General features: G+C 44.6%; 1 pseudogene; it reads right to left on the bottom strand.

The window, feature by feature from the left end:
* Nucleotides 1–23,205: 23,205 nt before the first annotated feature.
* On the bottom strand, nucleotides 23,206–24,025 carry LOC146191677 (uncharacterized; annotated as a pseudogene).
* Between the last annotated feature and the right edge of the window lie 120,154 nt (nucleotides 24,026–144,179).

Genomic DNA, 144,179 nt, shown 5'->3' with positions numbered 1-144,179 from the left:
CCTGTTTACACTCCTTCTTTATCTTACTTCCCACTACCTTTTTCACTATGGCTGATGGCAAACATCTCGAATAGAAAAAAAAAAGAAAAAAAAGAAACTGGGTACCGAAACTGATGGTACTAAAGCACTGAAACATATCACCGGTTACTGCGCCATTAGCTTGACGAATGGGAATTAAAGAATACCTGCTTGGAGTTTGCGAACCATCATATATATTTTGGATTCCCACCAGACACGCGGCAAAAAGGTCAATACTAGGATACAATACAATACACTAACCACGTTAAAGAACCCAAAGTGGTTGAAATTTCCGGAGCCCTCCATTACGGCGTTCTGCATATCGTGAGCTAATTTGAGACATTAAAACCCATAAACTATATTAGGCTATTATTAGTAATATCAGTGTCAACTGTTTTTCACTTCAGTAATGAAACGGGTGGTTATTTTTGCGATTTTTCCCAAGCAGCACAGTTTTATTGCGAGAGCAATACTACACCAGATCTAACCGCTTGTCGCTGTGCGCCGTGTCCGTGTCCATGGTCCCTCATAAAAAAATCAACCTGCCATGACGTTTGAATTCACGTTACCCTTATGCCACGGCTAGGAGCTGCAAACTCGGGTCGGTCCTTTCATACGGGAGGGTGGTATCAGAATCAGCCTGCCAGAAACGTTTGCATACTCGTTACCCCTACGACACGCAGGCACGTAGGGGAATAAAGTAGCAGGCAAAAAAAGCTTCCGCCGTTGCTTTCGCAACTCAACTAGGGTTAACCAGAGCTGAACCACAAGTAATGTTTTTATGTATACAAATATCAAAGTGATATTCAACCAATGTCAAAAGGATGTGGTTTTACCGTCATTTGACTCTATACCGGTCATTATATTATCACGTCGAGGATAAATGTGTTGAAATGTGCAAAACGGATGCTGTTACATCCTGCTGAGAAACGTCAGGCATTCTTTAAATTACATGTGGAGGCTCTGCTCATGAAGATATGAATGGCGGAGAGCTCCATGGAGTTCGGTATCTATCAACCGATAATGCTGACGACGTTCTGCTATTAATATTAGGTTTTCATAACATGGAGAATTGCCGAATTGCTGCTCGCCACACTGATCTTCATGTCAGAATTGCCCGAGAGTATCGGGGACTCTCCACGAGAAATAAAAGGTGTCCTGACAATTAGGCCATGTGCACCTGACGTTATCAGTGTATTACAGGAAAAGTGACCAGCAGCTGGAACCTTCTATCTTTTGAATCTTTCATGTTTTTATTTGCCTGTAAATCGACTCACTTTCACCATTCGTGCAGTCTGTATATATATATTTTTTTAGATGAAGTAATAGAGAAGAAATCAGCCAAGATGGCGAACATAATAAATGAGCGCAAAAAAACTGTATCCGCTGTATCCACCTTTCCTACATAATGCTAGCTACTTTATGCGAGATTCGTCTTTCGAATCTCTGAGGCGTGGCATATCTTTTCCGACCTGTAAGCGCTGGAGGCCTTTGCTAGTCCACCGGTATGTCCGGCAGATAGTTTCGCTTTCCTTGTTTTTACATGGTCCTTCCCATATGATAGTATGTGAAAGTAAATTTCGTTTATGTTTCATCGAAGCTTACTGTGGGTTCTAATATTTCTGATCGTCCATGATTTTAGTGTGCAATGTATGAGGGGTCCTTGAATGTTTGTTTCTACTTGTTCGTTCTCTACCAGAATTTCTGTTTTCAGATTCAAGGAAACATTTGGATTGGTCTGGTTTGGTTTGGCTTAGGGGGTTTAACGTGCCAACGCAGTGGCTCAGGCTATGAAAGATGCCGCAGTGGAAGGCTCCGGAAATTTCATTAACATTTGTACAAGGATTAAATTTCCTTGCTCTTCCCTTCATCCATGTACCGTTCTGTGCAGTTTGGTTTAACGCTACATGATGTACTCCCAAAAATGTAAAAAATGGCTCTATCTCCAAGCACTCCAAAAATTTTCTTTTATAAATAAGCTATACAGTGAAACACTACCCGTTAAGATGTGGAACAAAGAATATTTTTTTTTTTTGTTATGTTTACAGCAAAATGCCGCATTTGTGATTCTCGAGAAATATCGAGAATTGTTTCATCGGCTAAAAGTCACAATACCCCTCCGGGATGTTATGCTAAGTACATTGAAAAGACTTCATTTAACATCGTATTATGTACATTACCTCACTGCACTGCCATTTGTTGATGAGCCTTTAGACATGTCCTTTCTAAAGGATTAGAGAACCTCTGGAAAACGCGTATAATGGACCGATGTTGTGAATCTGCTGTTTTTGCAAAAGAAGATTTCTGTAGGATGATTGTTCATTTAAGTGAGCTGTATGCGCAAGCCGAGTTAGGATCGGAATGGCATTAACTCGTTGTGATGTGCTCTTAATTGCCTCTTGCTTAGAGCTTTGTTGACTACGTATGTCCTATTGTTGATCGTTTTGATCTGATGCTGTTTTCCTAATCATCTGTACATAGTTCGCGTACATAAAACATTGATGTCAGTGTACTAAATTATACCAAGTTGAAACAAAGTCCAGATAATCGAGTAGTCTAAAGCAGTTGCAAGTGGAACTGATCTGTTTACTACCGCCTTGGGTCAAAACCATATGATGGCAAGATTTTTGTTTACTTTTTCTACCGGTTGCTCAAACCAGCCTTCAAATCCACCTCAGTGAAATCTGAAAATGTGGGTGTTAATATTTCTATATTGAAATATGAACAGAGCCTTGCATATTCTCCGCTGTAGTACAATTTGGCCAGACTTGCAGAAAGATTTCTATGTGAATTCGTCCTATGATTAGACAACATAGGTAGGACAGTAATATAGTGTACAAGACAAATGTCAAAATGTCGGCCCGACGCAATGCCACATCGCACACACGGAAGGCCTTGCTAACCAGAGCGGTGGTGTTTATCAAGTAATTTACTCTGATAGGTGTGTTGCAAGAGGTCCTGCAGGGATGGCAACGTCGGAGGCAACCGTAAATAAAATCTCAATGATCTCACCACACAGCATACACTTGTTCTGTTAAGATTAAATGAAGTGTTCATCATCTGCCCAATAAGAATGCGCCGATCGAGTCCAGCTTAGTTGTCATCGGGCTAAAGGGGCAGTACTCGTGGGTTTTGAGATAAAACTTGGCCCTTAATGGCCTCAAAGCGGGACGTTATGTCCGGTGATTTTCTTTAAAGGTTAAAAACATCGTATGCAGGCTGCATATTGCGTAGCTGTAGCAACAAGAAAATGCTGCCTATGTACAATTCTGCGCAATGTTTTGGAGGCCAAAATTTCCATCAATGAATGAGAAGCTTTATTATTATTATTATTATTATTATTATTATTATTATTATTATTATTATTATTATTATTATTATTATTATTATTATTATTATTATTATTATTATTATTATTATTATTATTATTATTTTATATTTCGTACTAGGGTAATTAGCACTTCGTACGAAATAATAATCATAGCAAACGAGTGAATAGGTTCCTAAGGTTGATCGCTTCAGGCATCGGATCAAGTTCGTATATTTCATACTTCCACGTAACGTTGAAGTTGAAGTTGAAAGTCTATTTTCAAATCATAAAACAACATACAGGAATATACAGTGAGAGGTCCCATGGTACAATACCGCAGGTGAGACCTCCCATGGTAATAGATTACGATAGGCAACTTAAAGAATAATATTATTGAAAGGAAAATTGTGATATGAAGCAATAATGAAAATAAATAACGAAATACATAGTAAAAAGTGCATAGCAGACAGATTTAGATACAAAAATAGAATAAAACAGGTACAAAAAATACACTAACCAATTCCGTGACACGAAAGTTAAATAACATAGAAATCACAAAGAAGAAAAAGTTTTAATTTGAACTTTAACAAAGGAACAAAGAAAGTGTATTAGTTTGCTTAATGTAAAAATTCAAAAAATTCCAAAATGATATTAACAGAAATTGAAGGCATTGTTTCCCGTAATTAGTACTGACCTTAGGTAGTAGAAAATTCTTACGTAGAGCGAACAGCGTAACGCAGTTGTTTTTGATCGAGTCAGGAGGAAAAATGCTAAACCGGAGCTTTTGGTGAACAATTTTGAAGAATAGAATACAAATATTATAAAGATAAAGACCAGAGAGGAATAGAACATTTAAATCCATTAACAAAATATTCGACGGTGACATTCGAGGGGAGGAGGTTATGATGCGTATGGCTTGCTTTTGTAGTTTTATTAATGGCCAAAGATGAACATGATAGGCGTTACCCCAGGATGAAATGCCGTAGTTTAAGCGGCTGTGGACGAAAGCGTAGTAAACTGATAGTAACGTGCGGATCGGAAAATAGGATCGAGCTCCATATAACTAACAATCTAACATATGAAATTTATTTGCAAGTTTCCGCTATATGATAATGGAATTTTAGTTGAGAGTCAATACTGACACCCAGATACGAAATTCGGTCTTGCGACGCGATGGCAGTGGAATTGAAGTATAGTAGGAGTGAGACGGGCAATGGTTTCTGAGGGGGGTAGAAAATCTGAAAGCAAGTCTTAGTAACATTCAAAGTCAGGCGGTTAATGTGGCACCAATGCTCAAGAGAATTAATGTCATTTTGAAGGTTAGATATGAGCTGGTAAATGTCATGGTGCGATGCTATTGTGGTAGAGTTATCAGCGTATAATATACTATTACAATGCCTAAAACAGGATGGCAAATCGTTAATATAGAGTAGAAACAATACAGGGCCTAGAGTAGAACCCTGTGTAACCCCTTTGTTAGTGAGAGCTTTGTTAGATACATGGTTATTCATACAGACAATGTGCTCTCGGTCACGAAGAAAGCTGTCAAAAGCATTAGTGGAGGCCTTGATATGCTGTACGACTCGAGTTTCTGAAACAAGATGGAGTGATTGATGGAATCAAATGCTTTGCTGAAATCAATGAAAACTGTGCCTGAAAACTTTCCTTTGTCGATAGCCAGCCTGATGTAATCTATGAGAGAAGCTATAGCAGTATCTGTAGATAGTCCGCGCCGAAAACCATGTTGAGTATCTGTCAATATGTTGTATTTGAGACAGAGACAGAGTCGAGAATTTCGCCGACGTGCTACTGATTTCGACAAAACTTCTTGCTTTTTTAGCACGAATACAGACTTTAAGCCTTACGTACAGATTCTATCGTCTTTCACAAGTGAGTGAATATCCTGCCAATGCGTTGCTTCGCTCGGGCGCTGAGAAACTGTTGCTTTTAGAAACACGGAGAACTAATGCGACGAAAAAGAAAAGAATTCGCTGCAGAAAAAAAAAAAAAAACTCTCAGTACGCGGTATTCGAAAAGATGACGCGTGGAACACGAGTGGCATGCTCTGAAATCTGTTCCCAAGAGCAGCTAAAGCAACTTTGGTTAACAGGAACCAGACAAAGGGATGTCGCCATCATTTCTTCCAGCGGTACATTTTTCGTCATGTTCACCCTTACGTCATCACCAGCCCTTATTCCGAGATGGAAGGCGATTAACCGGACCATCTTTTCCACAGAATGGGCTCTGCACTTCGGCCTGCTTTTCCGTGTAGCCGCATAACCGTCCCTTTTCTCCCGCAGGAAATCCCGGGCAGACCGTCGGGCGATGGACGTGCACGGAAGACAAGGCACGCCCCGTCACGAGTGCAACCGCGGGAGCGTCCATGGCGAGCCTTCCTTCTTCTATTCCCTCTTTCTCTTCCCTTCACTGCTGTTCCAACTTTCCTCTCTCTTTCTCTTTCTTTTTTCTTCTCCGCATCCTGGCCTCTCTGCCTTCCTTTCACTGCTCTTCCATCTTTCCTCTCTCTTCTCTTCGCAGCCTGGCCTGCAAGCGCGAACACATGTACCATCTCGGCTAAAACGGTGCAGTGTTGCGCAATGTAGAGGTGGACTGCTATAGCTGTGAGGCCGGCCAATGTTATTAGACAGAGTCTGGGCTCCAGCCAATCTCAGTAGAATTATGAAGTAAACTTTTTACTAATACTCTACTGTGCCCGGCAGTACTCAAACATTTCGACCCTTCCTTTTCTGGCCTCTGCCCTTTCTGTGGAGAGGTGGCTGACACCTTTCACGGGGTCTGGGCATGCCAGCTAAATCCTTCTCTTTTACCCATAACCCCTTCCCCTACCTGACCTACCTGAGAGGACTGGGAGGTGGCCCTGCTCGGCTGCCTGGATCTAGCGGCACAACAAGCGCTGGTCCAGCGAGCTCGTGTGGCGGCCCAGACCAATGGAGTCCCGGAATAAGGGTCTCCACCTAGTATTGTAAGGGGAGCGGCCCACTAGGGGTGGCTCTCCAAGTAACCTCTCCTTTTGCAATAAATGCTTTCCGCCACCACCAGTAGAATTATGAGCAGAATGCGTTGCCGGGCTGGATGCTGAAGCTCAATTTCGGCAAGAAGGACAAAGAAAATTACACAGTCAGTTGACAGGAACACATCATGATTATAGTACGTTCATGACATCGACCCTTCTCTTTCAAACAGTTTTATCATTTTCTTATTACCTGACATCAGCTGTACCTCCACACTTTTCTTCAATTCCGCAGAGATTGTGGCTACCACCGCACTGCAGCAAAGCATCGCTTCCCGCAGCCTCGTTTGAAGGACGTCAAGCGTGGGGTTCCGTTTCTACACACCATCGCTGCCACGCCCGGCCTTTAGTTGGAATGGCTGACGTTCGGCTGTTATGGACTACTCTCTTCTGGGTGCTTTCAGACAAGAAGTGACGCTGTTAATACGAGTCTCATTCATTATTTGTAAGCTGACTTCTTACACAAGGAGCACGACAGTTCTTCATCCGAAGCACTCGCGGTCTCTAAGAAGGCGATCGGCGCTTCGGAGAACCGTTGAGGGTCACAGGGAGTTTGCAGGTTCGGAGAGTGCGCCTGTTATTCTAGAAAGGTGTAGATTGTTGTCCAGCTGTCCGTAGGCGAGTTCGTGTTTAGAAAGTGCATCCTCTAATGAAGACCAGCTGTGAAGCAGCAATAAAATACTCTCGTCATCCGTATTTCATAACTCTCCGCACGTGTGTGAAATAATCCTGGAAGCCCTTTTCCAACTGATACAACCGAGAGGTGTTGCCTGTCGCTCTTTATATTTTTTCTGGGTTCACTGCAAGTTTACCTATTACATAAACATGAAAGTCGAGCGGCACGAAGCACTCATGACAGAGTACAAACCGTTTTCATACACGTGCAGTTATGCGCTATAACGAGCATCGTGTTGCACGCAACCAAAGAGTGCCGAGCAGCCCCACCTCAACCCCGGGTCTGCGCAGTGGACGCGTCCGATTCAGCCTCTTTCTTTCTTGTTATGTTTCTTGTTGGGCGCGGAGCTCTCAGGTGCAGGGCGAGGCCAGCGCCGGCCATCGGCCTATAAACGCCAAGCGACGCGCCGACGACCACCGCCACGCCACACGACGTGTTTGCCGTCGGCGCCGCGCAAAGCCGTCCCTCCCTTCTCGGTCCCGCGTCAATTCCGTGTATTTTAGCCGTGTTTTTATTTCACTTCGATCTTCTCCCGGTCACCCTCCGTCTTCCTACGAAAGGAATCACGCGAGCGCATTAAGCGAAGTTTTTCGTGCGCAGCCACCGGGACTCTGATTCGGGCTTTAAGCGATGGTCGCCCGTTAAACCGCCGCTGGAATTGCCTTGCGGCAGTGAGGTACGGTACTAACACATCCCGCCTATTTTGCGGACGCGATAAAAACTGTGAGCGAAAAAGTTAACGTCTTCATTTAATTTTTTTTTTTTCGGAACTGTGTAGATGTCGCTGAATTTCGAGGAAGTGGCAGCAGCGAGCGTCCAGCAGCGCTCATTTTACATTGTTTTGCCCGTGTGCGTGTTTATATTGTAAACAAAATAACAGGAGTAAAGTTTTTTCTCCTTTAAATCTTTCTTTAAAAAAAAAAAAAGGCTCCAGCTGCTGCATTGCACATTTCGTCGCGATGGGCCCACAGACATTTTTCATTATTATTTTCAGCTCCCTTATATGACGCAAGAACAGAATGCTTCACGCGATAGCGTACAAAGCTCATTGGGCCGAAAGGCCACCGTCGTAGCCCAGAATTGAGCAAAACGGAGCGATTTAAAATGTGCATGTGATTTCAAAGCTTATCTTTGGCACTCAGGCCGCGCCTAAAGGTGCGGTTGCGTGCACTTATTTTTGCTCGCGAAGAAACATTTAAATAGAAAGAAGCTTCAGCCAAAGAATACGTTGAACTATTAAGCCTAAACCTTACACTACCCTTCAACCTGTTTTTGGCGTGCAGGCGAGCCTTAAAGCAAAGCTACAGAATATTCTCGCTACATCCCGGATCTGTACGCAATTTTCAGGAACAATATAGGCGATGCTGCTATCAATCCAAAATGGCCACCGTAGAAATGATTCCATGGAATCGGGGGAATCGGGAATTTTTTCTGATGCAATGAAGATTGCGAAAGTCTCAGTAATTTTTTAAGCGAGGCAATAGAACCTTGCCTACTAATTACCGACCCATATCTATCCTTCCAGTTTTAGCAAAGCACTAGAAAACATCATATCTCTCAGAGTAACGAAGTTTTTCGAAATTAATAAAGTTATAACTACCGCGCAATTTGGGTTTATGAAGCGGAAATCCACGGATATGACCTGTTAACGTTAAAGGAACACATTTAGCAAAATATAGACGATAGCAATTTCACAGTAGCTCTTCTCGCGGACTTCAGTAAAGCTTTTGACTGCCTCGACCACCAAATTCTAATCCACAGGCTTGAAACATATATGGAATGGAATTCGTGGGCGATGCTCAGACCTAATAAAACCTTACCTTGAAAGTAGAGCTCAGTTTGTAAACATACACCGATATAACTCATCGCTTCTCCCAGTGAAATATGACGTCCCGCAGCGCAGCGTACTAGGCCCACTCTTACTTAATGATATCATTACTAACATTGAAATTATAGACAACACAATACAATTTATTATATATGCTGATGATAGCAGTTTGTTAATTTCTGATTTTACCATAAATGATTAAGTACTGAAGTCTAACGAGGTTTTGGAAAAATTGTCAAGATGGTCAAGACTAAATCGACTTAAAATTAATGCTGGCAAAACAAAAGCAATTAATTTTTGCGCTAGGAATAAGAAAGTGCCAGCTAGCATCTCCATTCAGCTCGATCACCAAGAAATAGAAATTGTTCACGACCATAAAATCCTTGGAGTATATTTTTCTTCCAACTTAAGCTGGCACACTCAAATTGGTTATCTATGCAAAACATTATCTTCGATAACTGGAGCTTTATCGCGCTATCGTAGCGTACTTCCTGTGAAAACAATAATCTTGACCTATCAAGCTTTATTTGCTTCCTATTTATCTTACGGCGCCTTAGTTTGGTGTACAACCACAAAAGGTAATTTAAAAAGGTTTTTCATGATTCAAAAACTAATACTTCGCCACATTGGAAATATGGAATATATTTCCAGTACAAGAAATCCCTTTCGGTTATATGAAATTGTATTTGTAAAACGCATTTATGAATTCCGCTTGCTAAAACATACTATTTTCCCGCTCCTAATATTACAAACTACATGACATCGCTGGCAAGTTTACAACGCCGAAATACTAATATACCCACCAAATATCTGGATGTACGGGAAATTTCACCATTCCGTACATTTTACAAGCTCCAATCTTTGGCTCACAATCTACCAGCAATACTGAACAAATTTATACACATAGTAAGCCCCAATCGAAAGGAGCTCAGGTCTTTGTTTTTAGAGCAATGAAATTCCTGTTTGCTGTTTTTATTATTTTTTTAAAGCAATAATATTTCCGTTTGCTGTTTTTACTTCCTTTTTTCTTTTTTTAGATCGAACAACTCATTTTTTACGATGAAGGTACTGAATTTGTTTCACTACTTTCTTTTTTTTTTTTTGTCATCCCGAATGTGAATTTCATGTTTTTAACGATTTCTGTTTACAGTTTTAGGATGTGATTAGTAAATTGTTTGATTTTTGTCTTTCTTTTTAATGTCCAATATAAATTTCATGTTTTCGACTGTTTATCAACCAACTATATAGTGATTGTTGGTGCTATATCCTGCTACTGCTGTGTTTTCTTTTTGTGTGCTACTGCCACGTAGGGGTCTCTTGGGCCTTAGTCAAGCTTCTTGAGGAGCTTTTAGCCCAGGAGACCATCCAGCTTGTTTTCTGGAAAAATAAAAATATATTGATTGATTGATTGATTGATTGATTGATTGATTGATTGATTGATTGATTGATTGATTGATTGATTGATTGATTGATTGATATGTAAGAATGGCAACAAAAGCAAATTTATTCAAGTGCATGATTGAATGGCGTTGTTTCATTGAAGGCGAGCACCTATATTAAGCGAGAAATTTTATATTACTTGGAGTGATAGAAAGAACCGATGATAAACTGGAGAATTTCGGCCTGCGTCCGCAAATGCACGCCATGTAATCGCAAGCACATACGATCTTCGCTAGCCTCTGGGACGTTTTCAACAACACGTTGATAACCTCGAACACGAAACATCCGGAAAGGCGCGAGCACATCTGGGGGCATAATGCTGCATTGTTACAGGTCAGCAAGGTTCTCAGAAAGTACTGTATGGCTCTGAAAGTGGCCGCGATAGTCGTCGTCTGCTTGGATTTCAGTTCGGCAAACTGAACCTCGTTCACGGGTTTTCAGTAGCTCGGTCGTGTAAGCCAGGTTCTTGTGTGTACACTCGCGAGCAGAATTGTTTGGAACGCTGGAGCGCTGTGCTCTGGAACAAATCATAGCACGGTTGTGTTCCCGGCAATGTACAGCCTTTATCGAATGTTCACAACCCACAGGGTTTACTTTTAAGCCGTATAGTACGACTTCTGTAATAAGCGTGGAAGTCCAAGCCATTAAAGTGGGTAAGACGAAAAATCTTGCCTTCAGCAAGTATGGAAACCTGGGAATGCATTACAAGCCACATAGTATCGCTCAAAAGTCGACCCCTTGGGCTGTAAACTTTTGACAAAGGCTGTACGTTCAGCGCAGGGACAGATTGTGAAACAGTCTACTTGTTATAAAATTTTGGCCCATTCGACCTACGGTGGACCGCTTAGCGCATCGAGACATCGACCTACGTCTGTACGTTGCGACGAGAACTCTACACCATCGAGTCGGGGCCGGAGCCGTGATGGCGCGGTTAGCTGACACGGGCTTCTGTTCCTGGTTTCATTTCCCGCTAATGCCTAGCCCGGGCGTAAAACGTCGGAACTGCAATTTAATGAGCAGATGTAGCGTGTAAACCTAACCCTTACCGGCGAGCTAACATGACCTGCCTCGCCACTTCATTTTGTTCTTTCTTTTTTTTTTTTGCCCGTGTGACATACTTCTTGAAATGTGCTCCTCTCGCCCCTTCCGGTCTCCTCACTTTGTAGTTATTTTCTTGTGGACCATGAAACATGAGCTTTTGACATAAAAAAAATTTCAAATGCGTAAGAGTAAAACGCAAAGGAAAAGTAACAAAAAAAAGTGAGTGAAGTTTAGGGTTTCGACGAGGTACACATTTTTCGAGTGTTACTCTTTCATCGCAGCCACAATTACAAGCTCAGCCTGGACATGGCCGTGGTTACAACACTAGTTGTTAATTAAAGGAAAACAAAGGTGATGCGTAGGGCGATATGGACCCCAAGTCATCGACTTGAGGCGACCGCTCATATGAATGAAAAACTTTCTCTCTCTCTCTCTCTCTCTCTCTCTCTCTCTCTCTCTCTCTCTCTCTCTCTCTCTCTCTCTCTCTCTCTCTCTAATAGCCCGAAATATGGCCGCTCTTGTAGAAGTGAAATCGAGAGTAACTCAGGGCTCCGTTATAGGACCGATTCTTTTCCTTGTGTACATAAATATATTGGATTATATCTTCACATCTACTATTCATTTACCATTTCACTAAAAGCCCTTGGGATCACACCATCTTGCAAGATTATTAAACGCGATTTCCGGTTGGGACACAGCATGGCATATGCACGAAATGCTGACAAAAGGAAAGTACTAGCGTTCTCTAAAACAAGACAAGTCGTTCTTCATGTCTACTGCGTTAGATACGATCCAATTAAGCATCTATCACCAAATAAATGTTTAATAGCTAGTACGTCTATATTCCGCCGTTACTTGGAATATTGAAATTCAGCACATTATTAACAAAGCCAGAAAAAATTGAGATTCCTCAAGCACACCTCGTACAAAATGTGCAAAAATGCTTAAGGGTATATTTCTATTGTACGAAAGCGTAATTTATTTAATGTTGTTTTACTTTGTTCCTGCATTTTTACTTGCAAACTATTCTACGTGTAATAATTGAAGTGAGATATTTGCTTACGCGCTTGTCGTAATCAAATTTGTTCATTTGAATCTACCTCCTCCCTCCCCCGTCACCCCTCGTGTTCTACCCGAAAGGGCCCTTTGGGGTGTAAATAAATAAATAAACAAACAAACAAACGGTTCTGCGCTGTGACCATCCTTAAGAACTAGTTCCCAGCGCGACCACATCGTGGCGTTGATATCCTGAAATTCACCATGAAGCTAACATCGTTAGTCATTATTCGCGGAATCACGATGCCGAGACCACGAAAAATACAAATAGTCTCAATCAAGTAAACAGTCGAGTTTGAGTTTTGCAAGCAGTGGGACAACGCCGCCCAATTGCAACGAATATTGTAGCCCAGCTATAACATAACTGAGTGTGTGGCAGCAGATCATTTCGGATAGATTGTGCCGAGGTAATTTCGACCTCCTGTACATGGCGTACATCGGTCACTCCGACCGTGGCATTCAGTACACCGTACCAGTACGTTGATCATAATAGGCTTATTTTTTAGCCATGTTCATAGCAATCAAGGCGAAGTTTGGCCTTAACTTCGAATTTTCACGCACAATGCATAGCTATTTTGACTCGTTCTATAAATAATTCGGCATAATTCCAGAGCTACCTGCACAGATGAAATTTGTGTCACAAAGAATTAAGCTTGTTCAGTCACTCCGTGCTGAGTTGTATGCTGAAATTTACAAGTAATTAATTACGGTTCATTTACATTTTACGGCAGTTTTGTTAAAAATTCATTTTTCTTCCAAACGGCAATGCTGCGAAAAAATTCAATTACCTTCTGCCACCAATTACTGGCAATCAATTACTTTAAACAGTTTTAACCAACAGTAGAACTTCGAGAACCTCAACTTGGCGCAAAGAATGGTGCTGTGTAGCGACAACGGACTGGCTGAAGGAGCCCGCGCGTGATGGTGTTTGGGCACAATTACGTCTCAGCAACGTCGAGTTCGATGGAAAGCGATCTTCAGTGTGGCGCGCTGTTGTTGCATACCGACACAAGTGTGATAGAAAAATGGCGGCGTTTTGTGCACTGGTTGTCATGCGGTGAAGTCAGCGTAGTTGAGGCCGTTCTCGCATGGCCTGTACCCTAATTTTATTTCAATTATTATTAAGGCGACAGCTTTTCTAGGCTCATGGAACGAACTCCCGTGCGCGACATCTTACGCTGGATCTGCGCGTTGATGTGTCACTTGTCAATCATCCTGACGACATCACCAGAAAAATAAAAATCCGGTCTCCTCTAGGAATCGAACCTCAATCCCTCAGATTCCCAGCCGAGAGCTTTAAGCAATTGCACCACGCCCAGGATTATGAAACGCACGTCATAATTCTCCTTGACTACCATGAGGATGATTGTAGAGATTATAATGATGCTCCAATTAGTGATAATGACAATGATGATAGTATCAATGAAAATGACGGTGCATTTAGTTCATAACGATAATGAGAACGAACACGATGCATCGTGTGCAGCAGCAACTCTTCAGCTTTCGCCCTTCTGCAGTGTAGATTTCAGAGTGCTGTCGTAATTTTTGCGCTCACAGGTACCGGTACAAGTATTAGGACTCTTATGATCAGTGATGGCTTTTCCCAAAGCACTCTCCACTGTAGCTTTGATAAACCTAGTGGCACGGGCAAAGGCACATTATTATTATTTTTTTTTTTTGGGGGGGGGGGGTAGCCTCACCATAATATATGTAGCTTTGATGGGAGCCTCAACTCCAACGGCACTTGCTTCTGCAGCGCGGCACGAGACACGACTGCGCGAACTACAGAGTCCCGGCCTGTATTTGCCATGTATTTGGCGCGCTCTCTATCTTTTAGCCACGGAGCGGCACAAGGATGCACCTAGTATGCTCTCGTTTTCGACGGTTGGCGGGAGGTGCACTGGGTGCGGGTGCGTGCTAGGGGGCTTCGATGTTGCCAGTGCGTGCGTACGCCTCGCGGGTCGCCGCACCTGCGGAGAGCGATGTGCTCCCGGCATGCCAGGAGGTAACACGTAACCGCAGGAAGCGTGTCGCTAGCGTGGGCGCGAAGTATTCACACCTCTGGGTTAGACAGCGCCTCATCTACTGGGAAATTTCACATATCAAATTATCAATGTATCAAACTATTTATTCATCCCATTCAAGTTCGATATATCGCGGATTGGCTAATTCAAAAGTCGTCCACCTGTCATCATATGACAAATAGACTTTATAAATATTGCGTTCTCCAAGGGAAACAAATAGCTTCTCTTCTCAATCCCTTGCTTGTTTGCTCTAGCAACTAAATTGATGCTAGGTATATTTTAATTAAACACAGCAAAAAAGGGTACTTCCTGGGACTAGAACTGCGCTGACTTTAGGAAATGGAGCATAATAATGCCACGTAGTGATGAAAATGCCGTTGGCGACAAATGAGGAGGCTTGAAATTCACCGGAAAACATTCTTCATTTACCTGAGTTACCTGATCATTTTCCGGTCCCGGAATAAAAACTCAGAAACCTTTGCGCAGCGAAAAGAACGCCGGAGTGACAACACATGCGGAAGAAGGGCGACAGAGACTTGAAGACGGCCTACAATAGGCTGAATTCTGCCATTTGGAGGCACACGAACAAGCTGTACATGTCGCAATCAGCCTCATTCTGTGCTAGATTGACTGTATTCTCATCGATGACAAGAATATGGCGCGTCATTGGCAGTCTTGCTGGAGAACCTCGCCCTTTGAAGCATTTTGAAGCTCTTCCAAATGCGCACGGAAAAACCGATTGCGCGCTTGGCAGACGTGTTTTCAGATGCGATTGTATCTGAAAATGCTGGAAATGACCACGTATATCATAGACACCCCGTTCACGCTTAGGGAGCTTCAGACTGCGCTCAGTGACCTGCGGCGCTGGTGTGCAGCACGTTCCGACGGTATCACCAGCCAAGGGCTGCAGAACCTGCCCCTGGAACACAGAAAGGAGCTCCTAAACTTCATCAATCGAGTTTGGGAGAATGGCGACATTCCTCCGTCATCGAAGGTGGCATATGTAGTTCCAGTGCTGAATCCTGGCAAAGACATGACGAACATTGCCTCTTATCACCCTATGTCACTGCACTGACATCTTGTGTAGCTAAGCTGATAGAGAAGCTGACGATGAACGCTTATCGTGGTCAGTGTTGCCAATTTAGCGGTTTTCCGGCTAAATTTAGCTTGTTTTTACAATATCTAGCGGGCGAAAATCTTGTATTGCGGGAGGCGGAATTTATAGCGGCTTTTAAGCCTTTCTGATGTTTTTTTTTTTTTTGTTTTTTTTTTGCGGTTTTTGGTAGTTCTATATATTTTATTTCTCAACAGTAAACGTGTCTAAAATTCTAGTCTCTTCTGCGAGAAAACGTCGCCATGTCGCTGTGAGCTCACAGCGATATGACGTCGCTGAGATGCCGCTATGCTGCTGTGGGGAAGATCGGAACACGCATTGAATTGAAGGGAACAAAATGTAGCGCACCAAGACAAGGACAGAGAAAGAAGACACACACAGCGCTAACTTCCAACTAATGTTTATTCAAGGAATAAAGCATGGTTTTATACCACCGCGAATCACATGCGCCAAAAGAACATGCGCTAGCAGGTCATATCAGCCAGATACGCAATCTCCTTTGGCAACAACGCGACAGAAGGGTTACTTATACAATCATCTTTCAAAAGAGTAATCCATTCAGCTTCAACTATTTCACGCGTTAACCGGTTTTTGTGCACATTTAAAACCATACTTTTTTTGAGGAGAGGAATACAATTGCAAACACGGCAATGAGCCGACAAACCTTTACCACACCTGTTACTGACATCCCGGCCATGCTCACGAAGCCTATCATTGAGGCATCTGCCCGTTTGACCAATATATTGCTTGCCACAGGATAGGGGTATTTGATAGACTACATTTTGGATGCAATTAACGAATTTTTCTTTATGTTTCTTTGTGCAGTCTATCACCTTCTTGGCTTCTGACGAATTGATTGATTGAATTGATTTCTGCGGCACGTACTTTTGAACCTAATCCTCGAACCTGCCGGGCGAAATGGGACCTGTGAGGTATGTACAAAAGTTCAGGAAAGAGTGGCTTTAGGACTCTAGGCTTAGAGACTGGTTACTGGAAGTTCCAAATGATGACAGTCGTGCGCGATGCCGTTACTTCAGGACGAAGCTTTCTGCCAAGCAGGTGGATTTGGTCGCGCACACAACAACGAAGAAGCACCTCTCGGCTACAGTGCCTTTTTTCCAGAAGGCAGACAACCCTAGAAATTTTAAGTCGCAAGTGTGACAAGTCACGCGCTGCCGAAGGGTGTCTTGCGTTATTCGTATGCGCGCACTCCGCAGTTATGCCTTCAAATCACCTTGGTTGCCATAGACAGTTTCGCAACAGCGAGGGAGCTAAGCATCTCCAGCTTCACCGATCAAAATGCAGTGTTTTGGCCAAGAATGTCTAATACCCTCACTTCATTCAATAAAATGTACAAAAATAAACTTTTTGGCACAAAAAGTACATTTAGCAGTTTTTAGCGGGTTTTGGAAGTTCCTGTGGTGGTTTTTTATTGTTGAGTTGGCGACACTGATCGTGGTGGCTTGAGGACAACAAGGCACTGTCATCATGTATTATAGGATTCTGCCGAGGGCTAAGTGCCCAAGATAGCGTCTTAGATTTGGTGAGTCACAGTTAACACCAGACAGATTTCGGCCTTGCCACCTAACATTTTTCTTGAAGTTGCAAAAGCTCATGACAGAGTGCTACAGAGCTCCATTTTGAATTGATTGCAAGGCGTGGGCATACAGGGTCGTAAGGTTCATTTATTCGTTTGTCACTGGTCGCACGGTTCGAGTACGGTTAGGGAGCACAATAAGCACCGAAAGTGCTGATTCACGAGGTGGGAAAACTTTGCAGGCAAGTACGTATGCCAATATATGCTGACGACATTTGTATTTGGATTACTGGCTACTAACACAAGCGATTAGCCCTGATAGCTCGACCTGTACTTTCGGTACAAGCTTACCTTCAAGGTGTGGGACTGTCTCTATCATTGGAAAAATCCGGCTTTGTTCAGTTTCCAGGTGTAGGAAAACGTCATGCGCGGTTGAAGATAGACCTTGGTAACTCTTTCATTCGCCAGTTCAATCACACGCGTTTTCTGGGTGTCATTATTGACTCCCATGTACACTGCCGAAAAGCTGTCGACGCGATTGTCACATCACTATCTTCGCGTCTCAATTTGATTTGTATAAATGCAAGTGAGAAAAGTGGAAACCATCCTTCTTCACTGGTCAAACTTCATGAAGCGCTGGTGATCCGTCGCATAATGTACCAATTACCTTTAATTTCCCCTCGGCATCCCAGCTTGAACGTCTCGAAGTTTTCCATAGAAAGGGCCTAAGAAGAACCATCGGAGTTCCTCAGGCGGCAGCGAACAATGCAGTACTTCATGAGTCATTATCGAAACCTCTTAGCCTTGTGGCTTCACAGAGACTACTAATGCAATTTGGCCGCCTCGGAGACAGGGTAGCTGGGCAATCCTTTCTTCAGCGGATCCGCAAGGGATCTGAGTCGAGAGCCTACTTGGCACTTAATACTCCTTCTCTAGGCATTAATATTCGAAGGCAAAGAAGACGGCTAAAACCACCCTGGTCATTTCCGACCCTCGACTGTCAGGTCACGATTTCGCATGTGAGCGCAAAGCGCAGTTCTCCTTTAGCGGCAACGCATTCGTTCATACTTGAACATTTGAATATAGAGAATGCCTGCCATCTTCACATTTTCACTGATGATTCTGCAGAGAACGTAAGGCATTCTAGCTCAGCGGCTTTTTACATTCCTTCTGTAGACTATAGGTTATCTGCACGCTTTACTGAAGTCGTATCCTCCACAATGACCGAAAGCGTTGCTATTGAGGTGGCTTTATGGAATCTAGGGTCTTGTCGGGTTCAGCCTGTTGTCATCCTAAGAGCATATCCGATGGGTGCCCTCACACATAGGTGTCAAAGGCAACGAGGAGGCAGACGTCTCGCCACTGTCAGGTACATCCTCAAAAAACGTCCCTCAAGATAAAAAAGACGCTTCAGAAAAACGGTACTCAACCATTTTAGTACCCTGTGGGGTGCGCGCCACAAACCATGTGTGACCAAGGGACTGAGAAGACATCACGCCCCTCTACTACATCGGAATTCGATTCGCACTGGCTCTGCTCATACTCCTGCCTGGATGCATAAGACGGACATGCCATTGTCTCCGCTATGTTATTTATGTGATGTGTGTGCGGGGATATAAAACATCATATTATGTGTTGTCCAGAGTACAACGCGGAAAGGTGTGTGATGCTCGCTTCCTTCAAGAAGGCAAAAGCCATTCATAGTGCACTTCAGGACGTTGTCTACACGAGTGGAAACCAGACAAGCAGAAGAGAGGTTTCACGCCTTCTTTAAGATTTTTTGCAGGACACTGGTCTAAACTCTAGATGGCAACCGCTGAAATGGTTGCCATCTAGAAATGAATGAGTGTGTACATAGATGGGGACATCTGAAGTGGACTTTGTTATACTGTGAGTGAATGTGTGTATAGATGGTGGCAGCTGGAATGGACTGTGTTTTACTGTGAGTGAATGCCTGCGTAGATGGTGACTTGTGGAGTGTACTATGTTATACTGTGAGTGAATGTGCGCATAGATGGTGACTGCTGGAGTGACATTTGTACCATTAAAAGTGACTGTGCAAATAGTGGGGCAGATTTCACAGATATTAGGTCTTTTTCTTAACCCATAAGTAACATTACGGTGGAGCAATTGCCGGCAGAATAAGCAAGGCTAATCCCACCTGTAGCATACAACAACTCCACTCAACTCAACGCTCCGTAAGTTCATTTGTCTGAGGATGATGCGAAGTAGTTCGTCGATGGCTTGTATGACTGTATTACAGGATGGCTTGCGTCAGCTCTGCCGTAAATGCCGTTTCCCTGTCCGTAATGAGCCCTTCTGGGGCGCCGTGTCGCAAGAGAATTTGGTGGACAAAAACTTAACGACTTCTGCCGCAGTATCATTGGACAGTGCTTTTGCTTCGGCGTAGCGAGTTAGGTAGTCGGCGGCCACAATGATCCACTTGTTCCCCGCAGATGGAGATAGAAAGGGGCCGAGGAGATCCATCCCAATTTGTTGAAAGGGCAGGGTTGGGGCGGTATCTGGTTCAGTAGCCCAGCTAGTCTGATCGGCGGCGTCTTGCGTCGCTGGTACTCACGGCACGTTTTCGCGTAATGGGCAACTTCGGCAGAAGGCAGTTGCGGCCAGTAGTACTTCTCCTGGATTCGATGCAACTTGCACGCAAACGCGAAATTCTCTGTAGTTGTCTCGTCGTGCAACGCATGAAGAATTTCCTGCGTGCCTGAGGCTTTTAGGCATGACAAGAAGCTTCGCGGTCTTGTTGGGAGCGAAGTTTTTCTTTACGAGGACTTCATTGCTTTAGGCGAACGACTGCAACTGATGCCTAAACACAGTAGTAGGGGAAGCGGTCTTGTCGTATCTAATCGGCTAGGTCGTTCAGTTGAAGGTCTGATCGCTGCTGTTGTGCAAAGCTGCTGATGCTTACTGGTCCCAGAAAGGAGTCGTCGTCATCGTTCTTCGGGGAGCGCCGACGGGAGCGCGGGATGGAAGTCTGCGTCGGAATTCTTGCGGCCCGACTTATAGACTACAGTCACATCAAAGTCTTGAAGTCGTAGGCTCCATCGGGCAAGGCAGCCGGAAAGGTCTTTCGAATTAGCCAGCCAGCAGAACACGTGGTGGTCGCTTACCACCTCCAATGGTTGACCGTGTAGGTATGGACGGAACTTAGAAGTAGCCCAGATGATCGTGAGGTACTCCTTCTCTGTCGTCCAGTAATTGACTTCGGCTTTTGTGAGGGACCTGCTATCGTAAGCGATTACTTTCTCCAGTCCGGCACTCTTCTGAACGAGAGCGGCTCATAGGCACACACAGCTCGCGTCGATATGAATTTCGGTCTCAGAATTTTCATCAAAGTGGCCAAGGGCAGAAAGGGACTGTAGGCGGTGCGTAAGTTTGTGGAAGGCTGCTTCTTGCGGCACTTCTCATTTGAAAGGTACGCCAGTCTTTGTAAGCTGCGTCAACGGTACCCGCACTTCAGGTCCATCGACGAGAAGTACTTAGCGTTACTGAGCCGGTTCAGTATGTCATCGATGTGAGGGAGAGGGTACACATCCTTTTTCGTAATGCTGTGTAGGCGGCGGTAATCGACGCAGAAACGAAGTGACCCGTCTTTCTTCTTCACGAAAATGACTCACAAAGCATTTCCTCAACTTGATCGCGTATGGCCTGGCGTTCTCGCGGCGATACACGGGGGCTTTGACGTAGCAGTCAAGTGTGTTCCTCCGTGTGGTATGGCGTTATACGCCGAGAGTTTGATAAGCTTTGACCGAGATCGATGATCACCCGATTTTCATTCCATGCCCAAGATCACCGCGCGAGCATTGCTGTAGGACGACGAAGCTGGTAGGGTAGGTACGTCCTTTCACTGTAACCCTCGTGGTGCATCACCCCAACGGCGTAATAACGTTACCGCCAGCGGTACAGATTAGCGGGCCCTTCCAAGTGGTTGTCACCTCCTTGAGCTGGGCGGCGAACGCTCCACTGATGACAGAATAGTCAGCTCCAGTGTCCAATTAGGCGGTAACCGTGCGAATGTCGACAGCAACTTCGAGGTCACTCGTTCGATCTCAGATGTTCGATCACTGCTTCGTCTTGTGCTGAAGACGCGGCCAGGACGCGTTGTTGTCACTTCACTGGGCGGTTGTGTTAGTTGAAAGAGTGGTCGCGTGGTCGTCGATGTCCTCGTCGTTCGTAGCGGCAGGGTACTGGTTAAAGCATCGTCACTCGTCATCGGCCGTGGAGGATCTTCGTTAGTTCGCCGTATAGCAACCTTACCTCTAATGGTTGCTCTCTTTAGTTTCCCCTTCGCGGGCTAGGAGACCGTCAAAGTAGTACGTAGCTTATCTCATCTTTTACGACATCACCTTTCGCGTCGCATCTTTCGCGACAAATAAAATGATAAGGCTACTTCTCGCGTCAAAATAAATGAACAAAATAAAGAATACATAATCGATGAGTGCGCTTGAATCACAATGATAAGGCCGCATGCCGGCGACTGTAGGAAAAAGAAGAAATAAAGTTTTGAATGGTTCGCAGCAATAAAATTTAGACATGAAAACACTCGTCAGGATCGTGAAATGGCGAGGAAGTTGGTTCGTGTTTTAGCGACACAATAACTGCAGTAAAACAGGACGCTGGGATACAATTCACACACTAATGCGCAACCATGCACATACGTGTTTGCATGAGTGACAGTGTGTGTGTGTGTGTGTGTGTGTGTGTGTGTGTGTGTGTGTGTGTGTGTGTGTGTGTGTGTGTGTGTGTGTGTGTGTGTGTGTGTGTGTGTGTGTGTGTGTGTGTGTGCGTGTGCGTGTGCGTGTGTGCGTGTGTGCGTGTGCGTGTGCGTGTGCGTGCGTGCGTGCGCGCGTGTGTGTGTGTGTGTGTGTGTGTGTGTGTGTGTGTGTGTGTGTGTGTGTGTGTGTGTGTGTGTGTGTGTGTGTGTGTGTGTGTGTGTGTGTGTGTGTGTGCACTCCTGTCCGGACCTTACGCCCTGTTTTCCGGCGCTTTTTGTCGCTAAAACAGTCATCTAACACTCAAGTGTTTGTGTCGCCATTTCATCTTGGGGTATTCACTCAAGTCAGACCAGCTGCGACATCATGCCGTCACATCAACAAGCCCCACACTAAGCTCTGCAAATTTTGCGCTCCTGCTTCCCCACAAAGCTAAGCGTCAAAGGGTCGCAGTTCAGAGCCGGCGGTCGCATACGTAGAAGCAAACATGGATAAAATGTTGATACCAAAAATAAAAGGCTCGAAGTATATTTAGCCACACGGTTAACGCCCAGACTGATTCAGGAAACACGGGCCACAGAAAGGATGAACAAAACAATAAAGCCTGAAGTATACTACGCTATACACCGGACTGTGACACGTGCCCTCTCGGAGCGTATACAGCTAAGTTGGTCAATACCCCGTCGCTGGCGACAGCAGTGACAGGTCGCCATGAAACGGCGCACCCGGCTTCTAAAGATAGCAGCAATGAACTCTCACTACGTTGCGCTCGCGTTGCAGCCTTCGTCCTTGCTCAGCTACTCTCGCATTAGGAGAAGCCTTCATTGGCTTGTCGCCGGCAGACTGGTGCTGGGATAATAACGCGGGATACATGTCAACTCTACTTTAGGGATGAGACACATGTTTGCAGTAGACATGAGTGTTTTTATGCTGAAGGCAACTTCAAGGCGGCCCATTTAACTGGCTTCGGACCGGCCGCTATTATGGGGAAACCTAATTAAATCACTAAAAATAGTTACCAAGTGTTTCCCTGAAGCTTTCTTCAGACAGTATTCTTGTGCTGAGAATCTTGGCATATATGAAGTGATGGCCTGATCAGTGAGCTGACATTTGAAATTTTCCACAACTCAAGGGCAGGCCCACGCAGACCACGAAAGCTGGTGATGATGCGATAGTGATCGGTGTAAAATAAACACAAAGTTAGAGCTTGTGTACGGCAATGTCCAAACCACAGGAAGTTCCCTACAACATGAGAAACATGAATACTTGGCTAGTCCCCTTTCCGCGTAGGAATAACGGTTTCAATAGGCTAGAACATAGCTTGCCAGCATTATTAAACACATTTAACAACACAGACATAGATATAAGAACAACAACAAAACCAGCACTCGCTAGATATTTTAGAAGTTTAAACTCCGATTCATAGCCAGGGCCATTTTTTCGTACACCTCATTAGGAATGTACCTCACGAAGTAGTCAATTGGTGCCCACGAACAGCGTTGCTGTCAATGTTGTCTCCAAAGTCAGGGACCCAAGTTGTAATCTCACTGCATGCAAAAAATACGCGCCAATTAAATTTCGCAAAAATCAATGCCAGTATTTATGTTATAAATAACTAATGTCATCATGACACATTTTGTACACACATTGTTAATAATTTCTTCCTTACCCTTGATGGCGTTTTCCATTCTTCTCAGCTCTTCCAGTGCCTGATGTGGAGGGACCTTCGTCATCGCTGGTTTCGTCAGTGCCTTCATCCTCAAGTGGTGCACTGAAGTTTGGATCGACAATAGTGTCGTCGTCGCTGTCCGATAGGTCAATGTCTGATGTGTTGGCTTGTGCGATTCTTTGTAAAACTGCTTCCGCCGTCTCATCAGAAACGTGAGGCCTGTCTCCTACAACAAAAAAGACGTTATTTCGTCCCCAGTCGTTAAATACCAGCAGTATTCGTTTACAGTTATTGCGAAAGCCATTTTAAAAAACGCGGTCAAAATAACCGGGCTGAGTCCCAGCGTCCAATGTATTGGACACGTGAAATCAAATTGAAAGCACAGAAAAGTTAGGTCATGTAGAGTTACAATTATAATATCTACATGTCTTCTGTTCTATTTTTGTTGATATCCAACAAAATCTACGCGTTCAAAGTAGGTAAGAATTGCAGAAACAACACTTACTTCTCCGGCAGGTGTCATAGAACGCCGCGCCGCTGAACGCCGCCATTTTCGAAGTGTTTTGGCGGGAAAGTGAGCAGTTTAATTTCAAAAAATGCGCACAGATGGCGCCACCAGTTGTCCTATGTATTGGACAAGCGGGCTTTATGAAGATGAATCTTTCGGCGCGGGAGTACTGGCTTAAAAGTTAATGTCCAATATATTGGACAAATTGCCATAGACGGGTCTCAGGAGGATGCTTGATCATTATGTGCATGTATTATTATATTTTTTGTACTGTACTGAACAACCTATGCATAAAATGAACATTTTATGATCTGTAAGTAGAGCTTGTAACTTTGTCATATTATTAGTAAGAACATTAATTACATTTTACAGTTCTCCCTATTTCAGCTATGTTCCTTCGCAACGTTTAACTACTGTACGGTTGTTGCCGCTGTACGATCCCATAAAAGGGGGCAAGGGCCTTTGTCAAGCTGCTTAGAGAGCAGCTTTTAGCCCTTGTCCTCGCATTTTTTTCTGTACCGGGAGGAATGCGGAATAAAGTTATTGGGATTGTGGTTCACTTATAGTAGTGTTGGCAACGTAAAAGATGGACCACAATTAAAAAATGTTGAGCAACAGAGGACGAAGACATAGAATGGGAAATGAACAACACCTGCGCCCTCGCTATACGTCTCTGTGCTGCTCTGCATTTGCTTGTCGAATATGCACCAAAAAGACCAACAAGCCACACTATATTGGTTTAAAGCTAGTTCCATGAGAATCTGAAATAGTATCAATCACAAAAGAAAGGTTACTCTAAGGTTCATTTTTATGTTTTCCTCATTCCTGCCGACGGCAGAAGTTACGCACGGGCGATATATACGTTATTTTGATTTTTACCAGAAACCACACCGTTCAGCGGTGGACTCCACGAACTAGTATAAAAAGTTAAGCTGCGGATTAGTTTGGCTAAGCGCAATTATACATCAAGTAGCATTACTTAGCACTCATTTAGCTCAGGTTTTCTTGGTTTAGCTCTGCTCCTCTTACGAATGAGACCAAATTCTATTCTTCAGTGCATGTTTTTCAGGGGAGATGAAGACGATGACATCGGAAGTGTAGAGTGAAAGTGTGAGAGCTTAGCACGTCAAGAAACCGGCTGGCAGGATAGCGCAGTTTACATCGAAGTTCATCTTAAAAAGCGAAACCCTTTCAAGGCTCAAGGTGGCGTTTGTGTCCGACCACTGTATGTGACACCCGGGAATACCCGCTACATGAACAAAATCTGTCTACACCGGGAATCGAGCCACTGTATCTCCAATTACCAGCTGGATTCTTGAAAAACCGATCGTAATTTTCCTTCTCTAGTAGCGATTACAATGTCTTTGCCATTAGTGATAATGACAATGATGATAATAGCTATGATAATGACGCTGTAATTAGTGATGATGATAATGATAGTGGAAGTGATGAAAATTGCAGTGCATGTAGTTGATAATGATGATATCAGCGCTAGTAATGATGATCATGGGGTGGTAGGGATGGCGCTGACGAGGCAGTTGGGGAAAACATTCCTGTAAAGCGAATTTCGCCATTTCCTGTCTTAAGCGGACTTAAGCGCAGTTATTTAATTTTTGTCTCGGCCTGGGCCTGAAACTCACTGGCGGAGAATGATGCTTCAGAGCCTTTTCGACGGTATAACGAATGTGGATATCATCGAGGTGGCTGTGATGCTTTCTGCGTTTCTAATAGTAATGATTCTTGCTTTCTAATAGTAATGATTCTGCATTAAAATGATTGGCAGCGTACTCTGCCCTCGGCTTACTGTTTTGCGAGTACTTCATCGGCGCACTAGAGGTCGACCTCATAGTTTTTTTTTTTTTATGAATATATCGGAAATATTAAAACCATCGACGACATACTGCAGTCATGCCGTGACCTTGGTGACGGGGGACCCGTTCAACAGATTCTTGCTTCATATTTCTTATGGTGCATGCCAGAAATTTTCTGATGTCGTCCATGGAGCATTGTTTTAAAAAAATAAAAATAAAACCTTAGTGGCACTGCTGCGGTGATTTTGTATTTTGGCGAGATGGAAGAGCACAGAGGTATCATCCAATTATTTTCTCGCGAACAGCAGCTCGAAAAGAGGCTAGGTTTGTGTGCAGAAACTGAGGATTGGCAAGCGGGTCACAGCGTTGATGGTCTTGTGTTTGTGGCATTTTCAGAGAGACAACCTCTTTTTATAAGGTAAGTAGTCATAACTGAAGGATTGTAGTGTGACAGTCGTAGCTGTATCATTGTAATTGTAGCCGCATTGTTGTGATCGCGAACGCGCAACTGCGTCCGTGAAATTGTACTCCCTCGTATCTAAGCTTTAAATGAAGCGTCGACATTTTAGTTTTGCCGCCTGCCTACTTATTCAGACAGTTGCGTTTTCATGGCGCGCAAAGTAAAACAGCAAACTGAGGGGAGTCCAGCTGGGAGAAAAAAGCGCATTTAAAGATGTAAGAACCAAAGGCTTAAAGGAATTAAGTGGTGCCTTTGAGCCATGCATGGGGTTCTAGCTTCTTCCTCCGATGGTATCCGGCAGGTCAGATTTTGAACATGCGCGTGTGCACGCTCACTGCCATGGAGACAGGCATGACCTGGTACTGAAACAGTGTGAGCAATTGCTTGTATATATATACAGTGCTGTCAAATGTGTCTTCGCTGTGTGGAGGAATTTCCCGGTGGATATGCTCGGAATGCTCCCTGTGAGTCGGTCATGACGGTTTCCATGCCGTCGGCATCATGGAGTATTTTCCTTCATGTTCAGTAGAGTACCTTCCTCTTCAGTACAGATTTTATCAACGTGATAAGTAAAACGCCAAGTGACGTCAGCAGGGGCTCTACAAAAAGGGAGCACCAGCATGAGCGAAGCCAGAAAGCAGCCTGGCTGCCGTCCAATAAAGTACGTAGCAGCCTTCATAGTGCTTCTTATTCTTTGCAACCCGCAAACACCACAACTGCCGACGAGGATGGGGTACGCAAGGCAAGACGCAGGGATGAAGCGCTGAAGATTGGAAAACCAAGCACCAAGGCACCGTTCTTAGGAGCAGAATTGGACGCAAACCGCATCTACGACAAAAGGCGACGAATCTTCCCAAATGGCAGCCTCCTGTCAAATTGTTCAAGTAGAAGTCTCGACGAAACAGTGGGTGACTGGCTATTTCACGAAGAAAGCTTGATTTCTTTTTTTTTTCTTTTTTTGCAATGAACAAAGTTCCCGAAGACCTCAAGGTGATTCTTTGCTTAGCGTCATTGGGCCAAAGTTGTACAGCCTCCTGAGGTCTTTGACCGCACCAGATAAGAGATCGGAAAAGACGTTCGACAGAACTACCAGAATTGCTTCGCAATCCCTTAAGCCCGAGAGTTTCGGTGATTAGAGAGCGAGCAAAATTTCACACAAGGTACAGACTGCAAAATAAAAGTATCGCAGATTATGTAGCACAGCTTCGAAAACTGGCTCAGACCTGTGAATTCGGTACCTTTTTGGACGAATCGCTGCACGACAGGTTTCTGTGCGGGTTATTCCGCCTCGACATTCAGCGATACTTATTTGCAGAAAGTAAAACGCTCAAATTTCAAAAAGCTGTTGAGCGCGCACTTGCTCTGGAAGAAGCTAAGAAGAGCGTTCAAGAAGCGCACGCGAAGGAAGTTGTCGACTTTCACAAAATGAGAACCGATGAGCCAGCGAAAAGGAAGCGGTCTTTTGAGTGCTATCACTGCGTCTCCGACAAGCATTTTTCCGCACCTTTCCGAACCTTGCAGATAAGTGCATGAACTTCGGCAAAAAAGGCCACGTTCAGCGCGCCTGCCGCAGTCCCAAGCAAAAGCCGACAAGTTCAATGAAGTGGATACGCACTCTTCAAAGCGACAACGCGGGCAGAGTTCAGATTGTCTAAAAAAAGCTCGGCGTCCCATCACCATTGACGTCAAAATACAAGGTGTACCTCTGCGTATGGAGTAATAGACAATTGCTACGGTGTCTGTGATATCAAAGCAACAGTTGGAAAAGGTTCGACTGCTTTTGAAACTGAAACCAACAGAGCTACTGCTTAAAACGTCCATGGGAAAGGTTTTCCAACCCTGCGGTGTCTTCAAAGTGGCTGTACGGTACAAAGACTAAGTCGGTGACCTTCCTTTATACGCCGTTGACTCCAGCGGACCAGCTCTACTCCAACGCGAGTGGCTCGAAACTTTTCGCTTATACTGGAACGAACTTTGCGGACTGCACAGACTATGCAACGATTCGCACCCTGACACAAGCCAAGGGGGCCACAGTAAACGACTGAAATGTCTCCTAGACAAGTACAACATCATTTTTGACGACACTCTTGGCAAGATAAAAGGTGAGCAAGCTATTTTATTATTGCGAAAGCATTACTTCGCTGTGTTCACAGATTTCTGTCCGCAGACCGCGTCCACGAAATCGTGTCCGTAGCAGTTGTAATTGAGAAGTGGTAGAGGTTAATGAGTGGTATCATTCGATAGTGGGTGACGTAATGTTGTGATCGAAAAAATGACTAGGCCAATAAGTTAATTAGGTAATTTATTAGAGGCCAAAAATGTAAAAGTAAAGGCGAAAACGGTCTCATTATAGCCAATAGCTTGGCGCCACATTTGAATATATCAAATGCTACAATTTTAATTAAGTCAGTCAATTAGGATGACGTCAAGATGTATCAAATACTAAATAGTTATTTAAATCGGTCAATTAAGGTGACGTCCAAGATGCGACTTCACGCAACCTGAAGTCGAGCCAAAGAAGGGACTAGGAAGGGATTGGCCCCCAATTTGAAAGTACCAAATACTAAAATGGGTAAACAAGAAGTGAATTAATGCGACGTAGAGAATGTGACGTTACGCAACCAGAAGTAGAAACTAAAAAAGGCATAGGAAGAGATTGGCGTGCAATTTGAAAGTACCAAGGACTACAATGGGTAAACAAGAAGTGAATAAAGCATCTAGAAGCAACCAGAAGCAACGAGCAGGAGCATCAGTGCTTTCGCATTTACTCCAATGGAGATTCTGCAATGCTCTTTAATTTTTTTCTTAAGCAGAACCGTCCCAAGTTCCCTAAAGCTAGAAATGTACCCAACGCACTACGTTCAGCAGTGGAGGAAGATCTGCGAAAGCTGCAGGAGATGGGCGTCATTACGAAAGCTTCCACTAGTGAGTCTGCCACACCGATCGTACCAGTTGTGAAAAACGACTGGACAATACGCGTGTGTGGAGATTATGAGACAAGTTGAAATGTCGGAGGAATCTAAAAAGCAGCTCACGATGAACACTTGCTGTAAACCGACTACAATTCGGAGTCGCCTAAGCCCCTGCGTTGTTTCAGCGCATTATGGATAACGATTTATGGACACTATCCTTCGTGGCCTCAAATGGGAAATATGCATGTATTACCTTGATGATGTTATCATTTTTGGAAAGTCCTTCCAAGAGCACAATGAGAGGCTCCATAAAGTTATTGAATGCATTGACAAAGCGGGCCTCATTTTGAATTCGAAGAAGTGCCATTTTGGAGAGCGACAAACTTAAGTTCTTGGGTTCCTCGTCAACGAGAATGGTATCAGGCCGGATCCGCAGAGAATACCGGTAAGCTGTCTAAGGAGACGAAAGATTTGATTAAAAAACGCCAGAGTATGAAAGCTTCCAATCCAACAGACCAGATCTAATTGGCCGAGATATCAAAGCTAATCAATAAGCGCAAGGTGGCCGATATAAGGAAGTATAACATGGAGAAAATTGAGCATGCTGTAAAGAACGGGGGAAGCCTTAAAGCGGTAAAGAAGAAATTGGGCATAGGCAAAAATCAGATGTATGCGATAAGGGACAAGGCGGGCAACGTCATCACTAATATGGAAAAGATAGTCAAAGCAGCCGAGGAGTTCTATACAGATCTCTACAGTAGCCAAAGTAGTCAGGACCGTAATGAGATTGGCGGTAGGGAAAAACAGTCGGGCGTTCCACCAGTGACGAAGGACGAGGTCAAGAAAGCACTAGAAACTATGAAAAGGGGGAAATCAGCTGGAGAGGATCAGATAACTACAGATTTACTGAAGGACGGGGGGGATATCGTTCTAGAAAAACTGGCCACCCTGTATACGCAGTGCCTGGTGTCATCGACGGTACCGGAACCATGGAAGAATGCAAACATTATCCGCATTCACAAGAAAGGGGACTCTAAGGACCTTAAAAATTACAGACCAGTCAGCTTACTGTCTGTTACGTATAAGGTATTTACTAAGGTAATCGCTAATAGAATCAGGACAACCTTAGACTGCAATCAAGCAAAGGATTAAGCAGGGTTTCGGAAACGGTACTCTGCTATCGATCATATCCATACCATCAATCAGGTGATAGAAAACTGCTCGGAATATAACCAGCCCTTATACATATCATTCATTGATTACGAAAAAGCATTTGACTCAGTTGAAACCTCGGCGGTGATGCAGGCATTGCGGAATGAGGGGGTAGACGAGCCGTACGTGAAAGTGCTGGAAGATATATATAGTGGCTGCACAGCAGCCATAGTTCTGCATAAAGAAAGTAACAAAATTCCCATAAAGAAAGGTGTTAGGCAAGGAGACACAATCTCCCCAGTACTATTCACAGCTTGTTTAAAGGAAGTATCCAGAGACTTGGAATGGGAGCAGTTAGGGATAAGAGTAGATGGAGAATACCTCAGTAATCTGCGATTTGCTGATGACATTGTCTTGCTAAGCAACTCGGGGGATGAACTGCAAATAATGATTGATGACCTAGACAGGAAAAGTAGAAAGGTAGGCTCGAAAATCATTATGCAGAAGACTAAGGTAATGTTCAACAGCCTCGGGAAGGAACAGCAGTTTACATTAGGTAGCGAAATACTGGAAGTAGTAGGCGAATATGTCTACTTAGGACAGGTAGTAACCGCAGATCCGGACCATTAAAAGGAAATAACAAGAAGAATAAGATTGGGATGGAGCGCATTTGGCAAACACTCGCAGATTATGACTAGCAGCTTACCGGTATCGCTCAAGAGGAAAGTATACAACAGTTGCATCTTGCCTGTACTCACCTATGGGGCTGAAACGTGGAGGCTAACCAAGAGAGTTCTACTTAAGTTGAGGACAACCCAGAGGGCTATGGAAAGAAAAATGGTAGAGGTAACATTAAGAGATAGAAAGCGTGCAGAGCGGTTCAGAGAAATAACTCAAGTTACCGACGTTCTAGTAGAAATTAAGAAGAAGAAATGGACATGGGCAGGACATGTAGTGCGAAGAGAGGATAACCGATGGTCGCTGAGGGTAACAAACTGGATTCCAAGGGAAGGAAAGCGTAGCAGGGGGCGGCAGAAAGTTAGGTGGGCGGATGAGATTAAGAAGTTCGCAGGGGTCAAGTGGATGCAGCTAGCACAGAACCGGGTTAAGTGGAGAAATATGGGAGAGGCCTTCGCCCTGCAGTGGGTATAATCAGGCTGATGATGATGATGATGATGATGATGATCCTTGCATCTTTCCGAATTTGCTGCCATGCAGTAACCGTCAGCGCTCAAGATTTAGAAATCGCTAAAAACTTCCTAGAAGCAGACGACAACTGTGTGCTGTTCAGCTTGCGCGACTCACATTGCCAGATACAAGACAACAATCCGCATGCGTGTCGTCGGTTCCTTTTTTTTACATCGCCTAATACTGCGTCCAGATAAAACACATAGGCACTCACCTCCAGTGGAAAAAAAATAATACGCGATTCAATAGTTCCCGTCTTATTGCAATCATGCAAGTCTTACTGCGGCCAATCTTATCGTAGATGGAGTCCTTCGTACGGTCGCTTTATTGCCCCTGTCTATTTCGTTCAAAAATAAGAGGCTTAACTATCCTTGCACCAAGTTTCACGAGTGTTGGCCATTAGCCGAAGTCGCAGTAGCTATTGCCGCTTCGATCTTGGCTCGCTTCAGTACTGGGTAAGCTTCCCGGGCAAATTTTAATGCAGGATTCAGGAAACATAGCTGTTAAATGCATTTAACAGCTACGTTTTCAACTGCTGTTGTCCGTCATGGTTCCGTCCACCACGACAGATGGTCATCCACATCCCTATAAGGCACGGTTATTATCAGAGGATTTTCAGACATTGTAGTGTATTGTTTACGTAAGTGGTACTTCAAATTAATAGCAGGTAAAGAAGTGCTCAATGTTAATAGTTTTTAATGAAATAGATTCAATACTGATATTGCAAAGGTACAAGATTGTTATTCTGCGAATGCTTCTATCCAAGCGCCAAAGATAGCCGCTGCTGGGCCAGTGGCGTCATCTGGCGCAGCCAACGCACACCGCCATATTGCTTGAATCCCATTATTGGCACTAGATGACGCTACATGCAAAAAGTAGGGTGTACTCTGAAAAGAAATAATCGTATACTCCGCTAATCGCAGCATCCAGCGGAGCCCTGGACTAAGGGCAACCGACCTTTGTCTTAGAAGATGGACGAAGCCATCTGAAAACCGCAGAAGACAAGCCAATCTAGAGTTAAAGTTTTTCACTCACTCACTCACTCACTCACACTCTTGCGCTTGAACGATTTTTTTTTTTCATTCTCCCATCCCACTTACAACTGCCACCTATGTTACCAAGACGCCATGAGCTATGGTTATTACTAATAAACAACTTCAAGTCACTACTAGAAGTGCATATTCATTGACTATATCTGCACATCTCGATGCTGTCGTTGTTATTGTTGTGGCTGTAGAAAGAAGGAAAAGAAAATGCACGGGCCTGCTACTGACTCTGTAGCTGAGCCACCTCCGCGGCCTCGTGCAGACAGAAGAGAAAATAGAGAAGAAAGAAAAGGAAGACGGAGACAAAGACGCGCGTCGCCCACCACCGAAGCGGTGGCGAGTGCAATGACGGCCTACAGGCTACAACAGATAAAAATTTGGTGGCAGGCTAGCCCCCGCCGCAAGCGGCGGTGACCTACCTGTTCCAGCCCCATCAGGGAAGATCTACATGACCTCTGTGTGTTACCTGAGTTATCACATGCTACTACCTGGAAGCATATAAAGTGCGGCCATCTTGTGGTGGGCAAAACAATAATATCGCAGCACCACAGTACCGCAGTCATGCAGCCTTCCAGCACAGCACATTTTAGGTAATTCTAGTTTCATAATCATCATCAGCCGGACGATGCCCACTACAACATAGTGCTCTAAAATATTGGGCCGCTCCCATTTTCCTCCAAATTAACCATGTCCTATGCTAGCTGCATCAGTTCGACCCCTGCGAACTTGTCAACCTCATCCACCCACCTAACTTTCTGCCGCCCAATGCTACGTTTTCCACCCTTTGGAATCAAATTGGTTACTCTTAGTGAACATCGATTATCCTCACTTTGAATGTCCTGCCCATGCCAACTGCTTGATTTCGTCTAGAATATCAGTAACTCGGGTTATCTCTCTACACGTTCTATCTCTTAACGCTACACCTAGCATTTTTCGTAACATAGCTCGCTGCGCTGTCCTCATTTTAAATAAAACCCTTTTCGTCCACGTTTCAACCCCACAGGAGAATACCGGTAATATGCAACCGTTATATACTTTCCTCTTGTGCGATACCGGTAAGCTGCTAGTCATAACGTACGAATACATTCCAAATGCGCTCCATCCCAATCTCATTTTCCTGGTTAATGTGCTCCATCCCAATCTCATTCTCCTAGTTATTTCCCTTTCGTAGTCCGGAGCTGCGGTTAATGCCCCGCCGCGGTGGTGCAGTGGTTCAGATACCCGACTATACTGTGCCGGAGATCACCGGTGGATGCGTTTCGATGGAGGCGAAACAGAGAGGCGTCCGTGTGCTGTGCGACGTAAATGCAGGTTAAAAATCCCCAGGAGGTCGGAATTATTCCGCAGCTCTCCACTACGGCACCCTTTCCTCTCTTTCCACCTTCACTCCCACCTTCCCTCCTTCCTCTAAGGCTCACTTCGGGCATCCACAGAGCGTCTGACAGATACCGCGCCTCTCCTTTCCTGTGAGCCAATTACTATTATTCTTTCCTCCCCTCCTCTGTGGCGCGGTTCAGGTGCCCACCCAGACATGTGACAGACACTGCATCTTTTAAGGCGAAATCCTTTCATTGCTCATAACTGTCGGCGTCCGTCTGTTCACACTATAGCTCTCAATCAAATTACGTCATGCTGACGTCATCAGTAATAGGATCCCTAGCCGAGCTCTTTAACCAACTACGCCACTCACGAGATCGTGCAAAGCATCTCATACTTCTGGTTGTCTACCGTGAGGATAACAGTAAAGATTACAATGACGCTGGAATTCGTGAAAATGACAATTATGACAGTAGCGATGGTAATAACGGAGCACTTAGTCGGCAATGATAATGAGAACGAACGTAATGATCCCTGTGCACCAACAACGCACAGGCTTCATACTTCTACACGTATACATTCAACAGTGCTCTCGAAAGTTTTTAAGGTGAAAACTTTTCTAGGCTCACGGAACGAAATCTCGTGCGCGAGATCTGTCATATTCCGCGAGATTCTGCTATATTTGTTCTTGTGTAGCGTTCCTGCCATCTGCAATCCCACGCTTTAACGCGCGCCAAAGAACGCCACACGACAGGAGCGATGTTGTACATACCGTCCGAACAAACTTGCCGGAAAAAAAAAATGAAAGATGGCTTAGCTCCGCTATGCCTGGATATACGTAGGGAAAGCAGTGACTACCTCGGGATCAGAAGAAGTTAATTTCTCGTCTTCTGCGCCGTGCGCCAGCAGCTAAACTCTCCTTGGCTTTCATGTCGAGCGCGTCTAAGTTCCCGGCGCAGCATCTGTCACTCGCGGAAGGCAGGAAAAGCCGCCCGGCGGTGTTGGAGCGCACTCGGTCCCGCTTGGCCCTTATAGCTGACGGCAGATCGATGACGTCACATCCTTGACGTCACCTTAATTGAGTGACTTAAATATTTTTTTAGTCTATTTCTATATATGCTCTGTGGTGCGGCGTTCGAGGAAGCGCCAAATGAAAGGCGCCGCACGGACACAGGGATAGAACAATCTCCTGGTGACGTCACCACCAGTAAGACGTCATGACCGAATGTGACGTCATTATCACTTCAGGTTATTATACATGACCGGATGTGACGTCATGATGACGTCACACCTGGTCATGAAGTAACGGTCGATGACGTCACCACGTGACGCCTATGGACGTCTCGAAACGTCCCATTACTATTGGTTAGGGATAGTTAACCATGATTTGCACTTTCTAAGTACTAGTTAATGTCTGCTTAGTGTTATTTAAACACCCTTAACTCGTAAGTGATGGTTAGTGATAGTTACGCGATGACCTGCAAATGCATGGGTTCCTATGGGCATCTGCAACGCCGGCAGAGCTTGGCGAGGGGGCTGCGCTGCTGGCCTTTGCTGTGACGTCACTCGGTCGCGGCGCACCGCATACGGCATACGCGAGGCTCGGCTCTGACATCTGGGGCAAACAAAGTTGTTTCTCTCTCTCTCTTTCGGCTCTGACCATTTTAGGGAAGCTGTTCGCTCCAAAAGCGTGACATACTGCGTCTTTCCTTTCCTTTAAACCAATTATATTTATACGTAGCACTGCAACGAGCACCAATTAGAGGCAAACGATGAGAGGCAAATGATAGGAGAGGAAGGTTAGGCTTTCGACATTCTCCATCTAAGAGACATTCTAATTTTTTTTTCTTTAAAGAAAAAAAAATTAGAATGTCTCTTGCACCACCGTCTCGCACCACCAATGTCTCGTGCACCACCTTAAGAACGGTGTTCGTATGGGGGCTTGCTGGATCACCGTCTCCACTTCTCTGCGCTGCAGCTGGCGGACGAAAGTACATGGGAGGTATGGTCTGGGATGACAAAGGTCATGGCGGCAAATTCCTAGCGGCCACAAGGCTCTGACTCGAATAGACATTTTGGGTTTCATGACACGCTGAATCGTTTCATATCATCCAAACCTTCTGCATCAAATAGGTGGTTCTTGCCTTGTCAGATGGAAGGAAGGATGCATTAGGTGCGATCCTCATGTGAGGGTACATACCAACCTGCGACCTTCATCATCCTACAGCTACCCCAGGCAAGGCCTCCCGCACCATAAGGTTTGGGGTATTTTGTTTCGGGGAGCGGGCTTTTACCAACCAAGGGGCTCATGCAATCAGGCCTGTTCCCACCGGGGCGGGGTCGCAGTGCATCTGCACCACGTCCGCACCCCCCCGCCCCCGGTGGGCCGAAGCCTGACGTGAGCAAGTCTTCTAATATCTCACCTCTAGTTTTCGGTTTTCTTCTTTGAAGATCACCATGGGCTGTTCTAATTCTTCTTCATTCTCAAAAAACTTCTTGCCCCGCAAGTGGAGTCTCTCTCTCTCTAGGTGGAACCTTAGTTCTTTTCTGATTTTGGCCTTCACTTCATGGAGGCTCGGAGTGTGGTTCGAGTAAGCCGCTTTGCAGCGGGCCAACCGCACCTGATAGTTGACCTCTGCCAGTGTCAAGACAAACTGCTTGTGCCCTTCCTTTGGAAGCGGGTTGAAGTGGCGCACGGTAGGGTATGGGATCCTGAGGAGGCCGAACTTATCTCTCAGATGCTCTAGGAGTGCTGCGGGAATTAGGCAGTCCAGAAAGACGTGCTCCGCTGTCTCTCGGGCCAATCAGAAGGGATGCAGGTCATTATTTTCCGACTCCGCAGGGAGGAAGGCGCGCCGTCTGATTGGCACGATGCCTCTTGCGAACCTCCACATCAGGAAGGCTCGGCGTGCATCGAGGAAGTGGGCGGTTATGTGCTGCCAACTGGGTCTTTCTGCATGTAGCATGTAAATTGATAGGCGGGCAGAGAGCGGAGGGTTGATCATATTGATATCTTTCAGGGGCATGATTCGTGGGTCCATGTCAGACGAGTTTTCCTCCCGGTACTTTAAGTCCGTGGCTGCGGTTCGGTAAAATGATAGGGGTGACTGCATGCGGGGTGTTGTTGTGTAGGGCCTTCTCAGTGAATGTTCGCAGCCGTGTCGACAGATACTACGAAGCAAACGTTTTTGTTAGCGACATACGCATTCGACGGCTCTGAATGTCCATTTGATGTGCAGAGCCCTTGCGAAAATATCCAGATCGGGCAGCCCCAGGCCACCCTTTGAATCTGCGCAGGCAGACAATGGCTTGCTTTACCTTATCGGGGCTCCCTGCCACAAAAAGCGGTATGTATGTTTCTGGGGCTGTTTTTTCTTGTCTGGTGGATGTCAAGGATGCTGGCCACAAAGCTGAGGGTAGAAATCAGCATTGTCTTGATGATGGTGGCCTGCGCAGTCAGTGGACATCTTAGAGCCCCAAGATTGTGGGTTTTGATGCTTAGTTGCTCTTCAGCCCTATTCCAATTTCTGGGCGCTGGTCCAGCGGAATCGAAGAAATATCCGAGGATTCGTGTCTCGCGAGCAACAGATATCGATTGGATAGCGGTAGGGGAGGGGGTCGTGTTCAAGGCCATAACAGTGGACTTTTTGCAATTGAGGCAAGCCCCACTCGCTTGGCAGTACTCCTTAGTTAGTTCAAGCAATCTCTCCACTGATGTTATGTCTGGCTCCACCACATAAGCGCCATCCGCGTAGGCGAACACTGGAGTGCAGGGAGGGCCCGCTGGCAATGGTGTTTTGTGGATGCCGCCATCTGTAACAATCTTTTGCAGGAGGGGTTCAATCGCTATGACATAGAGCAACTGGGAGAGGGGGCAACCTTGTTGGACACCCCTTTCTACGGGGAAAAGCATTGAGATGCGCCCCTGTACAATGACTGCAGCTTGTGGTGCCGCGCATAAAGCGCCTTGCACATATTTATATATTGTACGGGAATGCGCGTGAGCTCAAGTGTCCTAAACAGGTACTCGTGACTCAGGCGGTCAAATGCCTTCTCTTGGTTCAGGGAGCAAAGAAAGCCATTGAGGCTGCGCGATTCCATCCACGTCAAAAGGTCTCTCAGAGCCATGCCATGGAGTTCTACCGAGCGGCCAGGGACGCCGCAAGCCTGGTGCGGACCTACTATTGATGATAGAGCATGAGTCAGGCGCAAAGAGAGACATTTGGAAATTGCCTTGTAGTCCGTATTGTTAAGGGTTATTGATCTCCAAGTTTTAAGATCGCTGCTCCTGGAGGTGCCCTTGCATAGGAGTGTGATGAGGCCTTCGTTCATACTTGGAGTTAGTTCCCCTCTCTCTAGGGCGTCTTTTGCTAAGTTGGTGAAAGCGGTCTTTAGCGACGGCCAAAATTTTATGTAAAAGGCTGGCGGGAGTCCGTCCATATGCGGGCTTGTTTGGCTTCACCTGTTTTAGGGCTATGAGTCGCTCTTCAGACAACAGCCATGTGTCGTCCAGGTTAGGTGCGTCGGTTGCTGCCTGCAGCTGGAACGATGTGGGGGTGCAGGGCTCAGCAGCATGAAATTCGATGTAGAAATCGCGTGCTAAACGCAATACCTGCTCAGAGTCCGTAACAATATGGCCGGCGAGTGGATCTTCGACTGTAAAGAGGGTTTCGTTCTTCCTGGCAAGACGACGGCGTAGCATGTTACGGGAACACCATGCCTCGGTTTCCCATCGTTCAGCGCGTGCTGTTGCGCGAGGTTTGTCCCAGCGCCGATTTAGAAGATGATGGAGTTCCTTACGCCGGGTGGCCAACGCCGCGGAGATGCTCGGTCTCTGAGACAATGGGGCCGATAGCGCGAAGATGGCATCCGAGACTATTCGGATTTCTTCTCTCTCTTCCCGCGCCATCTTCTTCCCCAATCTTGGAGGCAAACCTTGATGCAAGTTTTCAAATTATCCCAGCTTTCTGCATCCATATTAGGGCCGACGTAACGCTTTATAACTTTGACGACTTCGTGCTGGACACGCTCGTCATCCAGAAGTCGAGTGTTTAATTTCCAGCAACCCTTTTCTGCTGGAGTAATATCAGCTGCACACAAGCGCGTGATAAGCAGCCTGTGATCACTTAGGGTATTGGGGAATACCCACACAGAGTGCAGGGAAAGAGCTACGCTAGCAGGGACATAGACGCGGTCAATACGGCTTTCGAGACCACGGCCAGACCAGGTCATGCCGGCGCGACCAGGTTGAAGTGCGCGCCAAGCATCGGTTAAGTCTACCTCCTCCACCAGATCACGCAAGGTCTGTGCGCCATTGTGGTCTCGTCCAAGCCGCCACAGAGTGCAGGGAAACAGCTACGCTAGCAAGACATAGACGCGGTCAATACGGCTTTCGAGACCTCGGCCAGACTAGGTCATGCCGGCGCGACCAGGTTGGAGTGCGCGCCAAGCATCGGTCAAGTCTACCTCCTCCACCAGATCACGCAAGGTCTGTGCGCCATTGTGGTCTCGTCCAAGCCGCCGCGGTGTACCCCGAATTAGCAGCGGTTTTCCTTCAAGAGGACACATAATAACACTATTTTGGCTGGGCCAATAAATCTCTCTTCTAGCCCCTCAAAAACTTCTCCCTTCCCAAAACGGCATGGGGCATACACATTAATGATGCGCATGCCATTGTTAAGGTCAATCGAGACAAAGCGTCCTGCGTTGTCCCGACCATGGCGTAGGACTGACAGGCCGGCGTCTCTTAGGATAATGAGCACAACTCCCCGTGAACACTTCCTTCCGAAACTGCAATAGGATTTTGTGCTAAAACAGAGGTCAAAATTTTCAATTTATTCTTGCCGGTGAATACACGTTTCTTGAAGTGCGAGGATGTCGTACTTTTTGGCGCGGGTTATGGTGGTTCCTTATACGGATGTTTGTGCTAAGTGGCCGGAACTCAAAGACATGCAATACGGATGGCTGACCCCGGCCTGACAGGGCTGGGAACCTAGGAGCCTTTGCTTTGGACGCTCTTTTGACACCGGTATTTTATTATTTGTTGTGACAGCCGCCATTGCACTTACCGTCGATTTTATGGTGTACGATGGCTGTTGCGACGCGCGTCTTATAAGGCGAAATCTTTCTAGGCTCCTGGTGAAAATCTCGCGTCGGCGCGATTTGTCAGCGAGATTCGGCGAGTGACAGATAGTGCGTCTTTCCGTTCCTGTAAACCAGGTCTCTGCTAAGCTGGGCGTGATAAAGGACAAACGAGACAGGGACCTCACTGAAGCCTCAGAGATAAAGAAGAGGTGGCGGGAATACACAGAAGAACTGTACAAGATGGACCCGGATGTGCAAACCCAAAATAAGATGGTTGTGATTACTGATCTCGAGCCGGGCATCCTGAAGAGTGAAGCTGAATGGGCCTTAGTCAGCCTTGCTAAGAACAAAGCTAGCGGAACTGATGGCATTCCAGCTGAGTTGCTTCCAACCCTCAACCATGAGGCTGTTAACGTTCTGTATACATTATGTCAGCAAATTTGGACAACCCTGCAGGGGCCAGAGGATCGGAGAAGGTCAGTTTACATCCCAATTCCCAAGAAAGGCAGTGCCAGAGATTGTTCCAACTACCGCACGATCGCGCTTTTTCCCATGCTAGCGAGGTGATGTTGAAAATCCTCCAAGGTAGGCTGCAGCAGTATGTGAATCGGGAGCTTCAGGACGTGAAAGCTAGGTTTCGCAAGGGCATAGGAACTAGAGACCAGATTTCCAACCTTCGCTGGATCATGGAAACAGCAAGAGAGTTCCAGAAACCCATCTACTTCTGCTTTATTGATTATGCGAAAGCATTTGACTGCGTAGATCACAGCAGATTGTGGCAAGCTCTCCAAGAGATGGGAGTTCCAATTCACACTCATCTGTCTCCTCAGGAACCTGTATGAAGAGCAAGAGGCCACAGACAGAACTGGGCATGGTCTTACTGATTGGTTTCCGATTGAGAAAGGAGTGAGACAAGGTTGCATACTGTCTCCCCGCTTATTTAACCTATATCCTGAGTGCATCATGAGGAAGGCCGGTCTGGACGAGTCTTCAGCTGGAGTGAAGATTGCTGGAAAACGTATCAGCAACCTAATATATGCGGATGATACCACTTTAACGGCAGAACGTGAAGTGGAACTCCAGAGACTTCTGATGCGCGTACAAGAAGAGAGTGAGAAGTTTGGGCTTAAACTGAACATTAAAAAGACTAAGATCACGGCGTCTCTCCCTATCAAGTCCTGGAGCATCAAGTGACAGAAAGTGGAAGCTGTGACAGATTTTCTCTTCTTGGGCTCCAAGATTACCTCGGAAGGAGACTGCAGCCATGAAATTAGGAGACGCCTGCTTCTGGGAAAGAGAGCCATGGCTAGCCTTGACCGACTAGTAAAGAGCAGAGACATTAGACTGTCAACCAAGATCCGTATAACTCGTGCTATGGTCTTTCCAATTGTGATGTATGGGTGCGAGAGTTGGACTGTGAAGAATACTGACCGCCGAAGAATTGACACGTTTGAATTGTGGTGCTGGCGGAGACTCTTGAGAGTTCCTTGGACTGCCAGAAGATGAAATCAGTCAATATTGTCGACCATAAACCCTGACTGCTCATTGCAGGGTCAAATTCTAAAGTTAAAGCTCAGCTACCTTGGTCATCTGATGAGAGAGGACGTCGCTGGAGAAATATTTGATGTTGGGAAAGGACGAGGGTCACCGGAGAAGAGGTAGGCAGCGAACACGGTGGTTAGATGGCATCCTCGAGGCGCTGCAGATGAAGTTATGTGATGTTAGGAAGATAGTGAGAGACCGGAACGCGTGGCGTGATATGGTCTATAGGGTCACGAAGCGTCGGACACGACTGAACGACTGAGCTGAACTGAACTGAAACCAGGTATAGAACGCCGGTGACCCCTGATGCGTTCAACAGAACACTGTGTTCGACAAGGGGCGCGCGATGCAGTGTCCAGCAGCAACATTCGGGTTTTCGTATTTCTCCACTGCAGAATTTGCAGTGATCTCTGAATTTCGTAACGAAGGGTACACTATAGGCTAATAGGAGCGCATTGTAGTTGTTGTTGTTGTTGTTGTGGCTGTAGGTAGAAGGAAAAGAAAATGCACGGGCCTGCTACTGGCTCTGTAGCTGAACCACCTCCGCTGCCGTGTGCGGACAGAAGAGAAAATAGAAAGGAAAGAAAAAAAATTGCCCGCGATTACGTTACTTCTTAATGCAAAATTTGAGCGTAGCTCATCAGCTGTTCCACCTTTTCGATAGATAAGTTAAAGTTAAATTGGTTCACAGGAAGGGAAAGGCGCAGTAACTGTCACACTTGCTCTGTGGACACCCGAACCGCGCCGTAAGGGAAGGGAGGAAGGTGGGAATGAAAGTGGAAAGAGAGAAAGAGGAGCCGTAGTGGAGGGCTACGGAGTAATTTCGACCACCTGGGGATCTTTAACGTGCGCTGACATCAGGCAACGATTTCGAGCAAGACACGCATGTACACCCTACTGAAAAACCAAAAGTTCTAAGGGGCAATAACCTCATAAAATCTTATTTAATCGCATAGAGCCTCATACGGTGCATATCATTAACATAAAATATCGTACATAATTTATGATAATGTACAAGAAACTATGAGAACTTATGCAATTATATGCGACTTGTACGTGATTTCTTATGTGAATTGAGTGAGATTGTGTAAGAAAATGTGAGGTGATTGCCCCTTACAGTTTTTTCAGTAGGGCAATTACAGACAAGCCCCGCCGGGGTGGTGCAGTGGTAAGACGCCCGACTACTGTGCCGGAGTTCCCGGGTTCGAACCCGACCGCGGCGGCTGCGTTTCGATGGAGGCGAAACGAAGTGGCGTCCGTGTGCTGTGCGATGTCAGCGCACGTTAAAGATCCCCAGGTGGTCGAAATTACTCCGTAGCCCTCCACTACGGCACCCCTTTCTCTCTTTCCACTTTCACTCCCACCTTCCTCCCTTCCCTTACGGCGCGGTTCGGGTGTCTACAGAGCAAGTGTGACAGTTACTGCGCCTTTCCCTTCCTGTGAACCAATTTATTTTTAATTACAGACAACTTCTTTTTAAATATTCACACGTATTCCATGAAGAAACACTCCACTAACAGTTCTTGGCTGTTATGAAAAAAGCTTTGTGGTCGGAGAAATGAAGAGAGCAATTGAGTTATCGGAAGGTTGCGAGAAGCAGAGCGTGGGCTCATAGGAACGTTGCGCGACGAACAGATAGCAGCGACTGACTAATGCCGCTGACGCCGCTAGCGAGTGAAGCGAGTGAGAACGGGATGCACCGTGATCCGCTGATAGAGACCGTGCCGGAGTTCCCGGTTTCGAACCAGACGACGGCGGCCGCGTTTCGATGGAGGCGAAACGAAGTGGCGTCCGTGTGCTGTGCGATGTCAGCGCACGTTAAATATCCCCAAATGGTCGAAATTACTATGTAGCCCTCCACTACGGCTCCCCTTTTTCTCTTTCCACTTTCACTCCCACCTTCTTCTCTTCCCTTACGGCGCGGTTCAGGCGTCCACAGAGCCCCGCCGGGGTGGTGCAGTGGTAAGACGCCCGAATACTATGCCGGAGTTTCCGGGTTCGAACCCGACCTCGGCGGCTGCGTTTCGATGGAGGCGAAACGAAGAGGCGTCGTGTGCTGTGCGATGTCAGCGCACGTTAAAGATCCCCAGGTGGTCGAAATTACTCCGTAGCCCTCCACTACGGCTCCTCTTTCTTTCCACTTTCACTCCCATCTTCCTCCCTTCCCTTACGGCGCGGTTGCGGTGTCCACAGAAATCAAGTGAGACAGTTACCACGCCGTTCCCTTCCTATAAATAAATCAGTTTTTTTTAAGCGTCCACAGAGCTATGGAGTAATTTTTAAAGATCTCCTGGTCGGGCTCCTCTTTCTCTCTTTCCACTTTCACTCCCACCTTCCTCTTTTCCTTACGGCGCGGTGAGGTGCCCACAGAAAACAAGTGGGACAGTTACTGCGCCTTTCCCTTCCTATAAATAAATCAGTCCACAGAGCAAGTGTGACAGATACTACACCTTTTCCTTCTTGTGAACCAATTATTATTATTATTAGCCAGAATTTCGGCAACCGGAGAGCACCCTCGCCGCCACGGAGGAAGAGGGGGGATAATAAAAATAATAGTAATAATAATAATTGGCTCACTGGAAGGGAAAGGCGCAGTATCTGTCACACTTGCTCTATGAACACGAACTGATTGATTTTATGGGAAGGGAAAGGCATGGTAACTGTCTCACTTGTTTTCGGTGGACACCTGAACCGCGCCGTAAGGTAAGGAAGGAAGGTGAAAGTGGAAAGAGAGAAAGGGGAGCCGTGGTGGAGGGCTTCGGAGTAATTTCGACCACCTGGGGATTAACGTGCACTGACATCGCACAGCACACGGGCGCCTCTTCGTTTCGCCTTCATCGAAACGCAGCCGCCGCGGTGGGGTTCGAACCCGGGTACTCCGGCACATTATTAACGCGGTAGCGTTAAGGAGCTCGTGTCGCATAAAAGCCGGTGTCGTCGGCGTCGGCGGCGTTGGCCGTGAGCGATAAATCCCGGCATGCACTTCATAAATAAAAAGCAACTTCCAAGATGGGCTGGGTGGGAATCGAACCAGGGTCTTCGGAGTGTGAGACGGAGACGCTACCACTCAGCCACGAGTTTTTTTTTTTTCTTTATTGACCTCAGCCACGAGTTCGATGCTTCAAAGCGGTACAAAAGCGCTTCTAGCGAATGCGGTGTTGCCTTAGAAACGTGCCGTAGAACGTTATACTGCGGTGTATATCGGTAATTATGAGCATGTTACTTACAAAAGTCGCAGTTACACGAGTATCGAAGTACGTTTCCGCTACATTTCTTCTGCGCTCTGCGCACATGCAGAGCCATCTTGCGGCAAACACAGAAGAACCCCTCCTCGCAATGTGCGGCGCTGCCCCGACACATGGCGCGCCACTCGCCCCTGACGTTTCGCCGTGCACCCTCACCGGTTGTAGAATCAAGCGTCTTTCCTTTCTTTAGATCACTATCTTCGCTCACCTGCTTCTCCCCGCGCGTGTACCGGTGCGAGGATGCCTCAGTACCCTTGCGTTTAATAAGTTTTCTCGCTCTCTCCCCTTCCAACATCCAGCGTGCGCCATTCGAACAGTGGCTCCTCTTTCTCTTTCCACCTTCACTCCCACCTCCTCCCTTCCCTTACGACGCGGTTGCGGTGTCCACAGAAAACAAGTGAGACAGTTACTGCGCCTTTCCCTTCCTATAAATAAATCAGTTTTTTTTTTTCACTCGAACAGTGGTGTCTAGGCGACGCGGCTCCTCTTTCCGCTCACAGCGCGATTGCTAGGTGCAGCGTGTGATGCCGGACGCCTCTGACGTGATCGCTGCGCCGTAGCGCTTCTGCTGGGAAAGCGTCCCCTGCGATGTGTGCCGAGCTGTTTCCGAGGAATCATGCTTCTGCGTGGTGCTCCCAAGCGAGATATAGGACGATCCCATCAAGGCGTCAGCCCCATGATCACGTCCGCCTTCATGGCGCGTCGCTGCCCGGCTTTCTCCCTCCGAGACACCGAGTTCTTTGGTTCGTTCCGCTTGCTCAGGCGCACGTTTCGTTGCCGCGCCGAACGCTGCGTTGCTCGGCGCTCACCGTTGCGATAATGTAGATTGTGAGAAGCACTTGTTTGAACAAATAATTAGAAAAAAGTTGTACAGTGCGCTTAGAAGTGTTGAGTATGAAAACTATGTCTTTGTGTGACTCAAGAGCATACCGAGCAAATGAGTGGGCGGTGCGAACGAGGTGCAATAACGCGTTCCACTCTTGAAGGCGAAGCTTAAGCGTCCTCAAAATTTTTCGGGCGTCCTACCACTGCACCAGACAGGAGAGAAAATAGAAAAGAAAGAAAAAGAAGAGGGAGAGAAAGACGCACGCCGCAACAGCCGTCGTCCACCACCGATGCGGGGGCGGGAGCAATGACAGCCTACAACAGATAAAAATTCGGTTGCAGGCTAGCCCCCGCCCCCCCCCCCCCCTCCTCCCCGCCGCAAGCGGCGGTGACCTACTTGTCGCAGCCCCATCAGGGCCATGATCAGCGCCCTCCTCCATCCCTCGGCGAACACTCTCATGGATAGGTTACTGTCAACGTAAATACCTAAGAAAGAAGATGAAACAAAACCGTCGTACTTGCTCAGTGATAGAGCATACGGACGCGCGATTCGGAGGCCGTGGATTCGAATCCCACCAGCAGGTATTTTTTTTTTTTTTCTCCTCAGTTACCTCCACCTTTATTGATTACTTTATATTGATAAAAGAAATCTTCTGCTATGATTTCCTTTGTGTCAGTAGCTGTGGGCTGCCATGTCGGGAACATTTCTAGTGAAAGTTTCATTGTAGAAAAGGGCATTTTGGGGTTGTTTCTTAACCAACGCCTCGGCGATAATAATTAAACAGGCGAACATGGCTTCATCAATCGTAAGGACGCAATTCTGCTCTGGGGTGTCTAGAAAAAGCGAACTTCATTCTTATGACCCTTCGATTCCTGACCGCGACACAAAATGTTGATGCGCTTCTTGATAAGTAGCAATTTTTCTGATTGAACAACACAGCTTTTGCAAAACTACAATCATGAATGAGGACTGTGACTAAGTTGTTTCAATGAAATCTCGTTTTTACCAAATGATTGTTCAACTGAGGAAAGTGTACAGACCGACATAGAGTCGAAGCAGCATTCTCTCGTAGTGAAGTGTTGTGCCTTTCCTGCCGTGTAGTGATGTGTTACTTTCTTGACGTTCCCTGAAACCTGTGAACAATAGTTCATATAAGTTTGGCCTATATCATGTTAAAAAAAGGAGGCGATAACTACTACGATTTGAATGAGCTCTTTTCCTTTTCTTTCTTTTTCTGTTTTTGTTTCCTTAATATGAAAGCACGAACGGCGCAAATAGAAGTGTTAGAGGACCGTGGACAAGCGTTAGACAATTTTGCTAGGCTCTGAACCTCCGGATTAATTATTTCATACTAAAAAGAAACCTAACTTAATGACATAAGGGGAACTATAAGCAGGAGTGACATGCTCAACTGGGAATGATTTCTTAAGGTCACAAAAGAAGCACCGGGCTGTGGTATGCGAGTGTGAGCAAGCTATCGGTTGGAAAATTTACACAATGAATGGAAATAAGCATTTGAACTAATTTAACAAAGCCAAAGTAGTAAAACGACGCAAAGACTAAGAAATAGGAAAATAAACTTTTTGAAAATTTCGTTTTTTGAAATTTTCTACTGTTCCCAAGGACGGGATCGAATTCCGGCCTCGGCGGCCGCTTTTCGATGGAGGCGAAAAGCAAGGCGCCCGTGTGCTGTGCGATGTCAGTACACGTTAAAGAACCCCAGGTGGTCGGAATTTCCGGAGTTCTCCACAACGGCGTCTCTCATACCTGAGTTGCTTTGGGACGTTAAACCCCACAAACCAGCTTTTTGAAATTTTGGTGAAAACCATATTGCAGAGGCTTCATGTAACCGTACATGTGTAACCCATAATCCTAGGTACAAGTCTCCGCACCTCAAACACCTATCTCCATTTCAGATGAATGTTCAGTCAAGTGTGACGCACAGCATATAAGTAGCAGGCATAAACACATTGTCGTTTCCAAGGTGTTGTCCACTAGAAGGTCGGAAAGGTTGCATAAGACCAATTCGGTGAAAGAGGTTAGTCCTGGAGCTCTCGCTTTCGCGTGCAATGTTCTTCGTGTTAAGTCCTTAGCGCCGTCCGAGAAGATTGCAAGAGTCACGCAAGCTGCAAAACAGGCGTCTCGGGAATGTAGATTGCCCACATAAGTAATTCATGAGGGCGAACCTCTAGAGCATATGAAGCTCATTTGTGGCAAAGTGCTTCATGCATACCCTATTTTTCGTTGGAAAGCAAAGTCCACTGTAACGGGAAAAAACTGATGCGAGAGGACTTCCTTGAAACGGAAGTGCCAATTACCCGTGAAGTGAGGCACATCTGCCATATATGTTTAAGATCATGATGATTGCGTAAATAAAAAAAAAAGAAAAAAGAAACTCCTTTTTCGCTACTTCCGAGCAGCCCTTGGTCTTATCACCAAAACAAATATTACCAAGAAAGCTCTACTTACGGCTCTAAAGTCCTCACGGCCGAGGCACGTATAAGCGACTTTTAGTTTGTTTGCCGGATTTTGAAAATATCACACACAGAAAGTTTAATTCATCATCATCATCATCAGCAGCAGCAGCAGCAGCAGCAGCAGCAGCCGGAATAAACTCACTGCAGGGCGAAGGCCTCTCCCATATTCCTCCAATTCATCCGGTCCTGTGCAAGTTGCATCCAGTTGCCCTCTGAACCTTCTTAGCATCGTCCCCCTATAGCTAACGTTCTGCTGCCCCCTGCTACGCTTTCCTTTCCTTGGAATCCAGTTTGTTATCCTAAGCGACCATCAGTTATTTATACTACATGCCTTGTCCGTGCCCATTCCTTATTGATTTCCTCTAGAATGTCAGTGACTTGAGTTATTTATCTGACCCACTCTGCACATTTCCTGTCTTTTAACGCTACTCCTACCATTTTAGAGCGCAGCTCTTTGGCGCCCGTTCCTGGGTTTCACGTCGGCGTCGGCCTCGTAACCAGCTCCGCACCCCTTTCAGCCCCCCCCCCCCACCCCCCCAGTTCGAGCCGGCGCTTCGGCAACCGGAGCCTCGCAAGAAGAAGATGGGGGGGGGGGGGGGGTACACTCAGCGGCGAGCGATGGGGGCAGGAGGGCGCGCAGCAAGCGGAGAACACGAGGAAAAAAGAGGGGGGGGGGGAGTCACCGGAGGCAGCGCTAGCAGCGACTGACTGATGCCGCTGAAGCCGCTGCGTAGAACACCGTCGCCGCCATGCAGAGAGAGGAGGAGGGGGTTCCCCCTCTTCCTGCGTGGCGGCGAGGGTGCCCTCCGGTTGCCGAAATGCCGGCTCGCTATCAGCGGATCACAATGCGTGCATCTCGTTCACTCGCTTCACTCGCTAGCGGCGTCAGCGGCATCAGTCATTCGCTGCTATCTGTTCGTCGCGCAACGTTCCTATGGGCCCACGCGCTGCCTCCCTCAACCCTTCGGTAACTCAATTGCTATCTTCATTTCTCCGACCACAAAGCTTCTTTCATAACAGCCGAGAACTGTTAGTGGAGTGTTTCTTAAAGGAATGCGTGTGAAAAATTTAAAAAAGCTTTCTGTAATTGTACATACGTGTCTTGCTCGAAATCTTTGCCTCAATCTATCGTAAAGGTAAAACAGCTGATGAGCTGCGCTGAAATTTCGCATTAGGAAGTAACGTAATCGTGGGCAATTTTTTCTTTCCATGGCCCTCTATATTGTCCTCAACTTAAGTAGAACCCTCTTTGTTAGCCTCCACGTTTCAGCCCCATTGGTGAGTACAGGTAAGATGTAACTGTTGTATACATTCCTCTTGAGTCATATCGGGAAGCTGCTAGTCATAATCTGCGACTGCTTTCCAAATGCGCTCCATCCCAATCTTATTCTTCATGTTATTTCCCTTTCATGGTCCGGATCTGCGATTACTATCTGTCCTAAGTAGAGATATTCGCCAAATACTCCCAGTGCTTCGCTACCTAACGAAACTGCTGTTCCTTCCTGAGGCTGTTGAACATTACCTTAGCCTTCTGCATATTGATTTTGAAGCCTACCTTCCTACTTTTTCTGTCTAGGCCATCGGTTATTCTTTGCACTTCATCCCCTAAGTTCATCAGCAAATCGCAGATTACTGAGGTATTCTCCATCTGCCCTTATCCCTAATTGCTCCCATTCCAAGTCTCTGAATACTTCTTCTAAGCAAGCTGTGAATAGTACTGGGGAGATCGTGTCTTCTTGCCTTGACACCTTTCTTTATAGGAATTTTGTTACTTTACTTATGCAGAACTGTGGTTGCTGTGCAGCCCCTAGATATATCTTCCAGCAATTTCATGTACGGCTCGTCTACACCTTGATTTCACAATGCCTGCATCCCCGCCGAGGTTTCAACTGAGCCAAATGCTTTTTCGTAATCAATGAATTCTATGTATAAGGGCTGGTTATACTCTGAGCATTTTCTATCACCTGGTTTATGGTATGGATATGATCGATAGTAGAGTACCGTTTCCGAAAACCTGCTTGATCATTTGCTTGGTTGCAGTCTAAGGTTATCCTGATTCTATTAGCGATTATCTGGGTAAATACCTTATACGTAACAGCTGATTGGTCTGTAATTTTTCAAGTCCTTAGCATCCCCTTATGATTTAAGATAATGTTTGCGTTCTGTCATGGTTCCGGTACCGTTGATGACACCAGGCACCGCGCATACAGGGTGGCCAGTTTTTCTAGCCCAATATACCCCCCCCCCCCCCCCCCCCCCCCCGTCCTTCAACAAATCTATTGTCACCTGATCCTCTCCAGCTGCTTTCCCCCTTTTTATAGTTTCTAACGCTTTCTTAACTTCGTCCTTCATCACTGGCGGAACGTCTGACTTCATTTTCCTACCGCGCAATCTTATTATTGTCCTGACTTATTTGGCTACTGTAGAGGTCAGTATAGAACCCCTGGGCTACTTTGACTATCTTGTCCATATTCGTGATGAGATTGCCCGCCTTGTCCCTTAGCGCATACATCTGATCTTTGCCTATTCCCAATTTCTTTTTCATCGCTTTAAGGCTTCCTCCGTTTTTTACAGCATGTTCAATTTTCTCCATGTTATACTTCCTTATATCAGCCACTTTGCAATTATTGAGTAGCTTTGATATCTCTGCAATTCTATCCGATCTGTTGGATTGGAAGCTATCATACTTTGGCGTTCCTTAATCAAATCTTTCGTCTCCTTAGACAGCTTACCGGTATCCTCTCTTAACTATCCTACCGCATACTGCTACAGCGCACTCAGTAATGATATCTCTGAAATTATTGTTCATTGCTTCTAGGCTAATGTCGTCATCCTCGGTTGAAGCTAAATGTCTATTCTGTAGCGAGATTCTGAACTCTTCTGCCCTCCCCCTCACCGCAAATTTTTTGATGGACTTCTTTCTTACTAATCTGTTTCTTTCCCTCTTCAGATTTAGAGTAATTCGAGACCTTGCCATCCTGTGGTCACTGCATCACACTTCCTCGATTACCTCTACATCCTGCATAATGGAGAGCTTAGAACACATTATGAAGTCACTTTCATTTTTAGTCTCTCGGTTAGGACTTTTCTATGTATACTTCCGGTTCTTCCGTTTGCTGAAGAAGGTGTTCATGATTCTTAAGTTATTGCGCTCTGTAAACTCAACTAGTAACTCCACCCTGCTACTCCTAGAAGCAATGCCATAGTCACCCACTGCCTGATCTCCTGCCGTCTTTCATTTCCGCATTGCCAATTTTACATCTTCATAGAAGCTTTCAGCTGATTGGTCATCATGACTACATGTAGGTGCGTAGGCCTGTACAACCTTCAATTTATACCGCTTATTAAGCTTAATTACGAGGCCTGAACCCTTTCCTTAATGCTATAGAGTTCATCTATATTACCAGCTATATACGTATTGACAAGGAAACCTACTTCTAGTTCCCGCTTCTCCGGTAAACCTCAATAACACAGTACACGTCCGTCCTTCAGACAGTATACGCCTCATTCGGCCTCCTATCGTCACTAAGCCCTATGACATCCCATTTCATACCCTCTAGTTCCTCTAACAGTACTGCTAAACTAGCTTCACTAGCTAGGGTTCTAGTGTTAAACGTTGCCAGGGTCAGTTTCCAATGGCGGCCTGTCCAGCGGACAGGCCGTCATATAGACGTAAGACATCATACAGATTACGCGGAAAGGTCCTAGAGCAGCGGCTCCCCTGATTAATATATTCGTGATATGTTCTACTCTTAACAGGTAGCCATGAAGACCTGTAAACTCTAGTTAATTCTTGTGGAGCGAAGAGGACGCTATAGGCTTCCGTTTTAGAGCAATTATGTTAGGTCTAATTATTTTCAGTGGTTCAACGCCATAGGTGCTTAAGATACAAGGATGTGAAATATCCGAAGCGTCTGAATATAAATATTTCGGGGTGGTGGATAAAAAAAGAACTGACATATTGGGAAAAGCACGAACAGCCTGTTAGGGCAAAAGGGTGAAACGAGCCCGGGATAATGAAGCATAGGCCACTGTGGGATTACAACAGGCATCAGGTACGGCCCGGCATTCGAAAATGAATAATGAGGCAAGGGCTTACTTTCGGGAATGGTGTTTAATACCTTAATCGAGAGGTACAGTCGGGATTATAAGTACATCAGAGACCTGTTGTCACCTTCTCTGCCGTTTTCGCTCTTTTTGCGCTCGTTTACAATGAATTGGTGCACCGTGCCCAGCGGTGCTGTCTCTGCTTCCCTCTGGACTTTTCTTTTTAGGGTCAAAAGTTTGTTCACCACTAGTTTTCAAATAATATTCTGGCCGGAACAATTTCTAGTGGTTTGCTGGCACTTTTGGTGGACAGGCTTTTCTATCATGCTATGTTCTGTTGATTTGTTTTTGGTCATAGGTGTATGCTGCTTTCCAGCGTGTATTTCACAAGTATCATTGTGGTTTGACCTCCTAGACTACTACTGTTGACCAGAAAAGCAAGTACTCGGACCAGTTTCATTCTAATTCACTGCAGCGCCTTGTGTGGGTTTATTTAGATAAAAAAGAAAAGGCTGTCTCTACTGCTAGACCTGAGGTCATTCCAAACCTACGGTTCTAACCCACATTCCAAACATTTTATGCACAGCTATCTACAAGAAATTTTACCTAATGTGCTAATATATAAGCTGCATCACACATATGAGAAATGGCCTGTTCAACATTTCAGTGTTAGGAACCTTACACACAGATCCAGCTATATATATTACTACGACAGGAAATTTCTTCATTTTTCCTGCGATTGCGGAGGAAGTCAAACATTACCCACTTTTTTAGCCATATTTTGAGCGTAAGGAAAAGCCTGTTTGGGACATCTCCGGAAGTAGTGAGAGCACATGCTTTTGTTTTGTCTGTTTTTATCACAGATTCGGACCGAGACAACCACTCGTTTCTGAAGGTAACCACAGAAGGAAATGTCCTCAAGTTGAGTTTATCATAACACTACCAATAGTGATGACATTCACTTCATCCTTTTATGTGTCCTATAACTTTAATGCTTCTGCACAAATCAAGAATGCATTTGTGCTAAAAGCCGTGCTTTTCAAAATTTGCCGATATGTGCCCTGAAGTTAAAGAAATAAACAATGCTCGACTTTAGACGGTTACAAATATGGCAATGAAACCAAACTTACAGTCTACAAAATTGTTATTAACAGCCATTTCTAAGGAAAGGTTCATTGCATGAACACTGCTGAGCGCAAGTTGTGAAGGTTGATTCCTGGAACCACTGAATCAATAAATAATCTAGCTTCTTTAGGGGCTTCAAACAGTGGAGATATCGCCGGGCCAGCAAGACGCTGGGTTCGCCGCTGGTTTCTTGTCCTGGGTGCAATGAAAGGGGCGAGCGTTCGACCATGTTTCTGTTTTTGTTGTTTTGTTGATGTTGCCTTTGTAATGGTGCTTGCTGTAGAAAAACGGGAGGGTATAATTGCCTGGGGATGAATTTGGCGGGAATACGAAATAATGATTATGTAGGTAATTGTTGGAAGAGGTAATTGTTTTTTTTTTTTTTTTTACAAGGTTTGGGTATATTTTATACGGGTGAAAACTAGAGAGTAATTTTGAAGTAAATGCATTATTCAGCAGAAGAAATTGTAATGTAGTGTCATTATCTTGCTACGAGTAATTAATAATGTAAAGTAATTGTCCCACGTATGCTTTACGTTGAATAATTGCAATGTTTTTGCACAACACAGAGCAAGAAAATTCTGGTGGTATACTTTTTCACTATGAAGGCATTATCCGATAGCATCGAACATAGTATAAAAAATTGCGATGTAAGTTGCATTAACAGTGTATGGCAAAGTAATGATTATAACATTTAATATAAACATTATACTAATGCTAGCTTTTCAATTTCGTTAGAATATTAGAAACTAAAATATGTTGTATGCTATTTATGAACACTTTAAATCTTACAATTCAAAGTTTTTGCCCATAGTGCACATTTTTTTTTTTTGTAATCGTTGAATCAGAACAGAAAAACAACATCGCAACTATTTTTCAAGCACTGGATTCAAGAGCTTTCTTTTTTATTTTTCCTGAAATAATTATGTTTTAATTAGCTTTACTTAGCAACTAAGTCTCCTAAATATATGCCTGCCACAGATAACATGCACAGCCCCATTATTTCGCTGGAAAGCTTTGCTTATTTTGCGTTCGCCACTACCACTCATTCATATGGGATACGTTTTGATAGGTGAGTGTATGGAGGAGTTGCATGTATTGTGGGGCACAAGTGTAGCCCTCACTGTTATCTTAGGCAAAGTGTTAAAGTTGCATCATGACCAATGGTGGGATTCAACTCTCTTACGTGCTAAGTTTCTTTGTCATTTTCAAGAATTACATTTATGTCGTATATATATGTTACGTTGATGTTGTTGAAGTGATTTTAAATATATTATTTTACCAGTTATCCGTGACACTCCTACACTCTTAAAGATTACATGAAGAAATCGAAATAACGCTCAGCCAAAACGATAATGGATCATTACTGCAACTTTTCGGTGCTACCTAGCTGGCTTAAAGTTGCGTCAAAAGGAAAAAAAAAAATAAAACACCTGTGTCATATGTGAAAAAACTTGGAACAGAAATTGATCTGTGAGAAAGCTTAAAAAAGGAAAAAAATGTATTTCATATATTAACAAAAGCAAATAGGCAATTGGCAATCATTAGTTTGTTTGAAACTTTTGAAATGCCTGCTCAAAAAATTTATTCTTAACCCAAGTTGACAAAAAGCATTGCGCATACCCTAAAAACCGCAGGAGTTTGCCTTTCCGTGGCTTATATTTAAGGACAAATTTTCTTAGCACGGAACTTATTACACATTTGTGGTCTCTAGTCATAAGGAAGTTAGTTGCACATGAACATTTGGTGTAGTAAATCAAAGATGTGAACCGGCTATGCCTTGCATATACTATTCTTAGACGGCGTATTCTGGACAACGCATTGCAGTGCATGCTGGTAGAAAAATATACAGATGGCTCCCGCACCTTTGTGATATATTGTCATGTGGAGAGCACGGTGGAACAAACAGGTGGAGAGCAGAGAAGGCGCTCAGCAAGGAGCGAAAAAAATTGCCCTCGGAGACTTCGCCCTGTGTGCTGCCACCTATGAGGACGGAGCGAACAAGTCCTGAGATCTTGGTTTAGTGAAACGCCCACTAGTCGGCGCCAAAATCCTTTTTAGGTCGGGATCCCCGCCGGATCTGGTTTAACGAAACTCCCACTAGTCGGCGCAAGGATGCTTACCTGGCGACCATCGAATCGGCCATAAATCCATGCATAAATCGGCCTAGCCATGCTGACCAGGCTCGCACATTTTTTTGCAGTGCCGCTTGGAGACCACAGGCTGTCTATGCTATTGCTCATTTTCGCAGAAGAAAATCTTTCCACTTTTCTCCTTTTTTTTTTTTTTCATAGCGTACGTTATTTGCTGTTAAAATTCAAGTTTAGGGCGAGTATGGCACCGCTTTCTACATTGCAAGTGCGTAAGCAACAACGGAAAACCGAACCGTTATATTTTTATTTGCATAAAACGTGCTGCAGATTAAAAAAAATAACAATGTTTAAACAGACAATAAGTTTGAATTTCAAGACACTAGCATTGATGAAAGGAGGAAAGAAAAGAGTATCAAGAAACATCGTTCAAAGCCACCGCTTTCATGCGTAGAAAAAGCGACACGTGCGTTGTTCATATTAATCACGTCAAAGTATTTAGTGCGGCAGGCTGACATTTTAAACTGCCCTCTGCGTAGAGAGAGGACGCCTGCTGGATAGGGTGACTTTGCTAAATTTGTAATCAAAATAGTGTAAAAACTTTGACAGAACTTCTATATGTCAATATAATTAGTGCTCCAAAGGGCAAATATGGACTCGATTGGGTTTTAGTCTTTGTAGAAAGTAAATAGCTGGGTCTTCTGTGGGTCTTTCTTTGGTCCGCAGCTAAGGGCACTTGTAAACAAGTAAACATGTTATAGGTGAAGACTGGCCCTCCTCGCTCTGCGCGGGGAGAGCGTTTATTCCGCTCTTTCTCTTCCCGCTTCTTCCCCACGCAGACAGGTTCGAGTGCCGTAGAGAAGACGCTCATGGCAACGGAAAGCACACGCTTTGAGGAATCGTCACAGGTGAACCTTTGCCCGTAGTTGAAAATTGGTGAACACATGTGATCGCATAGGTGAAACTAATCCTGTTGATGATGACGTCAGAGATGTGTGTTTAACTAGTTTATGCTTAGGTTTTGTTTGAGCGACAAACGTGGACAAGCAGTAAAAGCTCGTAAAAGGTTGTCTTTTCGTGTCCAAGAGAACAAAACGTCATTTTGATGTCAGCGCACCTTACTTCTCGAAGCGGCCAGTTGTGGTGTTATGTTTGTTATTTGCTGCTCACTGCTAACCTACAAATCATAGGGGCCCCTAAATTAAATTAAAGCTGGGAGTTATATTTATGTTACAGCTACGGTACGATATTAAAGAGGAACGCTATTTTTCTGTTAAAAATCAGCAAATAACAATAAGGATGGCACAAGCACTTATTAGGTGAACAATTTTCTAATTGTGATTTTAGTCATAATCATAATGATGATTATCTAAACTGCGAATTGTGCTTTACGGTGAACGTAGTTTTAATGCTAAAGCTTAAAACTGCTTTTCAATGTTATTAGAATGCTTAAATCATAAATAGAACACTTTACGAATATATCTCAAGCATTGCGCCTCAGAACATTTCGGACTGCTCTTAGAGTGAAGATTTTTTAACTAGCAATGCTCGGAACTGAATCTCTCTTCATTAATTATTCATTCATCATTACCGCGTATGGGACGCGATTATCTATTTATTTTACGTACGGAATATACAAATAAATATATCCTACGAACTTTTAGGCACAAGCACAAGGGCATTAAACGCATGAAAGTAATAGTGAACAAATCCGGAACAAGCAATCTCAACTTTAGCCATATGCACTATGAAGATATGAAGATATGCACAATGAACTGTATATGGTTGATATATATTGTTCCGCACAGATATAGTATCAGGAAACATGGAAAATTGTAATGCATCAGTTCAAGCACAATTAAGGTGTCATCAAGTCAGCGTGATGACGTTGTACGCTATATTATTGCAGATGTTTTGCCAGACGATTGGTTCATTGAAGCTTGTAGCTTAAAAAAAGAGAGAGGGAGAGAGATAGGAACTCAAGTCTCGGCTGTTTTTTGGCATCATTCGTAATAGGTGTGGAATTTTTTATCCTAACTTCAGAGAAGTATTTTAACCAAATATTTAAACCAAACTGCCGTTCTTTTCAATTTTGCTGCACTCTTAGTACTTCACTTTGCATTAGAATACCATGTTGTGCTTCCATACGATCGCTTTGATGTAACAAATAAAAGGCAACAGATTAATTTCACACCAATGGAGGCGTTTTTCAGTTTTTGACTTTTTGATCAGATATGGCGGAAAGCAAAACAACAACTTGTATGAATATACAGGTTAAAAAAATGTAGTAGGACTCCAACACCAAATACTTTGGTGCTACTTTAACACCAAATTATTTGAAGTGGTGTTTCTAACGGTTCAACAGTTTAGGGATTAGGACATTAAAAGCAATGTAATAAAATTTCTGACCATGAAACAGAAACATACATACGGTTCGAACGTTACCGTTCTGCCTGAGAACAGTCTCGTTTTTAGATAAATAACCTCATTGTGTTTACGACGTCGAACCTGCCAAATCTAGCCCTGTATATGCGCTTATAATGCTTAACATAGTGCTCTGAAGAGTGAAACACTGAAGGGAAGCAAATGTGCCAAATAAAAAAATGGCAGGTAAAAAGAGCCGGTTTCCCAATTTAGTGTTAGGGCCAGATACCATTACCTAAACTATGAAATGGTAAGGACAATATACCATCACAACAAATGCTAGTTTTATAATTTCTGTCGAGTAGTGTCACTATTCGATCAAGCTGTAGCAGTCACGATCGCACTGTCTTTGTGCCAGGTTAATGGTGCTAAGACCAGACATGTTAGTACTTGAATTACGGTTTGGTTTGGTTTGTTGGGTTTAACGTCCCAAAGCGACTGAGGCAATGAGAGACGCCATAATAGAGGACTCCAGAAATTTCGACCACTTGGGGTTCTTTAACGTGCACTGACATTACGGTGGCTAGATGGGTAGGTGTGCCGACCGGCAGGGCACAAATCATAGTTCAGCGTGCCTCCGCTTCATGACGACGAAACTGGCGCTGCTGTTCTCTGCCCGGTGCTCACCGGCGGATCGTCTGCTACTTGTCGCAATCACATCGCGCGTTTTGTTAACCTCATTTTTGTTTAAAAACATTCCTTATTACTTGCGTTATCAGTCAAAATAGTAGCTGAAACTGAGACTTTTGCGGTCTGGCATTGAAACAATAAACAGACGACACTAGCTACCTGTTTTCTCGTCTGTTTGCTGTCTGTCATCGTCCACATGCAAGCGCCGTAGCGGAGCAGGCGCTGCGCTTTTTGTGAGAAGTGATCGGAATGAAGACCAAAAAGGACACAACTTGTTTCGCACTCTTCTGCAAATCCGGCTACAAGTCATCGAGAAAAGAATTGAAAGTCTCGCTGTTTTCGGCGCCGCGGGATCCCGAACTGTTCAAAAGGTGGGAGCTTGCTCTTCATCGTGCCGACAAGAGGTTGCAGCCACACTCCGTTGTGTGTGAGCGGCATTTTGACCAAGAGTGTATCGAACGGGATTACAAATATATGATAGAAGGCAACGTTGTTAGCCTCCCACGTTCTCACCCACGATTGACGAAAGATGCCGTGCCTTCTGCCCTGCCCGATGCTCCTGCTTACCTGTCAAGAAAGGGGACTGCGAAACGAAAGACGAAGAATTACACAGGCTGCCGCCCAACCAAGGCTGCCAGAAATGACAGCCACGACCTTGAGACAGTGCCGGACGATCCAGTACCTTCAAGCTCCAGTGAAGGTATCTCTACGTCTGTAACCGAAGTGTCACCTCGTCCGGTTGACATTGACTTCACTACCTGCACGGTATCCCACAGCGGCTGGACACATCACTCTATTGAAGATTCTGGCGCCTCTGCGTTCTTGACTTGCAGAAAAAGCGGACAGAGCATCGTTCTGGTGAAAGTAATACTCCTGGAGCACTGTGCGTCAAAACTGCGAGCCACCGTGTCCGTGCAAGGCGCCGTAATACAGAAGCTGGATTTGGAAACTCGTGAACAGGTTGGAGACCTTTTGGCTGACGTGGATGCCATGATTCCATGTCAGGGCATAAAATGCAATGACCAACTTGACACTGTCCTCGCGAAATCAAAGAATATAAGAATCCACGGAAACACAACATTCAGCTCCAAATGCGTCGGCATCGCCACAAGTCAAGGAGACTCCTGTTTGCATTGCCGATACGCAAAAAAGTTGCTCCTAAATCAGCTGTCGTACAAAAGAACAAAGGAGCGGAGGTCGAAGGAGCGCGAAAAGAAGAGAAAGCTTGTAACCGCAAAGTTCAAGAGACTGAAGCGAAATATGTTTACTCTTGAGACAAAACTGGAAGAGATGAGGAGGAAGAACTCAAAACTAGAAAGCTGCGCGCTCATGTCAAGAATAGAAAATTTGCCACTAAGACAACAGTCACAAGTCATGGCCTGTTTAAATGCTTCAAAGCGGAAAAGCACGAAGGGTTTTAAGTACCAGCGCGAGTGGCTGCTCGAATGCTTGATAATGCCGATGAGGAGCAAACGGCTTTATGAGCACCTGCTCAAGGAGAAGATCATGCTGCTGCCCAGCAGAACGTGTCTCCAACGGTACCTGCGCGGATTTCGAAGCGGATTCGGCTTCAACAAACGGGTGTTTGCTGCCTTGAAGGAAAATTGCATATGCATGACGGAGCAGCAACGTCATGGCGGCATAATGATGGATGAAATTAAACTTTCCGAGAACCTGACGGTCAGTCACTACGGGAAAGTGAACGGTTTGGTGGACCTCGAAAAATTTTCATCTAGCTCCAGCTCAGAATTGGCGGATCACGCCCTAGCTGTTCTCTTCCAAACATTCACGGGAAAGTGGCACCAAATCCTTGGCGTTTTCGCCTCGAAGGGGAACGTGAAAGCTGATGTGCTAGCAAAAATTACGGTGGAGGGTGTGATAATAGCAGAAAACGCCTCACTTTTTGTGGATTTCAAAACAACAGACGCTGCTAGCTGGAATCGTTCCATGTGGCGTATTTTTGGAATTTCTGGGAAAGCAGGACAAGTTGTCTGCAAGTCGCCGCACCCTGTGGACAAGAACCACTCCTTGCACTTCGTCTCCGATTTTTCCCCATTTGGTGAAGAATGTAAGAAACAGCTTGCTCCAGCACCCTTTAACAACTCCTCGGGGCGTGGCATCCATCAGTCGCGTTGATGCCGCATGGCAGCTAGATCAACGTAGCCATGTCGGCTTGAAGGCAATGCCCAGGGTGCACAAAGCTGTTGTAAGGCCCGACACATTCGAGAAGATGCGCGTAAATTATGCGTTTCGCTTGTTCTCTGATGATGTCCGGCGTGGTCTTTTCACGTATAGACAGCAGATTGAACACAACCACGGTTCAGTTCACGCGACCGATGAACTTGTAAAATTGATGCAGGAGATCATCAGCATCATGACTTCAAGATTTCCAGCTGCCGCCCTCCGCCCGAACTCTGCGAAAGCTCGGCGACTTCGTGACTTCCTCACCTATCTTGATGAGTGGCAACGCTGTGCTCAGAAGGAGGGATTCTTATCAGGGAGCACTGCAAAAGGCATCCGAGTCACGCTGTTGAGCACTCTTTCCCTCTTGGATTATCTGTCGTCCAGGTACTTAATGACAGGTACTTAATGACCGCCAGACTAAGCCAAGACATCTTGGAGCAACTGTTTGGGGTTTTGCGACAAATGACAGGAAGTAACGATCATCCAACCCCCGTTCAGTTCTTGATCTCCATAAACACTCTGGAGTTCATGAACTTGGCCAAGTCACCTGATCATGGGAATGTTTCACCCGGTCTACTAAGCAGCTTGCTTGACACCGATGATGTCATAGCAAAAGCAGAGACCCAGCAGAGGTATGTGGACGACTTACTGGACATAGGGAATGTGCAGGCGGCACACGAAATGCTCAGCGCTTGCCAGCTTGACAACGACCACAGCAGCCTGGCGGTAGGAAAATGTGATTTGCGGCTGATTTTCTATTTGGCAGGATACGTGGCGCGAAAGTTTCTTTCAAAGACTAAATGTGCCGATTGTGCCACTGTTTTGCTGGCATCGCCAGAAGCTCCCCTTTCATCTGTGGCTGCTCTCACAGCCCACGTAAGCATGGGGAACTTAATATTCCCATCTGATGCTTTGAACAGTCTCGTGACATCTCTCGAGGAGACCTTCAGTCACTGCTTCACAGTCACTGAACTGAGGCGAGAAAGTCTCGCAGACTTCGCCTCTTTTCTGCAGCTCAAACCTCCGCCTATGATCGGTTGTGAGGAGCATAAGATTGAGATCACTAACAGCGTCGTCAAGTTTTACTCTATCATGCGCCTCCACTGCTTTGTCAAGAGCAAGAACCTGGCCCGTGAAAACGCGCGAAAAAAAAGAAAACACCTGAAATTGAGACGCGTGCTTTGAACGCATAGGCATGATTTTGGGGTGTGTTACTTCACTGACTCAAAAACACTAATGTGTGCATGTCATTTATTGCACTTTCAAAAGTTCAGCTAGAAGATACCGTTTTGCAATACAAGCTTATGCACTCGTTTTATTTTATTTATTCGCAAGGTCTGCTTACGCCCATGCACACGCATAAATCACAGCTGAGCGCTGTGTTAATATATATTCGCGTTGCCTTGTAATGGCGTGGAACATTTAATGAAAAAAAAATTAAGAACGAGGAAGTGACATAACAGTGTTTGGAGTTGCTTGCCTGAAAAATCGGGAACCCAGCAAACACGCTGTACGTAAAAAAACAGCCTTAAACTCGGCTCCCCTGCCTTTGTAATATGTTTACATCCCTTCCCTATTCCCGTAAGACAGCTTGTTTGCAATAAACTCATTTGCACTTGGAAAAAAGCGAAGCGAGTCGCTTTCTGTCATGCGTGGCGACTGCCGGAGGAAACGGTCATGAACCGGGTTTTCGCTGGTGGCGCCACTGCAGCGTCATGAAGAAAAGGCACGCGTTACCCCCGCCGGTCGGCACACCTACCCATCTAGACACCGTACTGACATCGCGCAGCACACGGGCGCCTTGCTTTTCGCCTCCATCGAAAAGCAGCCGCCGAGGCCGGGATTCGATCCCGCTTCCTTCTTGGGAACAGTAGTCGAGCGCCCTAATCACTGCGCCAACTCGTAGGCGGTAAAAAAATAAATTACTGCAATTGAATTTTTCTGGGTACTTTGTAATGTCATGAATTACTTTTCCCATCCGCCAATTTAGGAATGTAATTACTTACTTTAGAGCCGAAGTTTTGCAGTAAAAGTAATTAATTCCTTTCGAAATTGCATTTACTAAAAGGCACCATTGCTCTGTTTGTAGACAACACGGTGAGTGCACGAAATTCGTAACGACGCACTGCAAGACTGGGCCAGCGTAACGCATCGGCAAAAAGAGACAGAATTGAGCAGAAGTCCGCGTCTGAGACCTGCGGCATCCTTTGCAGTCGGGTAACTTACTGTGGTTCTCGTAAAGGGCAGTTGCAATCCCTATCCAAGCAGCAAAATGTAAGGCGCCAAGGGGCCGCCGAATGAACAGATGTCGCAAGACGGCCTGAGTTTTATACCAGTTGGGAGCGTGTAGTGGTGCTCCGTTCCCTGTTACGTCGGTTAGGGCACAGTGGTGCACTTGTTACTCTGATCAAAGAGGTCTATGGCATCACCATTACTAGTGAACAAGAAACTGAGGCCGTTTTCTGGGATCGCGGAAACAATAAACAACCTAACAAACAACTCGGGGCTAGCAAGGCACTGGGTTCGCCGCTCGTGTCTTTCTTGGGCGTAATAAAAATGACAAACGTTCAACATTGCTTCAATTTTTGTTGCTTTATTGCCGTTGTCTCATCTTTTCTATGCCACAAGCTGCAGGAAAAGAGGGAGAGAGTAGTTGCCAGTGACAGGAGTTGGCGGGAAGACGAAAGAATGTATGGGTCGCCTCTGGAGAGAGGCTGTTGTTTGGTTTACTATGCTTATTTCGTTTTTAGTCAATGAAAACTATAAAGTAGTTGAACATTAACGTCATTAGTCCGGAGAAGCAACTATAATGTAATGACATTACGTTTTGAATGAGTAATTAGTAATGTAATTACATTTTTGCGATTTTCAGCAAAGTAGCTTTAGTAGTGGTGTGTAACTCCTTTTCAAAGGTAATTTTCCCATGTATGGTCTATTATACCCTTGTGCATTGCATTGCACACGTCCTATCGTAGAAAGCGTTAGTCATTCCAGAGCCTGCTGGATTTTATTTTATTGCAAGTGAAAATATATGTCATACCTGAAGACGAAATTTAAGCCCTACAAAATGCATTAAAAGGGATCGCGCTTTTTATCTATTTATTTACCAATCATTTAATCATTCTCGGGTCACTGTACTTGTCCTTTCCGAAAGGGGGATAAATATGTGCCACATGGAAATCTCATTATGAAATTCCCAATATAAATATATAATGAATTTTTTTACGACAACGCACGTACCGCTTCATTCACACTACAAAGTCAGAAAAAGAGCTATACGTTATGGTAAGAACTTATCGACACATTTTCAAACATCCACTGAGCAGCAAAGAAACCTGAGATAACGCTCTGCTACGAAGTTTATGTTGAGCAAATGATGCGCTCTTTCTGGTGATAAAACCCTTAACATACTTTTGCTTTGAGCAGAACAAATTAACCGGGCAGTACAATCTAATCAACAAAATATTCTTACTAAATAATAAGTTGCAACGTTGCATAATTCACTGTAATGTGTCTCAAACGGTACTATAAAAGACTATCAAACAACGTTACAAATATATTCTAAGCACTGCCTCCCTAAACTCAGCATAGTATTCTTAGAGTAACTACATCTTTCAAATTTCAGCTAACACAACTTGGCAATAGATTTTTTACATTGCTCCTTTTATATACTGAATGCACATTCCCATTAATTATTCAGGAAACTTTGTTTATTGCCCATTCACAACAACAACTGAAAGGTACACCCATAAATAGACAGTATATAAGCTTGTTTCTAACGGACCCATTCGAAGGTAAACAAGTTGAATCTGTTAGTTGTGCTGAATCGAAGAACTCACAAGCGGAGCTCGATACTCGTCTCTGAAAAGCGACTTTGTTCGTGTTCGCAACTTTGGAGACTACATGCACTTGCAAACATATTTCAACAATTAAAGAAAGTTTTATTCAATGATTCAGCGCTCATTTATAGGTTGCAGAAGATGAAGAAAAAACTTTATTGAGACTCAGTACTAAGCGTCGAGAATGTCCTGGGCCAGGGTCATCAAGGTTGCGATAAAGTTATAGTAACATTTGCTTAATGTTTCAAGAATATCGCAAAGGAAATACATTAAGAACAATTATATAACGTATGAAAAACAAAACTACAGTAGTAATGTAACCTACATATATGCTGATAAATAAAAAATTACAAGGGTTCAACGCTGCTGAACCAAATATTGAGCGAAATCTTTAGCTGCGGGTGACCAAGCGTTCTTCTCTTTTTCTTCTTCCTCAGCCCATATATAGTTTTAACCAACCCTTATGAACGCGGCTTAGTGGCCTATAGGGGTAACGTGAATGCCAGGGTCCTAGCAGGCTGATTTTGACATAACCGTCCCATGTGAAACGAGAGACCCAGGTTGACAGCTCCTGCCGGCCCGTGTGTCACGTGGGGAGTGACGTCACCCGTCACGTGGGTAAGACGTAACTGCGGCAGGGTTACGCGAAGGCTTGAAAGTGCGAGTAGTATTGCTTTCGCAATAAAAATCATGCGTTTCCTATTATTAGAGGCGCATACTTTTGCATCTCGTGAGTACTTAAACCTAGGCGATAAGGCAGCTGCGCAAAATTCGAGGGAAAATCGGGCCCACACACTAATGTGAACTTCTGAGGAAAGTCATGTTCGTCTACAAGAGATAACGGCCTCTGAATCGGAAGCAAACTGAAGTACCTTGCTTTCACGCGTGTTTCATCTGTTATTCACGATAAAGAAAGACTGCAAATGAAAAATGGTTCCTTATATAATCGCTTGAACTATATCCAAATATGTCAGGTTGCGATCATTGCGAGGCAAAAGTGGGGAGGTCTAATTTGGAGTGCACTCAACTCGCCTCAGTTGTATCCATATGCACTCAATATGTCTGACCTGAAGTAACATAGGAATAATGAACAGTGAGTTTCAGTGAGTGAGTGAGTGAGTGAGTGAGTGAGTGAGTGAGTGAGTGAGTGAGTGAGTGAGTGAGTGAGTGAGTGAGTGAGTGAGTGAGTGAGTGAGTGAGTGAGTGAGTGAGTGAGTGAGTGAGTGAGTGAGTGAGAGGGCTAGGAAATGATTCAGTGGGTGGGCGAGTGAGTAAGTGAGGCAATGAGTCCTATGAAATTCCAAATGTAATATGAGGGTAGCTGTTGAACCATTAATAGCAATGTGGCAGGACCAAGGGGCAGGATGAAATAAACGAGCCACTTGATTTAAACATGTTCACATAACGTAATTTCACTTTCCTTGTGTGCTTTCAAAAAGCAAGAAGCAGTAATGTTATTTGCTAATGGGGCCACTGTCGATGGGGATGTTGCTGCACGAATTACTTTCATAAAATGTTTGTTCAAGAAGCAATGGAATTTAAAAACAAGGAATAAAATTTATACTAAAGTTTGCGATAATTCCAAACAAATTGAGAAAATATAAACAAAAAATAGTGACGAGAACAACTGCACACCTAAATATTAAGGATGATCGTGACTGAACCTGATGAAAGAAAGTTGAGGTGGATTTACTCTCAGTGCGAGAATTCGCAGCAACGGCTAATTGCTTCGTGCGTTGGCAATGCGATAGCACTAGAAGCTGTTGATGCCTTTACATTGTGTTTGGTGTCATTCTTTCACGACTTTGTTTGCGGGCTCTGCACATGTCTCCACATAAGAAAGGTCTCTCCAGGGTTCTACATGGTTGTTAGACCTTTGCCCGAATATATCAAAGTAACGGCCATAGATGCATGAACGATACATCGAACACATTCCGGCCTTTATCCTCGGCGGCCCTCTGGCCTTCACCATAAATCTCCGAAAGCTTGCGCAGCAGCTTCAAAGGCAAACATTCAAAAGCAAGCACTGCGTTGACAAAAAAGTACATTCGCACTTTTCCCTTCACCTTCTACAATACGAACATGGACCAAAAAGTTACAAAGCAGGAGCATGTGCCCGGGATATTATGCCGCAGACTGCATGCCTGGACACGTGACTGTCGTAAGTGACCACCACCCATACCTCACCCCATAGACATTAAATCGCACGGAGGCCCCTCCATACTAGGGCTCAAACTTGGCCGATCAGCTTTTCACAATACCCGATAAGATGACTGAACTCTGCCTACGTCGGGCGAGTCTAGACAAAACATTGCAGCTATTGCAGCACTGGCTATTTTTTCCACGACATTTATCAAAGTGAGGTAAAGTTGTCAAAGCAATTCGAATTATGCAGTTGTTTTTCAGCTTATTGGGCCCCTGTCAATACGCTTGTTGATGAAACATTGGCGTCCTCGTGTGTTTTTCCACAGCGATAAAAGTTCAATTTCATAACAAACTTTCTTTAATATTATACCATGTATAATGTTTGGGTAGTAAGCAGCATTCGTGTAGGTATATAGAAAGCTATACTCATTATTCCAACCTCGTTTGTTGTCCAGCAAAAACTTCGACTAATAAAGTTTGACAGCTTTGACGCATGTCCCGAGCTTTGAACCTTATCCCGAGTATGCAAAATGAGATTATCCTGCTTTTTCAACAGTTGGAACTACGCCCGCCTCACTTCTCATGGCGCACTGTAGGCTGCAGCTTCGAGGCACCAGACCGTGATAACCAAGGGACTTCGGACTAGAGGCGACGACATCATTATGCAGTCATTGGTGCAAGAAAAAAGATTCGTGTCCAACCCATGTGGCACCGAATCCCTTAGACGTGTTCAATGTCGAATGTTCATCCGCATAATGGTGGCACACAGTGCAATTTGAAAAAAGGCAGCTGCGGAAAAATGTCCACACCCACTTTCGCCCCGCCGTGGTGGTGCAGTGGGTAAGGCGCTCTCGACTGCTGTGCCCAAGGATGCGACATCGAAATCCGACCCCGACAGCCGTTTTTCGATGAAGGCGAAATGCAAAGCGTCCGTGTACTCTGCAATGCCAGTGCACGTTAAAGAACCCCAAGTGGTCGAAATTTCTGGAGTACTCCCCTACGGCGCCTCTCATAGCCTGAGACACTTTAGGGTGTTAAAACCCCATAAACCAAACCAACCATCCACACCCGCTTTCAGAAAGCTTTGTGTCCTCTCCCTTTTTCTCAGTTTACTAATCACTAAACTTAGAAAGCATTACGTCACTACTGCAGAGTCAAGTGTCTTACTCTTCCCCCAGTGTCAGATCAAAAACAATTTTAGCACATTTTGCCCATTTTACAACATTTCTAACACACATTAAGGCAATAAAAATTGCGTTTCAATAGTATAGACTATTAGCTCAGTCAGTAGCTTGAGCTAAGTATGGAGACATTTATTAATGACGTTACTGCTGACCTCGCACTGTGAACTTGTGTATATATATATATATATATATATATATATATATATATATATATATATATATATATATATATATATATATATATATATATATATATATATATATATATACATGTAGCTACACTGATTAGGAAAGACAGCTACACCATTCATGTTGAATAACTCCTTACCGCACTAGCGACCAAACAATACAAATAAAGCGGGAGGATAATGCCAGTGAACACTTCGGTTGGAATACGGCTTTACGGTTCCACTGTTTGTGTGGCCATATCTCAGATTAGGGGCAATGCATGCAAGGACGTGATAGGGCGGGTGACAATGGGACTATTTAGGCCTTTGCTTCCTCCCGTGAGTAGGGCATGTCCCTTAAGGAAACGGAATGTATGGATTAGAAGAGCGGCAGAAAGTCAGGCTTTTAGGTTTGTCACGGATGGTTACGGAGGTCATGTCGATGCAGGTGAGGTTCGGATACTTGAATAGTCCACAGTATCGGGTATATGCTGCCTGTAAGGATGAAACAGCGCCAAGACAACTGGACAAAGTAGCTAGTATTGCGCCATACAGTCAGCATCTACCAAACAGCGCGAATTCGCCCTCGTCTGGATTATTTGAGTTTGCTTTGTTCGGCGAGGTCGTAACGCGCTGCTGCTGATGATGATGATAACAGTTTTGGAACGGTTTTGTAGCGAGCTATCAAGCATAGATTGCGCCTTCTCCTCGGATCTGCACTGCACATCTTGTCTCGTGCCTCTGTACTGCCAGCGCAAACTCGACGACAAAGACGTGGACCCTCCTCAGCGTCTTCGCAGAATACGAATAACCTTACTGAACCGGGAACCTGACACAACCCTCAGTTATGCACAGGTAGATCACGTGCTGTATCAGTTGCCCGGGTAAGCCATATTCCTCGCATTGGCGTATGGCTTATCAGCTCCTTTTCTATCAGCGTCATAAGCCAAGTTCCGGCATATAATGAGCTCGTTTGTATGGGAGCAGCGCGCAGAGGAACAATGAGCGATGAAGCATTACAACATCCAACAGTTTGAATGCGCCGATCGCAGGCGTTCTGCGTCATTAACAACTGCTGAGTGGCGCGACTGGATTCTCTTCCATCCCGTTCAGCATTCAGGTTGGGCCTGAAGCAGTCAATGTGCAGCGTTCTACGAGGCGACCAGCTGTCCGGAAAAGTCTCTTCTCTGACCGTGCACGGAGAAAAGCTGCCAAGGTCGATTGTTCAACGAGTCCACGAGCTCGGTGCTAAGAAGCAGCAAAGAACAATAAAGGCAAAGTTGAGCGCTCGTAAATGATTCAGAACACGCGTCGTGCCCGGCGCATAGCAGCGTCTGTAGACTGCAGCTGCCGGAGTCACGCGATGGTGGTGTTGTGAAAGAGCGGAGACGAAGCGCCATTTAACGACTCGTTCAGTTTTCTCGAACTTCTACACTGGTAGCGGTAAGATGAGCCGCTGCGTTGATTGACAGGCGCCGAAGTTACGTTAAGGGCGAATGTTTAAATACGTCATCTGACAACACATCTGTTTCTTAACAAGAACCTGTGGCGTAACTACGCCTCGAAAAATGATGTTTCTCTAGTGTTTTATCGACTAAGCTAAGCCAAGAAAGCCTTACTTCCGTACCGTACTATAGTCTTCTTTTATGCTAGAAAATATTCATCTCTGTTAACAGGTGCTTCTAAGCAGAAACGCGAAAGTTTCTACAAATCTGTTATAGGCAGGACTATAGGGGGTTGAGTGAAGTGAGCAATTATATAAGTGTGACGCAATCCAAAGCACCTCAGTGGGATCTTAAGAAAGAATTATAAGCACTTAAGGAAGCATTCATACAGCATTTTCATATAAACGTGGTTTAAAAATCGCCTTTCTACGGACAATGCATTTCATATGCGTTAATACGCGTTCGATATTTTCCACCGATAACTCACTTTAAGCCTGATAAGTTAAATTTTGCACGCAGTCAACATGACTTCCTGGTCTTACTTGGATTTCCCAGGTAGGATACTGTAAGGCCCCTGCTCGTCCGGTTTTTGGATTCTGTGAGCGTTTTTTTTTTTTTTTTTTATGGGACCCTCAGAGCATGTGTTTGTATATGTGTGCGATGAACGGTCACGGCTCCCGTAGCGGAGGATTTTGTTATTGTTGTTTGTTTGTTTGCATCGGCTTATTTTTTTCACACACATTTTTTTTTTCACCAAGGAAGAGATACATGGCGAAAAAGGGAGACGGGAGAAAAAGCTGCACAGAGGTATCTTGACAACGCTCCAGCCACGTAGGCAACAGTGACACGCTGTTTGGTAATAGTTCCTTCAATGATTGTAGAAACAATACTCATATTACACTTTCATGTACAGATGTAAAATACGAATATTACATAACTGTACGTAAAATACACAATGCATATTACACAATGAGCAAAATAAATATTATGTCCTGATTCTCAATGACAAAAAAAGACACAAAAAAAAACAGAATACAAACAGTTTTATTCATTGGGGCGAACTGTTTAAAGAAATATTTCTAAGATATATGTTTTGCTCAGTTCTATTACCGTTATGATTTTCTTTGTAAAGTCGTTTAGTGTGTTTGGAAGTATGTGAGCAATTGGTTGACGACCATAGTGCGCGCGAAAGGAATTTTTTATTGTGGTTGATGGCGGTGAGGGTAAGTACTACGCTGTTTGTGTAGATTAGCTAGTGTGAGAAAAGAATCTAGCTATCCTTGTACCGTTCTAGAGTAATTTCTTATGAAAGTCTACTTGTACAGATTGTCAGCTTTTACTATTTTATTTTTCCGGAAAAAATTTCGGTATGTTTATAAAACGATATATCTTCTATTGATCGAACGGCTTTTTTTTTCTTTTTTTTTTTTTTTTTGCAGCGAGCCTGTTCAAATTTTGTGAAGTGGTTTCTCCCCATACCAGAGTGCAGTAGCTAAGATGGGACGGGAACAAGGCGTTATACAATAGCCTTTTAATTTTTGCTGGAAATAAATGGCGATTTCTGTTCAAGAACCCCACCAGTTTTCGCACTTTGGAGAAAAAAAAGAAAAAAAAAACGCCAAGTGTTTTCACACATTCGCTATAATATTAGCATATGGACCAACAATAATGCTATCAGGCACTTCAACTGATTTATCTAGTGCACGAAATAGGACTCAATTTCTTTTTGGCTCATTTATTAATAAGTTATTATTCTGGCCCCATTCTTGTACTTTAAAGCAAACTGAGCTTACATGGGGTAAAGCAATTTCCAGATCGCTTCCGGTAAATATATATATATATATATATATATATATATATATATATATATATATATATATATTACAGTCGTCAGCATTGATAACAAAGGCACATGATTTATCAATTTGCACCAAGTCATATAATATAAAATAAAAAAGGACACAGCCAGAATGCTACGTAGTGGTACCCTAGATTTTAGGGACCTTATAAGAGATTTGTGTTCATTACTCTCGACATATTGAGAGCGTGAGGATAAACATAATCGGATAAGTCGTGACCATGTCCCGCGGAAACCATATTGTTCTAATTTATATAGTAACAGATCGGGATTAACACGAACAAAGCGATCAAAGTGAAGGAATCTAAAGTCGTCAGTTTTTTTTCTATATTGCCTAGAATAATTTCCTTTCGATGCTCCTTCAGTAGACCGTCTTTTTCTGAACCGTACTGGCATTCAGTTATTAACTCGTGTTTGGGGGAAAAATTTACTTATAGATTACCCGTGTCTCGTGAGGACAGGTGTTGATTTGGGCGCGTTATCGTTTCTTTTGTGTGTGTCTGTACTCGAAGAACTTGGGATAAAATCCTTAAGGGCCTGTCACACAAGCACGACACGACGTCGACGCCGACGGTCGGCCAACGCGCCGGCAGACCGCGTTTGCGGCTGACCAAGCTGTCACATAGGGAAGCCAACGACACCAACACGACCGATAAACCAGATGTGTCCCTTGTGTGAGACGTTTTGAGGCAGGGCCGACCAAATCAGTCTGTCGACTGACTGTCAGCAGCCGAGTACTCGCGAGATCGCCCGCCGAGCAAAAACATTCTCGAAACGCGAAGCCGACTCCATACACCACTTCGACAGCGTATACCTTTCAGCGCAAATATATATATATATATATATATATATATATATATATATATATATATATATATATATATATATATATATATATATATATATATATATATATATATATATATATATATATATATATATGTATACTTGCTAAAAAGACGTTCTTGGCTGCAGAGGAAATAAATAGCGAAGACGCTTAACACTTCATTTATTCTTCGTCGACATTTCGACGAAAAATAAATGAAGTGTTAAGCCCCTTCGCTTTATATATATATATATATATATATATATATATATATATACATAAGAAAGATATATGATACATAATGCCTAATCCGCACATGGGTGCGAGCCGTCAAATACGTACGACCACTAAATGCGTGTGGGATGTCAGCGGCAGCATTTTCCAGTCGGAGCGAGTGAATGTAGATGTGAATGGCGCGGCGAAGCCGCGACGAACGGGATCTACAGTTTTGCATTTCTGAACTGCACAGAGCAGTGAAAAATGAACGCAGTAGGTGCTAAGGAAACGACGAAGAAGCGATTATTTTCCTAGAGCCAGCCTATAGAGCTGCAGATACTCCTGCAATTGGTTTGGTTTGGTAAAACTTTATTTCCCACAGTAGGGGTTCTGGAGGACACTCGGCTAGGCGCCAGGTGTAGAGGGCAGCTCCCACGTCGGCACAGAGAGCCCGAAGCTCTCCGCCGCCGCGCGGGCCTCCTGGACAGCCCGAAGCTGATCATGTAGTGAAGCACTTTTTAAAACTTTGTCCCAACGTTCCTTGTTCTTGGCGTAGGCGTCGCTCGATGCACAACCACACAGCATGTTTAAGTCTACACGGTCTCCTGTAATTCGATCGGAGTAGGTTTACGGTCCTAACATCTACTCCGTGTGGAATTATACGCGTCGCTATACTTCGAAACCCTACTTGCACGCTACGTTACGTATGATGTAAGAAATTTTTCTGCCATAATTTAATGCGTTTCAAGAATTATGCGCGCAAAGAGAGAAGAACTTGCATTTACAGGAGAACCAACAGCATCCTTTCGGTACCGCGGCCCGAAATATGCAATCTGCCGAAGGTTTAGGACTTGCATTTATAACAGAACCAACAGCAGCCGTTCGTTCCCCCATCCAGCAATGCGCCTTCTGCCGAAAGTTTAGAACTTGCATTTATAACAGAACCAACAGCAGCCGTTCGTTCCCGCAGCCAGCAATGTGCAATCTGCCGAAGGTTTAGAACTTGCATTTATAAGAGAACCAACAGCAGCCGTTCGTTCCAACAACCAGCAATGCGCAATCTGCCGAAGGTTTAGAACTTGCTCTTATAACAGAACCAACAGCAGCCGTTCGGTCACGCGGCCCGTACTGTGAATTCTGCCATTGGTTTAGAACCTGCTTCTATAAGATAACCAACAGCAGCTGTTCGTTCTCGCGGCCAGCAATGTGCAATCTGCCAAAGGTTTACCACTTGCATTTATAACAGAACAAGCAGCAGCAGCCGTTCGGTCCCGTGACCAGCAATGTCCAATCTGCCGAAGGTTTAGAACTTGCATAAGAGAACCAACAGCAGCCGTTCGTTCCCGCATCCAGCAATGTGCAATCTGCCGAAGGTTTAGAACCATGCATAAGAGAACCAACAGCAGCCGTTCGTTCCCGCATCCAGCAATGTGCAATCTGCCGAAGGTTTAGAACTTGCATAAGAGAACCAACAGCAGCCGTTCGTTCCCGCAACCAGCAATGTGCAATCTGGCGAAGGTTTAGAACTTGCATTTATAACAGAACCAACAGCAGCCGTTCGTTCAAACGACCAGCAATGTGCAATCAGCCAAAGGTTTAGAACTTGCATTTATAACAGAACCAACAGCAGCCGTTCGGTCCCGTGGCCCACAATGTGCAATCTGCCGAAGGTTTAGAACTTGCATTTATAAGAGAACCAACAGCAGCCGTTCGCTCCCGCAACCAGCAATGTGCAATCTGCCGAAGGTTTAGAACTTGTATTTATAACAGAACCAACAGCAGCCGTTCGGTCCCGCGGCCCGCCCTGTGCAATCTGCCAGAGGTTCAGAACCTGCTTCTATAAGATAACCAACAGCAGCTGTTAGTTCCCGCGGCCCGCAATGGGCAATCTGCCAAAGGCTTAGAACTTGCATTTATAAGTGAACCAACAGCATCCGTTCGTTCCCGCGGCCTGCAATGTGCAATCTACCGAATGTTTTACCTGCTAGTGAACTGCATGCCTTAATTCAAAATATCAGCAGTTTACTCTCAGTAAGCTGGATCAATCTAAGTTAATTAATCAACTCCTATCGCTCCTTCTAAATTCGCAATTTTTGCACTGCAAGAAAAACGGAATATCAGATAAAACCATCTCTCGAGTCTCGACGTTTGAAAGAGTGGGCTATGCATAGCTTTTATTTCTTGGTGCAGTGCAGTTGGCTATGGAATGAAAGGTTGCTAGTTCGATCCCCTTACACCTAAACATTTTTCTCATTTTCTGTTCTTTTTATTATTATCTACTACCTCTTATTTGCCGCTGACTACTTTTATTATTCGGGAGCCGCCTTTGTGACCCAGCAACCCCTGCCGTGAAATGCAGGGCAATATTCAGTCTCGGCCCATAAGATTAGTTTGGCGCTTGTTTTGGTTTAGTCGAATGTATGAAACAGAATTAAATTAGAGCACCCCTGACTTTGCTACATAACAACAATTGGATTGAACCGAGCAAAACTAAAAAGGCAGTATTTATAAAAAACGGTAATTTCTCCAGGCAGAAAAATAAATGTTAGGTAAAATAACAGTATACAATGACAAAAGAAGGAGAATTAGAGCGAGAGGGCCGGGTCGGCGGAAGGTTTGGCACTTTGTCTCGCTAATGTGACATAGCAGTTAGGCGGCCGTCGGCCGACAGCCGTCTTGAGGGCGACACGGCGCCGACGTCGACTGTCAGCCGACTGCTTCTGTCGGCGCAGTGTGACAAATACGGAGACATCACGAAGACACGGTGTTATCAGACCAAATCGGTGCTTTGTCGTGCTAGTGTGACAGGCCTTTTAGCAGGCCCTCGAGGCGCGAACTTCGCGTCAAGTTCGCGTCACATTTTGTTTCTCTCGGTACGCTGTATACCTAGAAGCGTGCCTACAAGGATAGCATTAGCACAAATGCAGCACGCTCTTCGTTGCCCCCCCCCCCCCCACCCCCCCATAGGGCGCCTAAATGTTGCGCAACATGTCGCTGCGTTTGCTTTTGCCTTGCCGTCAGAAACAGGGAAAGCTCTCTGCTGTCCTCGACCTAGGGGCCCCGGTGCCCGGTCTCCCGCACTCCCGTCGCCCGAAAGGAAGCGGCAGGCTACCGTAAAACCAACGGTAGGGATTTGTATTCGGCGCGCTACATAATTTGAAGGAACTAGGTCAATGATGTAAGATGACGAACGGGTCTGATAGCCTCCGACGTCTAGCGCACATTCGGTGCTGTTTGTGGAGTGATTAGGAATACAAATACCTGTATTTGACACCGTCAAGGACGTTAGGAGCGTATCCAGAAAACCTTGGCCTGGCATTACAAAGGAATGCGCCCCTACGTACAGGAAAAGAGCCAGCGACAGAGCACTGGCGGACAAGAACAGAAACATAATAACTAAAGAATTATACGTAGCTAAGCATTATCAGAAAATAAAGTCGCTTGCAAGACAAGTACATAAGTGATAACCGTGAGCACGCAAGCATATACACGCCATAAATACAGAACAAATCATTGAATAAAGTTTCTAAAGCAAGTAAAAACAGCAAAAAGTACTTAAATGGGAGAAAAACCTTGTCAGTATTTTCGAGATTTTTTTTCTTTTCTTTTTTTTTTGTATTGGCGATAACTGACGTTGGGGGGAAAGCTGCTGTTGATGTATTTTTATTTTTACTTGTGCAAAGCGCCGCGATCTCGGCTCGATCTCGAGTACGCGAGTTCTGCGCCCCAATGTCTATATCTCCAGCTGCTCCATGCTAAGAGTAGCGGCGGTTGAGAGCTGGAGCAAGAGGCGCCAGTTACATTGTGGGGACACGGAGTCCATTGCTGCTTTAAGGCTTATTCTTGCTCTAGTTGGTAGAGTTTGCTCATTTAGGCGAAGCGTGAAACGTAAAAAAAGACAGGGACGCAAGTCCTGTGTAGCTATCATATTCCTATCTTCTTGTTGTTTGTTTTTTTTTTTTTTTTTTTTTTTTTTTTTGCACTTCAGGCTTCTCCAAAATGAGTTTGCTGCTGTGTTTGGCGGATAGGTTTCGCCTTGACTCTTGTGCCCACCTGTAACTAATAGCCTGCGTAAAGTTCTCCGGTTCTCTACAAATTATTCTGGCTGCAAATCATCCCATCCACTTAGCTTTATTAGTACCTAAATGAGAGACAGCTAGATCGTGTTCATTGCGGTGAACCCTTTCTTCTTTCCTTGACATCATCACGTTGGATTGGCCCAAAGCGATGAGTACACTCCGAGTTTGCGCGATGACGGCAGTATATAAAAAAAAATTACGCACCTAAAATTTATTCTCGCAACACGCACTATAGCTGCTTCGAGCGTAGATTGGGTAAAATCAGTGTTTTCCCGATTTCAGCGCATTATAAAGTACAAGGATTTCGAAATGTCTTGAATGTTGACTAAATTCTATAATAATATTCCTAAACTGTAATACACGATCGAAGTGCTTTTTTGCTTAATTAACATGAAATTTCCTTGATACCTATATGCATATTGCATCCTGTTACTTGCGTTAATATGATGCATTTGAGTGCTGCCAAAGCTGCTCCATGTGTTTGTGGCTTAGTTGGTTAAAGACTCAGAGACAGGATGCGTCTTGTTGGCTTCACCTCCAGGCTGCTACGTGGTTTAAAATGAAATGTGCGCCTGTTCTTCCGTCTATTAAACGTTTTAACTCAACATCTATGTCATAGAACATTTTTTTTTTTCAGGAATAATGGTCTTCGTGCACTACATCAAGTATAGTCATCAGTCTCATTTTAGGAAAACGCTTACAGCAAATTGGCTGGTAAGCTTTGACATTGCGTATGTTATGTCACGCCTTCATGGCTACTTATCCTAAAGACAAGTTAAGGTTAATCCTTAAAAGGTGAAGCTGAAATGCTTTTTTGACATTTTCCCGAAATGCGCGCATTAGACTATATGAAATCTCTAGGTTAAGCTCGCGAAATGGGTTCGCGCTACTATACAAAGTTATGAAGTAACCTAGTATTAAATTTGCGACCATTTTGAGGCTTTTTCTAAAAGCGCTGCAGCAGTGTGGTGAAACTAGCCAATGACGTCATTATGGGTGACATATAAAGTTTTAACATCTTTCACCCAATTCTTTCTGCGAGTCACCCGATGCCGTCAAACGATGCCTCGCGACCTTTACCTTCGTTGGCTTTTGTCTTCTTCCTCAGAGCAAGCGCTTCCGCATTTTAAATGCATCATCTCTAGAATTGACGTCATCACCGGTGTCCTCACTTGTCACCATGTACTGCGGAAAAGCCTGAATGCCGAAATAGTTGTATTTAGCGATTACGTCATGAATTTAAATGCCTTCCAAAATGGCTGGCATGAATTAACCGCAGCCTTCACACATTCGACTCATTTAATTTAGTTGAATTCTAAAATCTCTTCAGTCTTCCTTTAATTTGCATGTCCCTCTCCCCAGCAATTTTCAACAAAATACAGCTCACATAATTAAAGGAATTCTTATTTTCATTGATCAAGAAGCATATTTTTCTGCGTGTGCTGTTATTAGTAGCCCTAATGTAGACCTGACACACTCCAGATAGGGAAGGGTTTCATTTTACTGTACATTCAGAGCCTGCAACTCAAATCACGCTCAACACTGAATGGGGCAACACAAAATGAGCACTGTAAGTGAAGTTTACTTGATCTGACTACGTTAAGTAATAAACGTATAAACACATATTAGTCACATATCATACGTGATAGAAGGAAATGAAGCTGACAGGTTTCTGTCTTTTTTGTTCTCCTTTTTTTTAGATTCAAATGAAACGAAAGGGCGTGTGAAGCTGTTTCGTCACAGTTGTTTCATCTCGATCAATTACCCTGGCGGAAGGGTGACCATTACCTTTACAACACCTGCGAAGCCGGCATTAAAGCACTTCAGCATTTTCTAGGAGCTCCAGCTAAACACAGCTTGTCCAGTTAACTAACACGAGCCTCCGTTCTCTTAGGTCATTTTATCCACTCCTATATGAATCAACTACCAACAAAATTCATTTTTATATGTTTCGAATTCAGAAGAAACATTCTAATCTATCCGTTTTTCACTTCACTTCACTTTAATACCTTAAAGACCCTCATTAGAGGGTATTACATAAGGGGTGGGGCGCACAGAAATGAAAAACAGAATAGGTAACATATATGTGTAAGTAAGTTATACAAATACAAGATTTTCACTGCGCAAGTACACGTGTGATTCGTTCAAGAAATAAAGATGGACATGTGATAGCAGTCCGCAGAAAGTAACAATCCAATTCTTTTGTTCTCGCAAAATATCCGAGGCTTCGTAACATATAGAAGGAAAAGACATGAGCCATCAGCGGTAAAGTTTACCCTGGTTGCCGTGAAACACCTTTGTACATTTCTGTCGCCACTAAAGTATTAACGAGGCGTGGCGAACGCTCTCGACAGTCATGGGAGTGCGCTCTAAGAAATAGCCGGCAAACGGCCCGAAGAAGCCGAGCTTCGAGCTCTAAGGACTGGCAGCTATAAGCCACCGTAAGTAATGGCGGCGCGGGAAGAAAATAGCAGGAAAGCAATCCCGCCGCGGACGATTAATATTTTATGTTGCGGCGGCCCGTCGCGAGGGTTTAATGCGTTTTGATAACCCATTTTTCGCGAGGCCGCGTTTGCGCCTAAATATAGAGCATGCTTCGTTCCCTTTGTCTCTGCGCGGTGCCTTCCCTCCTTCGAAGTCTCCTTTCCCACTCACTCTACCTTTTGGTGTCTGGGTTCAGCGTGGCCTCCCAGTTGCCGGACGCGACGGACACGAGATGTGGTTAGCCAAAGTTGCAAGCGGCTACGTTCAAAACGTGACATGTGTTACAGTTACATAAGTGTCGCGCAGGGCAACTGGAAGGCGTGTGTATCTGTGTACTAGCGGTGGGTCCTTTTTATGCTGGGCGCGTCACTGAGGTTGTCGGTGACAGGGACGCCTACATAATGAAGTTAGCGTCGGTTCTCTTCAGCGTAATGCACAGGGCTGCCTCAAATAAAAAAAATCTAGCTTAATTGGTGTAACCCAAGCGTGCTGTTGTGCCCCTGGCTTGGATTACCAAGAGATATTTACGTATTTACGCGGCCCTTAATTTGTTACATTTGTCAGATTACAGACGTCGCTTTAAATTTCATAAACTAGAAATTTTTGAAGAAGGTTGTTTACTGGTGAGGACAAGATAGTAGCTGAAGTTGCAGTGAAGCGAAAGCTGCCCTCAACGCGGAGACAGCTGGATTCGAGTGTAGTGTTTGTATCCTGCCCACTCTATTATTTATCTAAATTTCAGCCTCAGAAAACGTAGGAGATATTTCCTGTGGGACCGATTATAAGCTGCCGTCAACTGTACGACGCGAACTAAGTAGGTGATCGGCCATCCTGGCTAACGATTTTATCATGATATTCGATTTGTTTCTGCGTTACGTAATGACAGACATGAAACGTTAGTCAAATCAATCCGATACTGATAGTGAAAAAAAAAAAAAAGAAAAGTCTAAGGACGATTAATATACTCTCACTCTCTAATGTGAAATCTGTGCTCAGCTTCTTTTAAGCTTTTTTTTTTATACGTTGATGCAAAGAACTTCAGAGATGCTTGTACGTATGACTGTTCAGTTACAAAAACACTCAATTTCCTCGCGAGCGATACAGAATTTTGCAGAAGAGAAATTCTCTTTGTCTCGTGACTCTCTCGTGGAGCAAGAATCTCTTTCGATGACTGCGACGCGGCTCAAGTCATAAAACGGGCGCATAAGAGGTGCGCTCTAAAATACGTGAAATGACTTTTTAATGACAATAGGAAAACCCGAAGACTTATACGGGTAAATGTAGTCTCCTCACTTTTTAGTTAATCCATACTAAAGAACAGGCATGGTAGACCTGGTGAAAAAGCTTCCGCTCCTTTAAACGTTTCATTTTTATTTCTTTATAGAGAATAATGAGCGACTAGGAGTCACTAACTTATTCCTGCATTAACCAGCCTGAATCGTATGTTTAGGTGGCTACTACAACGAAAGCGATATCACATTATCTATATATCAAAGGAAAGTTTCGTAGCGTGAAATTAAACGTTTTAGCCTAACTGAGTGGTTCACCCCATGCATTAAACGTTGCGCCATGGCTAAGTCCCTGCACCTAATTTTCTGCGCGCAATGGGTATACATTATACCCCGCACGATTCGTACAGCTCAGGAAGAGCCGTCGGGTACTTAAGGAAAGTCCGACTGCCAAATGAAGTGCTGTCATGCAAAATGAGTCGACTGAACGGAAAGTGGTCATGGCGAAGCCGACAGAGGTACTTTCAGGACCATGTTCTTCCATGGTTGATGCCCTATATTTGCAGCATTCAATGTGATTTTAAAACAAGCGTTGAGTTTTATGCAAGTTATGCATAGCAATAGCCAAACTGCCATTTTGCTCGCCTTCACTAAATGGGTATGAAGCAATAGATTAGCTAGCATTGCAATCAAGTTGGAATACGCTAACCGTTTGGTTTCAGTTAGTGCTGATTAGGTATAATGTCCTGCGAAGTCTTTCTGAATGAACCATGTGCTATAATATATAAGTTATGAAACGCCCAACAAGTCTCTTGCGAAACGTTATTTCCCGCACGAATAAAAGAGCAAACCCTCCTATCTTTGTCAAGTAGAGACGGGAATGGCTGGAGGAGAGTGCTTCTACCTGGTAGCTGGCTTCTGCCAACTTGAACCTTGAATGCGATTTGCAATGGTCCTTTTCTTATATATATATATATAGCTCGGTTATGTGGCTCTACGCGAGCGCAAGCAGTGCGGTTGGTGGAGGTTAGATGGTTGATGGAGGTTGGACGGTTGATGGCTCATGGCCCTTCTGGAGGGCACGCTATAGTAATGGGTGGGTGGTGGACGGCTCTTGTGGAGCGCGAGCAGTGCGGTTGGTGGAGGTTGGTTGATGGCGCATGGCCCTTCTGGATGGCACGCCATAGTAAGTGGGCGCGTGGTGGATGGCTCTTGTGGAGTGGCATGGGGAAATTAATCAAGGGTGGCAGTGGGTGGGCAGCTCCTTGCTAAGGGTAGCTGGTGGGTAGTTCTTCTGGGGAGGACGGAGCGCCTCGCTTTAAATAGGGGTTTCATCGGAACAACCGCCGAAGCAGGGTATTGATTAGCGTGGACTTTGGTAGTAAAAAATTAAACAGTTGAAACGTGGAAGAATATTACACCGTTAACTTAATTCTCGATAATATTGTTACGAAGTAGGTGGGAAGAATGTTTCGGTTGCTTGTACTCGAATCTCGGGCATGACGTGGACCCTAAAAGATTATACACCATGCATAGCTTCGGCTAGAACTTATTCCGCACTAATTTCAGCCTTTGGAGGAGGAATTAAATGAGGTAACCGTGTCCAGGTAGCGGACGCTGAGCTCTGTAACTGAATTATAAACTCAGGCAGAACGAGAGAAAGAAGATGTCTGCACACTATGAAATAGGCCCTGAACAAGGGTTAAAGAGGAGTCCCAGTTCGCAAGCCGAGCCAACGTTTTGACAAGAGGATTTGACTTCGTTATTCGTGATCTTGTCGGAGGACAACCATACCCCATTTTCATCTTGAGAGAAAGGTTGTTGCGGGACGTGTTACTCGGTGTTATTAGCTGACTTTTTTTCTGGCCCATATTTATTCTTGAAATTTTTTTACATGCTGAAGTTGCCGTAAGTATTTGAAAACCTGAGAAACAATTCATGCATACTTAGCGCCCTCAAGTATGTCAAAGTTACCCTCAGGTCATAGCCTCGCGACTTCCTGGCCAGAAATGCTTTTGTTTTATCTTATTTCTGCAAAAGTACCTCTCGCGTGCTGTTACTGTAGTAAAAACGTAAGATGATCACAGTAATTTACGGGGTGCACCTAAGTGCAAAAGACCAAAATATTATATCTTATTTTTTACTTCATTATAAAAACAATAAAACTAATCTCTCGGAAGTATATGCCGTATTAACCTAGAGCTACTTAAGATATCGAATGCTAGTAACAAAATGGTGAATGAAATACTTCCTCGCGCAAACTGGTGTGCAGACTAGACCTCATAGAAACGCCTGCAGTAAGCCGTAGGACCCAGTTAACTCATCAAAGCATTATAATCTAACGTAGTCAGTCTTTTTTTAAGTTTTTAGTAATCCATTACAACAAATAAATATATGTGATGCAACAACCGGGAGAATTTATTACTATGACACCTACACGTACAAAAGTCTACACCTCAAAGCCTGTAAAGTTTCGCGCTTACAAGAAAACAGCACGACGTGACTCAGAAGTTGGAAGCGTGCGGACATCCTCGGTCACTCGGCCGTTCGAACAGTTCCGTATAATCGAATTCAGTTCGCACGGCAGTAGTCCCGGAGGTCGGAACGCTGACTTTAGGCGCACACATACGAAACTGCTGCTTTTGGCTGCAAACAAAAGGGGGAGTTCGGAAAGTGGCGTAATTGGCGTGGAAGACATCAGAACGTAGCTAAAATGGGAGTAACGGCAGGCTTTTGCGACATGTGCTCAAATCCCCACTGAAGCGTAGCCAAAGCTAGGCGGTCTAATTTGTGTCTGCAAAGCACCTCATGTACTCAAGCAGGAAGGAAGGTAGTACACCGTCAAAGTTTACTCTTGACGCCCTGCCCTCCGCCCTCTTCCTGCATAGCGGGAATCCTTTGCCGACAAGACCAAACAGGAATGGAAGAAAACGCGCTTCACAGACTACATCTTCATTGCGCTTGTGTTCTACACGGTCGTAAAAGGCACACGGAGAGTGCAATAGACCTTCGTATGGCCCCGCATTTTTCACCTCTCGGCCTAACCCGAGCAGGGTATATGGCTGCTGCAGTAGCTGTAAGCGCTTTCACTGTTTAGAGTAGTTGTACGGAGCGGATTTCCAGGCTCGAGCTGAAAGCACTAAGCTCCCAAGATTTACGGCTTTCGTAGAGGGAAACAGCCCTTCTTGACTGTAGTGAAGATGCTGCCGCATATTTGGTGCCTCCTCTGAAGCAATGTAACAGTAACTTTTTATGTTCCTTTCGGTTGCTAGGAACGCTTTATTGCACGCAATGAATGAGCGGTCATTCTTTAGCCTAGTACACTGGCGAAATTATTTTGTTTCCTCATTGCTGGAAACACGTCGCCGTTAAAGGGACGGGATGCTTGGGTTTTTTGCAAAGCCCCAAGACGAATTATAGTAAAAATTATCAAAAGTGCGTGCTGGGAAAAATTCAATCAATAGCACAAACTTGGTTGTGAATCAAAGTCTCGGTTCTCGGTTCTCATATTCTTGTTATCTGTCAACGGTAAGCCGTACTCGAACAAGTAAACGAATCGAGCACTGGGCTCCTCATCGTGCAACTCCTGCTTAATTAACACGCGCGGTGGCCATTGTATGCTGGAGGAGCAAGCCGGAGCAAAGGCGTCGCGTATGATTACATCTCATTTCGGGCGCAACGGAAATCTTGCACACTCAGCGCTTGTCTCGCTATCATAACGGCGTTGTGCTACCATTGCTGGAGGCGTACAGAGCGGAAACAACGTCTCCGGTGCCGAAGCGCTCGCATCAACACAGAGCGAGGCAGTCTGCACGTTTGGTTAGATTTCCGCGACGAAGCGAGATACCGATCCATCAACTGCCCTTTCCCTGTTTTTAACACTGCGTTGCATCAGCTCTTCGCAATTTGATCTTAGTCGACTTCGATACATTAGACGAATCTTGCGCATCATTGCTCAGGTTCACTTATCACCTGAGAGATGTACTCGAAAGAACTTCGGGGCTTGGTAACTGACTGCCGGAGTGAGTGAGTGAGTGAGTGAGTGAGTGAGTGAGTGAGTGAGTGAGTGAGTGAGTGAGTGAGTGAGTGAGTGAGTGAGTGAGTGAGTGAGTGAGTGAGTGAGTGAGTGAGTGAGTGAGTGAGTGAGTGAGAATGAGCGAACGAGCGAGCGAGCGAGAGAGCGTGTCAGTGTGGGTGAGTGAGTGAGTGATTCAGTGTGCGAGCTAGTGAGTAAGTGGGTGTGTGGATCGACAAATGAGTGCGTGGGTGAGTGGGCGATTGATTGATTGATTGATTGATTGATTGATTGAGTGATTGATTGATTGATTGATTGATTGATTGATTGATTGATTGATCGATTGAATCATTCATGCATTCATACATTCATCCATTCATTAAGCCCTTGACTAATTCTGAGCGTAAAAAATGACATAACATGAAATCGACTTATGGCAGAGGCGGCCGCGAAGAGCTTTAAAGAAAGAAGTGCGAAATAAGACATAGGCGCGAAATACAGCGAGCAGCGTGGCTCGACACGCGGAACTTTAGTTGTCTTTAATAAAATCTTGTGCGAAAGCTTAACTAAGTTGTGACGTTGGTATACCGGGAACTAAATTGAGTTCAAAAACTGATATTCTGCAAAATACACGTATGCATAATTCACCAATAATCTAACTACGATTGTTGAACAAATAGATATCTCTTAGCAGATATGGGGCGCGTGCCGAGTGTATTGCAGTCAGGAAATGTCGATCGTTTCCTGGAAATGAAAGCGTTCCGGCTTGCGATATTGGAAGCAAGAGAGACACTTTCAGTGAATATTTTAACCTTCGTGTCGGTGTGAAATTGAACATTCTTGTCTCCACGACTGCAATTCTGAAAGAAGTCCTCATACCTGCCTACCCACCTACACTTCCTACCTTTCGCTATATGCATTTTACTTCTTCGAAAGCGCCCTATATTTTTGGGTCCAGTTTCAGCCGTCGCTCAGCTAACTCGACATTCTCACTGAAATTTGTAAAATGACGCAAACATTTAATGGACTGATCATTTTAATTATTTTATTACTATACAAGAAGATGGCAAGGAACTTGCTTTCAATTTCTTCGTGGATCGTGCTCATTCTACAGAAAGATAATGTTTTGCGCGAAAACCGGCACAATATTGTGCGTGTGCTACCGACAGCTTCGAAGTTAAACTGAAACTCTGTGCAGTTAGCAAGAGATCCAGGTTAAAAATAACGAAGTGTATGTGGCGCCTCCTCCCTTCCCGGCTTTCTTTACTTGGTGCGAACATAGCGTAGAGAAAGATCCGCTGCTGCACTTCTGTATTTGACGGTAAATAAAAGGCTGTAATTCGAATGAGTCGCTGAAGAAACCAGAGAATTGAGAGTGTCACGCTGACAAGAGGTCTTTTTTTTTTTTATTGATACTGTTAACCCTCTCTTGAGGGTCGATACAGGGAGGGCATAAAATAAAATACAATTCATAACATATTATGACGTCAAGTTGTACGCTCTCTATACAAAACATCAATGGATCGTTCGAATTTGTGCACATCCGTCTGCTCAACAACCTGAACTGCCAAAGCATTCCAAGATTCAATCACATCAGGAAAAAAGGAGTTGCGGAAAACATCAACACTTGTGACATAAGGCTTGATTGTTCTCGTATGGTTTGTTCTGGCGCTCCGTTTTCCCAGGGAGTGAATATATCTATATTTGCTTATCTTTAAATGTCCTTGGAGTATCTGAAATAAAAGTTTTAACCTGGATTTTTGCCTTCGATTTTCAAGCAACTCGAGTTCACATGTGTTTAATATTTCCGTCACTGAGTCCGTTCTTCTGCACCTTGACAAAATAAAACGACCGGCCGTTCTTTGAATACGTCCCAGTTTGTCTTTTAAAACTTTTTTGGTAGGGGCTCCAGACAGCTCAGGCGTACTCCAAGGATGGGCGTATGAACATTTTGTAGGCTGTTAATTTGACATCTTTTGTTGCATATTCTAATTTCTTTCTCAAAAAGTAAAGTTTTTGTGAATGTGTTGAACACATATTAATAATGTGTTTATGCCACTGAAGGTTATGTGTAATTGTGACTCCTAAATATTTGAAGGTATCAACATTTTTTAGTTTATTGTTTCCAACGTTATAAGAATATAATCTAACACTCTTTTTATTTGTTATATGTGCGAAAGTTGATTTGGCGTAGTTAATTTCCATGTCCCATTTCTCGCACCAAAGATGCAAGGAATGAAGGACTCGGTTCATTCTAATCTGGTCGTCAGTTTGAGTTATTCGAGAGCAAATTAAACAATTGTCTGCAAAAAAGCTTCAACTCTGCAGGAGACTCAGTAACCTCGCAGCAAAAAGGCTCACCAGAGATCAATTCAGCAATGCAGAAAAACTGAAGGTAGACTGTGCCGACCTACTACCGCGTTTTAAAAACTTTTTTTATTTCATTAAACCCCAAAGGTCACATACCGGTGACCAATTTTTGCGGGCCAGCTTAAGATAGCCACACATTATTTTGGCCGTCGGCAGCACAGACTGTAGGCAATACTACAATTCCGATGAAAACGGTGAGCAGTGTTTTCCGGTCCAGATATCCCGACTGTTTATGGAATTTTAAACAATTTTATGATTAATATTTTCAACCATAAATGTCTTTTTTGCTGCCAGGTAAACATTGTCTTTCACATAGAGAGGTATAGAATCAATGTTTCATTAAGGACTTTGATATAGTTGTCCTCAGCATCCGTTAAATGACAAAGAGGAGAAAAAGGCGGAAATACGCGGTACGAGACAAGCTAAGAAGTACGTTTTGTATGACTACATCGTCACAGCGCCCGTCGGGTAAACAGTGTAATAACATCCGCTTTGTAACTTTCCCCGGGCTATAAACATCAGACAGAAATTTTCGAGGCAATCAACTGCATTGATCGGGAGGAAATGCGCAAGCATTCTTCTTCTCAACTCTGCCTTTATTTCAATGATGGGCGCCTAAAGCAATTTGACAAGTTTATTTCCCATTATACGATCTAGGTTTCTTCTCCTTTTGCTTTTCTATATTTGTCTACTCTTGCTTTTCTTCTTTTCTATATTTAATTTATTCGTCATTCTTATTACTAGTCACTTTTATCGGCAATTATTTTTAACTCTCATTTATATTAAAAATCACTTTATTATTTATCATTTACCCATTTCATTTTTATCATTCGCTCTCTTTTATTTTCGCCGGTTTCCACCTGCCCGCATCCAGCACGGCCCTGCAGATAAAGAGTATCTTACCAATATGTGGTATGGCGAAGTTTGACCGCAACATGCCTCGTGTGTTTCCTTTTTAGGATCTTCATTTAGGGTCAGACGAAGACAAGTCCACTTGTCGGAACGTTGGCTCGACCTGCGAACTGAGGCTTCCCCCATCTACTCTTGTTCAGTGCTTTCTTTGATGATGATGATGATGACCTCAGACAAAATGGCACATTATCCACGGCGGGGGATTGTCCAGAGTACATTGTAGATTGTAAATATATATGGTGAAGTTCTGGAGCATTAGATAATTATGGGTGTTTAACTAGAATTTGGAAAAAATAAAAAGGAAAAGAAAAAGTAATGAAGTCTTACCTAGCATAGGAATCTGCCTGTTGAAATTATGTAATCATGAATATCATCGCACACTGGTTTTAAGGCATATCCCTTGACGCTTGCCCCGAAGGAGAGGAGAACTGGAATGGTTAGAGGAAGGCCTAATCTCGAAAGGGGAGTCGCTAAGTAAGTTTTGCGGAGAGATGTGAACCGCCGGCAGAAGAGGAAAAAATGATCTATGAATTCAATTTATTTGCAAGACTCAGAGAGGTTAGTGACGGATAGCCCCGAACAACATAAATACAGATTTATTTTCGGTAATCTGCAGCGCAAGAGAGTCATAGACATTTTGCATTGCCTAGAACTACACATGCGTCCAAGCCAGGGCCATCTGAGGTGTTGGTAGTCCGATGCAGAAAAGAGAGGCTCGTTCTTCCCGGATCCTTTTCTTTCGTTCTACCTGGATCCTGTTTAAGATCTTCAATGTCAAATTAAAGTTAGGAGCCCTCGTTTCTTCGTTATTGTAGCGCTCTGTTCCTACCCTATCAGACATGATTCTCTCATTTTCATCATAATCTCATAACACACTTAGGTTATCTATCGGTCCCTTTATTATGTATAAAACATCGGTTTTCTGTTATAGCTATCCGTAGATAATTATTAACTAACATATTTGAGCTCCCAATATAATATTTATCTTCGCATCTGCTTAGTTAGCACTTTCCAGCTTTTTCACAGATGCTTTCCATCTGCCACAGAAGATGAAAAGCCTGTCCCATTTACCTCGAATAAACTGTCTCCTCTGTAAATAGTTCTTAATATTAATTGCATCAATCAAATAATAGGGGCCACTGAATTTCCTGATGGCTCCCTCAGTGTGGTTTTGAAGGAATTGACCTCCCGCTTACTCATCTCCAGTTACGTGCTGTAGTGAACAATCCACGGACGGTATGCAGCCGCGCGCCCTTCCCCCAACCGACAGTGTGCCGCGTGCGCGAATAGTTCGACAGAAAACCACGTGCGCGAATCGTTGTAGGCACTGTGTACTTTTATTTTGTATACATGTGTGCAGTGCTCGCCGTGGCGCAGTTGTATTTTGGACCGCGCCTGGACACTAGCAAGCGATTGGCGCAGGGGTAATTGCTATTGCATCATGTGTGCATGCCCTGTCACTCTTGCTATCACTATTGCGTGTACATCATTTACTTATCCTCTCCCTGCGCCTTTATTTCCGCTGGTCATAGCTCTAATCTTAATATATTAGTCATTATCATGACAAACAACCCTTTTTTTTAGTTTTATATTGTTTTAATGAGACATTTACCAATACCACTGCGCGGTATAGGGCACTTTAATTTCCTGGATCTGATTAGGTCTGCAGGAGTAAGTACCTGCAAATAATAAGCAGGTACGTAAAACGAGCAAACATTTAATTGGCCAAAAGTAACCTTGATGTCCGCTTACTTCTCACGCAGCCCATGCTCTTACTTGGGCGCTTGAAACAAACTCGCGAAAAGCGTTTCTTGTGTCACATACGCTGGCAATAGGTGGTGGTGGTGAAAACTTTTATTGTCCAGAAGAGGCGACACCGAAGCTCCGGCACCGCTCGCAGGCGTCCAGGGAGCCCGATGTCACCCCAAGAGGCAGGGGCTAGTAGACAAAGCGGTTCGCCGCTTCGGTTGCCAGTCGGACAATGTTGGCCTGTGTCGCCGGGTCTTCGCTATGAAGCGTGGTCTCCCATGCTTCCGCGTCCTTGAATAAATAGTAGCCCGGGGAGTGGCTGCACTCCCAGAGGATATGTTTTAAAGTTCCTATATCGCTACAGAATCTGCAGAATTGGTCCTCCGGGTTTTCGGTTTGCGTGAGGTATCTCCATCTTGGAGACACGTGGTTCTTGGCTTGCAGGCGGCGCCAGGTGACTGCCTCTGTGGATGTGAGGGACCTATCTGGGGGTGGATATTTCCGCCGTCCTAACTTGTAGTGCTCAATGACTTCGTTGTAGGTCGCGAGCATCTCGACCTTAAAGTTAGGTTGAGGCCGGCGTCCCCCCCCCCGGATAATGAGCGCTCGCGCAAGGGCGTTGGCCGCTTCGTTTCCTGGTATGTTGGTGTGAGCGGGGGCTCAGGTTAGGGTGATCCCTCTGTCTATGTTGTTTTTCGATAATATGTTCAACGCGTAGTGTGATATTTTGCCTTTGCAGAAATTCCTTATTGCTGATTTGCTGTCACTGATGATCACCTTCGCGTTCGTACTAACGCACGCTAGGGCGATCGCCGCTTCCTCCGCTGCCGTGGCGTCTACTCCGCTTGTATATATCTTGCCTTACTCTATTCCGGACCCGTCGACTACCACCGAGACAGAGTTCCCGTCATCGTCAAAAGCGGCGTCTGTGTAGGCAACCGTCTCGGGTGGCATTCTGCTTAGTTTTGTTACCAAGTGTCTGGCTCTGTGCTGGCGTCTTTCCTGATCGTGTTGCGGGTGCATGTTCTTGGGTATCGGTGAGATCGTGAGGGCTTTCCTAATTTTGGACTCAGTGTGGAGCGTCTGGTGTTTAGTGCCTCTGTTCCCTTGTAGTCCTACCCAGCTTAGAATTTGCTGCCCTGTCTCAGTTAGACTTCGGCGTTCGAGTTGAGCCGTTCTCGTTGCTTCCGCTAACTCTTCCCATGTGTTATGCACCCCCATTCCCTCTAGTGTCAGGGTTGAGGTCGAAATTGGGAGTCCCAGTGCTCGTTTCGTGCATTTCCTTATTATGGCGTCTAACTTGTTTTTGTCTGCTTTTTTGATGTTACGGAATGGGGTTGAGTAGCAGATCCGACTCAAGATAAAGGCCTGGACCAGCCTCAACTTGTTCTTCTCCTTTAGCCCTCTACCTCTGGCCGAGATTCTTCTAATGATGCCTACCACTTGGTTTGCATGCGCGTCTAGCTTAGCTATAGTCGTGGGATTGTTTCCTGTTTTGCTTATGAGCATGCCCAGAATTCCGATCTCATCTACTTGCACAATTTCTTTCCCGTTCAATTCTATCGAGATTCTGGGAGGAGATGCGTTGGCTGTCCTCGTCCGAGGCCTGATGATTAGTAGTTCCGACTTCGTCGGGGAACAGCTCAGCCCCTTATTAGAGGACAGGAGTGGTAGCCTGTATTCTCGTAAAGCTCCTTTGACAGTAAACTATGCTATCGGTTGCAAGGTCGTGCTAAGTCTGTAAAAGCCACCAAATGCTATTTCAAGCGCGTCCAGCCTATATGTGAGCGACGGACAGTAGCAAGAGAAGTCCCAAACAGCAGAGAAACTGCAATTGCATATTTCGCTTAAAACGCAAGAAATGGTTTTTAGAAATGAGACCTTGGTCGCCGCTCCTGGCTTGAGTGCCTTCGGCATCGACGTAACCGGAGGGCAGCTAAGAGCGCACCAGTGGGTCACCTTGTCAATCTGGGCACAAGATATTATTCATTCTCCCGCAATCCTCCACAGTCATTCGTAACACTGGAGTCATGACAGTCAGATTAATGGTAGCGTTCGGATCCTGATGAACCCTAACGCTATGGCGTCCTTAAAAGCTTAAACGTACGCAACGCTTAAAGGCAAAGCTGGTATGTATTTCCAGCTTCCAGTGTTGTCCTGTGTTCTGTTGGGAAATAACTTGGAATCTAACAAGCCAAGAAGAGCAGCTGCTCTTCCTGGTTAATTTCTGCATTTCTACGAACCACGTGTTTTGGGTTCTTTATTATTATTCGTATCGTCGCCCGTTGCGCCAGTGAACCTGAGCTCAGCAAAGCTTGGTTATACAAGGGAGAGCTTTGTTATGCTTCGTTATAATGTGTCGCTAAGCGTGGTTGGACTCGTATAGACAACTTAGTTCACGTAGAGGAAGCTCTATTAAGCATGGCCGGACTCGGTCTGCTGATGTTTACCTCCTCCCTGGCTGTATGCGAACGTGAAGGAAACGCAGCCGAAACACTGGTTCCAGCACGCGACTCCAGCGAACAGGACTCCATATCCGAGCAGAGGCAGCACGAAGGTGTCGAATGAATTTGGAAGGAGGAGGAGGTTCTAGAAGGTTGAGCCAGATGGGCAGAGGTGGCGGGAAAGGGTGGGTCTAGAAAGGGGACTAGAAGGTTATGTGGCCTTGTGGCAGTCAATGTTGTATATTTGTGGATATATGTACCGATACGAATAAAGTTTGCCAGGTTTGTGAAGAAAAAGAAGAAGAAGAAGCTGCACGTGTGCAAAGAAGCAGCGAGCGCCGGCGGCGGGAGCGCCAGCGGCATCGTGCGCCTCTTTTATCAAGGTAGACGAAGAAGTCGTGAGAAGAAGCGCGGCTCCGTCATGTCGCTTTCATTACTCCTCAAGATCTACCTCTGGAAGCGTTCCAACGATCTGGCGTTCCAAACATTCCTGTGGCGCTAGTGCCCAAGGATGGCGGATTTATTAAAATGAATAACCCTGGGACTGTTCGAGCTGCTCTCCAGGCAGCCTCTACCCTGTATGACTCAATCACAGAAGTGAGGCAGTTTGGGCGCGGCGGGATACTGTGCCGATCTCCAGATCTCAATTGCGTGAAGGATCTGCTTAAATGCAATTCATTTGGATCGCTTCAGGTGAGCAGCTTTATCCCTACTCATCTTGCATGCACAAAGGGATTAGTCCGAGGAGTAGACTCTTCTTTAACTCCAGCTGAGACCCTCGACCTTCTTTCGGCGGCTGGTGTGGTAGCGGTGTATCGTTGCAGCCGGGAGGTTAATAATACGCGGGTACCAATAGAGTCGGTGATTGCCACATTTGCGGGAACTTCATGCCCGTCAGAGATAAAAGCATGGCCATTGATCTTCCGTGTGGATCCTCTTAAATCTAAGCCACTGCAGTGCACTAATTGCTGGCGATATGGTCACAGTGCTCGTGGTTGTAAGTCCTCCGTGCGGTGTTCGAAATGTGGCGATGGTCATCATTCGTCATCTTGTTCACAACAAAACGATAAATGCTGCCTTTGCGGTGGAGCCCACGCTGCAAACTCCTTGGAGTGTCCATCTCGAAAACAGGAGCTGCAAATTCTAGAGGTAATAGATAGAAAACGCTGTTCGCGTCGTGACGCTTTAACAGAGGTTAAGGAACGATTACACGGTTATGCAGGTGTATCAGCCCGATCAGGTGTGCCTCTGGATGCATCAATCTCAAAGGCGATAATGACTGCAGTGGAATCATCAATGACTAAAATGGTCGACCGAATAGTTTCTACTGTCACAGAGTGTTTTTCTAACGTTCTGGCAGTTCAGCTAACGCAAGCCCTGCAATCAGGAACAGCCCCTTTCATAGCAAATATGCCCTCTGAAAGCTCTCAACCGATTGAAAGCACTGCTGTTGCTTCGCCTAACAGGGCTGCTCCTCCAGATGACGATGAAAACATTAATGACGCAGAGATGGTAGAATCAGATGTAAGAATTTTAAAATGGTGTGGGTCTCCCATGTCCAATCATTCTTCTCCGCGGTCCCAACCAAAATCAAAGAAACATCAGCATACATTAAAGCCAAAGGATAATATTTTGGGGCAGGCAGTTGCGGCTGCCAAGATTCCACAATCATAGGGGCACTAAGAGTTATCCAGTGGAACTGTCGTTCAATTCTAACAGCTTCAACAGATTTAGTTTACATTTCTTCTCAATATAATCCACATATAATTATTTTGCAAGAAACTTGGCTAACAGCTGAAAAGCATTTCTATTTACAAAATTATAATTCATTCAGACAAGATCGCCAATCAAAAGCAGGAGGTTTAATTATATTTGTCTGTACAAAATTCTGTCACAGGGCTAGGATTTCTTTCCAGTTATCTTCTATAGATTGTGAGTTATTGGCCCTAGACTTTGAAATTCCAGGGCACTGTCCGTTTTCATTAGTGAATGCTTATTTCCCTAGCGGTGTACAAGATACAAAACCTCTAGATCTGCTATTAGTTAATTGTCGAAACTCAGTTCTTCTGGCTGGTGATTTTAATTCGCATCATGTGTCATGGGGCTACAAGACAGATAGTTGTGGCAAGCGTCTTTGGGATTGGGTAACAAATAATAACTTTTCCTGTAGAAATTCGGGTTCGGCCACTTTTATAAGAAAACACAGTCAATCTGTGTTAGATTTAACTTTTACCTCTCCCAGTCTCTTCGTTAATAATTGGTCAACACTTGATTGTGGCACCTCTAGTGACCACATACCGATTGCGTTTGAGGTTAATCACCCTGTAACTCCAGCGACTTCTCAGTTGAGGTCATTTATCAACTATAATAACTTTCAGTCAACGTTACGCTCTAATCTTGAATCATTGACTAACACGGATAAAGAACAAAAATCAAAACGCTTATGCTCGGTGATTGAGGATTGCCGTAAGAAGTCTGAGATCTTGGTACGGAGCTCAAAGGTGAATACTTCAGCTGTTTGGTGGAATGCTGATTGTTCCCGAGATTACAGACGTAGAAAGGCGGCATGGAAAAAGCTTCTCCACAACCAGTGCCCGAAAAACTGGCAGGATTACAAGTTCATTGCAGCTACATTTAAACGTACAGTTGCAAAAGCGAAGGACGAGTATGATGCAAAGCATTTTGATTTCCTCTCTAAATCAGGCAATCGAACTGCACTTTTTGGTTTTTTACGCTCGCGGTGAAAGATTCCGCAAGAAATCTACATTCCTTTATTTTGACTCCCCATGAAGCAATAGACACAATTGAAAAAATTGCCAAAGGACTGGAGAAACGTTTCTCGTCTGCACTACCTTCGGGCTCGATATCTGTAATGCCAATGGAACCTGTTAATTATGATCCTCAAATTTCCGTTTCTGAGCTTACTCCAATAGTTATGAGATTACCAGCCGCTGCTCCCGGTCCTGATAAAGTAACTTCAAAAATGTTAAAAATTCTTTTTGACGAGTCACCTCAGACGTTATTAGAGCTAGTAAATTATTCCATTAAACATGCTTGGATACACCCAGAATGGAAACTTGCCAAAATAATTCCTTTACTTAAGAATAAAGGCGGTGCCTTGTCTATTGATAATATAAGACCAATTGCATTAACATCAAACATTGTAAAATTAATTGAAAGAGTCATACTTATACGTGTTTCGGAATTCATGAATAAAGAAAATATCCTCAGTCCTTGCCAAATTGGTTTCCGTCAAAAGTATTCCATCTGGAATGCGCATGCTGATCTCGAGAGTCGAGTTCTTCTAGCGCGGCGCCAAAAAATGCACGCTGCCTTGATAACGCTAGATATAGCCAAGGCCTATGATAGCGTTGAGCATAGCATTCTATTGCAAAAATTAAAATCTCTTCAGTTTCCACATTATTTAGTAGCCTGGATATCCGAATTCCTCCAAAACCGAGAGTTTTACTGTGCATTAAATGGCGTCCATTCTGGCAGATATAAGCAAGCCAGGGGAGTGCCGCAAGGAGCAGTCCTTTCACCAGTCCTTTTCAATATACTACTCAGCTCAATACCTGTTAATCATGACGTTCGCACTTACGTATATGCTGATGATATTGCGTTTTTTGCAACTGCATCGGATATTCAATCCCTTTATCTCCACTTCCAAACGTACCTAAACTCGATTGAGAATTGGTTGTGTGGCTTGCATCTCACATTAAATGTCAACAAAAGCGCAGTCCTCGTATTTAATATAAAAGATTCTGTAAGTCTGTCTGTAATGTATCAGCAACAAATAATACCACAGGTTAAATCATTAAAGTATTTAGGGGTCACTTATGATGATGATCTTTCATGGCAGCCCCACATTAACCATATTGCTACGAAAGGGGCTCGGGCCGTGGGCATGTTGCGCCGAATTAGTCGTCCCAGGTCTGGAATGTGGAGAGATGTCCTTTTAATGATTTATGTTATGTATGTGCGTCCAATTTTAGAGTTCGGTTCAGTCTTGTTTTCTGGATCAGCAGCTTATAAAATTCGACCGCTTGTTCTTTTGGAGCGAGAAGCGCTTCGTTTGTGTATGGGACTTCCAAAATTTGTTGCCAACAATGTGCTCTACCTTGAAGCCCGGATTCCACCCTTGATATATAGATTACAAATTCTAACCGTTCAGACGTACTTAAGGATATATGAATCAGAGTTTCACCGATCTATGTCTATTTTTTGCTGTCAACCGACCTCCTTTTTCGGTGTCCATTGGTCTAAATTTCACACCCCGCAGGTTGTTATGGTCAAAAATTTGCTGGACCCCTTAAATGTTTCCCTTCCTAGTATTCTACCCATACAAACCATCGGTTCATCTATTAAAATTGTCTTTGACAACATATTCCCGAATAATGCTAAAAACTTATCATCCGTTATTCTAAACGGATTATTAGAAGATCATTTAAGAAGTCTTTCTGCTAGTTTAGTTGTAGCTACTGACGCATCTCAAAGTAATGAAAAGGCGGGAGTGGGTATATATTGTCCACATTTAGACTGGTCTTTTTCTGTCCGGCTTCCGGACTTCACCCCAATTTTTGAGGCGGAGTTTCTGGCGGTGGTACTCGCTCTACGTAAATTAGACTCCTCTTTTTCTAAAGTGGCAGTAATTTCCGACTCTCTATCATTGTGTTCATCTCTCTCTTCGTCGGTGGATTCTGCAATAGTAAAAACCTTTGTCTCCCTGATCCCAAAACATTTGAAAATTGTACATATAGTATGGGTACCAGGCCACAGCAATGTGGATTTAAATGAATATGCTGACAATTTAGCAAAAGAGTCCCTTAATGGCCCCGTATTATCTATCCTTCCGGCGACCGCGTACATCACCGCAGCGAGGTTTCGAAGAAACGTTCTATTAAATATGAAAAACGGACATCTTTTAAGATCTGAGGACTACCTGCATCTAAATTATTCTTGGAATAGAAAATTATGTCATTCACGGCAACTTGAGATTTCACTAACAAGGCTGCGATGCCGCATCCCACCTTTAAATTTCTATCTTCACAGGTCTGGTTTGGCAATGTCTCCCGTCTGCGCATTTTGCGGTGAACAAGAAACATTAGATCACTTTTTATTGTTTTGCCGCCGCTTTACTACGCTGAGAAAACAGTTGATGGAAAGGCCATTGCAACAGCTTGGCCTTAGTTTAAGCAGCCCGACATTGTTATCATTTGGTGCCACCATCCTTGGGCACAGTCACAGGTCTATTTTTACCGCCATGCAAAATTTTTTACTGCACTCAAATCGTTTTCCTTGCTAAATATTAAAACATCACTTGTCCTACAAATATAGTGTCAATCTCCCGTGAGTGTTACCACTTTTCATATTATATTTCACTTATTTCCCATTTTGTTTCGTTTCCTCTACCCCTCAAATTATTATTAATATATATATATATATATATATATATATATATATATATATATATATATATATATATATATATATATATATATATATATATATTTCTTTTTATGCAAGTATATTAAAAAAAAAAATTCTTTGCTACCCAATTCTTGGCCGATCCCCCTCTGTGGGTATGTGCCATAAGTTATTTGGACAACAACAACAACAATGTCGCGCCGAACCCAAGGTCAAATTCTCGGATCCGATGACCTTGACTAGACGAGGGCAGTAAAGCTTTTCCTTTAAGAGACTATCGGTCGCTTTTCTTTCACTACATGAGAAGGAAACACGTAAAGAACGTACCCTCTAAACAAAGATAAAAAAACATTTCAACTAAAATTAATCGATGTTCAGTTTCTCTTCTTACAATGGCGGCTGTTTCGCCAGTTCGAGCCAAAGGTAGACTACACCTTTTCGAGCCGTATTCTTCATGCTCAGACATGCCACACAAAATTTGGAAAAATGTTTTTAAACATAATTTTTTTTACATATTTCTAACTACACAATAATAATCAATACAACCTACATCCACTAGGCGTGGCTGTAGTTTTACGTGAAGCGTATGTATAGCTAGTTGGGCCGAAAAGCCGTCGCCGCACTCGGATTGAGAAAACCCCCCTGGGGTGGCGCAGTGGTTACGGCGCTCGACTACTGTGACCAAGGATGCTGGATCGAATCCCTGCCTCGGCTGCAGCTTTTCGGTGGAAGCGAAAAGCTAGGCGCCCGTATACTGTGCGATGTCAGTGCACGCTAAAGAAACCCAGGGGGTCGACATTTCCGGAGCCCTCCACCACGGCGTCTCATAGCCTGAAACGCTTTGGGACGTTAAACCCCAAACCGCACTCGATTTCGTTTGAAAATTGTGACGCAGCCGTACTTTGGGCAGCGTTCATCGTGGTGCCAAACCTCTTCGCTTTGCATTCAGCATCCATCTTCTAGTCAAGGATAGGGAATCGAATCGACGACATATGCACCTCTGACGAGTGTAGACGTCCACGGTGAACTGAGATAGTGAGTCTTCCTTTTCGCAAAAGCCGCCTAAATGAAAAATTTTAAAAGCTTGTCCAATATATACGTGAGACAAAATAATATTTCAGGGCGGAAGTTGGGAGAGTTATCACTGTACCGAAATTCTACATGAACATTCGAGAGAAGTCTTTCTTAAACTGAGTTGTTGTTATCGCCACTCTATATGGAAGCACTGGAACTGATTCGTAGCCCCATGTTTTTTACACCCCAGATCCCCGGTCATATAAGAAGCGATGGCAATGCACCATTCCCGTTTTGGTTGGTTGGTTGGTTGGTTGGTTCATAGGAAGGGAAAGGCGCAGTATCTGTCACACTTGCTCTGTGGACACCTGAACCGCGCCGTAGGGGAAGGGATTAAGGTGGGATTGAGAGTGGATAGAGAGAAAGGGGGGCCGTAGTGGAGGGCTACGGAGTAATTTCGACCACCTGGGGATCTTTAACGTGCGCTGACATCGCACAGCACACGGACGCCACTTCGTTTCGCCTCCATCTTCAGCCGTCCCATTTTTCCGTTCCTCACCGATGAAAGCACACTATCCCGTGCAAAGCCAACCGGTGGCACATAATTCTGCGTTTCATAAGCGCGATACATATTGATTACTTAAAAAAGAAAACACTTATAGATTGCGCCTGTTACGACGCCGACTATTGCATATTGAAGTTGCAGAGCCACAAGTAGTTATTTTTTAATTACTAATTGAAGTAGTTACATGGATACCCGCCACGGTGGGAAGACGCCCGACTACTGTGCCGGAGTACCCGGGTTCGATTCCGACCGCCGGCTGCTGCGCTTCGATGGAGGCGAAACGAAGAGGCGTTCATGTGCTGTGCGATGTCAGCGCACGGTAAAGATCCCCAGGGGATCGAAACTACTCCATAGCACTTCACTCCGGCTCCGGCCTCGGCGGCCGCTTTTCGATGGAGGCGAAAAGCAAGGCGCCCGTGTGCTGTGCGATGTCAGTGCACGTTAAAGAACCCCAGGTGGTCGAAATTTCCGGAGTCCTCCACTACGGCGTCTCTCATAGCCTGAGTTGCTTTGGGACGTTAAACCCCACAAACCAAACCAAACCATCTTTCTCTCTTTCCACCTTCAATCTAACCTTCCTCCCTTCCCCTATGGCTTGGTTCAGGTGTCCACAGATACGAGTGTGACAGACACTGCGCCTTTCTCTTCCTGCGAACCAATTAAGTATATGTACGTGGCCGGCGGAAGTACCTTTCAGGCTAATTCAGCTGCATTTGACAATTACACCGGCACTGCTAACAAGAAACCATCCTAAATTCATGCGTTGTCGATGAATGAGTAAATCTGGGCTCACGAATGTGGGGGTTTGATGATCACGGAAACTGATCAAGTTTCCTTTCATATTAATATTTGTCGGCTATCAGGACAAGATGCTCGCATATTCCGGGGACCAATGTTTTCCGTCATTAAGCTGTATTTACGCCTAATGGGATTTCATTACGTGCTACAGCGTGCGACTATAGTATTCGGAATGGCATTCGATGCCGAGTCAGCTTTAAAGAAAGAACACACGCACATAGATTTGGCGGGAAGCCACGTCGGTCAACCTTGAATCAGCAGCGCGCACATCAATGACAGCAAATACGGTGGTCGCAAATAAGATAAGCTACCTTCCGCCTCGTTTTATATCATGGTGTTTTGTATACTTGCCTCCGTATAAAATAGAAATACCGCCCAATTACTACCGAAGCAGTCATTAAATGAAGTTGTCTATCTTTTCGCGCATTTTTGTAGAGCGTACGCAGCGGTACCTCCCACGTCGGTTAGAAATTTCCTTTTCCGGTATGAGCGATGAGAACGTATTGTTAATTCGCGCAAACGCTGACATGTACCGCACCTGGAAGTCTTTTGGTTCTTTTTTCTTTTTCCCAGCGGAAATTTTCATGCGCATTTACTCGATCTACAACTTTGATGCTGGCACGTGCGCTATTTGGACAGCGCCACACGAGCGGAAGAGGCTGATTACAGCCCCGCTTATAACTGCGCAAACCACGAAGTAACATTCTCTTTCTAGGTACGGCTAGCTAGCAGTCTCGCTTGTAGAGCATCTAGTCTGTCTCTGTACATGGGCTAATAAAGAATAACCTTTAATGTGCCTGTATAGCAGAATGAAGAGGGTCAGCTCACGTCGGCTGACATTTTAAAATAGCCAGAAAGTACTATAGCGCGGACGTATAGTGGATGATTTGTTAAAAACAAGCGAAAACAAAAAGTTCTTTGGGGAGTAGAAAGGCGCACTAACTACTTCGCTCTCGGTGGAAATTCGAACCACACTTTCAAGGAAGCGTGGAAAAGGCAATGAGAGGAGAAAAAGAAAGGAGGGGCACTGAAGGGGAGGGCTAAAGAGTAAATTCGACGCCGCGGGCTTCTTTAACGCGCCCTCGTATCGCGAAGCCTACCGGTGCTTATGCGCTTCGTATCCCTGAGAAAACCCTCGACAGGGATTCGAACCCACGACCCTTAACTAAGCAACTGAGCACCATTTGAGCATAGAGTCATGCTGACGGTCCTGTGTTGCCTACTACGCATGCACTGTGGCAAGTGCGCGTCTCTGCCTGCCACTGCAAAAGAGCAAAAATCATCTATCCTATCCAGTATAAGTATTTCGCTAGTGCGCATTCGCTGTACAACAATATTTTTTTAACGAAAGTGCAGCTTTCTGACACGCAACCTTCCACTGTGATACAACCGCGGGATATTGTATGCAGCTGCAATGAATATTTTTATGGGAATGACCTAAGCTTCGATGCGTAGCCGAAAAAGTTTTTTGAACGTTTGCTCGATGACTAATCCAGAGCAGGTCCATTGCATACATTTCCAAGGAGCGGAAAAGTTGAACATTTTACACAGTTATAAAGAAGGGGATTGCTTTACATAGGTATTTTATTAATAAGATAACTGACAGGGTGGCTCCAACACTGGAGTGAACTGCGCAATAGTGTCGAACTAAAGGAGCAAATGAGATCACGTGACTACTCTTACTGCTGCTGGAGCATGCGCTCGGCTGAAGTTATGCATTTATAATCTAATATTAAGTCGAATTGTCCTCTGCAGTTTTGCTCGTTAGCAAGTGCCGGGATTGTCTCTAGACTGCACTTTATTACCTCGTATTATATAAGGGGTGGGTAACATATTGAACAAAATATTTTGCATAAGTAAAACACGGTAAAAACACATTATCGCCGTTAAATATGATCGCACACGTCTGTCTTCCAGGTGGCCGTGGCGAATTGCGGAAGGTCGATGCGAATCTTGCGCCCCAGGAAGCTGTAGAATATTATAATATATTTGTATGGACATACTGAGTCGAACAGACTAAGCTTGCGATGTGGAGCAGAATTTCGCTTCTGAAGTTTGTTCTGCTTCCACGAGTAATTCTGAATGCCAGAGCTATAAAAGCAATAGAGGGCGCTTTTAAACAAAACTGAGCAGCAACAGTGGAATATTGTAAGATACGTTGATGAACATATTAACAGAAATGACCTAACCTTCCGATACATAGCAAAATGTGGCTCCTGGAGTTTGTCCTTGAGTAATTGAGACTACCATAGAACTAACCGATGGGGTGCATTTTGAAAGCGAATAGTGAAAAGTTACAAGCTTTCGAGGGAGGATTTGCAGATATATTGCTTATTATTTTTGCAGTTATACAATATGTGTATATGTTTCATTAGAGGGCATGCTAGTTCAGCAGTAGCCAAGGCTATGATGATGATGATGATGATGATGATGATGATGATGATGATGATGATGATGATGATTAGTATATAGAAGAGCAGAGAGGAGAGATGATGTGAAGCGTTAATGAATAAAGAAACATTTACGTGCACCGCTCCTCCTCACTTGCATCGCGATGACTCGCGGAGCCATCCCTTGCCGCAGTTTTGGAGGCTCGAGAGAAACCACACACCGGGAAGTTCCATGTGGGTGGACCACTCTGTTATGCTTCAACAAGCATTTTATGAATATCAATTTTAACCATACAAAACGCGCGCAAGGTAGCTTCCGCGCTTTGCCACCTCCTCCATGGCGAAAAGGCTAATGCGCAAGACTCACAGAATTCTTCTTCAACATCTCAATAAGCGCCCACGCGACGGCTTCAATGTATGCAGTACACCTGCAATGCGGACCATGTGGATCTATTTGGAGGAGTTTGGACAACATAAGCCGCCGCCGGTAAACTTAGAGAAATTCCTCCAAACACGTATGCTGCTGTTTATTTAGCGTCCATGCTCGAAAGGACGTGTAATATCCCAACCAATCGGGCAGCCTGCGTCACCTCCGATGCATGGTGCAAGCTTAATCATCGGCGCATTACAGGCGCCGAAAGTACTGCCACGCAACAAGGCGTGCTGTACTCTCCAGTGAGTTGTCGCAACGTCACATGTGTACTGCCAGATAAGGCGTGCGTTCGTGGGCCAATATTGAGAACCTGGCGGTCTCGAAGACTTCCTTGTCGCCCAAGCACGCACAACTTCTGGAGAAATACGAAGAGTTCCGACCGCACTGGACTTGGTCTGCCTTCATCAAGCAGCCGCCAACCCACCTGCATCCGGAGTGGCCAACGGCTCTTTCCTAATCCGAGCGACGTGCTCCAAAGCTTTCTCGCAAGCGGGAGGTGAACGCGGCCGGTACAGCGGCCTAATGAGACCCCGCCCGGGCCGTGATATACCGCTTGTTGGAAAGGAGCCGTGCAGTCGGGGGCTTAGGCGCAAACTGCCGCGAGGCTAATGTTTGTACGACTGACCACTCTTTCGCTGGATTGGGCGCGTTTGAACAGCGGGGGTCTCTTCTCGCGGCGATTAATGCACTGGCTGGAGGGCGCATCAGGGCAAGCCACCTGCGCGTTTGTAGTGAGGGGTGTGCGTCTGATTTACGAGTGGCACTTGTAGATGACCGTTTTGGATTAGGAGCTTTCGGAACGGCTCTACTCGGCTCCGTGTCCATCCGCTGGTTTTCGTACCGCAGTGAGCAGGAATTGTCGGTTATGCTTTTATAATTTCGACTGGGGGTGTAGTAAACCGTGCTCAACCTTTCTCGTACGAAAACCATACCAGATCAAGAAAGCTGGTAATCATCATTACCACCAGCTTATATGCACTCACAGCAGGGCAAATGGCTCTCCCATTGTGTCCCTACAGTTAACGCAGTCATCTGTCAGCTGCATCCATTTTATCCTCGCAAACTTCCTAATCTAATCTGCTACCTATCTTTCTGCCGAATCCTGCTGCGCTTGTCTTCCCTTGGAACCCATTTCGTTGACTTAATGACCACAGATTACCTTGGCTTCGAATTAAATGACCTGTCCACGTCCATTCCTTCTTCTTGATTCTTGAGGCTGGGAGTACCGTGCGCTAATACGGGTCGGAATCAGCTAGGGGGTTAGCTGACGAGAAAGAGCTGCAACTGACAAACGAGCGCGTGAAAATTAATGGTGATAGTTAACAGGTCACCTTCTAAGGCTCCATTCGGCAATGAAGTGTCCTTAATTACGAACTCGTGAATTCAAGCATTGTTTGCAAGGGGTCGGCAGTATCAATCCACAGATCAGTATCACTGCAGTGTTACATAGCGTACATAATTAACTGCTCTCTTCCACTCTGTTAGACTCATTCCAGGCAAGGGTTAGCACTATAACAGGCATAAAATGAAACTCACTAGAATGATAAATTCACCTGGGCACTTGCCGATCTCCTAAAATACCCAGAAGGTAAGGACAAGTTGTGGGAAGCAGTTTATGAACATTTTTTTTGTGTGTGATAGCAATACTACGTCAGGTTTCGGCCCATCGCGTAGTCCCGGAAAGGGCCACGTTTGACCTTCAACAGCCGCGAAGAAGACGAAGACGAAGAAAAAAAAGAAGACGACGACGACGAAGAACGCTCGGTCACCCGCAGCTAATGTTTTCGCTTCACATTTGGCTCAGCAGCATTAAACCCTTTTCATTTATATGTGGGATGGTAGATTACGCTGTCGCATCATAACCTTAAAGGATGAGCTTAAGTGTCCCCAATAATGTAGCACCTTACACTGATAGGGCGTGATAGGGGAATAATGTAGCAGGAAAAAGAAGCTTCCGCCGTTGCTATCGCAATTCAACTAGGGTTAACCAGAGTTCAACCACAACATTTTCCTTCTTTTTTTTTCTTTTTTTTTTTTTTTTTTTTTACAAATCGCAAGGCAGCGCCATAAGAATCAGCATATGCGCAGATCGTCCATCGGGAGGCTTAGAGCCTCTTGCCATTTATTGTCAAAATCTCGCCCAAAATATTGTTTATGGGAACTTGATGTGTTTGATGCAAGCGTAGTACACATGCCTGTGTCACTGAACGACACCACTTCCATCTTCAGAGGGCAATCGATTCTCGCTGTGTCGGCGTTATTCGCGAGAACACAACTATAAGGGTAACGACTAAAACAGCACCGGACGTCTGGTTTTATGAAAAGACGGCTCCGGCTGCTGAACGGAAATTTAATGACGCGATTGTCTGCATCCGGCCTTTATAACAATACTTTGTGAGCTTTATGTCTTGGTAATAATTTTGTTGCTGCTATTTTCTTCTGTTTGGCTTGTATTAGAATTAAACGCGCTTAGAGGGCAGCATATTAGTAACAGCAATATTTGTTTAGCGGACTCGCCAATTTGTACCCTTATCTTGGGAAAATAAACTGCTTTCTGAACGTAAGTTGCCACTTTTCTTGCTGCTACTGTAATTCTCAACGAATGCGTATGACTCTAAAGTTAAAAAAAAAATAAGAAAGCGCAGGATACATCTGAATAACATCGGCACACACCCTCCTTTCACGCTTGCATACATCAGCGAAGCGTACACGGAAGAGAGCAGAAAGTAAAACTCCAGTTTCGGCACCACATGCCCTGCACTGCTAAACGAACACACGATGGGCTTGGAGCTAGAACAAGCCCGGTCGCTCCGGCGTCGACACGTGCGCGCCTTGTGCAAACAACGAAACGTTGGGACCCTCGCAGAAGCCCTCCGAGCCATTTCCCCAAACAAAGGAGCTCCGCTCTTGTACAAGGACGCCGCGCGACCTGCGTCTCGTGTTGCCGTCGCTGCTTTGTTTACGCGCCGCGAACACGCCCTGCATTTCCCCGTAAACAGGCCTCCTTCGTGCCAGCCCGGTTTTGTTATAAAGAAACAATCAATCAGTCATTCCGTGCAGCCGCTGGCATTTGGGAGTCTAGAACAGGTGCTAACGGCGTACAATGCAGCAGGACGAAACAGTGCGCGTCCTTAAAAGAGCGCACAAGGCGACAAGTTTCGTAAACATTGAAGATCTTTCCTTATTCATAAAACGTATTTCTTTGAAGCACGAAAAAATACGAACGATGCATTTAAGATATAGAACGCCGGAACAGACATGTTTTAGCCGAGGCGTTTGAAGTCGTGGCGCCGTAATGCCAACATTTGCATGTCTCAAGTCCAACATAACTACTTGCCAGAACCGAATGCATTTGTTTACCGTTTGAGTTCAGCTTTATTTATTTGCGTTAATGCATTCGATGTTCGATGGACTGAACTGTCGCACACGAATACGATGGTGCTTTAGAGGCCGTTCTACAATCACTACGCCCTTTGGACAGTAGACTGCCGGTGGGAATGCTATAACTGCGCTAACTGTTGCCTCAGATCCCCCCCCCCCCCCCCCACCTCCCATTTAATTGCTCCTGTATAACTTTTGCTCAATCTAAAAAGCAGACTACCGTGACATCGCGTGCCGGCATATTTGCTGCTCGCGCTTTTGGGCAATGTTAGGTTATATAAAATGCAGACAGTACATCTCAATGTTAGAAGCTGACTCACCAAATCTGTCTATATACGCTAATTATTTTTTACCGTTTGCATAAGCGAATCGAAGAGAGTATGGGGCAAACCATTGCACGTTATTTCCACATTCAGTCTTGCGGGGCCAAATCTATTAAGTAATTTCAGAGCAGAACACGCTTCCACGCTGGTCGTTATATCGCCTATTACTTACAGGCGCCTAACCTAAGGAAAAATTGTTAATCATATGGTAACCGCTGGCTCACTTCACTGACTATGTAACTCCGCAGTTTCCGAGAGACACGCAATCGAGGTAATCACAAAAGCAGCTCTCGCTGCAGGTACATAACTGTTATCAGTAGAGCGTAAAGCGTGCTTCCAGTGGTTGCTTTTATTTTCTAAAGCACGTGCCACCCATTCGAGACCTTGACGACTCGGTCGTGACCTTTGGACGTGACACGATCCAAACCAGAGCTGTTGTAACGAAGCGACAAAAAACAAAGTGAAACATAAGCGCGCCTGAATTTTTAAGCAGGAGTCCACAACGCACTTCCTTGTACTGCGCTGCCGAGTCGGCGCCATGGAAACCGTCGCGACGCTTGGGCTGGCATGCCTGGCCACGCAGCGATGGCTGCGTCGTTCAGAGACCTGCAAAATGAATCATCTCACAGCGAGCGCCCTGAAACCGCCGTGCGCAGCGTCGCTTTCGATGTCATGGTTTGCTGTCAACTGTGCGTCTCTTCTGAACGACGCTCTTGTCGGAATACATTTCCTACGATTCATGCTGGGCAGTTATCAGTGAAAAAGTCAAAACAATCGGTAATCTCAAGAAGCCAGGCAATTTCTGCAAGCACTCACTCTACAAAGCGTGTGATAATTAATCAAATTCGTGGGCCGGCTGTAACAACATTTCGCATTAAAATGGCTTTGTTTTTCGACTGTTTTTGTAACGGTGCCTTTTGCAAGTCTGTCCACTTGCCTGTCTATCCTTGTTCGTTGCTGTCATGCCCCATCCTAGGGAGAGTCGGGCATGGACATGGAAGCCGTGGGCATGGCTCGGGTGCATGGCTTCCTGGACTGACGAGGCTGGCCACCTGGGGCGAATATCACGCCTTCTCTTAGTGAAGGTTTCTCTCTCCCTCTCTCTCTGTCCTTGTTCGTTATTATTTTCCTTCTTGGTTGCTCTTTATTTCTGCCTGCTTCATTTTTCTTCTTGCCTATTTTTCTATACCTCTGACCAAGCCGTAATAAAAAGAGATGGTCGCATAACCGCGCATTGTAAGACTATGCCTTTCGTCGGGCCGCTTAAGGTAAGTAAATAAAACATTCACTAGTGAAGGGCTCACCTGCCTAACATGTATTCAGCTAGTTAAGTTAGCATGGATCATTTTGTATCACAGAAGCGCAATTTTAGAGCGGGCTCTCCACTCCCCGGGCATGCAACTCCGGAGTTAGCCGGGTGTCGGGGAACCACAAGGCCCCTCCTCTTCTTCTTCTTCTTCTCTTTGAGCTTGTGTTAGGGATAAGAGTATTTTCTTCATGAAGCTCAGCCCCGTACTTCCCTTACCTTCCGATTTCTCCGGGTGTCGAAAAAGGATCTTCGGGGCCTGTCAAGGTCAAAGTAGGTCGTTTGGTGATGATGGACCACGTTAGAGTAACTTCGGAGTTGATCCAAACCGGTCGGATACTCGGACTCAGTACGCGAAGGTCTTACCGCTTAACCATCACAGCGGGTGCTTTCTCTCGTTGTAACCAGGTTTAAGAGTAAGTCACAGCCTTTCTTTCTCTTTTTTTTTTTTTTATTGTTCAAGGTTTCAGGCTTCGAGCTTTTATTCTGGAAGTTTTTCAGTGACATGCTGGAAGACACGGAGGCACATAAGCCTGCAGAGTTCCCCGCGGGTGGGCAACTGTGCGTCCCCATGTCTTATTCTCATGAGCTTACATTTCAAGACGGGCTTCTCTGCACCCGTTCCACCAATACCATTCAAAAAATTAGAGCCACCAATGGAACCGCAACGATTTAACGAAAAAGCAGAAGCCGTATATACACAACAAAAGCAGCGAAGGCTGTTGAATGCTAAGAACAAAAAACGTCTCAAGTGTCTACGAGCCTGTTTCGGGGCACACTTATTACCACTCAGCTACGGGTAAGACTCATTGTTCAAAATATAAACATTGCGCGCAGTACACAATTTCCGCATTGTTTCGGCATTATATTTCGTTAAGCATTCGAGAAAAAAAGACGTAATTCGAGCTGCAGCGGTGGCTAAGGAAGACATTTTCGAAGCTACAAACCCACTGATGCGCAGCAACATTGCTACAACAAAAGGCCATTCTAGTAGACAAATAATGGCATTTCGCGCCTTATGGCTACTATACGTGATTATTACCAACCAATTAGTTATCTGTGCTAGGTGGCATGCCGACGCAAAAAAAAAAAAAAAAGAAAGAAAGCAGTCACCAACTTATCTGGACCACGAAAATCATACGCTGCTAAGTGATGCAGGAAACGGGGCACCGTCCTCCAGGTGTTGTGTTTTTTTTTTTTTAGGCTAATTTTTTTCTTCTCTTCCCGCAGAAAGTGACGAATCGGTTACAGGGATGCACAAACGCGATATCCAGAAACGCTTCTCCTTATAGTTTAACTCACCCCCCCCCCCCCCCCCCCCCCCCCCCCTGCCTGTTATCCTTTGCCCCACGAATAGTTGATTAAATCTTCCTCTATTCTGTGCATTCCTGAAAATATTCAGAACCATAATAACACTCTAGAAACTACGACATCATTACGAACGCGTTGCATATCCAATGGCATTACCAATATATATATATATGAAGGAAAGAAGCCAACAGTCGGCGAGGCCAAGGAAAGCATTGGGGATGGTACTTTATGTATTTTTTTAATGTTTACTTAGATAATCACAGAAATTAGTAACGTAATCTACTTTCTTGGGTATTTATGTTGTGTATAATATATATATATATATATATATATATATATATATATATATATATATATATATATATATATATATATATATATATATATATATATATATATATATATATATATATATATATAAATGAAATGATCAGAAAAAGTCGCAGAGAAGATAACTATGTCGTCCAAGTAGCACAAGCATGTTTTCCACTTTAGACCTCTAAGAACAGTGTCAATCAGGCGCTCAAACGTAGCACGGGCATTACAATATATATATATATATATATATATATATATATATATATATATATATATATATATATATATATATATATATATATATATATATATATATATATATATATTAGCGACGGGACCATGTTTTGCTTAAGATGGTGCTGACCAAATCATTACTCCTTTTGTTGAGCAGACTGCTTCCTGCCTCAGCTGTAAAATTATCCGCTGGTATTGCTGGTACGCTCTTTCATTGACCTTTGACACTTCCTTATAGCATGGAGCAAAATAAAAATATAAAATCTAATTGGCCCCCTTTTTCTCTCTGCCACCTATATGGTCGCTGTTATGGCTGCCATTCTGTTTAGAGCCGGATAAATGATTGAAATGGCCGTAGACTGCCAAAGGATGATGGAAGGTTAGCACGCGAGAGACATCGCTCCGACGATGTTCGCGGCGCCAGCGATCCGCAGTGGTAGTCATAGCCTGATCGCAAGCCATCTTGGCGTCGACCTGGGCGTCATCGCTCTGGCCGTGCTCGCCGAACCGAGAAGCACTATCGATCGGGCACCTTTGTGCTCTTTAGTATCAATTTATTTCAGCCATCTTCGTGTTCTTGGGTAGAGTAAACAAAGTGTCTCGGCAGCGCAAATATAAAAATGAGCTGTTTCCGACCAGCCATGTTATAGAGGTCAATGTGTAGAGGTCAAGAGGTCAATAGAGGTCAAGAGGTAAAAAAAAAAGCAGGGTTTGTAAAATTGGCTTTAATAATCGACAGTCTTTACTGTAATACTTTGCTTAAGCATGCAAGGAAACTATAAAATTTGAGAACATGGCTTTGCTACACGCACACATATTTTGAATGATCTGGGACTGGAATAACAAGTCTTTCCATATATCGCAAAGATATGTTCGTAACGAAATCGACTTTTCGCTTCCATGTTTAATTGGCTGTCTTAAGGCAAGAGAACTAGCTGCATACCATCACGAATCAGCTTATGCATTGAGAACTTTGTACATTCGACTTTCGGCACGTATTTTTCAGCACAAATCTTTAAGCTTACAATTTACATTTGCAGGTCACCATACGCCAGTCACATTATTGAAGCGCAAGCTTCACTGCATTATGTAATAGCCAAGGTCGACCTGGGCGTCGTTTGACCTTCAACGAGCCAGAAGCCACAGTGTGGCTATATCGCTTAACCGTGGTACCACCCACGACGTGCCACCGCATGACCTTTGACCTTTGACGGCAGATACAGAATCACATGTTCCCTCTTACTGACGTCGTCCTCGACTCGATAGCTTCGCCAAGTTACTCGTTGCAAAACCATGTCCGCCTATGTCTAAATCTAAGCCTAACCAAAGCAAAACATAGCAAAACGGCGCTTCCTCTGCGTCTAACTAGGTTTAGCAGGATTAAACCTCTGCCAACCTTTTGACGTTAAAGCGTACCTAATCGTAACTGTATGGTATTGTATGCTGTTTTCACTTTTCCTTTCCTTTTCTTTTCTTATGCTGCTAAGTCTGCGCATGGGATATATAAAACATCGTCGCCACAGAAATCAATAGGAAACCTCCAATCTCTCTCTTTGTCTCTTTCTCTATCTTTCTCTCTCCTAAACTAGCTTGATGTGTATTGCATATTGCTTTCCTCTATTAAAAACAAACCTGTTCTTCAGCTTACCGTCCATCTCCATTCATTCCAACGTTATCGACTATACTAATGTCTGCGCTGCTAGCCTTTGCTGCATAAAATCGCAATTTGACGTCTTGTCTCGTATTACAGTCTCGAATGCCTTGTTTAGTACACAGTAAATATTGCAATTCATACAAGAACATTTGAATTCTGAATCCTGAAAAAAAAAAATCATTTGCTCCGAGTCTTCCGAAAGTAGAAGCTATACAACGCTTAGAGATGACATGCATGGTAACAGGTATTCTTGCGAACCACCACGTTCTTAGTGCTCGCGCTAAAAAATCGCGAATTGAAAGGCATTCAGTGCATAAATAATGCGAGCTTGCATTTCTACGCTTTCTTGCATAATTGCTCGTACGGACGTCTCACCCAGCCACATGGAAGGTCTTGGCACTTGCTCTGGGAAACCAGGAAGGTTTGCAAATTTTCTTGCGCCACACGAGCAAAGCTTCACTTATAATCTATACACACTCGTGCAGTACGACCGCTCTGTATTGAAGTCCTTTTCTTTTCTTTTTTTTTTAATAAAAGCGGCTGCAATGCATTCCTTCGGCGTATAGCTATTGCTCCACGAGCATGCCAACTTACTCCTTGGGCCCTTTACTCCAGTGAGTTGAATTAAGGTTCCAGGAGGTGCAGTTACACATCACTGCTTCTATTCCTTCTCCTAAAGTATGCTCTCAGAAAGAACCCACAAAATTTAGTTTCTGGAGCAGCATCAATCTTTTCACAGCGTGTCGAAAATCGTATAAACGCGACGCGGCAGGACTGAAAAAGACGAAGTATCTACGTTGCTCACTATTTTTGGTAGTGCGCATTCACGCAGTAAAAAGGTTTCTAAACTTCTCGAAGTGCATAGAAATATAAAAACAGCAGAATAAAAGCGGCCGTCCTGTTGCCTACAGCCGGTCGATAAAGACGATAAGTGTCGAGCGAGAAAGGAATGTCCAGTGAACCGAAGAATGAAATACAGAAAATTTTCAATTCTGTCTAAACCATCAAGACAGTCGCTTTAGCGCCTTATACTATACTGCTTGATGCTTTGCAGTTCCCTCTTTGTAAGTTTCCTACTGTTTCACCGCTTTATTATTCTTGTCACGGCCAACCACTCACTATTCTGCATTCGAATTCTTATCGTTTTTGTTTTTTTCGCAGTTTCATTCAAACCGTAGTGGTTCCCCGCAAAGTGCTTCAGCTTTCTTGACACTTTGTTCTGAGCATGATACAAAAAAAAATAATAAAAACACTTCTTTCGCTGTCTAGGAGAAGTGAAGTTCGTGCTTCATACGGGAGCAGTGCAGACAGAAAAGGAAAGAGAGAACGTGGATGATATTTGTAGGTCCTAAAGATCGCCAGGAATGCATGCGTTTGAAACGTCTGCGACCATCTGCGGTACAGCAAGAGGACTCTGGCGGAAAGTTGCAGAAATTCCAGCAGGCTGTACTGAAAACTTGCTTTTCTTTGTGCGATGTTAACTTTTGTAACTTTATCGAAGCGTTAATGTCAGGGCCCTCATATGTGTGATGTATGACTCTAGCCAAACGTTCTCAGTGGGTTAGTCCTGAACTCTAGTTGTATGGCATTTTTAATCATCAAAAGAGAGACAGAGAGAGAAATAGAGAGAAAAGGAACATGCTTTTTTGCTTCTTTTCTTTTTCTTTTTTTGTCCTGAACAGGTCGTATTGCACTTTTTTTTTCATCATCAAAAGAGAGACAGAGAGAGAAATAGAGTGAAAAAGAAGATGCTTCTTTTGCTTCTTTTTTTTTTCTTTTTGCGATTTTAAGCCTGAAAGTTTGAGTGTTTGCGCACGCGCTGTGCCTCTAAAAAACGAGTTTAGAAATTGTTTTGTTTGAGCTGAACCTTATTACATGCGTCGCAGTCACGCCATATTCGACCGCATTTGGCCGAGATTAATGTTCAAATTGCGTTCATGTTGCTTAGAAAAAGAAATACAAGTCGCTTCCCTCGCATTCACTGCACATTTTTTTTTTTTTTAAACATTATTGCACTCGAGCTTCTTCGGTCAGCCGGACGCTGTTCGGTGCAAGACTTATTGGAAGACAGTGGCACCAATATAAATATAGAGCGCCAGTTTATTGGCCTTCCGGCGAATAGGCTCAGTGCATCGCATCGTGTTTGTTCCAATAAACATCCCTAGTTTTATGCAACGCCCCATGCAATATGAGGACGGCTATACTGTCAAAAACAATGGGGCCTTTTTTATGCAACATCGCACTTCGTCAACATCCGCGGTTATTGTTCTCGTGCAAGGAGAAGGTCGTGTGCGTTGGCCAATTTCTTGTCTGTCGCTCGCACAGTAAACAAATTGCTAGGCCCAGAATGCCAGCACTACAGCTACTCCTTAATAGTAGTCTCCTTATATAGGCACATGCAACTTTGATTATGTCAGATATATGTTGTTAACTCGACACCTCTCAGAATTTTATGTCATGTTCAAATATTTTTGTTCAATACATCGATGTCTGAAGAATCGCAGTGTATGAAAAATATTGGGATAATTAATACAACGGATGCAAATAACTAAATGTTACAAACTTACAGTTCTGCCTCAGAATTTTTGTGAAGACACGCCTTTTTTGGATACTCCACTGACGTTTAATGTATTGGACGGATGGATAAAGTATTAATCAAATATGCAGACTTATGTTAACAGGACCTCCATAAGCCATTATGAGAGGTTTCTGCGTTTTAAACTGCACATACTCGGCCGTTCATAGCCAATTACGGTAAGGTGCCGGCATTTCCCCCATTCGTTTATAGCAAGCGAAGTTGCTTTTGCATTTAGAAATAATAAGTCAAACTTTCACAAATAAGGCACGATTTCATCATGACTACTTCTTCCACCAGCAAGCATTGGAATAGCTGTGCGCCCGTACCCCAAATTCGCCATCGGAAAACAATCATCGGGCATGTTCCTTCTATGAAAGGATATATTGACCTCTCCTTCTCTCTTGAGCCTGTGTGCTGCTCTGGTACATGCATACGTGGCGTGGCGCGCAGGAATAGATCACCTTAGAAAAACGCCTGATTAGATTACGCCGTAAAGACTGTGTGTGAACTCCACCGGCAGCAAAATGTTCAAGCAAGTTTCCTTCGACAAAATAATCAGTGCTGCGACTTCAACTGTGGAACGACTGACGCGCTGCGTCACGACGCTCGAATATGGGTGGATGTATAACGCAATACTTCAGCACGTGGAAATGTAAACATGAGGGCTGGGACCACGAAGCAAATAAAATGCGCCGGAATGAATTCTCCCTGCGTAAACACGAGGTACCATTGTAAAATCACGCCGCAAAATGTCAAAGAGCAGAGCTTGAAAAATTGTGCTCGCTTGCTGCAGCTGCCGACGGTGTTTTGCGCGCGATCACAGGTTTCAGGAAAACGCAAACTCAGACGTCACAGACAGTGCGCAAACAGCGTGCTCTGAATATCAGCTGCTCCGTGAGCGGAAGGAAAATAAACACTCGTTACGTAACGTCCGATATCTGTGTAATGAAGAGGCCTTCAGATACGAACGAGGAAGCGTGGAATAAGGCCCGCGCGCCCACACAAGGCTAAAAAAAATAACTGAAGGAGAAAAACACTCCGTCCGCTTCGCGCAAGGCCAGCAGCTGCTTACTTCTCTCCCTCTACCCACTTCTGCGCACTTCAGGGATCTCGCTGTTTATTTTTCTCCTGCGCCCGAACATCCTTGGTTTTTTCGCGCCAGCTGACATTTTCATTTCTAACAGTCTTATCCCGGTCTCTATAGTCACAACCTCTATACCGTTCGCATTGCGGCGGCCGCTGCTTCGTCCAAAAAGATCGCTTTCTTCGTTTCGCCTCTTGCGCTCAGTGTTTTCCTCTTGTATCCACTCTTCTCAGTGGACGTGCCTGAGCACTTCACGCGATGGGACCTCGGGGACGCCTGCAGTATTCCTTCCTATCTTGGGGAGCACTGGGGCCGCTGATCGATAGGAGAAGTGCGCGAAACATACCGGCACGTGGATGTTTTTGTCAGCTTTTTTCCTCTTCGAAATATGTTTTCAAAAACAATAAGCTGTGTGCGTGCTCCGAAGAGAGCCAAAGCAGCCAAGGTCTGTTTAGAGACAAAGGCGGTGAAACAAGTGAGTAGAAAGTCGCGTGAATTGGCTGCCGTCACTATCTTCTTTTCTTTTGTTGGCCTCCAGTACTGAGCGGGTCCATGATGGAGCCTCTATAATGCGCACGTCTTTTCCTCTTTTTGTTTTAAGGGTGAAGGAAAAAAAAAAAAGATCATAATAGATTCCCGATTGCCGCCAGGCTTTCCTCGGTAAGTGAAACGATAACGCTTTGCTTCGCTTTCGCTCGGGAATTTCCTAATCAGCTTTAGAACCTGCCTTGCTTTGTGTCCTGTTTTCCCCTTTTTCTCACGGGAAAACAAAAGCAATTGCCGAAAATGGGGAGGCCAGCCCAAAAACATGCAAAAAACAGGGTGGGTGACGGTATTTCCTTTCTTCGCGGGACGCCTTTTTTTTTTTTTGTTGTTGTTGTTGTTGTTGTTGTTGTTGTGGTCATGTATAACTTTTCAGGGTGTTTTTATATTAGCCAAGGCGAAACAACGTCGTGTTTAAAATACGCTTTCTTAGTCTGCATTACCAGCGTAAGCACGAGTGATTCCCTTTGATGCTTTCTTTCTGTGGGTGCCTTATAAGAATTCAATTAGAGCCCCTTTATGTGCGCATGAGCGGACTTTGATTCCTTACCGAAAGCAGGAAAGTTCGTTCCAAGACACACGAAAGGAAAAAAAGAGCCGCATATTCTTTTTCGAGAGGGCCATTTGCGAGCTCTCGATCCCATTCATTCCGTGCACAAATTGAATTGTTCGCTCTCATTCGCGAGCAAGATAGTATGCGCACGAACAAATATAATTGAGATATTAGACATCGTCATTTTTACTTCCTGGATTAGCGAAGACGAGTAACATACGTGCACCACTAACACAATGTGCAAGGATTGGCAGTTTGTTCCTATTTCTCTCTGTACTTGGAGAACTTCATCTCGTCCACTCTTCCTATTACTTGTGCTTCTTCTTTGAGTACTTGGGCGCCGCCCGACGGAGTGCATGGAGCCGCTATCACGTTCCCTCGCTTTTCTTTTCCGCGGAAACTCCGTAGCAGAATTAACAAGTGGCTGCCAATCGATATGTACGTACGCAATCGTTAGTGCCGAAGGATCGGCGGCGTCTTTTACTTTACAATTCGAAGCTACCAGGTGACGCTTTTGTTTGTCATTAACGCGACTCCTTCTTTCTTAGGCAGCTGATAGAAAAGTACGTGCAACACTAAATGGCGACGCGAAGTAAGCACTCACTGCTTCGCTGAAGGCATCATGAACTTTTTCTCTTTCCATAAAACAAATCATCGGTGGCTATCATTCATATATGCCTTTCGCTAATTACGGGATGGATGGATGCCACATCCTGAATGATCAAAGTATCTTCTCGCTCTGCTGAAACTTTCATAGCCTTTCATCTCTAAAGACAATTTGTTTTGCTTCAACGCTCTGTCGCTTTGTTCCCTTGGGACCGAAATATAGAAGGACGAAAACCGGGGTCCCTGTACGATGTGCCACCATGCAAACATTTTTGAGAATGCATGCTTGAGGAAATTATTTACTGAGAGAGCAAAGCTGAAATCGCTGCGCGATGAATAGTGAGCAATGTATTTATGAGTTCGCCATCATTTTTTATCATTCCAATAAGCGCACGGCCGCTTCGTTAATCAGAGAACGACAGCATTTGTGACTGAATTTGCGAAGAAGAGAAACGTGCCCGACGGCTAACTCACCGGAAGTGCCGAAGCAGAGGTCGATGCTGCTCCCTGTTCCAGACTGGTCCTGAACCACCGAATTTTCTCGCGACCTCATTGGAAACACGTGCACCCGCGGAGAGTTCGAGCCGGAACCGGTCGCACCGTACAACCCATTCACTTTCGAGTCAGTCGATCCCGACGAGTCGACGCGCACAGCCAGAAGGGAGTCCCTGCATAAAGGAACATTCGTTTTTGAGAGACAGGGAGAGGTAGAGAGAAAACATTTTATGCCTATATTCACACTAGCATATTCAAGAACTTGGTTCGACATTTGAAAAAAGTCACGACGAACCTCAAGACACAAGGACTCAGGATTGAAGAAATGCGGAGTATGTCCGCCTCCAGCCACTGACTGCTCTCGCTGCCTTTTACCAAGAATTTCAAGCAAACTCTCTGGAACTACCATCCACGAGATTAGGAAGCTGCGGAGCTCACACTTGAGTGAAGCACTTCGCAGGACAGTGATCTGCCTTATCTGGCTATTATCACAGAGAGTGGCTAGCACTAGAAACGTAGATCTGTCACAAACCGCCGGGGTGGCGCAGTGGTTACGGTGCTCGACTACTGTACCCAAGGACGCGGGATCGAATCCCGGCCTCGGCGGCAGCTTTTCGATGGAGGCGTAAAGCAAGGCGCCCGTGTGCTGTACGATGTCAGTGCACGTTAAAGAACCCCAGGTGGTCGAAATTTCCGGAGTCCTCCACTACGGCGTCTCTCATAGCCGAAGCCGCTTTGGGACGTTAAACCCCACAAACCAACCAACCAGATCTGTCACAGTCAGTATCGCAGCTGTAAATAAAAAATGCTCGAGCGAGCTAACCTGTGCACCGCATGTCTGCCCTTGGCGAGGGTAGGTGTGGTGGCTGTAGTGGGAGTGGTGGCTGGGCTGGCGTCCACTGTGAACGGGTCTGTGTCCAGCGTGATGACCACCGCCGGCGGCGGGAGCTGGGTCTTGGGCTTCGACATGGCCCGGAAAGCTGCCGCCAGGTTTGAGCGGGACCCTTCGTCGCCAAGACCCATCGCAGGAGGTCCCAAACTCAATGGCTAGGTGTGTTGCACTGGTTGCACAAAGTGGAGCTTTTGTTTATAGCACATATTTCACACACGTTTTTCACAGTACGTAGCTGTTGAAAGGAAATCCGTCTTGCTTGAGAAGAGGGGATGATATATCCTTCCAGATGTACCGCGATATATCGATAACTTGACTTGCTCGACTATTCTAAACTAAGTTCTTTCTCTTTCTTCGGTTCTGACGCAAGCTTAATGTCCCCTATAATTTATTACCTCACTTTTTCACAGCAGGAATAAAGCACTTGGGACTGCTTCAAGAATGCTGAGTACTGATAGTTCAATAATGCTTTCGCATTAAGGCGATATCCTATATGCGTGCTGTGCGCGGGAGCCTAATATCGTTTGGCTGTTGCGTGTTGATTCGCTTAAATGTATATTTCTCCTCTTACGAGCTACAACTTTGGGACAAGAATGTCTTTGCACTTGATGGAGTGCCCCTTGGTATCATCAAACTAGGATATTTATTGCCTCAAGCAGACTTCTTTTCAAATGTGTCCCTGTGCTATCTTGTTCTCTAGTATACCAGAGCCATCTCCTCGCAGCCTTAATTATTGCGCATGGGGTTGTCACACCAGATAAAAAGCGATATTGACGCGGTCTTTCAGTCTCCAACTCGGCGCCCATTACATAGTCGGCTCATATATCTTCTGTGCAGTGTTAGTAAACGTGTCCTGCGGGGAATTCTTTTTCCCACTTTTTAGTATAAAACAACCGTCCATTGTCGCAAGTAGTCATCTGTACGCACTGAATATCGACTCTATTCCGTTCGTATTCTGTTAGTGGGAGCTTGATTGTCGTAAAAATCGTGACCACTGTGTGGAGCTTCCGCATGGGTGGGTTTGGTGCTTAAGATGACAAAAACGGTCCCATCATCATAGCAACTATCTGCCACCTTCCTGATTGCTTTACTCGTTGTTTGCGAATGCCTGGTGACCTCTTGTTACACTTTCTGTCGTAGTAATCCACTTCTGTATGGCTGGCTTTAATAAACTCTGATACGAAAATATCTGAAAGCGATACGTGCTGTTAAAGTTTATTAGAAACGCATTTTGCTTTGTCGCTGCCTGTTCAATCAGCGTTCGTCACCTTGGTTGCTTCATTAATAAGATCTCAATAAGAATACTGGCATTTATTTTGCTCTCCATGCTGTTTCAGTTCGGGAAACTGTCTCTCGGAAGTGCAACTTATGTTTTGTTTTTCTTTATTGAAGCCTGACAGCAGGTCACCGACCGCGTGAAAGCTCTCTTACAGGCCGCTTAAAATTTTCACGATCACTTTCCCACTAAGTGGTAAGCAGCATAATCATAACACCACGAACCGCCGTCAAAACACTGAGCTGCACTACGACAGCTTGCGGGTGCGATGAAAAATCTTCGCAATAAAAACGATTAAATGAAGCTTACATGTTGCAGAGTAACATCTACGCGTTCCGTGTTTTTGAGTGGAGATATAAACGCAGTGAAAATAAATGTAATTGTCACGTGACAGCTAGTTCTCTTGCATTCGCTGCAATTAGCATGAAGATGTCGCTCTTCCTTTGCTAAACTTTGTAAACGCGTAGCGTGCAGCGTGGACCACTGTACCGAATAACACTTCGCAGCTGCGTACACTCGGGGCTCCTTTCCTCGGCTACTGGGTGAGCAAGTAATTATGTTAGGTCAGATTTTGTTTTAGAACTCGAATTGTGTTGCGGATGCTTAGCTACAGGAAAGCAAAACCTTCTCTCGGGCCTTCTCACGATCGGTAGCTAAAAGAGAAGATGTCGCTAACGCGATGGGTTTTCCGCACCTCCAAGAAGCTGGGGTGGTATCTGCTTCCTTAAATCCCCGTTCACTGACTGAGGAATAGGTGCAGTTCTGTTCTTGAAGTCATGATCTGGAAACAGGACTTGAAGAGGTGACTCTTGATTATCGTCAGCCTGCCACCTGCAAGGACAAGGTAGAAACGGGACGGAAGGAGAACATCAAATATGGCGAAATCTAATCGTCCAAGAGCTTAACACAGAAATGCAACCTCAGTGTCAGAGCAAGCGCATGTCTTCTGCAAAGAGTTAAAGAAGACATTCGTCATGGTGATGTCAAAAGCTAATATAAGACCTTATTAGAAAAAAAAAAGTTTAATCATCGCACCTGTTTTATGCATTCTTGGAAATCTTGTGCATACTAAATTTCATTATGCGAATCACACATTGCATTAATTAGCCTCCAACATTACGCTTCGGATTCGAAGAAATCAATTTTTTTTTATATATAGTAGGCTTCGGTTTACTTTTGATGACACGCGTGTACGCTTAAATTACGGCGAGCAAAAGTTTTCATGGACGACAAAAAATATTTCGATGCCTCGACGTTGGTACCGGTCGTAAAGAACTCGAATCTGGCCAGGCATCGTATGTATTTATCTCGACGTATTGGCTATACGTTGCTATTTTTCTTCGTTCTTTCTTCAACGCCAGGAAACTTCAACTTTAAAAGGTGACATAGGTCACAAATGGAATGGCGCAAAATCGCAGCCACAGCAATACTTTTTAAAGCACACAACGTCGAGCCCTTTGTTGGATGTTATTAGCATCTTCCTATCTTCTGCTCGCATGCCGCACTTCTGTGACGTGTTCACAGAATATAGAGCCGGAAACATGGCTAGAACACCGTATTTTCCATTAAAAATGAAAATCATCCGCCTAATTACACTCATAGCCGTAAACTTAACCGGTATTCAGTGTTTTTATGCGATATAGTGTGTTTCCGGTCAGCCTGACACCACAAACTGGAAGGTCGATGTTGTCAAGAAAGAAGAAATTTCTCACCACAAAAAAAAAAAAAATCCTCCTGCGAGCTACAGACAGGAGGAGAATTCAGACCAACACATGTTTTAATCCTCATATTTCAATCAAAATTACTCTAACAAAACTCTAGTCGAAGTTACTGTCCTTGGTCCGGAGCATGCCCCATACTCTACCATACCTCTTGGAAGTGCCAGGACAAACCTGATAAAAAGCTAATAGTTCCACACCAAACACGTGAGCAGCGAAAGACGGTCCTGATCAGCGCCAACCTGGTCTAGCGAGCCTGGATTATCCAGTCAGTTTACTACGACTACTTAAACAGCCTCCTAACCCGGAACTTTTTCAGTGGACACGTCCACTGGTCGTTATGACCAACACGTTCATGTTCACGCATATTCTTCTGTAAGCTACGATAGCGATGATCAGTGCCCAACAAGATACGACCGGCATCGTCACCCTCGTACTTCCCCCATGCGGAGACTGCGCAAAGTAGGCCTCTTCCGCACTTCGATCTTTGAACAAGACCATACCGGAAACCACCACACTTGACTTCCGTCCCGTCCGACTTCTTAAACAGTCTCCTGACCCCGAATCTCGAAAGCTTTTAGTTTCCGGTGCGCCGAGCGCTGCTAAAGATATTTAACAAGAAATGACTATCAAGCACGGAACTCCCAACCGAATGGAAGTACGCAAAGGTCGTTCCCATATAAAAAAACAGAACATCTGTCCCTCCTCAGGTTATACAGGCTAATTTCTTTACTTTGCACATGCGCTAGACTATATACTCGAGCAAATAATACTTAACACATATATTCGTCTCTTCTGAAGCCAGATAACATAACTTTAGGCGACCGTTTTCCGACGCAACTCGGCTCATAGAAACAGTTCATTATTCAGCAGCAGCTTTAGCTAAGCAAAGCCAAGTTGACGTCATCATCATCATCATCATCATCAGCCTGACTATACCCACTGCAGGGTGAAGGCCTCTCCCATATTTATCCACTTAACCCGGTTCCGTGCTAGTTGCATCCACTTGACCCCTGCGAACATCTTAATCTCATCCGCCCACCTAACTTTCTGCCGCCCCCTGCCACGCTTTCCTTCCCTTGGAATCTAGTTTGTTAGACTAAGCGACCATCGGTTATCCTTTCTTCGCACTACATGTCCTGCCCAGGCCCATTTCTTCTTCTTAATTTCCACTAGAATGTCGATAACTTTCTGTGACCCACTCTGCACGTTTCTTATCTCTTAATAAGCGGTATAAACTGAAGGTTGTACAGGCCTATGCACCTACATGTAGTTATGATGACCAGGCAGTTGAAATCTTCTACGAAGATGTAGAATCGGCAATGCGAAAAGTAAAGACGCAGTATACTGTACTAATGGGCGACTTCAATGCCAAGATAGCGAAAAAACAGGCACGAGACCAGGCAGTAGGTTACTATGGCATTGGTTCTAGGAATAACAGGGGGGAGTTACTAGTTCAGTTTGCAGAGCGCAATAACTTACGAATCATGAATGCCTTCTTCAGCAAACGGAAGAACCGGAAATGGACATGGAAAAGTTCTAACGGGGAGACTAAAAATGAAATTGACTTCATATGTGTTCAGCCCCGCCATTATGCAAGATGTAGAGGTAATCGGGAAAGTGCGATGCAGTGACCACAGGATGATGAGGTCCCGAATTAGCCTAAATCTGAAGAAGGAACGCAACAGATTAGTAAGAAAAAAACCCATCAACGAATTAGCTGTGAGGGGGAGGGCAGAAGAGTTCAGGATCTCGCTACAGTATAGATATTCAGCTCTAACCGAGGATGGCGACATTACCCTAGAAGCAATGAAGGAGTTGACGCAATATTCATAAATTTCGAAAAGGCACTTGACCCCATCTCTCATTCCAATTACTGCTGAAACTAAAACTTATTCTAAAGACCAACACCTTAATTAACTGGATGCAAGCATATCTTTCATTACGGAAACAGCCTGTTCAAGTCAATGATGCAGCTTCTATATACCTTCACAAAACGTACATTCCGGCATCCCACAAGGATCAGTATTAGGTCCGCTCTTCTTTCTGATATTCATCAATGATATCATCAGTGACATACGCATTAAAATCAGGCTTTTCGTAGACGACTGCATTCTGTATCATGAAATACGCAATTCAAACAAGGCTTTTTTAAACACTTCTCTATCTGAACTATAGACTATGTGCTCGAAAGGACAGATGACTATTAATCTCAAGACCATCGCAATGGTCATAACACGCAAAAAGAACCCCTTAACATTTGCTAATAACATTAGCAACCAGTATTTTATTGTTTCCAGCTACAAGTGCATGGGAGAAGTAATCAAATCAGGTCTTAGATTAAATGAACATGCAACAGACATTTACGATAAAGCAATGAAGAAACGAGGCCTTTTAAGGCATGCATTATGGAACACTTCTCCTGACAAAAAAAATGTTTCGCCTTTCAAATAACTACCCAACCCGCCCTAGAGCCCGCCGCGCTTGTCTGGGATCCACGTACACAAAGTAATGTCACCAAACTTGAGGAAGTGCAAAGCAAATCAGCCAAGTTCATTATTAAGTCCTACAGCTGACTCAAGTCCCCATCCTTTCTTTTAGAAATCGCGAAACTCGAAGCGCTTGTATTCAGGAGTTACCGGAATGAGATGAAATTTTTCTATTTAGTCTATAATAACCAGTTAAGAATAGGCAAATGTTTATACATTCTAACGGCTAACTGCCGCTCCACGCACTCGTATCACACCAAAAACGTTTTACAGTTCATTCGTGCAGAGCTAACGCATCTCAAAATTCCTTTTCTCCGCGTACTATTTGCGAATGGAATGCGTTACTAGCCGATACTGCTGGTTTCCAAACGGTTTCCTTATTCCACTGAGCACATGTGCTTAAATCCTAATTTACATGTGCCTCTTACAGACAGATGACCTCCATGATGTCAATCTTCTCCTGTACTTTTGTTCTGATTTATCCTTCAGCGGCTACTATATTGTTTGCTATTTTTGTTTTTGTCGATTTCAATTGTCCACTCCTGTCTACAGCCTGATAACAAGGCTGGCAGTACCTGCAAAATAAATAAATAATAGTCCGCAGGCCAACTGTCTCCGTCAAAGCCCTGGACTAAGAGCACCGTCCCTCTATCTCCTGTAAATTATAACCTTTAATAAAAGATTCCTCTCTCTCTCATCGGCTGCGGAGATATGCACTGCGCCAACGCATCAACCGGACGTTATTCGCAGTTTTCGGTAGAAAAACGCTGGTCATGATCTCAATGCAGTGCTGGAGGGGGCCAGGAGGTCCACACTTGGGGGAGGAGCTTCGCTTTCAAAAAGCCGTAACGCGGTACCGCGACTTTGGTGGGACATCCCACCTATGTCGCGCGTCCGGCCTGTTTTTTTTTTTTTTTTTTTTATGCCGACGCTCACACTTCGCCTCGCCTGTGTGTTTGCTTGTCTCGCTTACCAAGAGAAACTGCTTATTTCACCTCTGAATGTAACACACTGAATATTACATCCGTGGCTTGGTAACAATGCGCAACAACCCGAAATTGTATCCAACGGTAATATTCATGCTTCCACTGTAGTAATATAACAATATACGGACTTTACAATTCCCGAATGATTCCCATATTTCAAAACGGTCAGGATTTCCTTACAATGGTCCAGGCCTTTGAAATTACGGGCGCACTGGAAGACATGCTGCCTTGTGGATAAATCTTCTGTTCTGTGTTATCATGTGTCTTTTTTCTTTCAACGTGTCTGAAAAAAAATATTCCGTCTTAAACAAGAGGCAGCTAGCCAATAGTAAAACATTGAAAATCAGGAGTGTACGTCCTTTTTCTACACGTGTACCAAATAGCCCAACAAACAAGACCGCCATCAAACTGCCGCCGCGAGGTGATTCGACGTAGTAAGAGGCCCGGAAATATATCAGGACACTTTATACGTTTAGAGGCGACGCTGCGCAAATGGCACAAGTTAAGATCACCCGACCCTTTCGTCGCATGAGTGGAGAGACCCGCCGCAGTGGCTCAGTGGTTTTCACATTCGGCTACAGACCTCAAAGTGGCGGTTGTATTTCAACATACGCCAAATACAAAATAGCCTGCTAAATCTCAAGTGGTCTGAATTAATCCCTATTATTGTGATACAGCGTCTCTCATAGTCTGAATTACTTCGAGACCTCCAGGACCCTCACTACAGGCGAATAAGCCTCTGGCAAGTAATATAGCAGTGGATAAGGAACAAATGATTTGGAAGAACCGAGAGCATTTCGTGCTTCACAACGCAGCGATCATGATGGAAAAGGTCTTGCAGAATACGAGCTCTGCATTACGAAGTTATCGCGACTCACAGGCTCTGGAGCCATTCTGCATGTAAGATGAGGCGAGGAGCATCAGTTCTAAAATTAATAAATAACAAAGCAACCGCCACGCGCATATCACCAGCCTTCATTTCTTATTCATCGCGAAACGCTGTCGTCCTTGCGATAGCCGAGAGTCGTATATGTACCTCCGCTAGAACGCTAAGCTCGACGAAGCAACAAATAACATGCAAGCTTGTTATTATGCAGGCCGGGCCCAGGGAGGGAAAATAAAACCTCGTGAGAGGAAAAGCATAAATTTTTCTTTTTTTTTTCATATGAACACTATTAATGTTAAAGACATCGAATCGTTTTAAGAACGAATCGAAATGTTAGCATATTTGCCTACGGAAATCGGAGAGAAAACGAAATTTAATACATGAAGATAAGTTGTGCTAAAGTTACGGTCTGCAAACAAAAAAAAAAAAAAAGATCGTGTTTTTTTTTTTATAATCTTATGGGACATGATTGCAGAAACCTGATGCAACAGGTTAGACCATTGATCTGCACAAGTTATTGTAGAAAGCTTGTTCAGGCTTAATCAGAACACCCTTATTGCACGAAGGAGAGCCCCATGCCTTACTTTATTTTTCTTGAAACTATTTTGTTTTCAAGCTTTTAAATTCTGGACAAATACATTTTTAAAAGAAAAGTTGTTTATGGCAGAATTGTTTTTGCATAGCAAAAGATTGCACCCTAACAATCAATATATCCGCACATCTTTAATAGGGACGCTTGTAGTTTTTGGCTGCATAGTGTCGGAAAACACACACACACCTGCTTTTCAATGACAGCCTTAATCACTCACAAGAAACTTAATTATTCGAAATATGAGCCCAGGGCAAACTTTAAAAAGAATATTTTGCTACCCATGGGAAGATTACGCCAGTACTGTCAATGCGCTCATAACAGTATTTTACAATATTCCCGTTGCCTTGAAAAATAATAAAAGTCACGTCCAACGAAGCTTGGCTTGATATCTCTTGAGGAACAAACTACTTCTTAATACATTGCTAAGGGTGGTGAACAGCGCAAAAACAAAAAAAAAAAAACAAAAAAAAAAACGACAAGGACGGAAGAAGTCAAGATTCGCTCACTCGCCCCTGAGCGTTTATTAGCGTTTATTATGAGAAAAGACATCAAATAAATGTGGATCACTTGCTGCGCAAATAAAGGCGCCATAAAAAACAGCAACAAACAAAAAACGCGGGAACAAAGCCCCCTTTAGAAATGTCGACTCAACTATAGCCCAGCTTGGCACTGTTACCCTCCCGAGCCGAGCTTTTCTTTTAGGTATTTTCTTTCCGCTCCTCTTCTGCCAGTGCACACGTCGCGGTGAAAGGGCAAAACTCTCCATTCTTCTCATAAATGTCGATTCCTCTATCCTCGCTAACGAAGAAAAGAAAAAGTGAGCACTGCCAGCACTTCGTCAAATGAGTAAGAAGAATGCTAAATTCGACACCTATACTTTCATCGAGCAGTGTTCCAGAAGCAATAACTGTCTTCATGCCATGGAACGGACTTCTCAATACCAACCCTCGAAAGACGTTGACGAAGCAAAAGACTAAACCAATAAGAAAACGTTGAATAGCAAGCATCACACGGTATTGAGCTCATGAAACTGATGTGTAATCTCTGTTTTATCTATTTCTTTTCAATGTTCGTTTTAAACACTGTCTAGTGCAGCTGGGAGCCCACGAAGGAAAAGAACAGTGTTCGCTAGCCGCGATCGATTGGCCTGCAAGCCTTCCTCAAACTCGGTGCGTATACCAACGTTGCCTCGCGAAAGGACGCAAAGAACGCGTCCATGACGCTACACGTCGGCGAGAGACGTCCAAGAGGCCGCCTTAATCGACGCTTGCAACTACGGCGTGGATCGAAATACCGGCCATCTATTATTAGCGCCCCTCCTTCCCTGGCCCAAGGCGCCTGGCTTTCTCCCCCCTCAGATAGGACAAGTGGTCGCATTTGATCAAGTCACGTACCTGCTCTTGAGAAGAGGCACTCACGCAGCACGAACTCCACTTATATTTCTCTTGAAGCGACTGAAGACAGTGACAATTTGATGATTACACGACAGGTACAAGACTCAAAGCGAAATAGCTTTCCGCCGCTGCCGTTTTCAGTTGACGACGCACGTCATAAGGAGTCACGCCCAAGTGCTTTGTATTTGCCGTGTTTGTCTTATTTCGAAGCTGAAGTGCATGGAGAGAGAGTGAGATCTGCAATTCCTTTCTTTAACTCTTATTTTTCTTTATACCCACTAAGGAATCAAGCACCGACCTCCCATCATTCTTTCTTACTCTGAGAGGCTGCCCTATATCCAGCTCGGATCCGAGCGACCAGCAATTGCAGATGGGGGGGGGGGGGGGGGGGGGGGTCCTGGATTGAGCACACCACCACTTCATGGACGGCGCCTTCGCTTTATGCTTGAATAAAGTTTTTATTTTTTTATTGCTACTGCTGTTCTCCACACCTGGTCAGCCTTCCTCCTCTTTCTTGTGTCAGTCACTGCTCGTCCTCCTTAGCGCACCCTTTCTAACGCTTCGACTGAAAATGTTTTATAGTGATAACTATTAAAGCAGCATTTTCCATTTATGCGGTGCCATTCTCGCTGGCGTACGTAATACCAGTTGCAACGCTTATTGGTCAGGATTAATTAAGTGACTTCGCAAATGGATATGACAATGCGCCACGCTAATAGTAGCAAAATGATTAGCCTGAAAACAATAATAAAAAGATTTAAAAACCATCATTCGAAGTTTTCTCTCTCTCTCTTTATATTGGTCATGTGAAGCTTTTGAAATAGATTGCTCAGAGAGCTCCTGCGATTGCAAGCTCTTGCAGGATAAAGGTGGGTGGAAAATGGTCTCATCGGTGTTTCTCCAGAGTTGCCACATTTAATTAAACGGTGGGGTGAAGGTGACATTATCCGGCCCCTAGCGGGTACCGAAAGGTTGCTCGATAAGCTCCGATCCGCCAGGGACACTGGGGCGAGGAATCTTCACACATGCATGAACATACACGCACAATTAAACGTAGTCACGTAGTAAAACTCACAGGGTGGTTACCCCAGTGTGACGCGTTATTCAGCGACGCACATTTGGCGTCATTAATGCAATATTGTTGTTATTGTTTTCATTATTCGTTGTCTTATGCTCTGATCGAACGCACACAACCTTGTTACGAAATCACTCAAGACTGCGCACGTTGACGAGCAAGGATGGTGCGGTGCACGTCATTCACTCTCCCTCTTCCTCTTTATTCCTCAACTGCCGCGATGTACGTCTAAGCGATTACGGTGTCTGAGCCGGAGTAGTTGGGTTCGTACCCGGCCGCGGCCTCCGTTTCCATGAAGGCGAGACGCGAACTGCGCCTGTGTGTCAGGTGCGAAAGCACGTTAGGAAAGGCCCAGGTGGTTCAAAATGTCCAGAGGTGGTGTCCCCCGTAGCCTGAGCCGCTTCTGGGCGTTAAGCACCACGTAAACAAACATTCCCCACTCCTTGTTGTGTCTCTTCGGGTTACGCCAAAACCGCGGTACCGGCAACCGGCTGTAATATAACATACCAAAATGCACCGCGCCACCATCTACAAAATGTAACTGACTTTAAAAACTAAAGGATCTGTGTCTAGGGGAATAGCTCTTTTTTATTTGGAAGTAAAATTTAGAGCAAAGGTAGATACGCGTGATTTTCGTTTTGTTTTATACTGCGTTTCTGTTGGTCGCTCGCCTAACTCGGTGAAAAATATTCCTACCCTTATTCGGCACCACAATACCGGACTTAACACGATACTTCCGTGACAGATTTACGAGCAGCGTCATCTCTCGCTTCTTCGAAGGGTGCTTCCAAACTTTCCCGTCAAGTACTGAAAAGCCGCAATGTTAGAGAGAGAGAGAGAAACATTTATTATTAGCAGGCGTGAAATATTCAGACCTAGGTGGCAGCCTCCTCAGTCCAGGAAGCCGTGGACCCGAGACATTGGTACGCTAAGGCTAGTCAGTGTCCTGCGCATGCATGCTCCAGAAATGCTGCGGGGCGGGCTCGCGTCTTGTACGTCGGAAATCAGCACACGCGTTGCAACCAGTGCTCGGTGCCGTGATGTAACGAACTGTAGTAACGCGCCAGCAGAGTTATATAAAAATAATAAAGCTCTTTGCATGCGGACTGCCGCGGCAGGTCCTACTTCAGGGATGGCAAAATACATAACTAACCACGTGCACAGGCTTGGCGACACAAACGGTACAAGTCAGTAACGACATCTTCCAGTGAGCGGTTTCTATTTATCTGCATGCCTGAGCGCGCCTTGCTCGTGGAGGGGCGTCAGCACGCTAGTATCACTCTTCTAGGATTCCGCTAATTTCTGCACAAAAGTCGCCTTTGGACAATGCTAACCGCTCCACGAATGGCGCAATGAAAAACCCAAGACGGGCTGTTGGGAAATGTCATTTTTATTATTCCAAGCGGTGTTAAGAATTCTGAAACATATACGGCATTGCTCGGGTTGCAGTATTTATAGCTCTTTTTACGTCCTGGAGTGGGCACTTGGATAAGGTCCACGATTCTCCTGTGAGTCAGGGCTCGACCTTTAATTGAAATTCATATGAGAGGTTGGAATCCTCGAATGACGATTGCACATCATTTCACAGTTGTGTAACCACAGCGCCACGTAAGAGTAACGGCTCAGAATTTAGAAGAAAGTACGGATAAGACGCTGAGGGAGTTTGTGACTTATCTTCTTTCAGAGGGTGTGGTTTGTAGCACGTCGGCGAAAAATCATCACCCACGATAATATTTTAGACGGTAATGATCATGAAATCACCTGGGAAACGGGAGCGTCATGCTCCGTTTTTGTCTTGCAGTGATGAGCACGAAGCTCGACCCTGCGCGAGCCAGATTAAATAATAATAAACATAGTTTCTCGCGATAAAAAAAGTTCCGAAAAAATGTTGCAAGTATACAAGGGCTATTGACTTTTAGAAAGCTGGGTACTGTAGTGGAGAAGCCACAAGATGTTGTGAGGAATGGATTGTGCTCAGTAGTGTAGAAAAGAAAAAAACTCGAATCTGTACTAATCATAACACGATGGGATGTTTTTTACGCTCATCACTCAATGAGCTTAAGAAAACATTTCTTCTTTCTCCTTGATTCACTTCCATTGCCATGCAAGGCACGTCCCTTTGAAAAGTAACGCTACATAGAAGAATTTGGTACTCCCAAGTGCTCCCAAACAGTTCAATAATGGCCCTCTGTAAACTGGCGGTTCCAGCTGTTCCCCTATGCGCCCAAGACGTGATAATTTACGCATCGTTGTTGTGCAGTGCCCATGTAGACGCAAGTACTAAAAAGGACTGTTTACGTCTAATGCTCTTTCTCAAAGAGGAGCGAAATAAATGTTCGCACGCCAGCTTCGATGCGTTATGAGAGAGCTAAACTTGCACTCAACTTCCTTTTCTCCCAGGACAAAGAACAGAAGACGCATTTGCGCGGTTTAGCCTGGCCTGTCTGGCTAGACTGATAGAGCAAAAGGGAGCGCCTGCCCAAAGCAAGAGAGCCGGCGGCGGGCGCTTATTGTCTCTGAGCATTCTCCTTGCCTATCCTCGTCTGTGGAGAACGCCGCCATTACAGCTTTTCCATGAGCAGCTCGCGTGCCGGCGCCAAGTGTGCTTAGCACTCGACGCACGTCGCTTGCAGATGCGTCACGTCAAAAGCGCACCAAGTACAGCTGTACAGCTGTCACGGGAGCTTCGTTTCCAGAGAAATGCTTCACGAGCACAGAGGCCCTAGTTAGCTATGCCTTGCACGGCATAAAGACTGTTTGCGATAAAATATTCCGATGCCAATGCAATCAGTCGCATTAACCGTCCTGAAAATGCCCTCTCCGATGTTCTACCTACCCCTGACCAGCGTTCATCAATAAGTCAACAAGCTCACCAATATTGTTATCCACATCCATTAGTAGGGCACTTGTGTCGCTCAAGGTGAAATTCCATGGCAGATCTCCCTTTCTTTCCTGTCCGCATGTCAGCAGAGGTCAAGGCATTAAGAACATTTTGTATGGAGAGAAGAGGAGCAAAACAAAAGTAAGGTGATGTATATGGCGCATTACCAAGTGTATCCCACGCAATGCAGAGAGTCTGGCTCGGCGCTTGCATTCCCACAGACTTCCCTTCCTACAGCGGAAGGGGACGTCGTCATACTTGGATCGACGGTGCCTTCTGAAAGCATTCAGTGTGATGCCATTTTTGGTTGTAGCACTCGTATCCTTCAGGCCTGAATTCACAAGAGAATGTGCCTGTTGTTCTTTTATAACGCAGCTCTTGGGCGCCCGTTCTTGCGTTTCGCGTCGTCGTCACCGTCGCCGTTGTCCCTCGTAACCAGCTCCGCAGCCGGAGCAGCGCTTAGCCAGCGCACGCTCCTGCCGCCACCATTCGCCGCTGCGTGTACCCTCCCCCTCCCCCCTCTCTCTCTCCCTCCGTGGCGGCGACCGCGCGTATTCTCCGTTTGCTGAGCGCGCTCCTGCCGCCACCGTTCGCCGCTGCGGTTACCCCCTCCCCCAACCCCCTCTTCCTCCGTGGCGGTGACCGCGCGTATTTTCCAAGTTGCTGCGCGCGCGCTCCTGCCGCCACCGTTCGCAGCTGCTGCAGTTACCTCCTCCCCCAACCCCCTCTTCCTGCGTGACGGCAACGGTGTTCGCCGGTTTCCGAAGCGCTAGCTCTACATCAGCGGATCACGTTGTGTGCATCCCAAGCCGAATTGCAGAGCCACATTAGACAGTTTTAGTTTAACGTACATGAAGCGCCTACGTACGACCAGTGCGCATGCGCAAAACGTGAAGGGTCCGCGTGAGTTTCACAGAGTACGTGAGATTCGGATTTTCACGTTGAGGTCCTCGCGTTGCTGGCGTACTCGTAGTGTTGACAACATGGCGACGCCCAAAGCGCCCGCTTCACAGCGATAACAGCTTCTTCGCTAATCCCTCGACGCGACATCGTGGTCTAAACTGTTGTATTCGCCTTCAGTTTTCCCACTCTTACCCTCATATAAAGGTTCAAACGATAAATAGCTTTTGTTTTTCAGATAGAATGGCGATTTTGCAGCTGTTAAGCCTAACGAAGTAGTGTTTGCCGTTGTCATAGCAATGGTCTCGCAAAACTGGCTTGGCTTAGACTCATCTTGTATTATAATGGCTCCAACAGTGTCTGTATTTGTTATTAGATGGCGATAGGAACGACGTGCAGCGTGCGTCGCGAACGTGTAACGAAGACAAGTCAACTTGTACGTGAACGCTTCACGCACCGTCCTTGCAAAAAGTAACCAGGCTGCAGAGTTTGCTTCTCAGCCGTGTTTGGAGCCCTTGATATATTCCAAAAGGCAAAGCATGGTCCTTACATATAAGGGGCTTTCTTTTTGTACAGGTGATAATTAATTTGTCATGTTCTATAAACGCTTCACTACAGGGCTAAGAAGTAAACCGTGAATGAAGCCTGGTTACTTTTGGTAAAGACGGTACGTGAAACTAAAACTGTCTATAGACTTGACTCGCTAGCGGTGTCAGCGGTATCAGTCAGTATCTTCGCCGAGCAACGTTCCTATGGGCCCGCGTGCTGCCTCCCGCGACCTCCCGATAACTTAATTGCTCTCCTCACTCCTCCTCCAATACCACCCCTGTGCGACTGCAATCAGAGCGCGGGATCGGTGACAGCGGTTCTCGATTAGGCACCGCCCGAGCCGAAACGCATACATCTATTTATCGAAAAGCTGAATCAGCTGATGAGATGCGCTCAAATTTTGCATTAGGAAGTAACGTAATCGCCGGCAATTTTTTTAGACTGGTATTTCCTGCTAGTTAACTTGCGACAACGTATAATAAGCAATCTACCACGAAACGTATGTTTTGACATAAAGCAATCGTTATCACGTTAAATAAACCGAAAGGTGAGAGAAGGGGAGCTTTTCACTACGCCGTCCCTTATTGCCAAAATATTTTTGGGACCTTAAATTCTGTAAACCAAACCAAAGCAAACTTTAGCCCGTAGATTCATTACCAGTGCCTGCCCGCTGTGGCATTTTGACGACCAAGGATGACAGACAATTATGGCACGTCGTGGAATGTTTGACAGTGAGCCGAAAATGAGTGACACACTGATATGTCTGTAGATGCTGTAGCCTTTACCCCTTATCATTTGGTACCATTAAGTTCTAATAATGAACCAGATCAATGCATTGAACATGTTCAACGCAGACAGCGCGGTAGTTCTAATTTTGTCTGCAAGCTCAGTTCGACCGCCACTGCATATTTCTACAGTTTTTGTTTTTTTATTCTCCCACCTTTCTATGCCTATGAAGATATCTGCAGCGCTAGCTTCAAACATATTTCAGTGCTATGTTTTGTCAAGCTCACCGCACAAAATATTGTCAAGCAATGTTCCTGAAACAAACAAGTACTTCATACGCGAGCAGTGGTGGATTAGTCCCTAAACGCGTGTGCATACACGGTCAGCGCAGTTGTCTCCGGGGCGGCACCTTGAATCAGCGTTATCTCTCCGCCTGTCTCAGTGGTTATGACGGCTAATTTACCACTCTCAAATTACAGCACGAAGGCCGAAGTTACTTGGAAGTGCCGAAACGTCCTCGAATAAAGTAGTCTGCATAAAAGGCAGCGGCTTTACAGGTAGTAGTAGAGCGCCAATAGCGCCGTAAGAGGTGCAGGTTGAAACATGTTTTACGCAATTACGCCTGATTACGAAAACCGGCCTTACGACTTCAATTGTTCGAGTCTTGCAGAGGCACGAAACCAAAGGAAGTGACGCAACCTTAGCTGGAAGGGAGCAGCGCTCAACTGCAGAAGGCTGCCAAGCAAGGAAATGGCTTAACAGGAAGCAGGGTGTGGCTAAGGGCTAAAAGAAGGGTGCAGATGTACTACCGTGACTCTCCGTCAATATTATCTAAAACTACCCGTTCTCATCTAAGTACCTTTGCAACTTATTTAGGGATATTTATGCAAATGCTGCCAGCAACGCTTACATTCGTGATATTTTGTTTTCCTTTCCCATTTGCACTTCCATCTCAAAGCATTTGATTCAAGAGAGGTAAGAACTACTCTATAATACAGCTTAGATACCACTCTGCAGAAGTATTATCAGTCCAGAAGATTTACCCCTGTATTATTTCTACCATCAGGGCTTACATCAAAAATTGAAACTGCATAAAATCGAAACCATTTTCGTCGTGCATGATACTCGGTTCGGATGGGAATATTTGCATTCTTGCCAGTTCTTCTTACGCTCGCGTCCGCTTTATAATAGGAGAGAAAAAAAATCCCATTACCCTTGCGTCGGGTGGCTTGCGTCATGCTCCGCAACCAGTGCGGCATTTTTTTCTGAAACGTTGGCACGCTCAGGAAAGAAATAAACATCTGTTGCTTGCTCAACAAACCCGAGCCCGCCTTTTTATCTTCTTGCATTTTTATTTTATATCCCAGCGAAAAACCAATCTCCTGTTGTGTTTCTCAATCCTATGTATTTGATCAGAACAACTTCGTCGTCGGCCTCTCAGGGCAATCTGGTTTGCTTCGCCAACGTTGCAAACGCACTGGCGCCACGCAGTTCCTCTTCGCTCTGCATTCCGCGAGTGTGCTTGAAATATGGCCTCTTTCGAGGTCTGCAAGAGCGCGCCGCTGCCACGTCGTTTTACGAAAGTATCGGCTTTCTTACTTTAACGTTTGTTAACGTCACATTTTGATGAGAAAGACTGCGCATCCTCGTTGCTCGGGATGGCTTCAGGATGTTGCAAATCACTTCAGGATTTCGCAAATCCGGCGACGAAAGACTGTTTGCGCTTTCCGAGCGCAACACATTTCTAAAGAGTGAGCTCGTTTCTTTCGCGATCTTTTGTTTCATTTTCAGCTGACTTAGAGACTACACCCCGATAGGTGTAGCCGTTTTTTTTTTTAGCGCCAATGAAGTTTAGATACGCGTATTCTGACACATACGCGTATTCTCCTGTAGTTAAGTGGAGAAATATGGGAGAGGCCTTCGCCCTGCAGTGGGTATAATCAGGCTGATGATGATGATGATTATGATGATGATGATGATGATGATGATTCTGACACATCAAAATGGTTTAGCGTTGCTATAGCTGTACCTAGCGTAATGTTGTCACAGTCCGACTTCATAAAGCTGGCAGCGCTCAAAACGCTTAATAACAACTGAGGTAACAACGGAACTGCTACTTAAGCTTTTGATCCCCTAACGTCACTCCTGGAATTTTCAACTGGGCAAGGTAGCGGCGAGGCACTTATTTCAGCGAGGCTTTCAATCGGGTAAGGCATGTTAGGTCAGTAGTGGTTGTAGTAGTTCGGTCATTTTTTTAATGTGTTATCGTCAATTAGAGCATTCCAAATAAAAAAAAAATAAGCATGTCTGTCTACTATCACGCACTTAATGCTTATTCTGCTCGCCGCTGACGTGGTCGACTGGTGTCCTATCACTTGAGACATGTGATTTTTTTCTTCCTTTCTCCGGTAAGTTATAGAAGTCCCTGTAGTGCAACAAAATGTTAAGTTGCAAGATTAACGAGAGTTCCTAAAGGCACGATTATGGCATCAAAAGAAGCCATGCTCAATCTCGCTGTGACAAGGACACGCACAATGAGTGTTGTTTAGCAAGTTCCACTGAGACACCTGCTCTGTCTTGACGTCACGAGTGTGGTTACTCGAGTCCCTGATGTTTGCATCATCCCGGCGGCTACTTGCATTTTCAGCATCAACTCTTCCATTTTTGGTAACACCTCTAAAATTGGGCAAGGTTTCCGTAGTGCCTTAAAGATCTGTAACGGCGCACTGCTAAGGACCATCAGAGAAAGAATGAGGAAGAACATCAACACTCTAGGTGTCATCTTTCTTGCAGAAACGCCCAATCTCCAGAATGATCTATCCACCACCTATTCAGGAACCTCCAGTTCCTTCAAGAACAGCAAACTCAAATACACAAATAGGTTGTCTATCATCTGGAGGTCTAAACAAGAAACGAAAACTAAAGAGAAACTATTGCCGACGCATACAGCGCCGCACCAAATGCACTGAACTCCTGCCGCATGAATTCATGCGCTTCTCTTTTGCATTATAATTTCACCAAAACAATCAAACCTGAAGGTTGGTGAGAACGTACTAAGTAATCATTCCGCTTAATTTAGCGGATGTGGTTCAAAGACAACCGACTAGCTGGATACCCCACCCATGCTTCTGTAGCTGTATAACATTTTGTGCGTGCGTGCGTGTGTGCGCGTGTGCGTGTGCGTGCGTGCATGTGTGTGTCTGTGTGCGCGTGTGCTTGTGTGCGCGCGTGTGTGTGTGTGTGTGTGTGTGTGTGTGTGTGTGTGTGTGTGTGTGTGTGTGTGTGTGTGTGTGTGTGTGTGTGTGTGTGTGTGTGTGTGTGTGTGTGTGTGTGTGTGTGTGTGTGTGTGTGTGTGTGTGTGTGTGTGTGTGTGTGTGTGTGTGTGTGTGTGTGTGTGTGTGTGTGTGTGTGTGTGTGTGTGTGTGTGTGTGTGTGTGTGTGTGTGTGTGTGCGCGCGTGTGTGTGTGTTGAGAAAAATATCTACGTTCAAATTAAAGACAAAGAATATACCATGTAAAATCTGCGTCATCTGCATCGGAGGAGCTAATCAATCTTAAAGCCCATTTTTCTACGTTCATCTGCATGTTTATTTTTTCTTCTCTTCTTTCATCCGAGACGCCACGTGTGAAGATATCCGAACACTCAGCGTGCACTGAATACTCGCGGAACCGCAGTCCTTGACATGTGATATCTGACACGTCGCTCTGTGCGTGGTCTGAGCAGCATTGCACCCTGTGACGAAAGAGGATTGAAAAAGCAACCAGGAACTATGGTGCGTACGAAGCCCTCTCCATGTGCACTTGAAAAAGATAACATTCTGCGCCAAGCACGCGGCACTACCTTTTTATTCATTGCAGTCAATTGCAACAGTCAAGCTCTTACCAAAGGTTTTAGACTCTCTATGACTATCTTTAGGGCTGTGTCAACCATGTTTAGGTTGTATCTAATTTGTGGCCGTACATTTTTCTTAAACTTTTTCAACACACTGCTTCAAGATTGTTTTAGATTAGAAAAAGGGAATGAAAGCTTTTGTAAACTTTAGGAATGATCTATAGCTTGGCTGTAGACGAAAGAAAATGAAGGAAACTATGAAGGTTAGTCCATAGGTATTCTATAGGCAAAAGCAATAGATCTAAAGTATAAAAGTACACTAGACTATATATAGAAAGTCTATCGAGAATCTATACTTCATTTTATAAAGAGAGTGCCAATTGCATGCCTCCTTCACCGCAGATATTGAAAGATCAGCTGGTTGAACACCTAAAAAGCTACGCGATCTAAACTGTGAACACGATACATAAACTATTCCATCACAAAAATTGAAGACATCTGTCGGCTGCTCAAGGTGCTCCTGCCTTCCTGTGCGTGAACAAGCGCTTGTTTTTTTTTTAGTCGATATTTATTGCCTCAGGGCATCAGTAGTGTATGAGATGAAAGATGATTGAATGATGAAATGAATGGAAAAAGGTTGGCTTGTTTTCTGACAATACACAGTGCTTGAATGCTCAGCATGGAAGGGCATGAATGAAATATGCGTTTTTGTTTTCTTACGTTTGCATTTGAGCAATTGTTCTGCTTGCACCACTAACCTGGTGGTTTCTTGATCACAGAAACAGAAACTCTGCAATATATTTTTCACGAAGAAGGCAAAATGAGCTGATCGGCCTCATTGACTGCCGCTCGTGACAGCCGCTTGATTTAAACCTGAAGCATACCACAACTCCAAGTGTTTTTATTTCTTGTATTCGTATTCATCTGCGTCGTCAGAATACCTCATCGGTTAGGAAACTAAATACGTCAGTGCCACAATTGAGCAAGTGCATGGGAGCACGAAAAATTGGCTTGGCAGAAATTTGAGCGATTTAAGTAGAATTGTGTTTTATTTACATCACAGAAATAAAATCCAGTGCGCGATGAATCCATGATGAGCTGAAGTTTTCAATATCTTCAAAAATTGTCTGAGGCCGAATTAATAGAACCTAGGTTAAATGAACACTTTATGATGAGCTATGTTAAGAAACTACATTTTAGATTTTGAAGATTTTTTGCAAATTGAAGGATTAGGGCTCCCATTCGTCTTCCTGAACCTGCTTCACACTGCGTTTTATTAGCATTCCAGATTGTCGCATCATGATCTGAGTCATTTGGTCAAAACTTCGCACTTGGAATTATGTTTCTGCATACTGTCACGCGGCGAGATGTTTCTGGAAGATTCCAGTCACTCGCGTGTGTTTCTACAATGTTCCAGGTTTTGCTAGTCACCGTTCGTGGTTTTATCTAGATGGTACTTCGCCGCCTTTAAATTGAGGCTTTGCGGTGCGACGGCAGTTATTGTTCGACGACTGACGAGCACGCTTGCAGTTATCGTCGCCGCTGTGTTATTTAGTTATTTTGCGGGCGCAGGCCAGCCCAATAAAGAGTTCATTCAGTCCAACGCCAGTCTCTTCGTTTGCTGGTTTCGGAATCGTCACTAACACGTTACAATATACTCTAATTTGCTATGCCAGATTTTGCTGCATTAGGCGTTCTAGCCAGTGTCTTTTACAGAATTTAAATGGCGATTTTCTTTACTGAAAAAGCGTTCTAAAAATACGAAATCAGTGACTTAAAACTCCAAAATGTTAGAAGCCCTTTGTTGACATGGAAGCTCGAATGGCCAATCGTCCTGTCGCTAATCACCAGAATTTCTCTCGTCTAGGCATGACCGCTTTTGTGCAACTGGAAACAGAGGGCTGTAAAAGAGACTATTTGTTTAGCACATATTTTAGTGATGGAAAAAGGTGTTCGGCCGTTGTTAACCAAGTTTGCAGTTACTGAGGTCTGCCGTGCGACGTCTGTACCCCAAGACAAGAAAAAATTAAAATAACGAAAACGTCCCTGTTTGTTTTATGGTGCAATTTACTGCGGGAAAACTGTAAAAAGAAAGAATGCACACAGTCTGCCTTCACAAATCATCCCCAAATAATCACACGTTATAAAATTAAGTTTTGCCGTCGTCTTGGACAGCGTAAGCGTATTGTGCTAATCATTAAAATGAAAGACAAAACATCTACAGCTTCCTTGTTTAAAACCTTTATTTACAGAATATACTGCGCTTTTTTTTCTCCTCTCCGCGTTCGTACCTTTGAAATCAGCATAGCAAAGGCACCTGGTGGCTACACACATGGAGAGAGGGACAGATCAAATGTCATCTGGATGTGCTATCCTCACCGTGACAGACTTGGGCCTTCCAACTGTTGGGTCATACATTCAAATATAAATGGCAGCAAACGCATGTAGTCTCAAATTGTGATTCAAGCATGTGGCCCTTGGTGGAAAAATTAGGAGGACACTTTTAAGCTTCGCCTTAGGGGCCTTTAACGCCACCTTGTTGATTCCGCAAATTTTTGGAAACTAGCACACAGTTTGGCAAAGTATTAAAGGGCAACTCCGGTGGTTTTTTCGTCATTTTGTGTTTTTGGTTGAATTATATTCCTCGGCATGTCCTAACTCCCAACACGAGAAACCGTATTTTGAAATTCCAATTAGAAGTATTTTTAAGAAGGAAAAACAGCAACTCGAAACCGAAACTGCTTTCACGGCTAGAAACGGCGTCCCACTAGAATAAATGGTGACGTTACACTCAGTATTAGAAAATTACTCGTACGTGCGTTGAATGGTGAAAATAAAGTATGGAAATCATGACGCACTGCATAAAATGTCGGAGGTAGTTAAATATAAGCCTCACAATGTCATAATCATGCGGGAAGTGGACAGTAACGCCGGTATACTGTTTGCGACGTCAGAAACTCAGTGTTGCCCGCAGAAATACTCTCAACTTAAGCCATGAAAACAGCATATTTTAAAGTCGTATTGCGCGCGAACGTATTACCGCACAGCGCCCAAATTTTGTAGAATGCGTCAGGACGGAGAGGAGAACCTACAGTAAAATATTTACTAGAATATTCGAATGTCAAAAAAAAAAAAAAACTCAGGGGTTGCCCTTTAAACCCCTAGTTGGTTTGGTATTTAGGGAAAGGAATGCGTTGTATCTGCCTCACTTCTAGGTTAACACCTTCACTTACAATGAACGGCATGTGATAGGAGGTACAGTATGGGGACAAAATTTTGCGGGACGCGAGTTCATGGCAAAAATATCTATTTCTATGTGGTCGGGAAAATATGGAGAATGAAATGGGCTGAATCACGAGGGGTCATGCGCGCCCCATTCAGAGAAAAAAAAGTATGAGAAGACAAAAACTAGCGAGGCAACGATGAAATAAACGTTTTTCCACAAATCCGCGTCGCACATACTTTTGTCCCTGACTGTACATACGTCGTCAGTTAGAATCCTTAACGAAACGTATCCCCCAACTTGACTAGCAGATGGGCACTAACTGGGAAGTGAAATGGTGTGACCCCATCCTGGACACTGCACAAACACGGTAGTGTCAGTGCTCCTGTCGAAGTCACACGAAACTTTTTTTCGAGACGTTTTTCTCAATTCTATAGGTTATTTTATTTATTTATTTATTTATTCAATACTGCAGGCCTTTACGGCCCAAGCAGGAGGGGCATACAAATGACATCAGCGTATAGAACGAAGATAACAAATAATAATTTCAAAACACTTGTTCTATGGGCAGTAGAACATGAGCAAAACAAGGACTAAACGAAATGCAAACCGAGCTCTTCATTTGGGAAAGTGAAACATAAACAACAGAAGTAAGCCAATGAATGAAATGAAATGTGAAACTTGCAGTAAGGCAAAAACACTATCAGTTTGGGCAACCAAAAAGCAGACAAGAAAATATTCAAGAGCAATTCAAGGTTTCAATTGAATCAACACTGGCTAGAAGAGGCAGAGGTAAGTTGTTCCAATCTGTTATCGTGCGAGGAAAAAAAGAATATTTAAAAACATTAGTTCTGGTGCTGTATGGCGTTAGAGAGTCATCGTGTCGATGTCGTGTTCGGCGTGCAGTAAGTGGTGTTATGTACGGATCAGGAGTTAGAGCAAGAAGGTTATTTTTAAGAAGGAACATAAATTTTAAGCGCTGAATTTTTCTTCTCAGTTCCAGTGTCGGTATACCATGTTGTTTCATTAGTGCTGTCGGGGAATCAGTTGTACGGTACTTCGAAAAAATAAACCTGACTGCCTTACGCTGGATTCTTTCGACAGCGTCAATGTTAGATTTGGTATAAGGGTCCCATACTACGCATGCATATTCAAGTTTTGGTCTTATTAATGATGTATAAGCTAAAAGTTTAGTTTCGGCGGGGGCATGTTTCAATTTATGACGGAGAAGGCAAAGTTTCCGAAAAGCTGTGTCACATACGTTAGTTATGTGAGTGTTCCAGTTTAGGCTGTTTGTTAGTGTGACGCCAAGATATTTATACTCGCTGACTTCGGTTAGTGGTTCTGTCCCGAGGGCATAGGGAAAAGAAAGGTTATTAAGTTTCTTGGTTATTTTCATATACACTGTTTTGTCAGCGTTCAATTGCATATCCCAACAATGACACCAGGAAAGAATATTTTGTAGATTATTGTTAAGAGTTATCTGGTCAAGATACCGACCGATATGTGGTGACGCCGACGCCTTATCGACCCAACGCTGTCGGGTGTGGTTATATGGCCTTGCCTGCACGCGACGCACTTGTGGAGCTTCTCTCGGTTACGAGAGTATTCTCCAGTATCCACTGGCATCCACTGTCGCTCATATTTTCGCGTGAGTGTGATAGTCTCTCGAATTTTTTTTTTTTTTTTCGCGGTGTGTATGCGCCCAAGGATCCCTCTAGTTCCTTTAGCGGATGAGAATGCATGTATCTAGCATCTTCACTACGTTTCGTTCTTGCCTTGTTCATAAACTTTTTGCTAGTATTAAGTGACGTGAGTGGAGGTTTAGATCCTTGTTGTCTTCTGGAAGCAAACTGTCGGTATCTGCAGCTCCCTGTCCTATTGGTTGTTTTCTGTTTCTCCTCAACAATGCACCTCACTTTTATAACCGTCTAATCATCTACCTCAGCTAGATATGCTGTATATTACTTGCGTATGCGGTTGAAAGGTAGAATATCAAATAGCGGAAATCTCTCCTTTCATCTTGCAGGGAAGGAGTGAAAAAGACAAAAGAGGTAAAATTTGGATTTAACCTATGACTTCGATGTAACGAGAGCCTCGAATATGATGACAGACAGAGATATAACGAAAGTGCATTGCAAGATAAGAGAAGTTGACAAAGTCTATGCTTTCATATTTCTTCCACATCAATCAAATCGACCATCGTAATTTTTTCCTTCGTCCTTAGCTCTCTTCAACGTCATTGAGCCGGAGAGAAAATAAATAAAGGACAATAAATGAAACGCCTAAACGAATGTAATCGTTGTTCTCTATTATACGCGCTTCGGAGGGCGTGCAGGACGGCACGTCGTCACCAGAGACGCCTTCGGCAAGCGTGCGAACTTTGGCAATGGCGATTGGGAAAGAAAGGCGGCTACAACATCGGCCTCAATTCATAGGCGCGCGCGCGCGGCATTCTGTGGCCAGAGCGCGCCTTTCCCAACATGCAGCCGCCCGTTTGCACAACTAGCCATGGGAAGACAGCGGTGCATCAGGTGCAAACGCAATGCGCCAAGCATTGTTTCCCCAGCGGGTGGGATAACATATTATTTGTCCACGGTGTTCTTCGGCCCTCGTTTCCTCACCTTGTCGGAGTGAACGCCCGCAACTGCAAACTACCCGCCTCTAGCTGCAACAGTTTGCGTAATTTGTCCGTGCTCATGCCTTTACCATATTTGATTTTTTCTTGTTTTTTTTTTAACCTATTCATGCCAATTTTTATCGCGTCCCCCCCCCCCCCCCCCCCCCCAGTCATTCTTCACCAACGTTTCCACAAGTGGTGCGTCTGTAAGCGTTCAAAGTGTCCTTTATTCAATAGGCTCAAACCACGGTCAGAAATGTCATAGCTTCTTTAAAAATGAAAAGATAAGGTTTGAGGAATGGAGCCACAGAAGTAACAGGTTTACTTGACATCGCGTGCTACTATTGATAGCGACTGTGGCTATAATGACCTGGGACACAGTAGCCACAATACCATTTCCTTGTTGCATAAACTTATGAGGATTTTTGGCAGTAATGTAGCCTTTCCTTCTCCTTGATTCTTATTTTGTTGCAACGTTCCATGATCAGCGTATGCAAAGCATGCCATTGAGTTATTCTCAATACGTCTGCTAAAGAAAGTAATTCTGCAGGGCGATTACTCCGGGCTTAAAGCCATTTTGATCCTCGTTATTTCATCCAACAGGTACCGCAAACATGCGCCAGCTAAAGCAGTGCGGTGCGAGATTTGATGCTTTGATCTTTCTTACAATGTCCTCTAATGTTTAAACTCCATTCCTTCTTTTTCCAAACAAAGCTATCGTTCGGGCACCACATTTTAGATGCATCCATGGAAAGCTATGTGAAGTTATTTGCAAAGTTTTTGCTTTGAGTCCTGTCACTTCAAGCATGTTGCGACAAGCAAGTATACCGACAGACAAGAACTTAACAAATCTTTATTGGCTCGGACAAATAAGAAACAGTATGATGGAGCAACTTGTGCCCGTAAATGAAAGAAGGCATCTCAGGAACTGCGACAGGGACGCTCAGACCTTCCACCCACCAGGATTTAAAAGCAGCTGCAGCTGATACCTAAGCTTTATTTAAAGGGGTCATGTCATCCAGTATATTACAGTTTTGTAGTCTGTCAGATAATACTGGAATTTATCATTTTATTTCCGAAGTTCGAGCTCCCGAGACGCATTCTTTATTTCGAAATAGTGACTTAAGTTGAGACAGCCAAACATCTCAAACCAACAGCTAACGCCATGTTGGAATGCTTGGTGACGTCACAAAGTGACAATATCTATCGCGTCGTGTGCTGATGTGCCGGCACCGATAAAGTTGCCAATTATACTGTGTTCGCACTTGCTTACAGACCAGCATAACTCCCAATGACTGCACTATGCATGATTCTGAGAACAAAACGCCCACTGTATTGAAGCAGGATCTAGTGGTTCTTGCCCACAAACACACATTTCACTCGACCGCCGCCATCGTCTGATGGCAGCACTGTATCCCCCAACGCCGTAAACACCGCCGCACAGGCCGTGCCTTCCGCAAGCCGTCCGCGTCAGTGATACGGCGGATTCCTTGCACCGGTGTCAGAAAAGCATGGTATTTTTTTTTTTTTTGCAATAATAATAAGCCCTGGGAGAAGGAATTTTAAAAATTTATAGTTCTTAAGAAATGCTGATCCATACGATGGGCATTTCGGCTCACAGCTG

The sequence above is a fragment of the Amblyomma maculatum genome, chromosome 4, assembly GCF_055883805.1.
Source record: "Amblyomma maculatum isolate TAMU_Amacu chromosome 4, ASM5588380v1, whole genome shotgun sequence".
NCBI classification, from domain to species: Eukaryota; Metazoa; Arthropoda; class Arachnida; order Ixodida; family Ixodidae; genus Amblyomma; species Amblyomma maculatum.
Note: the sequence above shows the minus strand (reverse complement) of the source record. Positions and strands in the feature narration are given on the sequence as shown.